This window comes from Sparus aurata, chromosome 6 (assembly GCF_900880675.1).
Source record: "Sparus aurata chromosome 6, fSpaAur1.1, whole genome shotgun sequence".
In the NCBI taxonomy this organism is placed as follows: domain Eukaryota; kingdom Metazoa; phylum Chordata; class Actinopteri; order Spariformes; family Sparidae; genus Sparus; species Sparus aurata.
Genome location: NC_044192.1, coordinates 7030457 through 7150664, shown reverse-complemented (window position 1 = coordinate 7150664; position 120208 = coordinate 7030457). Strand labels below are relative to the sequence as shown.

Here is a 120208-nt window from a genome sequence, read left to right as displayed (position 1 = left end):
GTGTGTGTGATCACGGGAGAGTGTGTCTGTGTGCATGCATGCGCACACCTTTTGTCGTGGTGTCTCTTCTGTCTCTGTTCACATTTCTTGTTCGGGGGGGGGGGGGATAAAAACATAGTTGTTGCCTTGTCACAGTTTGTGGCTACATATAATTTATTATACTTTTTTTCTTTTCGCTTTGCCAAACTCTCACCAAATATGACATTCTTTTCTCTCGTAGTTTCATTATGTATTATTCAAAGTAAATGCCTTATTTAGCAAGTGTGTTTTTTTTTTTTGTATCGATTGTTCTGTTACATCTCCATATAGGGACATGTTTTATCGTGCTTGTGTTCAGTTTGTCCTTTTTGCTCGTACGCGACACGGCCTTGGTGATGTGCATTATCTTTAGAAGCCCGCAGTGATGCTGAAGGTGCCGCTGTCCAAAAAAAATAAAAATAAAAAATCACTACGTTATAAATCAATCAGTCATCCCTCAAAGCACAAACGGAGAGTCAACAAAAAAGTGTTTTTTTTCTTACCAGTGCCTCGAAAAATTACTTTCAACGCTTTCTCGTTTTTGTGGGCTTCACGAAATCGTCTCCGAAAAGTGACGAGTCTTTGTCGGATCGCACCGTTGACAAGGTGACGCCGCGCTGTTTTCGTTAAAGGGAAATTCTGTTCGTGGTGACATTTTTACACACCCACTCCTTTTGTAGACATTTGGAAAAACTCCTGCAAGGTGTCGAAGGAGTGCGAGCCTCCTGTAGCTGTTTCAAACAAATGACATTTTGTTATCAGAAAGTCTTCCCAAAAGCAACCACACAAAGTATTCTGCAGGTAATCTGTGCAACTGTCCAACTTCAGCCTTAAACTCTCACCAAGTCTCTAAAGACCTGAGATCCATATTTCTGCATCATGATGTGGTAGAATATCATGTCAGTGTGATTCTATGTTTTACACATTGATAAAAAAAAAAGTTATTGTTTTTCTGAGGGCATTTGGAAACAGTTTAACACCACATCTGTATTGCGATAACTTGTGGTTACATCAGAGTCTAGCAGCCTGAGCGGACTCTCTGGAAGTCTGCTGAAAGTTATCTTGAGGTCCTTCTGACGTCCGCTCGATGTTAGCTTAGCTTTAAGTAGGAAAGGTGGACTTATCACTCTTTTTACAACTTTTCCTCACGTCCATTCACGGCTGTAATAATTCATACAGCCACTAGAGGTCGCCACCTAACGATAAATATCAATATGTGGCGAAACTTAAATCTGTCGTCCAATATGTCTGTCTTTTTCTGACGAGGACGGCTTAAGTTTCAGTTTTGAGTTCATGCTAACATGACAAGATTTTATGTACTGTACTTTCTGTATATTTGTGTTAAGGACCCCCTTGAAAACGAGATGATTCATCTCAAGGGGTTTATCCTTCTAATAAACTTCCAATATATGGTTACTGACCCGGGTTTGGCAACAAAGATGAGTGTTTCACATCAGGAAATCTGCAGGAGGCTCGTACGAGTGTTCACTTTCTCAAGTCTCTTCAAAAGAGAGGACAAAGTTTAATGAATAACACCAGGCTTTCCCTTTAAAGACGGCTGTTTTAATCCCACTCCACTCTCTTCCTGTACGAGGCCTTCTGTTTGGTATCTAGCACACGTAGGATGATAATGCGCACACACAGTATGTATCCAGCTCCAGTATCTGATTGTTCTCGTGTGTTTGTTGAGATTCCCCGTAAAAAAAAAAAAAAAAACGACAAAAAAACCAAGAAAAAAACCTGAATTTGTTCAGTCCCACAGCTCAAAGAAAACAAAGATTAAACTCCACAGCCTGCGTACGCACATCATTTCCTGTTACTGGCTCGTTCTCGTGTAAAAACTTGAAACTCGTAGGTGCATCATGTGACGACAGCTGGAGGTCGACGGCTCTGTATCGTCTGTTCGTGTCACACCACGCCTTCTCTTAACAGTGTTCTTTCTGTTCCATTTGAAGTCCTCTTTGGTTAACTTAAACGGTCACCTCAACATGTTGTATCTCTTATCATAAGTAATGTATTTATTGTATAGTTCTTGTCTTTACATCGTTGTCTCATGACTGATTATTGGCTCGTTTTGTTTCTCTCGAACGTCTCCTGAAGAGCGAAAAAAAAAGGAAAAAAAAGAAAAGGAAAAACAAGCATTTTGGTTCACATGGAAGATAAACTCTCTGCTTTTCTTTTGTCGCCCTCATCGTCTGCTGATCTGCTTTTTGTTTTGTTTTCTCAAATGTCATCGCAAGAAAAACCTGCAGGATATTCTCCTCTTTATTTTCTCAGCATAGTCAGGAGGAAGTGAGTCATAAGTGCCATGCAATAATGATAATAATAATAATAATAATGATCCAATCTGAGACCCTTCTGATTCACGAGTGGGCTGAAACGACTTGTGGCGTTGCTTCCTCCCTCGGAGCAGCCAGCAGTCGATCCAAACTGTAAAATGTGTGTTTGGGTTTTTTCTGACCACATTTTAGGAGACGATGACAGAAAACTGTCCGCTGCTGGAGCAGACACGGACATTATTCTGAAAGAAGATGTCTTGATTTCTTTTCTTTGTTTTTTTCCGTTAACCATGTTCACGGCCTTTCATTCGTCTGGAGGGTTCATGTTCAGACTCTGCCCCGCTTGAAGTGTCCTTAAGCAAGACACTGAATCCCTGTCGGCTGATTTGTGTGATTTGTTCCAATAAAAGGCTCCGGTTTGATGATTGATCGGGGACGAAAATGAAATCTGATATGAGGAAAGAAATGGAGAGTGAAGCCAGGTCATCAGAAAGCTGATGAAGCATCCAAACACACTAAAATTTCATGTTTGATTTAAAAATCAAACATCAAAACCTTTTTTTTTTTTTTTTTTTTTTTTTGCCTTTTTGAAAAAGAAACATTCAATACGTGAGAAAATCTTCTGTCTCGATTCACCTCCGGCTGGTTTCACAGACAATGAAATACGAAGAGGTGAATAAATAATAACGAATAAAACGACATTTAGATATTAGACGGTTTAAAACTCGCCCTGCCACTGTTGCATTCTTCTTCTTCCCACTCACAATAATCTCACATCCATTTTTTTCTTGAGTTATTTCAAAAGCTAATTGAACCAATTTTTTTTTATTGAAGAGGCGCGCTGAAGGGAAACTAACATTTAACTGTCAGCCTCAGCACGAACACTCATTTTAAAATCATAGCAGCTGATTTAAAAAAAAATAAAGAAATAAACTGTACGAGCGACTTCCTGTCTGTGAAACCAGCCGGCTCACTATCACACGGAGAGTCGACGGCCTCTGGACTCGAATCGCCGAACTGACTGAGAGTTTATCCACGAGGATGTTCTTTAAAAAAAAAAAAAAAAAAGTAGAGAAAAGAGAAAAACAAGTGGCTGCTCCTGACGTCAGACACCGGGTCATTACTGAGTTCTGTGGTGGGGTTTTTAATCTTTTTTCCTTTCTTTTTTTTGTTTCTTATTTGTAACTATAGCTCTCTGTATTCCCATGTGGACCAATCTCATGAGTCAAAACATGGTATGTGTGATCTTTTATTGTGCAATAAAAGATGACTTTCAACTTTCTGAAGAGTTAATTCATTCTCTCTCTTTTTTTCTCATTTTCTTATTTTTTTAAAAGTGAACTCGCTGCCGTCATTTCTCAACTTGACCTCGATAAACCCTGAAGTGTTCTGGCTGCGCGTTCAGAGTGCATGCTGGGGAAAAAAAAGACTGCAGTGACCCTGAAATGCTGAAAAGGATCGGAGAGAAAGATAAAGTGTGTGTTGATTTAGCGGTTCCATGTCTGAGTGACGGAGAGAGTCGGTGCGGCTCACCTCGGCGCGCTGCTGCCAATATTCAGCTTTCTCCTCGAATATCTGTATCTGAGATTTGTCTGTCTGAGCACAAGAAGTATGAAGTAAAAGGAAACACCCAAATGATCAGTACGGCATCAGTATCGACTCTGAAAAAGCCCATGTGTCGACTTTTAGTTTGTAGTTTGAAGTTCTCAGATAATTTCATAATGTAGAAGTACAAATACGACAATGTAAAAATACCCCGTGAGATGTTTTAAAACAGTAAGAAGTCTCGACACAACATGAAACTTTGCTCGTAGTATCACCAGGGTCTCTACACATGAACACGAGCAGTGAGAACATTGTGTACACAGAGTTTACTAAAAAGAGGGTTTTTGAACAACTCACGTTAGAATTGGCGACGAGCGCAGGAAAATCTGCTATCAGTGAGAAGTGTCGATCTCCAAATGCGACGTAACCTGGAGGACAGTTAAGGTGGAACGCTCCTAAAGCTTAGTTCAATATAAATGCACGGGTAATTTGTTGTTTTGTCGTTAGAGAAAAACAATATTGAGCTTTAAGTTGAAAAAGGAGCCTCGTATAAGAAGCAATACTAAAATCAAAAGCCAGAAAAGTCACGTGAGATCTGGCGTGGATAGTTGTTGCTGGAAGACAGTAGTTCCACCTTAACTGTCCTCCAGGTTACGTCACATTCTGAGATCGACAGTTCTCCACTGGCAGGACGGCGGCGAGCGGAACAAGCTACTGCTAATGTGAGTTGTTCAAAAACCTTCTTTTTAGTAAACTCTGTGTACACAAACAATGTTCTCAATGCTCGTGTTCATGTGTAGAGACCCTGGTGACACTACGAGCAAAGTTTCATGTCGTGTCGAGCCTTCTTAGTGTTTTAAAAATAGAGATTTTGATGCTATCGCTAAAGTGCCCGTAGCACTCCCATTGAAAATGAGTTTGACCCCGAAAACGAAAATACGTTAAATCTTAAAAGTGCCTCTTTTGTCGTAATTATGCTTTTACACAAAGGTTTGACTCGGGTACATTCACAAAAAAAGCCTAGGTTGCATTTTGTCGAGAGTTTCACTTTAAGCTGAATGACTCTTTTCAGTTTTACTTTCAGCCAACAGCTTCTGGATCACGTTGATGTTACTACAGTGTGCTGTGACGGGGAGAAAGATGTCACTGTCACTTGTTTCAGGAGCGTTTGACTTCAGGGAGGGTCGGATCACAGCGTCACATCGGGGACCGATTGTCTCGTTATGATGTAATGTCCTGCTGGGAAACCAGAAGGATCATTGTGACGGCCTCAACGCAAAAAACTGCTCAGGAACGAGGAACCTGAGGAAGGTGACACGGAGCTCAAGATGTCGACCCGGCCTCTGATTTCCCCGGATCCCCGTCTAATCGAGCATCTGTGGAACCGTCCAGGAACAATTTCCAAGTCCGGGATCTGCCAGGACCCCAGAAGTGAGGATCTGATTTGTGTTGGGACGTCTCACAAAGCTCAGTCGGACTGGGATACGGTGATGTTGGAGACGAGGCCGACATGTTGAAGTCTTTGTCAAGTATCTCCGGACAGTTTTTTGTCACACTGCCTCCTCACGCTGTCGACATGACGAGGCGTGCCAACTTCTCTTTCATAAAATAAACACTTTAATGTGAAGCCAGCTGACACAGAATAAAGAACACTCATCAGTTAATCTAAAGCTTCATCTCTAGACATCGTTGTCAGTCAATTTGTGGTCTTTCGGAACATTCTAAGTTTAGTTTAATTCCGAATTGTTTGAAAAATCTGAGAAACAATCAGAAACATAAACATCTCGAACCTGCAGTGACGTTCAGGCGCTTCCAGAAATAACTCAAAGAAAACACAAAGACAGAAATCAGTGAGGGGAGAAAATGTTTTTTTACTCCTCTGCTGTCAAACCACAATCTTAATGTCACACAGATGCAATTTCAAGCATGTCGACGGAGGCAGAAGTCACACAGTCTGTAAATGTTCAAAGGTTGTACGAAGCCTGCGGCATCAAAATATACATTTTACTGAAACATACATTCATGTTGTGGAATAAAAATCCATCGGGTCGGAGAAACGCTGATAAATACACAGGTGACGGGAGCTAACCAATGAACAGACAGGTGACCTTCAGCTTTTACTTGTGCAACAACAGATTATTATTATTATTATTATTATTATTATTAAGGCTGCTGATTGGCTGAATACATTTGATCCACACATCGTCTCGCCGTCTCTTTCTCCGTACGGCACGTTTACATTAAATCCGTCAGTGAAATATTCAAAGTGTGAAGTTTATAGTTTCGCTGTGTGTGTGTGAGACAAACTCGACATGCAACATGTTTTTATTTTTTTGTATTTACATTTGTTTTTCTTGAATGTAATTATTGCGACGAGATGATTCCAAAGCCAGGGATTGAAAATGCTTCGCTTCAGAGTGATGAGTGGTGAAGTTCGGGTGATTCTGTCTGATTTAGAAACGACTGGCAGGAAACGCCTCTTCGCGTTTCCTCGACTGCAGCACGCGAACGATCTTTTGAGAGGAGAGGTGGAGGATTTATCGACGAGTCACCGGAATAAAATGTTGGACTTGTACGTTTAAATTTGCGAGCGTAATTCATATCAACATTTATCCGAGTCGTGTTTCGCTCGGACTACAAATTTACGAGCCGACCTTCTTGTCCAAAGGACGGAGGGGATGACGCCGAGACAGCTGCCAGTATTTCAAGCCAAAACCTGATATTTTCCAAACCCGACTGAGTGGTTTGTGTGCCAACATTTATTCTGGCGATTGTGTCGATAACACTGAGGCAGTTTAACCAGCAGCGGGTCAGAGAGGTGAGCAGGGGCCAGCAGGATGTTCAGGTCTGGTGAGTCAAAGGTTCTCTGTGGAGCTTTTGCCCTCGTCCACATGGAAACGCTTTTTTTTTGTGTAAATGTTTTGCATCGTTTTCGCTGATCATCCAAAAGGATCCTGGAAACGCACTTTTTTGAAACCTGGTCTCGGGGTGAAAAAATTTCAAAACGCCGCCCTTGTGATCTCGTGTGGACCCTTAACCCCGCCACGTCTCATAACAACAACAACAACGGCGGACTACATGCTTGTGTTTGTGCTGCAGAAGGTATTGAGAGCCTATTAGTGTTACTAGGGCAAAATATTCTGCTGCTCTGCCACTAAGCTGAGCAGAAAAAGGATTGTGGACAACCACATACGCCACATCGTTTTAGATCCACTGCGAAAGGCTTTCTCCTTCTACTGTCTGTTCGTATACAGCGCGCAAGCTTTATGCACATGCTTCGTCTCTTCTTCTCTGTTTTTGGTGAATTTCAAGGGCCACCTATAGACCTGGAGTATGAACTACAGCGTGTTGAGTCGTTTACAATGGATCCGTTTGGATGCAGATATTCTTGAAACGATGCCGAGGAAGACGGGGTGAAAAAGATCGTTTTGGTACGAGTGGACATGGCCTCAGACTAGAGTGCTTTATTGCAATGGTTTTACAACGTTCCACTGATCAACAGGTGGCAGCAGCATGTTAATGCACCAAAAAAAGGCGAAGGTGAAGAACTAGTAAGAATGGATGCAAACAACAGACGAGAACAGGTACTTTCCTTTGTGTCATGCCCACTTTTAGGTAAAAACAGCTCTATTGTTTGGACCTGATAGACGCACACGGTGTCTGTTGAACGTCAACAGAAACTTTGTTAAAGAGAGAAAACTCCACAGGAATCCTTTAATCTCATCATTCCTGATTCCCCGTGTGTGGAATCTGTTGTTGTCACCTCCTTGTTTTAGATGTAAAAGCTCAAATTTCACCTGCATCTGAACTTCTGGTGACGCTGATCGAGATTCTGACCGCGAGACGTTCCGTCACCAAACGTAAGAGAGACAGCCGCTGATTAAACCTTCGTTAAGCTCTACAAACAAATGATTCCTGTTTGGGATAAAAGCTGGCGTCATCCTGGCGAAAGGGACTGGCAAACGTACCGCGGAGAACTTTGACTCACCGGTCACAACAGAAGAACTTCTGGCTCATAATATCTGGTCCAACAGAACTTAATTGTTAATTTTGTGTTTCCAGTAAACATGGTTCTGTTGGACGGCGGGTTCAGGTCGTACAGGCTGATTGGAAGCATAATAATAATAATAAAGAAAAAAAAAAAAAGATTTGGTCTCTGATTTCAAAACTGACGTCAGCCGACCGACAATCCAACGCGTGTCGTGGTGAGCTGTGCGTCCGCCTCGCCCTCAGGGGTCGCCGCGCTCCCCGCCGGCGTCCGTCGTCCCGTTCGGCGAGTGGCCGCCGTTGTCGCTGGCGAGCAGCCGTAGTCGTTTTCTCTCCCTCTTCTTTCCAAGTCCTCCTTTTGTAATCGTTCTTCTTTCTGACGGATGAAAAACAAAGTGAAAACAGTCAATAGTACAAATATTTGTGTTTCGGTCGGCAGATTATTATTATTTAGTTTTCGACACACATCTGCGTTTGGTTTCAGCTGCGTAACTCGCATGCTTTGTTCTGTCGTCGGTGAACGAGCTCACCTCATGTGTACATGCGGTCTAATCACAGAAATGCTGCTGTCGCCCTCTTTCAGCTTCATTTCCACATGAATGAGCCTGACGGGGGGACACACTTTGATCCATCAATGGATCGGTTTTGGTTTCTGCTTCTTTCATTAATGATAAAATCGCTGCAGATGTTTTACACACAATAGAAAGATAAACGCGTCGCCGTCGGCGGTGGAACTGATTCAGATCCTGGAAAAGATCCAAGGTCCAAGAAAAGTCCCACGTTAGAATCTGCATCAGTTGTTTTGTCAAATGATGCAGATCCAGAACTTCTGGAGGAATCAACACCCGGAGTCGCCTCAGATTATGTTCTGATCGGGGACGGGACGAGAGCTCAGAGATGACTTTATAACTTCCTGGATTAAAAGTAACTCTGATTCGCGGCGGTGACCTCCGTTGTCAGGTGTTAATGTTCTGTAATGTCGGCTGCTGACCGGAGCTGCAGGGGGAATGTGCTTCACTTCATGAGTGTTACATTACAGAGAGAGAACCAGAGTCTCTGCTGAGTGCTGAGTTCAGTCAGAGGTTCAGCTGTTTGGGGCGAACAAACCATCGAGGGGCAACACAAATGATCCTGCGTTCAAACTCTCTTCGCACGGGATGAACGCACATTAAACATCCAGAATTGCTGATGAAAATGTGTCTGATACTACTCTGGCTTAAATGTTCAGGGAGGTAACATTTTAAAGTCTAATTTTCAGACTCTCTCTGGGACGTTTTAGCGACGTGGGACCAAACAGCGTAACCTTCAGCCAGCTCTCTCTGATTCTAACACTGTTGAGAACATCTTGAGGTGGAGCTGTCACAATGTCAGACTTTCACTACACAATTATGGTGGCCAAAAGAAGTCATGATAACGGTATTATCGCGATATATCGACCCTCTGTGTGTTACAGGTTGTCGTCTTCTTTCGTTTTGTTACGTTTGTGGCAGGCGGCTGTCAGCATTAAGGTGCATTAACCACACCTGTGAGGCCCTTTATTATTTGCAATCTATTATTATAAATCAGGTATATTGAATATCTGTATGTCATATCAACGCTGTCTTGAAGTAAAATAACGTAGCGTCAGCAAAATCTACTTAAATATATATAAAGAAAAGTATTCTGACCTGATAATCAAGCGAGACGTGATAAATGTCAAAAGACACGATAAACGCCGACGTCTTGAGATTTTGAACGCAGTCTGAATGTAGGTCCATCTCACTGAAGCCCCTAAAGTCTCATAAAATTGTCTTGAATTGCTCTAAAAGAACCAGAACCGGAGGCCGACAGACAGCTGGCCCGCACCTTACGTACGTACGTTTGCATACGGCGACTGAAAACATTCTTCACGCGCCGTAAATGTTGTTCAGGTGTCCGAGCCTCAGATTCTGGTCCAGGATAATTACTGTGAAGTGCTATGTGGAGCGCTGGACCGACGGTTCTGGATCAGTTGCTGTGTCCAGATCTGACGACTGTCAGTGAAGTATTCGCGGTGATCTATTGCCGCTTTCTGGGGAATTTTGGCCACAAGTGTACAGAAACAGAAAAAAGAAAAAAAAAAAAAAGCTTTTAAAGTGTCTTCAGCAGAGATGTGATGTGTGTGAACACACGGATGCATCAGAATTTATGTCGTCAGAAAAGCCCGAGCACTTTGGACCCGAACTTCAGTGAATAAATGTTCCGATATCTCAGAAAACGTCATGACATATCAGGTTATTATCTATATATCTCATATAGCTGTCTGGTGCTGTTAAAGCAGAGTTTAACTTAGATAGAAAATGTGGTTTTGATGTGGAGCGTCAGTATTTTTTGGCTTTAAAAGTGGAATCATTCTCAGTAATATACAGCGCTGAGGCTGATTTAGAGGCTGGTTGGACATCAGAGAGCAAAAAACAAAAGCAGGCGGGAAAGAAAGAAGAAAAGAGGCCGAACTCAGACTTCTAACTAGAGTCCAGAAATCACCTTTTTCTGGTTCGACTGCAGAGTGCGAAGAGAAACACCGATCAGCCAACGACGGGAGAAGCGACGCATCGGTCATCTTGTTACAGTGAAATGTTCTGCGTTCTCCAAATCCTCCAGATTGTTTTCCAGCAGATCTCTGCGCTGTCACAAGATGATCAATCATCTTTACTTTAAATATTGTGGCTGATCGTGTGTGTGTTATCTACGTTTCAGCTTCTTTCACGTCTGAAAGCTGCGGTGGGTGTTATTTTCTTATTAAGGTATGTATTATAATGGTTCTGTATTCCAGTGTGTTTGTTCAGTAAGACATTTTCTGGTGTCCCCGCTCACTTTTCTCCAATCAGGACAGAGGACTCCATAAAGAGGCGGTCAGTGGCGGTTCTAGACCAGTTTTAATAGGGGGGCCAGGTCGGGGCCGGCTTTTTTGTTAGGGGGCACATACAACCCGGGAAAAAAAGATAAATCCCTCATTCAGACAAAGCAGTGTTTACAATTTCAGCAATTTTGATTGGGTAGTAAACTGCTGAGACACTTTATTTCAGCCTTTCCCTTCAAAACAAAATCATTGCAAGAAATCTGTCATTGTATTATTGATGCAGACTCCCTGTCAGGGGGGCCACAGGGGGGTCCAGACTCAGAGTTACGGGGGCACTGGTCCCGGAGGCGGTCCTGTCTGCTCCCGGACACGCAGAGAGCAGGATCCTCCTGACGGTGACGGCTGATGGTGACGCAAAACAAAAACACTTGAAGAAAAGAAAATAAAGGTGTGGTGACGTAGAGAGGAGAGAGGGGACAGCCGACTGGACAGGAAGTTGGACAGGAAGTTGCAGACACTGTTTTGGACATTCTCTGCCGCTTTTTGAACCTCGATCTCCGACATCCGGCGTCGTCAAACAGCAGAGTCTCAAACTGTCCCGCGTCCCACTCGCCCTTTTTCGCCCGACCGCCTGTCCCCCCCTCCGATCTCCTCCCGAACAAGATCTCATTAGTTCTGCTCTCACGCGGTTGGTCGACGAAAGCTCTTCATTTGACAAACGTAACATTCGTTGCATTCATCATCAACAGCGCTGTCGCTTAAAAGTCTGAACGTCAGAACAACAATCCAAAATGTTACAGAGAGTTTCCATCCAGTGTGACCTCACTCTCTGCTCCCACATGGACCTCATGATGAGAAGTTTCCTGCTGTGTTTAACGAGCACAATGAATAACAAATGATCCAATGAAAGCTTGAATGAGAGATTTACGTTGGCCTCCTCTCTGCTGGCCCTCTCCTCGTCCCGTTCCATCCAAAACATTTGGACGCCGTGCGCGCGTAATAACCGAGACGCTGCTTTTATTCTGTCGTGCACGTCAGCTCGTGTCCACGGGCGGCTCCGCGGTACGGTGGTGTACAGCACCACCCACAAACCAACACAGAACCCCTCTCAGTCCAGCTGCTCTCATGACACGGTAGCCGGCGGCGTCGTCGGTGAGAACTTAACTCCACACTGGAGGTCGTTGCGCAGATCGCTTCTCACACGTTGCTTTGAATAATATTTGCTTGTTTATCTCTCGTGTCAGAGATGAGAGGAGGGGCTCGGCTCCGTGTTTACATCAGACCTCCTCTCCTCTCCCCCTCAGTTACAGGAAGGCTGCGGTGCCGCGCCACAATGCCCACGACGCCGCCATCTGCCCTTCATTAGCGGGAGGCCTCGTCGTCGCAGATTGGCTCCTCTTCCGAATCCCCCTCCTGTCTCTTCTCCTCATCCTCGTCTTCAAATCTCGTCCTCCCTCCTTCCTCCCGGCTGCGACGCTCTTCCTTCTCCCCCTCCTCTCCTCTGCCGTCCCTACATTCCTGTAATCTGTCCTTCATTAGTGATGCTGTCACAACGGCTCTGATTCTGGCCTCTGTGCTGATGATTAAGAATTAAGACAGGCTGTCCTGAAATGCCTCTCCGCATTTTTTTCTCCGTCTGTATGTTTGCTTTTACCGAATATGTTCGTACCGTAAGAGCAGAAACGTCTACATTCACAGACATGTGACCTGAGTCTGAATCTCAGCCGGTCCAAAGTCCACATCCCCCGCCCGCGAGATACTGCAGTCTCACCTGCAGGATCCAGTCTTTGTGAAGGAAAAAAGACGAGGTACAAGCAGCTTTCTACTCATGATATCATTGATTAATTTATCCAACCTGGTCAAAAAGTTTTACAGTGAATTGATTTTGTATTGCAACCCCGACTGTGCATTTAACAAATAAGTCTTTCAAGGTGTTATTGATCGTCTCCCGTCTTCAACTACTTCCACGTCACCACACCTCTGATGCAAGTCGTTGCCGGTTTGTGCACTGGCTAAAGTTGCTGATGCTAACGCTAGCTGGCTAACATTAGGGCAGTTGCAGCGTGCTGGGTGTAAACTGTACAAATGTACAAAAATGTCCACAAACTGGTCAATATCAAGACTGCTGATGTGACTGAAACCTTGTGAGCGACTGTCAGAAATAGTTCTGGACCTGACACACGTTTTTAAATCCTTGATTCACAAACATAATAGTGATTTTAAAGAAAAGACATACTTTCATGCTGCACCTTCCTACAAGCTCTGTAGAAGTTTTATTTAAGTTCATAATAAGACCTTTAACTTTGTCGAGTCAAAGTCGAGTCTCCAGTCATTCACGTCCGGTCAAGTCAAGTTGACTTGAGTCACCTGCTCGCACGTCTCCGTCCGTCTGATGGTCTCTGCTCATTGGTCATTCACGGACATGTTTCCTTTGGGTTTGAGTGTATTTGCAGCTTTTCTTGACATTTAGCTGTAAAAGAACAACAACTCGCTGTGTTTGCTGACAGCAACACACCCGCAGCGACGGCGACTTTTGTCGACTTGCCAACCGCAACAATCGGCTGTGACATTTAAGTCCTTCTGCGTGATCATCGGACGCGTTGACGACTGCAGCTCCTGTAGATCTCAGCCCGTCTTCACCTCCCGGTCTCACGCTGGCCCTCCTCGCTTCAGCCCCTCTGTGCCGGCCTCTCCTCACCGGCCTCTCTCTTTACGGTCTTACTGTGTGTTAGCCGAAGCCCTTCAGAGGCTCGCTGCTTCGTTTATCTCAGATCTCTTTAACCGTTCTAAGTCTCCCTTCTCTCTCATGTCTGAAGTCGTCTGACCCGAGGTGGTTTTCTGAATCGGGCTCCTGCTGCTGCTGGGAGATCGTGGAGCCTGATGTGCCGAGACGCGAGGCTCAAACAGGCTCTGAGAACTCTTCATGTCGGGGAAAAAAAAAGTACATTAAAGCCTCATTTTAATGTAATGAGACAAGGCTGCTCGTTGGAGTCTCTGAAGAGCGGCACGTTAGAGAATATCCTTATCGAATTCACTTTAATACTTTGATATTAATCAGTGATTGAAGTGAAAATACATTATTTTGCTCTGGAGGAAAAGTCTGAAGCCTTTCAATAGTTTTATATTATTTATCTTCATTTTAAAGTAAGATATTACATTCAGGGTTCGTACACTTTTTTCAAGGTCAAATTCAAGCACTTTTCAAGCACTTTTAAGGGTCATTTTTAAGATTTTCCAGCACCTTATTGCTGGGGTGAAATACGTATCTAAGGGAATATATATACTTGTGATTTTTTTTCTTCATTTTTTATCACAGTTATGTACATTGTATCATGCTGTAAACATCTAAAATTATATTTTATAATAGCAAAAACTTCAGAAATTAATTATCCAGTCTGATCCCAATTTTGTGAAAGACACAGTTATAATGTCAAGCACTTTCAAGCACTTAAACTAAAATCCAAGCACTTTTCAGACCTTGAAAACACAACATTGAAATTCAAGCACTTTCAAGGATTTCAAGCACCCGTACGAACCCTGTACATTACAGTATGACTGACTGTGTAGAGTAAAACATCATTATAGTCATTTTTACTTTCTTTCAACAAAATGCCCAAATAACCGATGTAAAATAATAAAATAGTTGAGATCTTTTTGATAAACGAACGTCCTTGGACTCTGGGATGAGCAGGCGACTGTGACTTTTATTTTCCAGTCTTTTTTTTTAAATATCTTCTATTTTAGCTCACTTTCCAATTTCTTAACTTGTTTTTAATGTATTTTAATGTCATGTTTATGCCCCCTTTGAGTTGCCTTGTGTCTGATTAATTGTGCTGGACGAATAAACCTGCCCTGCCTCGGAATAAATATTTGTAATTGTAGGCTTCGTCGTATGAAACACAATAGACTGTAATGACAAGACAGAAATCTCTTTTAATTTTAGTCCACAGAACAACGAACGCATGGCGCGAATCAAGACCGTACATGAGCGCGTTCGGAGGATTAGGCTACGAAATCCGGCTCAACAAAGAACTTATAGACTCGGTTATATGAAACACATGCATTGTCTATATTAATACGGGCATGTTGGTGTTGACGGGTTCTTAAAAAAACAACATAAACGGCTCACTTCAGTCGTAACCGCTTAAATAAATATATTACTGTAACCGTAACGCCGCTCACGTCTCACCTCTGACGTGAGCGCCGTAAAACCTGATTCAGAGTCCAAACGAACCTGTTTGCCAAAAAGATACGAGACCTTTACATGCAGCAGACACACACACACACACACACACACACACACACACACAGGAGTGGAGACAGTGAACCAGATGGTTGGAGCTGGTGTGTCACGACAGCGAACCATCCCTCCGCCATCTTAACTGAATCAAGCGGTGCGCTGGAAGACTGCCGAGCTCATCACATAGCATCCTGACCGCAGGCTCACAAATGTATACTCACTCATCCTGCATGTACACACACACACACACACACACACACACACACACACACACACACACACACAGGGGTAAATGTCATCCTTGTGGCGGTCCTATTGAATTCCATTCATGCTCTCGAACCCGAGCAGTGAATGTGCGACCACATCAGAAACTCTTCATGGATGGAGGATTGTCCTGATGGTCAACTTACTGTTAAACACTGAAAGCAGACGCCAAAACTCTCACATGTGTCTCCATGTGTACTACAGACCTGGACGCACTAACAGAAAACACTCTCGGCTTCACACTGAAGACATAAAATTCCAAATTGTGGGCAGCTTTTGGTTGTTTTTGTTTTAGCTTTACAATGAAGAGAATCTCCTCGGGGAACATTTGATGTGTCGTCGTGTCACGGCGAGAGAAGTGAAGTGTACGTCCTGATGTGATTCGGTGACTTCCCCGTGTTGTCCAGCGTTAAAGTTTACAGTTTTTTGGCTGCAGCTGTTTATCCAGAGCTCTATGAGTTTCCCAACGATAGCTGCCATGATTTAAACAGAAAACAGCAGCACTGGAGGCAAAGTGGTGCATCAGTTTCATTCATTCCTCTCGTAACCACACGGATCTCCGTTTCTGTGTCCAGTGTGTCCGCAGCCTCTCACCCTCAATCGCACATGGTGTCTTCGGAGAAATCTGCACTTGCTGCACAGGAGGAAGGAAAAAAAGAAATACTCGAGATTGGAAAGAAGAGACGAGGTGACGAAGTGTCACGAATGTTCAGCCACGGCTTCAAACTGCTCAGCTGTGGCTGTGTCGAGCGGGAGGAAAACCACCACACAGGTCGACCGCGAGGACAAGATATTCACGTTTCTTGTCAGGGTGCGACCTCTAGATGCTGCTGTAATTATTACGGCGGCGAAGCAGGAAGTGAGTGGAAGAAGTATGAAGAGCAACAAAACATCATATAGAGGTCGGGTCGAACAAACAGGACGGTCAGCCAGGAGTTATTTTAACGTAACATAGTGAAGCTACGTCATCACGTACACGACATAACCACATTTAATTACTTAAACCCAAAACATGATGTGTTCTAAACCCAAACCAAGTAGCTTCAGCACCCAAACCTAACCAGGGTGCGACTACATGACACAGGTCTGGTCCGCTGTAGCGACTGTCATATTGTTTTGGGAGTCACCGATACAAAATAAGAGACACAGGTGAAGTAAGTTGAGTTACAGTGAGAGCACAAACAACCAAAAAAGGGAAGTGAAGCTTAATCAGTTGAATTCTTCAGGTTGAAAACTGCAGGAATGAATCAGCACAGAATGATGATGGATGATGAGTAACGACTTCCTCGTCAGGTCTGGCACCGCGGCGCTGGAATATGAACGCTCGCATGTTGGGAAAAATTCTCCAAAGAGTTTCCGCGAGGAGGCCTCAAAAGCTCCAGTGAAAGCAGGCGAATCGAATTCAGATTTATTTTATTATGTTTACGTAAAAGGGCTAGTTCACTAAAAACATGCCGGTATTATCCTCCTGACTCCTCGCTGACTCTTTACACAACGCTGTACGGTCGGGAGCACATGCTGCGGCGGGAGAAACAGCACAGTACATCAGCATAACGGACGATAAATCCACATGAAGGTATCAGCCAACACACACACACACACACACACACATCCTGGGAACACTGTAACCGACTGTGGCTTCACACACAAACGCGAGCGAATACACAACCCAGCAGAGCAGCTGAGCGACTACACTAACTACTTTTCCAGGTTTGAATCCAGACTGGAAATATCTGGGCCGCGTGACGTAACAGCTCCTTCTGTTCCAGCTGAACGCCTGATATCTTATCTGGACCCTAACCTGCAGTCAATCCCCTCAGATGAGGGGTGTTTCATATCGTGCTGTGTGTGATCGTATCTCCCTCCCCCCTCGCATCTCATCAGAGGAGAGGAGTTCAGGCCCGGGTGGTCCGATCTATAAGAACAGAGAGCTGATGTGGTTCTGGAGCATGTGGCTGAAATTATGACTGACAAAATTACTTATTCAGCTTTGTGTTTAATAGATACGAAGAGCAGAACGTTTTGATAATTCAGATGTTATTCTGCGATATCGTAAATCTGTCGATATTGGAAAACATCCCGATGAAGCGCAGCTGCGTCGTTATCGTTCGTTTCGACTGCAGGACGCTGTAGAGAACGGGAATACGACATTAACACACGACTCAGCTCACGCACACAACGGCGGAGCTGCAACCGAGTGCAGTAGAGTTCCGCGGCTCATGGATGAAAATGTATGATTATGACTCCATGGAAAAGCAATCAAAGTTCACATGTGTCTTACCTGCCAGTTTATAACAGTTATTATCGAGAGCGGACAGGGAAAAGAACGGAATTGAGCATTTCTAACCGCACTCGGTAATCGTTGCGTCGGGAAGCTGATGGAGGAGAGTTGAAATCTGTTTTTAGCTTCCAAGTAGAAATCCAGCTAAGCTAGCAGAGTTTAAATGCCCCGGACTATGTGCTGAGACCCTATTTGTACTGTTGCTGAAGTTTGGTGCTGTTCTGAGCATTATTTGTGGCTTTTTGGTGGCGGTTTATATTTGGATCCATTTACTGCAGTGTATTGTTGTCGCGCGGTCGTTTCTGAGGTTGATAAAACTCCGTAAATTAGCGGTCTGCTAACTTGATCTCTCGAGAGGGAGTCTAACACAGTTTCACGGTGTGTTAGACCATGGATTAAACTTACACCGGAATATCCCTTTAAAGCACCACAGCAGGTGCAGTCATATATGTCTTAATGAGGTCTTCTCAACATTCACTATTCAGCTTCAACTCTCAGGCCACATGCACACCGGTACTCTTGAAAAACAGAGTTTTTAACTAAAACGATCTCCGGCCAGACAAACGTTGCCGCACAGGTTCAGAAAATACTATGAATTATTTTGACTTTTCCTTCCACTTTACTTACTTACTAGTTTACTTTTACTTTCTTTCATATATGTTACAGATGTCAGTACAAAGACAACAGATCATTTTTCCTAAAAAAGGGACGTAAATGATCGCAAAGTGAAACGTGACAGCTCTTCACAGAATCCTCCTGTTAAAAGCTATTTTTCTATTAATTTAAAACAGTTAGCAGCCAATTTTTGCATCTATTTTGCGTTTTCAATCTCCATTTGTGTCTCTCTAAAAACTGACAATATAACATCCATTCCCAAAACTCTTATACTCCACATAATCACATTTAGCAAATAAGACAGATGAATGTTGGCGTCTGCGTCGTCTTTTCTCCGTTTCTGCCCGTCAAGACGTAAACACTAAAAATTGAGTTTCTGGATATCTTCACGGTGGAAGGACTTTTCAAAAAGGTCTGTTAACAGATGCATAGAAAAGCGGCATTTTATGAAATCCCTGGTTCGTGTGGACATCGTGGTGCCTCGTGCACGCAGACAACAGCCGAAGACGGTGTCGTGCAGAATGATTCTCCGAGGCCTGCGAGTCGTAGAATACGCATCGAAGCAGAACAACGGGGCATCTTTGAACACTCAGAAACTTCTGAAAAGTGAATACAAGCACGACCCGCGGAACGCACTCGATCTCGACATTCTAGATGATCCGATAAAAGCTTTATAGAAGTTCACTGAAATGGACTGAGTCCAGCCAAATCGAATCAGTCACACCAACACCAAAACCTCATGGAATCGCTGGAATCCACCAAGAAACAGACATCCCTGCACACAACACAGAGAGGAGTCGAGAGGGAAAATCTCATTACAGTCTTTCACTTTGGCCTCGAAAATACATTACGGACGTGCGAGGAGTGAAACTGTAGAAAAAAAAGAGATGGATGTGTGCGGCGGGCTCCTTGTTCTCTAATGAATACCTGTTGTTCAGGGTTTAAGTCGCCCCCGAGGCTGCGTCTGCACCGGGGCCGCTGTGCGTTAACTTAATGCACATGATACTCGGGGAAAATGTACTTTAGCTGGCCGCCTGTGTTGTGTTACAGTGTGAGCTCCGCTCAGATCCATGTGCAGCTGGACGAGAAGGCCGCTGAGTTTCTCCTCCGCACAGACTGCATGTTAAAGTGTCCGAGGCGATGTCATCTACAGTAACTCCCTCTCTGTCAGACGGGATTTCTCCGACCGGTCGGCGGATCGACGATCGCTCCCTGCGCTGTAATCCACTCTCACATAATAAAGAATGATTTTTCCTTAGTTCTCAGTGAACGTGACAGACATATTGAGCTGTCACTGGACGTGCCTCGTCGCTCCCCCAAAGCCTGCACACTTTGAGTTTCAACTTTTGAAAGCGCGTCTGGAGAACTTGGATAAAAGCGCGTATTTGTCTAAAGCACCTGCATGAATTAAGGGATCAGCGGGAGTGTTTATCGGTCCGGTGCAGCGCTGTGCATCCTGGTTGTCGTGGCTTACTACTTTGAGCAACCACGGGACTTTATCTCTGTTTTCTCTGATCATGTAGCACCAATTTAAATACATATTTGTGCCTTTCTTCTGCAGCGTCAGCCCAGTTTCACGCGAGGTTAATCTTCCCAGAAGTGAAATACTGTGCCGGGGATGTACAGCAGTTCTCATGAGAGAGCTTTGAAACATCAGCATAATACTTTAAAGTTTCTTTGCTTGAGAGCCCACTGTAAGTTACCAAGTGAATGTATTTGGTGGTAGGAATGCTCTCGCTGACGCCGCTGTGCTCGGCCCGTCTGTAGACGGACCGGTAAATGACTTTGCCCTTTCAAGGAGACACTTTTCATTATGTTCCATCTTCGGTCATGATTGATGCGGTTAGGTCACTTGTTCCCATTCAATCTGGTCAAGTGTGGATGAAAAAAATATCCAAAAGGAACTTCATATTGTACGAACAGAGCACAAAGTGTTCTGAAGTAGCGTGCGGGAGATCCATAAACGACTCTCCTGGCTAACGGCGGAGGCTGGAGTCTTCTGGTATTGATGCAAACTGTCATGTGGAAAGGTATTCAAACCACTTTGTGGAAGCTAATGAGGATCCACTAAAGAACAGAGACATTCCCCCTTCTGCATTAATCCTACATTCGACTGCACGATGAGTACGAAGAGAATTATGCTTTTTAAAGCTGATTAGTTTCACATGTTGGCTTTATTTGACAGTATAGAGGGATAGATCATTTGGGGGTAATGACATTAAAAGGAGCGCTCCGTCAGATTTGAACTCGACACAGCGGTCACGGCGGTTGAAGTCACGTATGCACCACCGGGACGCCCCGGGCCGCTGCTTTAGTTTGTCCTTTTACGCCTAAACGAGCAGATTCTTGTTGTGTTTCTGTGAGTGCCAGACCAGAAAATGAGCTCATATCCCCCCCCCCCCCACCAAAAAAAAAAAAAAAGATCTGGATATTATCACTGTGTCCCTCCACAAATACCCCCGATAAAGTCACACATGGTCTGTGTTCGTCTGTAATGGAGCTGCTCCAGGGAGTGTCGCTTGTTAGCATCACAGAGAGAGAGAGAAAAAAAAAATGCGTCTCTTGTATTTCCAGCTGTGGCAACGCTCACGTAAACAAATCAGCGAGGATGTATGCACGATGACAGCGACGGCTCACTGTAGAAGGCCATAACAACAAATGGAACCACTCATTTAATATAAAAATAGTCCCGATTCTGCTGTCCTTTAAGTGAGTACGATGATTTTCTGAATCGTTTTTAACGCGGTTCAGGAGTTGATTCCGCTCTATGGTGTCGTCTGAGAGTGTAGTTTTGTCTCCCTGCGTCACGTTTAATGTCCTGTCACACGGCCAAACATGCTGTTGCAGCCGGCAGGTCATCAGTCTGTGGCTACCAGCTGTAATGGAAGCTGTTAATACTCAGAAGGAGGCATTTTAGTCCAGTGCACTCCAGAATCATCAGGCAGGTGCAGCAGCAGCAGCAGCGGTGGATGAGTCGCTTTGGGTGTGTTACGGCGGTGTTTTTGTTTTTTCGGCTTGTGACCCGTTAAAACGAAGTAAAGTCGGCTCATGATCCCCGCAGCGCCCGTTTGCCAGTTGAACTGGTAATGATTTTCCTCTGTTCTACAGTTCTTGGAGGCCTGAAGACACACAGATATCCATAAAATAAGAAAAAAAAAAAGTTTATAGGAAGATCTGAGGAAAGGATTCCGTGCAGGAAAAATATGCTTTAATGGTCCTAATTTCCTCGGATTGACTTTGGGACTCCTGAATGTAACACATCTCTGTAATCACAACGCAGTAATTGAACATGTCACAGTTCACTAAATTCAGTTGTCACATTACAATTACTCATCAAGTAACTTTGTCTCTCCTTGCGACAATAAATTCTTCAACTATCTGCACAATGGACGGATAGATAGAAAAAGGAATCATCACAGGGGCTTCTTTGTAATCAGTTCATCCAAACTGTGATTTTTTTTTCTTTTGTTTGTGCCAAAATGTTTTCCTGACATCTTTGACGATTGGGCAGCGAGCTCTGTGCTGTGCTGACTCTGAGGAGGAACAGATGATTTCAGAGGCTCCTCAAGAGTCTCATTAACCACAGCTGAAGTGAAAACCCTGTTAAATAAGCTCATTTTAGTCCACTGTAAAGCGATTGGTTTGTTGAGCGAGCAAGTTTGAGTGTTCGGCCAGTTGCGTTGCTCACGTAACTCATTTAACAGCCCAGCTCCCACGACATGATGTTATCAGCTGACGTTTCTGCAAACCACAGATTCGTCCAAGGTTGACGTGTGTAGCTAACGTGGCGCTTTCACAACAAGTATGGGATAATGTATAGAACGGCGGTCATTATCGGGAAAATAAGTCCCGACAGGACAAACCAGATTCATCCAGAAGGGACTTATTTTCCCGATAATGACCGCCGTTCTATACATTATCCCGCTTATTACACGGCTACTTGCCAACCCGAAAAAGAAAACTTAACACAGTTTGTCTTTTTACAATTTATTTGTTACCATTCATAGTGTTTTAAGTCCTCTAACCGGTCTTTTAAAACTGTCATGGCCCATACCGTGCTCTTTTTTGTGTTCAGTTCGTGTCGATCCTCTTCTATTTTTATCAACGTCTCTGTCATCCAAAACTTTGTGCCGTTTCACTTCTCCCTCTTCGCTGCTTTCCTCTCTTTTTCTTTTCTTGGCCGGCGACGACAACTCAGCCTTTTGCCAAGACGCGAAATCACCGTATTTTTCAAAAAATATTAAAGTTAATGTGAAACTCATCCATACTAGTGGCCTAGGAGTAAGTTTTTTTCTGATATGAAGTAGACTACAGGTCAGCTGACGTCGCTCAGGACTACTTGCGGAGCAAAGTTTCAAGAGCGCGGAGTGATACGAAATACGTGAATCGGAGGCAAAAATGCCACTTTCCTTGACGACGGTCAAATATGCTTAGCAACGGTCAAATATATGAAAATAATTGACCGCCGAACGTTGGGAAGGCCCATTCAAGTGAATGGAGCATTCTACAGCTTTAAGAAGAGCCGTGTAATAAATGCTATTAACCACCTTCCACATCAGGATGTGGAGGGGAAGGTGGTGCCGTTATCATGGTTTGAATCACACTCGAGGATATTTCAGAGACAGCTGGATACGTCATATTTTCAGACTCCATCCATGATCGTGTTGACTTACACAGGTATAATGAGGCAAACCATGATGTTTCCCCGACCCCGCCCAAGTGGGATCTGTGGCCAAACCCAACCAGAACATAAACACAGCGCTGCGACGAGAGGATTAGAGAATTCAACCTAAACAAACGCTCAGTTTTAACTTATCGGTTGTTTTGTAGAAACACTCCTGATGTCCTGCCTACCAGGACAGGGCTGATGTGTTGGCACATGACTTTAACTGTCAGTAGCTGTTTCTAAACATTTTGAAGTCACCTGTCGAGCCCCGTCCTGTTCGTATTGAAGTCTAAACGTCAGTATGGCCTGAGCACACTCTCTGAAAGCCTGAGTGTTCCCAGTGCACGGCCTGCTCTGTGTTTTATTTTCAGCCTCACATTGTGTTCTGAGCTTGTTTTTGGCTAACTAGCCGTAGCGTGCGGAGCTGCGTGCGCTGTGGGACTGTACCAAAGCCTGTGCTTGATTTTTTATTACATTCAGTGCATTAAAACACCGAAGTACAGCTGCAGCGCTCTCTCTCCCGAGAGGAATCACTTGTACGAATTAAGCGTTCTTTTTTCTTTTTTTTTCAGCTTTCAGAGGAAGAGAGTAACAACCAGGCAACGAGCCACCAGGGACTTCAGGTTTGTGTTACATCCATTCATTTCTACTTTGCTGGATTAAAAACAATACGCTGCAGCTCTGGCGGAGTAATAATGAAGGATGGACGTTTGACAGGGAGCTGAGCCACAGTTGTTTTAGCTTGTTGTAATGTAGATGCGAGACAGATGCAGGCTGCTGGACTTCGACCACTGTTTCCCTCCAGTTTACATTCGTGTTGCTCTGCATCATAAAACACTGGCTATGCAGCTCCTTCCAGTTTTATAGATGGGGAAATGCATTATGTCCTAAATAAGAGCTGCACCGCCGCGCTCTTTCTTTAAACAGAGGGACGAATAAATCAGGAGATTATCACCACCATAAATACAACTAATAAGCTTTCACGCTAACGCCAAACATCTGTCTGCTGCCGCAAAAGTCATTTTTCCAATAGACAGAAAGGCTGATTTATGTACAATTACACACTTTGTGATTTGTTATTATTCTCCCAGTTATGCTGGCAGAATTTACAGCCAAGTTATTTGTGGCGGACAAAGAGTCTTTGAGCTCTTATCATCTGTTTCGATTATACTGTTTATGAGCTGAAAAACTACAGTAACTACAGAGAGCCAGACACAAAAAATACCTTTCTTTGACTTGTTAAGTCGTACAGTAGGAGCTGGGTTTGAATACCGCGCAATTAAGATCCTCCCAGCATCCACACCTCTGCAGGAACGGAGGCGTCTAACCTGCGTCATCCTGATTGTTATCAGACATATTTGATGTGTCATCAGCGACCTGAGTGTAGCTTTCATTATGACCAACTTGAAGTAATGTCAGATGTCCTCAGACAAAGTACCATCTCGCTGACGCCTGGTCTCTGGTGATTCAGCCGGTCGAAATGCTATAAAATCAAGTCCTCCAGCTGGCAGCTTTAATTCTTTAACAATGTTTTCTTTCCTTTTCGAGAAAAAGAAAGAAAGCAGAGGCTTGAAACGTGTTCTCGGAGGAGAAGTGATCCCACTCAGAGACGTTTGTTTGTCACTGGCTTAATCGGGCACATGGAGGGAGACTGTTGCAGAGGCGACTGTCAGGAGTGTTTTTTGCCTCGGACAGAATACTTCCTACGGTCATTTTAATCTAGTTTTGAAGCCGCACTCACACTGGAGACCAGAATAGCCGTTTCAGCCACTTCAGTTTGAGGGACGGCGAGCTCAAACAGTGCTGATCCAGCCCCCGGTCAGGAGTTTTGAAGTTGATCCTGCAAGCTTCCTCTGCTCCAGGAACGTGTACAGATTTCAGTAATATCACCACAAAACAACGGTATTGCATTTTTAAAAATTGCAATATTGCTGCATCCCTGGTGTTAAGTGTAAATGACTAACGCTGCCTTCAGTTTTCTAATCCATCAATACGATGGACAGCTTTCAAAATGATCCGTCATTGTGAAAAAAGATTGCGTCAACGGCGCCGAATGGTACTGAAAACCCAGATTTAGAGGAGCACTTGAATCAGAAGAGAAAGCAGATCTCAACTGAACGATTTAGTAAATAAACAAACTCTCTTTGTTTCCACGACCGAACGAACTGAATAAACCAGCTGACGAGACAGGAACAACGCAATTTCACCCTGTTTTCCTCTGTTTGTCTGTGGCGGACAGCTCGTTTATTCCGTTACGGAGAGAAAATGTATATTTCTGAGTGTGTGTCATTACACGATATTGCAAATATAAAAAAAATCTGCGTTTGAATTTCTTCTCCAAAATCACATAGCGCCCCTTTAAGTGTGCTTCTCCAACTGAAACCTGGATGAAGATCTCTGCAGTGAGTGAGGACACCACCTGCAACCGCCGGATCTCCACCTCTGAACCGACTGGGACCAGAACTCTGTCAGCCGGGCCGTTGCATCTTAAAGAAATTACCGTCGTTAAGACGATGTGGAAACAACTGGAAATGTGTTTGTGTAGCCGAGACGTTGCCTGGCAGCGGACCGTCTTCCCTGTCTGTGTCAGATATTGCTAAACTGCCAAGAAAACAAGCGCCGAGCTCGTCTGTCGACTCGGGACAGTCTGGGGGGAGGAGACAGAGGGGGAAAAGGCAGAGGAGGAAGAGCGGATGGGAGACGTGACCGCGTCCTTCATCCTCCTCATCTGAAAACAATAAGACAACAAGAGAGTGGGAATTAAAGGACTAGAGCCGTCTAATCTGGAACAACAGAGGAATGTCAGGGAGATGCCACAGCGGCCTTTCATCCCAGATGTGCGCGATTAGGTCCACGGGCCCGATCGCTGCGCCAGACTCTGCTGGATCGGATTTCTTCCTCTGCTAATGCCACCGGACATACGATCTGACATCGGTAATGATAATTACTTCAAATGACTTGTCTCCCATTGTGGAAGGAGTGGAAAAAAAAACACACACACGCACACACACACACACACACAGTCAAACGAGACAAAATATCTGCGGAGCTTTCTCACCAATTTGGATCTGGTTAACGACACCGCTCTGAACATTCCTCCGCACTGTTTAAATGTTTCACAGCTTCTTGTTGTTTGTGTAAGAAAGACAAAAATATGGACCAATCAAAAGGTCACAACAACAACTCCTTGGGTTTCTTGGAGGGGAAAACAGAAACCCGCTGCCAAGTTTTTTTTTTGTTTTTTTGAACTGTTTTGAAATATTCGCATGAAGTTCATCATCAATTCAATGCCGAGTTTGAAAACAAGAGCCAGACGCTGTCGACAACACAACAGTCCTACCGCTGATGACAGCCAAAGAATGAGGGGCTAGATTATCCGTACTTTCGGTGTCTTAAACACACGGTTAACCAGCTCTGACAGTGTTTAAACAACACAGAGCTTTTCTTAATACCTTTTCGGCAGTTGGAGTCGACTTGCAGGTTCTTTTGGACGGAGAACACATGATGAGCATTACGCGCCGAACGTATCCGAGAGGCAGGATATCCTCGGATGGAAGCAACATAAAAGCATGTAGCTCCGATGGAACCGATGAGGCGTGATGTTTTAAGATGTTATCTCGCAGCGGCGCAGCCTACGTAAAGAAACACAAGTCCTTCTTTAGCCACGGGGGGAAACCGAATGAGGTCGGCAGGCGAGAGTGTGTTATCGTCTCATCTTCGCACCTTCTGTCTTCGCTTCTGCTTCCAGCTGTAACCCTTTTATTCTCACTGCTCAGGACTTAAAGCCTCACAAGATCAATACCTGGGTTCGAAATTTTGAAAAATGAGAGAATACTTTGACTTTCTTGTGCGTAATGCGGCTTTTCAAAATTCTCACTTTTTCCATCCTATTCTGTCACAAACATCTCTTTCCTAGAAATCACCCCATGCAGGATTTTCTTCCTATTATTCATTTTAATAAGGACAGATAAACATTTTAAGAGCGGTTTCCTCCCCTCAGCCTTTGACTTGTTCCACTGAATGCCGTCATGCAGAACTCTGGGTCGCACCGTGTTTGTGTTACATTTCATTTCCCATAAACAAAAGCTCATAAACAGTGTTTCAGTGATTCAAACACAGAATTTACAACAACAACAGGTCAACTCTACATTTCCTGAAAGTTCCCCGCCTGCGGCGGCACTGAGGTTAGGGAGTCAACTGCGTTGAGTCTGTAAACAGACAATCAGTTGTTGTGACAATCAGTTGTTTCAGAAATGACCTCAAAAGTGTATCGTATGTGTTCAAGTGACGGAGTTGTAGAGATTATGATTACGATGCTGCTCTTTGTTAGCCAGCTGTGGCCGGATGTAGCTGGCCACCATTAGCTACCGGAATTAGCTTCATGTCACAACGTGTGATGGGGTCCAACCGGGTTCAGCCGCCCGAGAGTGAACATGGCTGAACGCAGCCGCCAAGACCACCAGAGGTCCGTTTGAAGACAGGGGAATAAGTACGGAGGTCGGAAACGTTGTGTAGAGCTGGACCATTTTCACATCTTGCTGTGAATTGAGGATTTATTATGACCAAACCAAGATGATTGTGGAAAGACAAACCGAGACTGTTTTAGTGAGTTGTATTTTCTTGTGATGAGTTCGAATTAAGTGTGTTTTACGATGAGTTTGTGAGTAAATTCAGCTCGTCTTAGTTCGGTAATGATGTCAGTTGTATTTTTCTGTTTAGTCAGGACAATAGAAGTAAGAATATTTAATTTCTTCTACATTCTGTGAGTTGATTTCGGTCATTTATTACACCAACACAGAGTGTTATCAGGAGACAGGATTGCTGGTTAGTTTTCTAATTTCAGTAGACATCTCTGCAACACGCTGGCAGAGAGGCTCCCTCTGAGAACTAACTTGATTCTGAAGTTTCTATTGGAAACAACTGTAAGTTTGAAGTTAATTTATCAAAGCAAATGTCTGATGTAACACTTGGCAACAAATACATCATGTTGGCGTTCGCTTATATTTGATGTGCTGCACCACCAGTTGTGTCCAAATGTCAGCCATTAAAGATGAGAGTGTATGCAGACTCTGCAGGTTCGTTATCATTAAATCAACCAATAAGAAACCATGATCCTTTTCATCCAATTAACAGAAACAACAGGTACTAAGGAAGCTTTCCTGCACCGCTGCTCCTGAGAGGAGAAAACTGTGAGCGTCAGCCTACAAGTGCTAATTAGAAGTAGCACATGTTGGAATTTTTTTTTTTTTCTTTTTTTTTTTAAACAGGATCCAACCTTCCCACTTGGCATTATAAATTGCACAAGTGTGTCAGCACAGCACATAACAACAGACCAACAACAGGGCCGGCAGATGTTGGCAGCCCGACGTTATAAAGGTGAAATCGACTAAAGGGGGGCTGTGCTTATTAGAAACAGGTTCTGCTGCAGTTTGTTTGTGGTCGATCTTAAATGTATCTCTAATGAGGATTAAATCTCTGCGCTCCTTATCACACCTTCTGTTTGCACTTCCTCCATCTCCCTCCACCCTCGCCTCCCCCCTCTCACCTGTTGGACACTTTCTCTTCATCCTGCACCGCTGTGTCTCGCTGTTGGACGGGCAAAGTGACGCCGCTTTCTCCTCAGGCGTTCTGCCGGACTGCCCGCCACCCCGGGTCCTGGTCTGCTTGCCCCACCTGAAGCCACAGTTGGCGCCCTCGTGGAGACAGATGCTCCACTCGCTCCACTCTCCCTGCGGAGCCAGGAGACAGTCCTCTAAGAGAGCCGAGGGTTGGAAAGAGACGAGATGAAATGATTAAAGAGGCTCTGTGTAACAATTCGGAGCAGTTTACACAAATTCATCAAGTTCCATTGGCGGATTGTAATGTGATGTGAGAAATGAGATGAGCCTGTCTCTCTTGGTTGCCTGCACAAGTCGGTGGGTGAATTAAGTTGTTTAATGCTGCTGGACTGTGGATTTCTTTGGATGTTACCCAGTGCCTCGACTCATTGACTCTCTCTGCCCCGCTAACACACAGCAACAGTCGCTAAGGTTGGTTTTAAAAATGTAGTCCGCAAACATAAACCAACGGCCGGCTTCCAGCACAACACAGGAGTTCAACAGAGCCCCTTTAAAGATCAGACCAAAACCACCAAAACCACCAAAACCAATCTCTAGCAGTTTTAGTTGCAACAGGACAGAGCACGCTCACACAGTGCTTAACAAATAAGATTTAATAAAACATCGAAACCATAAAAAAAACAGCAAAAGAAGGATAATTGAAACAAATATGACGCACAGATTACAACAATAGATAGCAACAGGTAAGACAAATGTAAACGGGAGTTGCCTTCGAAAGGGGGGCGTTGATGCTGCAGATGCTGCAGTGGCATATTGCTGCCTTCTAGTGATTCTTATCAATGTTCCTTTTGACAGTTATCTATATTTTTTATATAGTGTAGTCCAAACTCACTTTTATCGATTGGCCTTCTCTTAATTTTGTTTTAGTATCGTTGCATGATTACTTTGTTGAGGTTGTGTGATTTTAAATTTCTAATTTGTAAGTCCAATTTTATTTTTCTTGGGGTTTTATTATGTTGTTGTCAGGCAATTGTATTTGTTATGTTTTTATTTCTGTTGTACAGCACTTTGTTACTTGTTTTTGAAAGGTGCTATATAAATAAAAGTGTTATTAATACTGTCAGTCCATCAGTTTCCTCATATTAGTACAGTTATCTAGGTTAAGCTGTGTGGACAGTGTGTAAACCGCCGGCTCCAGTTCTTTGAGGACGTATTTGGGGATTTATTTTTACACAACTGGGATGACTTTTTAAAAACATTTTATAAAGAGAAAGTAAAGAACTGAAAAAAGGTACCCTTGGGTACCAAATTCCAGGCACTGGTCTTATTTCTAATGCGAATGGTAGCCCAATCCTAGTAACTCCACCACCACCTCTTTCCTCCCAACATGAGAGTCAGTGTGTATACATGCAGTATAATGTGAATGTAATGTGATAGGTATTATATTAATGTTAATTTTGTATGAACGTGTTTTCCTGGTTTGCAGAAACATTCAAGCCCTACATTTTGTTTTGGCTGTCCACACGCAGGTTAGATAAATGCCTGGACTGAGATAATGAAGTTAAATCAATGAATTACATCCACGACCCCGTGCAGTGGTAACCTCATATAAAGACTAATGTTTTCTTGAAATCCTGGGAAGCCACATTGCTGTCATTGCACATAGATGGATGCCAGCTGCAGCATCAACACGCGGGAGATTCCACTCGCAGTGATAGTTGCAGTTTTTTTTCCACGGGGTCCGCAACTGGAAAAATGAGGCCAAGACAGAGTAACATTTCTTGGTAATCATCATTGTCAGATTATAATGAATAGATTTCCATTGACTCTTCTTCTGGAGTAGCTTGAGGTGTGTACCAACAGTCAGACATGAAATCTCAACATCGCCATGAAAACCAGATGTGGTGCCGCTGCCAAGAAACGACAGTAGCTGCAGATGTTGCAGGTGGACGACAGAGAAGGAATCTGGAGCGCCGGACAGCAACGAATGATGAGTGAGCTCAACGATATATCTCACTTAGTCAGAGAGGTGGGACGATACACAACGAGATATGAAGATAAATTTTAAGACTCCTCTAAAGACTTTTAATGCGAATCGCGTGTTGTATTGAGAGTTTGGCTCCGTTAGATCTGGCTGGGAAATAGGCGAAGAGAAGAGACGAAGAGAAGACGAGAGTTCATCAGAACCAGAGGAAGATAGGATTCATGTCTCCGAAGACTTCAGGATGTCCAAATCAAAGGCAGAATTTGTAGCTTGGATGTGCATTTAAGCTGTCGTCAGTATTTACTGTGATCAAGAGTTTGCTGACTTTTATAATCTCCATTGAGAACAAAGATGAGATTCCTCTGAAAGCTTAAAGTTATTTCAAGATTTGGTTCGCTCGGAAAAAAAATCGTTCTTAACTAACAAACAGGTGCAATGTATCAAAAGTTGCAAATTTCTGACCAGAATCTGCTCAGCGCGAGATAAAAAAGCACAAACCACAAGAACTCAGAAACATTCACACATGAAGTACTGCAGGAAAGTGGCCTCAGATAAAAGGAGAGGATCCGGCAGGAACGCGTCTGCGTTTGATTAAACTTCTCAGATTAGTTTCGCCGATGCATCCATCGCAGAGCTGACCTGCAGCGTATAGCTGGCCGGGGTCGAGTTCACACATTTCCAAACAGACAGTTACTTGAAACAGTCAGTAAAAGTTTTACAGGTGTGACAGCGATTTAAGCAACATTCCAGCCTTTTCTCCCTCCCAGCCAGGGTTTGCGTTGGCAAATGCGATCACACTGAGACGCTTCGCTAGAAACCATTGTTGCTTTATTGCTATGGCACGCCTCTCCTGTGCTGCCTTTCTCGAGCAGTTTTTGGACGCGAGTACAAGCTGAACTATTGTAAACTTCTCAGTGCAATTCACAGAGACGCTTCGCTGAGCAGCATCACACTCTGCACCACACGCACCGTCGGGGCATGAAAAGCTGGACAGAATAATCCAAATGTTCTGCACCATTTGTGAGAGGGCAGATCATAGTGTATGTTTTGTGTTGCACTGCTGTTCAAATGTAGACTGTATTTCTATTTTAAACACATGTTTGGTAGTTTATCTATATCCCTGGATTCTGTAATAATATAGGCCAAATTGGCATTTGGAAAAAAGGGTCTAGCGCAAATGCAAAGTTCTGTGTGCCACCTAAAGTAAAATTTGATTTGATCGTAACCTACGTATATGTAACTTCCGTAACTAACATTCTTATTTTACCCCAAATTTTTTACTTTCCCTGAACTCAACCTGGTCGTTTTGGTGCTCAAACATTACCAAGCTGCAACCGTTTTACGACGTTAACAGTCCCAAACTCTCAATATGTGAAATGTTATGCAGCGTGCTCTACTTTGAAAACGTTACCAGATGTTGCATATTTATATTTGCTAACTTGATTGTGTTGTTGATGCCAGAGAGGCACCTATAGCATCAGAGTTTGAAGTTCGGGCCACCTACCACAGCTGCCGAGTTGTGGCGAGTTGGGGGTGGGAACATGTTGCACGCTCACATTAGCATTCTGCCTCTGAGTTTTACCCCGGGGCTCATGGGATGTGAAGTTGAAACACAGAGAGATCTGGTGAATCATCTGCCTGTATGCATAATTCTAACATTACCCAGGCTTCTAACAGACATATTTCTCCTCCACATGTCTGTATAGACCGAGTTACCTCATCAAGCGAACACGGGCGCACTTTGGTTTCCATCTGCTCTGCTGTGGCTTCTATATCCGATCGGCGGTAATGGAATACGTCAGTGTCAGACTTTCACTTTTTGTTCAGCTTTTGAGCAACCGTTGCATCATCTTTCATCATCAGTTTTTTTGTGCAAACGACTGCATATGTTTTGGATGGATCAGAGCCCTGCATCAGGTGTTCAGATGCTGCGCTCCCACAGTTTTCTCTTGCATTTTCAGGTTTATAAAAACAGCCGTCTGAGTAACGCTCGGACGCACGGAGAAGATAAAGCTGTCTTTATTTTTAACATTTTTCTAACAAAAGACCAAAATCAATAGTGCATAAGTGTATCTCTCATTGCCGTTTGTGGCCTCCAGCCTGTTTGTGGTACAGGTGACGAGCAGAAGAACAGTAAAGAAGAACTGATAAAGAAGACTTGTTTGTTTGTAATTGAAATTGCTCTCCAAGAAAGCTCGATAAATGTTTCTTATATTTGAATAAACATATATCGAAGTAGGTTCTATCATAATGTGCATTTGTGAAGTCTTTACTCACCCAAGCAGTCTGTCTGGTGGGCGAAGGTTCCCTCTGGGCAGCGGCTCAGACACTTGCCTTTGTGCAGCTGGAAGCCGGCCTTACACTTGGTGCAGAAGTCCCGGCTGAAACAGTGCTCGCAGTCCAGAGAGCGACACTCTGAGAGGAGGGAGACCATCCAACATCAGGTCAGTCAGGAATTCATTCAGGAAGAAACGGTTTCTTTTGACTTAAGTCATGAAAGTGAGCTGTAGGTGACAGAATGCTGTCTGCCAAAATGTTGTCTATATACCATATTAACAATTCTACAAATGTCTTTCTCATATCAAGAGGCAGAGGAGTTACAGGTCAGAATATTGCCAAGGACGTGACCACAGCTCGAAGCTGCCTTCAACATGTGTGACACCAGCTGTAAGGAGATCTCAGGACATCCTCAGCCATCTTTGTGGTGAAACACTATACTTTCCTAACATTTACCAAGTGTTTTTTTGAACTAAACCTAACTAGGCCATAAGCACAGCGTTGGGACAAGATACAATAGAAATTTGAGCCTGAAGAAACATTAAGTTGCAACATAAAGAAATGTAAAGCTTTAACGTATCTGTATTTTGTAGTGACGTATATTGCCAACATTTTTTTCTGGGGATCGGTTTGAGACATACTCATGCAGCGGTTGATGTCCTTCCCTCTCTGTCCGTAGTGTCCTGCAGGGCAGGCGTGGAGACAAGTTCCATGGTGAGACATCCCCTCCCTCTGCAGGAACAGGAAGAGTCGCTCGGGACAACGCACGCAGCCGTTGTCGCGGGAACACTCCAGACAGCTCCGACAGTCCTCTGATGTCTCTCTCTGAGCTGCAGGAGACCACAGAGGGTGGATCAGGACAGGAGACAGTCCGGTTAACATTAAAGCAGAGAAGGGTAAGGTGCTTTGAGGAACAGGTGGCGGAGGAGACCATGAGGAAGAAAAAGGAGACGCCACAAATCCTCAAAATACAGAGAGAATTTCTGGCCTCCATGAAAAATCCACCACTGATCTTCTAACAGATGTGTAGATTCTGCGGGCAGGAAGACATTCACATGTAGCCACCATTTTACATCAAAATAAGCTGTACAGCTAAGTGCTAAATACAGTCCATAGTGTGTTAAAATGAGAGCTGCAAGCAGAACAGAGCACTTATTTGTCATTGTGTTAATAAAGTTGATTGAAATTCGAACAGGTTTGTTTACTGTGTGTAGAAGAGAAGCTTGGTTAGCTTACGGCATTTTTTCAGGATCTATCCACACATACACAGAATTTTATTTTCTAAAACAGTAATATCTATGTGTTTTTACCTTCTGTACACACGTACACGCCTTTTTAGGTCACTGACAGTTAAGCTTTTGGAATTATATTTACAATGCATTGTTTTATGTGTAAAGACACAGATTTTCATTCATAAAACAATGATGACGATGATTAAAAAATGTCTCTTACAACGGTTTGTGGACAAATTATCCGAGATGAGTCTGTTTCCCTCCTTCTCTCACGGTATTTTCTGTTGCAGAGCAACCGACTAGCGCCGAAGTCACGCCCCTTTCCGGTTACCGGTTAGTTTTCTGTTTCACAAACTGTGAATTTCTCAAGTTGAAAAAATATGTTATAAATTGAAAAACATCATATGTGTATTTCATGTCATAATTCAGACGGGATCAAAAAATGATTTGTCTCTCTCCATTCACTACCGTACAAAGCTTTTTTCTGAAATACCCACAAGAAACGGAGGGCGTGGTCTCGTCGCTCTATCGGCTTCCTGTTTACAACGACAAACGCATGCGCATTGTAGGTAATAAGCATAAAATATGCCCAATTAGGAGTTATAATGAACTCGGAGTATTTCTGAAACGGTGCCAAAACTTGGATGGAGATTTTTTAAATCGCCGTTTACACAAATACCTGTTTTAGTATAGACTAGGCCTGAGAGGGGCTTTCAGTTTTCCATCTTTTGTTTTTGTGACCTTCATTGGTTGTTATCGACTTGTCAGCCCTGTATGAAGGTAGAGGGGCGGGGTGTCATGGCGGCCCCTAGCTAATGAGGTGAAACACAGCCGAGCAAGTGTAAAACTGTTGGTGAGTTTTATGTCTTATATTTAAGGAGTCCAGATTTTACCGACGAGTAACGGATATAATGATTCATCTATGAGGTAAATACTTTTTTTTGTGTGTAACGTTATCTCATGTTGCTTCGTCAGGATGTAGTGTGTTGAAACTTAGCGATTAGCGCATTAGCACGCTAGCATGGTTAGCCCCTCTGTGAATGTAGTCGCAGCTAATGTCACGGTCTGTTGTTAGCGTGTGCTCGTGTATTAGCTAGCAGTTTAAAGCTCACATGAACTCTGTATGAGAAGTAAATGATAGTGAGGTGAGTTAAGACACTGAGAGAACTGTCATGTACACAGTGGACCAGGAAGCACGAAGGGAACCGGCTGGAAGAGTAGACGTCTCCCGCTCAGCTGTCACTTTGACCGGACTGTTGCCCGCCAGTCGGCCTGTAGCCTCACGGATCACTGTGTCAACCATCTTCTCATCCTTCACCCATGTTCCAGATGAAGGGATTGGTGGGTAAAAACTGGTACACACGTTATTTAGTTTCTTAGCCTGCAGTTACAAATGAAATGGCCAAATGTTTTATCTCAGGGGTCTCAAAGTCAAATTATCTCGGGGCCACTGCTATTATTGTCATCTCTAAAGCTGACCGCTTCAGTGCTCAAATACACACACACAGAAACACTTTGAGTGTTTTGATACATGCTTTTGGTCTGTTTTTATGTTTGTGCTTGTTTAAAATCATTTCTATTTAACTAAATTGATCATATACAGTTACAGTATTGTGTGTGTGAGTCGTATTAACTTTTAATTCAGGTATGTTTTGAGTTTTCAAGGGAATATTAAGATAAAAAACATAATGCATCATTGGATTTGAATCAGTTGCTCATATTTTCCTGCTAAGCGGAGGCATTTATTTGTCTTCAAGTTTTGAAAACTAATATCTTTACTCTTGTTGCAAAGGGTAGAATGGTCAGCCACACTTTAACACCCTTTTAGATAATGAATAACCATACAGATACATGGTTCAGGTGCTACACTTAATATAATATAATTCATGATTATTTTAAACACACTATAAGGAACTTTTAACTGGTTATGTAAGTCTCAACTTAAAGGAACAGTTCACGCCAAAAAACTGACAGTTGCAATAAACTTTGCCACTCATTACAAATCCATTTTCGGTGAGCTTCAGTGATTTGATTACTTGATATGAAACACTTTCACTTCCATTTTATAATGCCTAGTTGTACTTATGAGCGTCGCTAATTGAACACACACAAAAAATGTGCAACTGTATTAAAAAAGTGATAAAAAAATCAATATCCACAATTCATGTCAAACGAGAGGAAGGTCCCGCACCAAGTGGAGTGCAATTGGAAGTGTATTTACATCAGACAGGGTCGCCCGGCATGCTCACCTCTGCCTCTGGGTTGGGTTGCCAGGTACTATGACACAGATCCCACATAGAAACTGAGAAACATCTGAACTTCTGTTTTGCTTCAATATGAAATCTGAACATTAATGGGTAAAATTACCAGTCAGCAGCACAGTAAAGGTAAAAGGGTTAAACATAGGGACATTTAATTAAATTAAATTAAATTTCAATGCGGTTTATGATTTAATTTGACAGATTTTTTTTCAATTCCGTAACTTGACTTTAAATGACAAGATTAATTAATTTATTATTAACATTTAGTAAATTATTCCATTGTCAACATTCCTGTTTGTCTGCTGTTAATTTCCAGCAGTTTTCTTCTATTCTGTGTCTGAGCACATGTATCTAATTGTGGGCTGTTAGTCAAAACAAAAGGTCTAGGATCATGAAAAATAGATGAAAAAATAATGTCATCATGAATAAAGTTTTAGAAGTCATACTGACCAATTCTAGTTGGCAGTTTTGTTTTCCAAATTGTTGAGAAGTTAAGGATCTAATTACATGAATGCCAGTGTTTTCTGTTAGTGTGGCTTTCTCACAATGCTGCTAAATTGACTGTGTCCTTATTAAATGTAGATGCCAACTGAATACACAGCATGAAGTGTGTGTGTACATATATATAGAGTACTATGAATTTGTGATATAAAAACCCATCAAACATACATCAAAAATGCATATATTTTCACTTTTTTCCTTTGGCCCACAAAGTGAGTTCAATCCTGACAACATTTGAGCTCGCTGATGATAGATTTCACATGTCGTGGTAGCCTGACAGTTCGGCTTACGCGCAAGCCAAAGTTAAGTCTTATTATATTATAACAGCGAGCGGCGATGTCTGCTCCCTGATGCGCACAAGACTCGACAGACAAAGTAGGAATGCTTCCAATCCGACGGGGATAAGCAGGGATATGGAAAGACGGGCAAGGTGGGATGGAAAGGACGGATGGAATGAAGTAAAGAGGGATCGAAAGATCGACTGAATCTGCGGATGAGATGAAGGGCAGGCGATGGTGAGCATGCGTGTCTCTGAGCAATCGCTGAGTCTGATCTTCACAAGATACCCGCGGCCAACTGCAGCCGTCTTAGTGAGTGTGTCTTGTAGGCGTTTGTGCATGAGCAAATCAAAAGGTTTAGACTTTAAAAATGCAACGTGTTTAATCAGGTGACTGATCGAGGTCATTAAAGATCCCAGTTCATACAACCTCACAGCCTCTGTGGAGAGAAAATTAGCCTTTTTTTTTTACCTTGGAAGCCAAGTTTTCATAATTATACACCTCTTTAAAGCTTTGTGTATTTACAGACTCACTGAGCAATAATTCCTTTGAGTTATGATCCATCTCAGCATTCACTTACATCAGTCAATGGAAAGTAGACATAATCTGCCAGATACTTCTTAGTCAGGGGAACTGAGGCTGGCAATTATTCAAAAGAAGGGAAACTATTTGGTTCAATAAGTAAACAGCAGGAAAACAAAAAATAGTGAGATCATATGCTACCTGCAAGTGAAATATGATAAGTGGGAAAACTGAACATATAAGTACAAATATTCAGAATAAATACATATAAACATTAGCAACAATAACATGTACCAGTCTACGAAGTCACAGTGAAAAACAAAACAAGTTTGATCGAAAAGTATTATATAACCTAAAGTGACCCTGACTTGGCAGAACAAATCTTACTTTTGCCTCTCACAAATTCAAACAGTTTGTAAATATGAAGGCAGAATGTAGAAAAAAGGCGCTGAAGAGCCCGTCAACCAAACACTTAACCTCGGTGACTTCAGTTCAGAAGCTCTTTGGACCAGAGGGTTTTTTTTCTGTCAGCTCCTGGGTGTGAATGTAATCCATCAAATGAAAAGAAAATCTATGTGACTTCTGTAGAACTGACATGAACTTTCAATAACAAGGGCTTCTTTTTAGAGCTGCCATTTTGCAGACGATCAATCACGCAAAAAGAAACCCATCGCAGAAGAAGCAGAAATACTCTTTTGTACCTCAAGAGACGCCTCAATAAATTGATTTATTGTTTTACTGCCACTCTCCCCGACTGCAATTTTGATTATCATAAGACAAGCTGACTGAAAGTAACACAACACAACTGTGTTTGATAAATATTACTACAGGGGTGGGATTTTCCTTGATTTAGGAAAACTCTGCTGGATACTTCTTTTTATTTATCATAATTAATTATTGGAAAATTAGTATTTATGTGCATGTTATTTAAAATGTACTATGAAAACATTGAAAAAGACAGCATAACCTGTCATAAACACAGCACAGCAGGCCTAATTATTAAACTTAAAGAAACTAATTAGCTGTTTTCTACTGACAAACATAACCAGTTATGCAGGCAAGTAGGCAACATTTGACAACGTTCCCGTAATTTACAAGTCACTGCTGAGTTTAGCTGTGGTTCGGCTTTTTGTCAGAAATCTGTTTCAGCTACCAGGCAGCTGTGTTTTAAACTGAGAATCACCCTAACACAGCTTAAACACCATCTAGTGTGCTGTGAATTATGGGAAACTCAAGGCAACAGCTGCATCTCTCGCTACATTCACAGGAGCCTTTGAACTTGGACAGGTATTGTCGGCCAGTTGTGATATATTCAGTCCAGAAATGTGAACTATGAAGGAGTCGATGAGTGTTTGAGACACACCTTCAGAAACTCTTTAGAAATGTTATCGACAGCAAATGCACTCACTCACTGTCACTGTATGTTCAACTACACTATTAGAATGACATGATGCAAGGAGACAAAAAAATATATAAATAAATAAGTATAAAGAAGTCAAGGAGATTTTATGGCTTCAACTAACAATTATTTTCATTGTCCAATAATCCGTGGAATATCTTCTCAATTAGTGAATTTGCTGTTTGGCTTTTAAAATGTTAGAAAATTGTGAAAATACCGCACAGTGTTTCCTAAAAGCCACAGTTCTGTCCACAACCCAAACATAGTCAGTTTACTGTCATAGAAGAGGAAGGAAACCAGAAAACATTCACATTTTCTCAAACTGATTAATCGATATCAGTTTTGCAATAGTTTTGCGATGATTTAATAGCTGACAACTCATCGATTAATTGAGTCATCTTTGCAGTTCTACACTTCTGTGACCCTTTTGGACACTTTCTGGACCTCCAAGTGCAAATGTTACGTGATTATCTTGTCAGTCTGTCATTGTTTTGTGTGGGTTTAGCACACAAGTAGCACTTAACAGTGACCTCTGACCTTGCACATGTTAGGGAACACGTTTAAGTAACCTCAGCCGTGTTATTAATAGTGGGCAATAGAGATAAGGGGTTCACAATTAAGTAAAGAAGAGTCCAGTGTAGAGAAGAGCAGAGCAGAATTCCTCAGAATAACCCAGGGACCCATTTCCCTGAGCGGCGGGACCTCAGTCTGAGGTCTCGACCCATTGTCTGAAAAACAGTCCTCTACACGTGCTATCGATCTGCAGGCTTAAGGGACTTTTAGAGGCGCGGCAGGTTTAGGTAGCGTAAAACGCCGACCTTTGACCTTGCATGGGATTGCATTGGGCTTTTAACAAGCACCAGGTGTAACAAGCTCCACTGGGGTTTCAGGGGTAAAATGCTAGTGTTTAAAGGGGCATTACACCCTAACACCGAATTTACATCAAATGGTAAAGACACTTTAGAAAGTTAAAAAAAGATGGTTTAAAACACATCGAAGTGATATGATACATCTTTTATGGTGGTTTGATGGACAAGCCAACAAGTCGTGACAGTAAGCAACTGAAAAACATGTTGGTTAGTTTTTTTCCACAAAAACAAACGAGTGGAAAAGCTTATCTTGATATCTTGAGCTGAAGTAAAGTAGTGTATGGACATTAAAATGCTAATCCAATGGCTAAACTTCACAACTCTAGTCCTCATTAACTAAGATCAAAGATATTTATGGTTTGTGTGAATTTTTGAATATATGAATTTTAAGTATGCCATGACTGTTGCTTGTTTCTCAAGACAATTTCCACCTAATTTAAGATTTTCTTTGCAAAGAGGTCAACAATCCAAACAAAGTAAGCATTTTCTAACAATACTCAATCACCATATTGTGTGCAGTAGATCATAAATCATGTTTTTATATTAATGTTGAGTCCATGTTGATGAATACATCACAAAGGTAAAGGTGAGTTCATGTAGGACTATCGTCACTGATAGAAATAGCACGAATTCCGTTTTAGGGTGCAATTTCCCCCGTAACATACAGCAGCTGGCGCTTCTGCAGATGCAGCCAAAATACCCACAATGCACTATAATGTGTACATTAACAAGAAAAACATGCCAGGTGGGGTGACGTGTTGAAATAACACAAGATGTCCCTACTGACACGTATGTGGATGTCCAGACGATTGATGCCAGTTGGGCTAAAGATGTTACCGAACACATTATCACCACGTGACTTCTGGAGTTTGTCTCGAGTGAAGTTAAAGGAGCTTGTGCTACATCTTTATATTCCCTCAGCGGACTTTAGCGGATGGTTTCTCCAATGGGCTGCCATGAAAAAGTATATATGTTAGCAAAGATAGCTGCTCCATGTCGTCCCCGAACATAGTTAGTCTCAATCTTGTCACAGGTGTGCAGGTGATATTGCTTTTTGTTGACATTTAGTGAAATGAAGCTGCTGTCACATATGTTCTGATAGAGGCTTCATGCCAAAAGGATTTTGCAGATTCGTCAGCCTATTGATCTTCAATAAAAGTCACCCATAAGCTCAACACGCAAGTTAAGTCTTTTGCAATTTTGAACTCTCGGAGTGACACCTTTTTTTTATGAATTTGCTTTTTGGAAAATCTTAAGTGTTTAAACAGATAATACTGACACTGTAACATTATAAATGGTCTGACAACAGTTCTGCAACAAACATTTCCCAGTTGGACAACATGTCCTCTGGTTGGACTGCAAAACACAGACTGATTCACTTTTAACTTGCGTTTACACAAGAATATTGAATTATTTGCAAGCTCACCAAACATTGCTGTCTAAAATGTTTCACATTGAGCACAGACATGGGAAGAAAAGTCTTCCACCCGCTACAACACCTGTGCCTGATTACTCTCAAAATAAATGCCCAACCCAGTGCTCAGAGGTACATGAGGTGAACAAACCCTTTTCAGAATCACATCCTATGGAGTAACAAATGTTGGTGAAAAAACCCCCAACAACAACAAAAGGTTAGAACCAGCAGATCAGGGAAAGATTTTATCCCAAATTTTGATAATTGCTCCCCACTCCATCTCCATCCCCGCCACATGTGCTCACAGTCACCTACAGTAACCTTACAGAAACATAAATACCACTGATGGACGTATTAATGGCCTCAACCTCCTGACTTCTACAGTTCAATTTTCTCCCTTGGAAACTTTAAACCTACCGTGTGGAAAAAAAGGTGGTTGAAGTGGGGGAGGAGGGCAACATCAAAACCGCTCCAGTGTGACGTGATGAATTCTGACAGCAGGTCAACCTGCCGAGCCCAAAACCAGCGTTTGACCCTTAAACCTGAAATTGGTATCTAACTTTAAGCTGTTCTCATCTATTAGCATCAAATATCTTCAGTTGAGACGTGTAGATTTTCATAATTTTAGTCAGAAATTATATTCAAACGTTGTACGCTTTTATAAACTGGTCTATATTGTGTTTATATTTTAACTTCCTACATTGCAGACAGTTTGTACAATACAATTGTTTTTCACTGCTTACAAACTGAAGGCTTTATTATGGATTTCCATAAAGTTATGTACTTTTCCACCAACAGTGATTTCATAGGACAACAGTAGATACAACCAGGGATTATGGTTTAGCACAATGTTTAATAACTTTTGACCCTCTCGTCCTTTGTATATTCTTTAAAAAACTCATGTTAAGTAAAGTTTCTTTCAGTGGTATCACACAAGTGTTGTTCGGGCATTTAGGGGCTCCGTAGTATACGTGGTTATGCCATCAAGTTATGCAGCAGTAATTCATCGAGGATTCATTTATTTCTCTGAAAAAAGGTACTTTCGCTTCAACGTCCTCCGATTAAATAACCCTTTTATTTACTCTCTGACCTTTTTTTTGAGACATCTACATCATTATATAATATCAGAATAAATGGCTGTAACTTGCTTCGGATAGGTCAGATGTTGACAAACATTTATATAAAAGTCTAAAACACCCTTTTTCAATAAAACAAACTAAACTTCCTGCAGTTCTGTGTGCACAGAAGCCCTAAACGATTGTGAATCAAACATACTCGTCCGTTGTCCCGCGATAATAAGTTGGAATTATTTGTTGTCTCACGATCGCAGTTTTCTAGAGATTTTCTAGAGATCTCAAGAAAATTATCTTGCGATCGCGGGAAAACAAATGTATTATTCTGTGATAATGACATAAATAACTTGAGATGTTGAGATTGCAAACAAAATTTAACTGATATCACCCGAAACCGGGGAAATAATATATTTTTCCCATGACTGTGCAGGGCTTCACTATGTATGGGTTCCCGTTAAAAAAAAAAAAAAAAAAAAAGCGAAGAAACACCTCATTTTGACTGACTCTGGTAAATTCACCCATTCTCAGACAAAGCAGATGTAAAATTGGTGCTATATATGAGCTGGACTGAAACTGAAGGTTCCCCTGAATCAAAGGATGTATGGCACTTGCTGACTGCTAGAACAGGAAAGGAAAGACAAAAAACACACAGAAAAGCAATTTTCCCCGTAATAAGTTTCAGGTCTTTGAGGGTTAATCATTTTGAATTAGCAGGTCAGTTCCTGCAAAAAAAAATAACTTTCTTTCTTCATTACTTGATTTGAAATATCTGATTTTTTATCACAATAGAATCAGTCTGACTTTGTTAAACCGGATGCTCTAGGTGAAACGGTATAATCTGGCTGTCACAAGCTGTTATCCTGAATGAGACTCAGCGGTACCTAATGGCTCCGAGCAGTCCCTCTAATCATTATCTAACGCCTCACCTCTGGCCGGCTGACGGGGGCTGTGTGCAAACGTCGGAAGCCAAAATGACGGCGTAATTGAGACCGAATCCGCCTCCATTAGTCCTAAATTCCTGAGGATATGCCAGACGCTGGCGAGGGTCACCACATACCTGCGTGTCTGCGGTCAGGACTGTTTTCAGGGGATTTTATTGGGACTCATTAGCTACAAATCTGGATTTGAGGAGAATCACCGACCACTGTGGAGTGTCTGCTGGTGCAGATCTTAACAAGGAGCGACATGACAATTCAGCCACTTAGACATGCGGAACAAAATAAAAGGTTGTAATGGTGATCCAGAGTCAACGAATCCTAGAGAGTGATTTGAAACAGTTTCTGGTTTTGGAGCAATGGATGGAAAAGCTTTGGCAAATTGTCTTCTTCTGTTCTGTAAAAGATTTTCTTGTTAAATGGCCATTGAGCAAAGCACTAAATCTTTTCCTCTTCATTTTCTCTCATCGACCATGGATTAGATTAGATGAATTATATTGTTTTATTTCATTGGAAATGTTTTGACTAAATGGTAGATAATTGAGAGACATCCTGGAACGAGAAACCTGTTTTTTTGTCTAATTTATTATCAAAAATTACATGAAAAAAAACAACAGACGCTCTATTTCAAATGCTATTTTACTGCATATTGAAACCATGTGGTAAATGATAATGATAGATTTGATACATTTTGCAATTCTGTTATTATTATCTGATGAAAAAAAAACAGCGTGTTTAAAATCTTGTACCGTCTCCTCCATATTAAAATGTCGTGTAATTTGATGTATTTGAAGATATTTGTTAATACATCACTGTGTAATTCTAATACATCCCGTTTAAAATGAAAACGTCTGCAGGGTAACTTTGAGTATAATGTACAAAATACAGCCAGTTGCTATCATGCGAGAAATTGAAGAGACTTTAGAGCTAGTGGCTGCAGAAAGTCTCATTTTAAAGGTACGACCCCCAAAAATCCACATTTCGGATGTTTTTTTTTCTTTGCACTCACCGTTTTGCTTCTGCACGACACCGGACCCCATCCTGATCACCTCACATAGCAAGGACATCACAATGGCAAAGAGTCGCAAATGCATCTGGGCTGCTGGCAAGCGCCCACTTCAGCGCCAGGCTGCGGTCATCTGCAGGGACTCCAGGGGTGGCAGGTTGAAGATTTAGTTCCACAGCGAGGGACAGAAAGAGGGAACAGAAGGGAAAAAAAAAGGGACAAAGATGATGGGGGTTTAAAAGATGATGGGATGGATGGAGATGAAGTGGAGAGGATAATCTCGTAGGCCCAAAGCAGCGATGAAAACGGTGAGTGTGAAGGTGAGACAAGAGAGGAGAGACAGAAGAGAAAATCCTCTTCTCCTTTGTCCTGTTTCACGCAGAAGATTTAGAGCTAAGATGAGGAGACAGGCGGTCATAAACAACCAAAGACAAGCACAGGAGACCCAGAAAGACGTGATGTGAGGAGAGAGGAGTGCCTCGCCTGCTTCTCCAGACTGGCAGTTGGAGAGAAAACTCACCATTTAACTACCACTGTCAAATTTGCGATAAACGAGCCCCACTTATCCCGTAGCCATCTTTAACCCTTTATAGGGTGCACTCTCAGGGCCTAAGTGGTTCCATATTTCCAGCTTGATCTTTAGCCCCCTCCTCCTGGCTCTATCTATTGTTGTTCGGCCTCTTCTTTTTTTTATTATCCTTCTCAAATGTATTTATTTATTTTGCTTGTACTGGGCAGCATTGTTTTCTGTGGCAATCCTATTAAATGTGGGCAGTCAGTAAACTTAATTTGACCACCCTGAGAGGACGAAAAACAGCTGGAGAAAGGCATAGCTGAGAGTTTCAAATTTGATTACACTGTGCCATGTTGTTGCAATTGGTTTGTTGTGCCCGCTTAGGTAAGTAGTCAGGTACGCAGGATGTCTGCGATTTAGAAGTCTGAGATGAAGCAGTTTTGTAAAGATGGACTCATTTGTGTGGTTATAGATATGGATTGTGTGGTACATTCTAAGTATAAGAACCTCTTTGGTTGATCATATGGTTTCCTGTTCTGCAAGTTACTATTAATTATCTCTACCCTTTGTCAAATGTACAGACATATTTAAGCTTTCTTAATCTATACACGATGCTTAAATATTATATAATTCTGTCTGCTAAGCCCCAAAAATGTGGTTCTCGTTATTTACAGTTAATTTTCCTCCTTGGGTATTGTGAAGATTTTGTTAGGTTTATCTCACAGCCACGTGTAAGCCTGTAGGAGAGCAAAAGTGGGGCAAATTCTGCACTTTAACAACCTTACTGCAGCCTTTTGATAATTTTGTTAGGAGGCTAATTGGCCCATTATTGGTTTTGTATGTTACTAAGCACAAAAATACAGATCTGTCGTAACTACAGACAACCTACTGCCTACCTACCTTTCCTTTTCAGTGTAAAAACATATCAAGGAAGCAGGCAACTTAAAAAGATAGTATAAAGTGCATTTTTAAACACATTCAACTTCATCATGAATGATGTCTTGAATAAAAAACCTGAAAAAATGTGGAATATCAGAACATATATTGTCATAATATACTGTAAATTATATGATTCATACTTCAAACCAATCGTACACTTTGCAGAGTCTGTAGTCTAATCCTGAGTCCCCTCTTGCCCCTTGCCCTACCCCTTTGTTTTCCACCTTCACACCTGTTGGGACGGGGCAAAGTGTTGGGAATACATGCCGATGTATTCTGGTCCTTGTCTTTATGAAAGGCAATAACTGGTTAAAACAATCGCTAGAAGTTTGCTGATATTCTGGTAGCTAATACGCTCGCTAACGTTACTTTGTTATTGCCGATTCGTGCATGAGAGTCCTGCATTTTGATGCATTTTAATGTTGCATTCTCCCCTTTGATGGTATTTGACACCCAAAATGTAAATTGAGTCCAGCAGTGACGTTGCTGCACATGGTACAGCTCCTCTAGTATCAGTGCAGGCTGTCAGGGTAGGAGAACATGATGCTAATGCCAGGTAACAGGCAGTTTTCTTTATTTTTTTACGACTTGATTGATGAGGTTGAATATCGAGCGTCCATGCTTTTGTATCTCCATCAGATAAATGGAAAATTGCATTGTGATGATATCAGGATTGGCACAGTAACGCAGGAAAAATCACCACAGCTGAGGATAACAGATTGGAAATGTCCTATTACAGCTGTTTACATAAACACCATTGATGACTACAGATGACGTATGGGAATCTTGAAGGGTTGTCCCATTTCATATGGGGAGATTTTAACTACTACCCCCTGGGGAGTACAAATTTTAATGAGATTTAGTTTATATAAATAAGTCTAGGAAAACTAATGTGGGCAATAAAATATACACCAAGGTATGGTAAATCCAACCCATGTTTGTATATGACTAATTTCTTTACAGCTACATTTTGTAAAGAAACATAATTACTGCCTGGATCGAGTTTGGTGCCAACATTTTTTATGGTTTTTAAAGTGTTAACTGCACATGAGTCAGGGTGGATGGGGGATGAACAACAAGAAACCAGAGTCTTGGGTTGTGCATCATGAATCTTACATGTTCTTAGGTTTTGGCAACAATATCACGTAGGTTAACCCTGGGAAGGATTATTGTTTTGGTCACTGAAGTTACTTTTCACTGAACAAAGAGTTGAGTGTCTAAACATGACCATAAAAAGGGTTTTTATCATGATTAAGTTGTTACGAGCAGGGTGTATTCCAAGAGCGGATATTGCAAGTGAAATGAAGTTGTTATAGAAAATTTAGCTAATATGAACCTCATTTCCTCATTAAAACTGGCCGGCATTATTTGTGTTTTTGCAAAATGTATTTGCTGTTGCGAGTAAGTCGTATGGGAACCTAATTTTCTGGAATTAATCGCTTGGTTAATGGTCTCACTTGAAAGCAAAACATTCTCATCATGAAAAAATGAACTGCTTATTTTCTGTAACAAGCAAATTCTCCTGAGAGTTGAGCGAGCGTGAAGTGGAGGGAGAAACATCTACTACAGTGAAATCTATAAATACCCTTATGTGCATTCTAAAAAGTATTTTCTTTCAACTAAAAGCACAGTAAAAACACTGAAAACAGATCATGTGCTTCCCTCAGATGTGGAAGTTGCATGAAACATACATAAAATGCTCCTTCTATATAAATACATATGTATATTTGAGTGCATGAGCTCCATAGGCCAAGATGTGCACACCATGTGGCCGCAGTGTTGTGGCTTCGACTTTGACTCACGACCTTTTGTTGCATGTTATCCTCTCGTGTTTGTCCTGTCTCCATCCCCTTTATTCATAGCGACTTTAATGTTCACTGTCATCTCTATTTAGACTAATTTCCTTCTGAGCTAAAACTCATTTACTGACTGACTCACTAGAGCCTTCATTACCAGATCAAAGATGCAGCTTCGAGTACGAGAGAAATGTGTTTTTGTACACTCTGAAAAGGAAAAGACGACGGCAGCCGAATAACCCCTTCAGGTGTCTTTGACAAATCTATTAATGTTATCATGAAATCAGTGGATGTTTCTAATATTTTCCAAGAAATCATTGAAGGATATTTGGTGCCATATTGAACTGAGAGTATCTGCTGATGAACTATGAGCTTTCGTACATGCCCACATGCCGAAGGTATTACATGCACACTGCTGCAGAACGACAACCTCATGTCTCTGAAACAGGAGTGCTTTTTTTTTTTTTTTTTTTACCAGCAGTCAGGGTGGCCTAACAGCTAGAGAGAACCCATAAAAGAAAGGTCACAGGTTTGATCTATGCAACCGTTAATGGAGCCATCTCTGAAGTGCCTTTGAGCAAGACACTAAATCCTGCAGCTCTTTGTAAGTTGATCAGGGTAAGAGCAGCAGCAAGAAGCCTTGAATTGAAGTATTTAGCCTGCAGCCAGAAGAATGAATTAATTATTGAATCACAAAAGTAATGTTTTTGGTTTGGTTTAACTTTAAAACAAGCACAAAAATGTCCAAATAACTTTTTGCTCAAGAAGTTATATCAGGGGAGGTATCCAAACAGTGGCGTGCGCGAAAAGAAGGGCACTTTAGCGCGCGTTTTGGCTCCCAAGAGGACACTTTAGCGCGCATTTTGGCTCCCAAGAGAGCACTTTAGCGCGTGTTTTGGCTCCCAAGAGGGCACTTTAGCGCATGTTTTGGGTCCCAAGAGGGCAGTTTATCATGTTTTAACCAGCCAAGGGGGCAGTTTAGTGTGTTTTGCCAACCAAGAGGGCACTTTGGCATGCTTTTTTTGCTCTCAGGAGGGCACTTTAGCGTGCGTTTTTGCTCTCAGGAGGGCACTTTAGCGCGCGTTTTTGCTCTCAGGAGGGCACTTTAGCGCACGTTTTGGCTCTCAGGAGGGCACTTTAGCACGCGTTTTGGCTCTCAGGAGGGCACTGTAGCGCATGTTTTGGCTCTCAGGAGCGACGGCCCCCTGCCCCCCCCTTGTGCACATCACTGTATCCACTGTAACCAAACATCCACTGCATCAACAGTATAAAAAGTGATTCAGGAACAACTGTTAAATCCTTTTTTATTTCAGAAAACCAGACAGGTAAAAAAAAAATTTTCATCTAAATTAGATGTAAGAAACCAGATTAAGTGATATTTGTCTCGTACATCTTTATTCTATGACTGAAAACATGAAAGGGTGAGTAGAAGATGTCCTTGGTCCTCGCTCTCTCCCAGACAAAGCAGCCTTCTTGCCGTTTCAGTGTGTTGTTTGTTTTTCTCCTTTTTTTGTGTTTTTGCGGCTTTGTTTGTTCACTGAGTTTATATACTGTCTTGTTTTGATAGTTTAGGGGGGTCGTTCTGGATCCAACGGCCCATTAAGCTCATAGCCCAGACGTTCCCCGTCCTTTTATTCTGTTTATGGAGGCCTCCAGACTCTCATAGTTTTGGTTAACTGATGGCAATTTATTTATGTAAATAAAATCCTTTTTGCTTTTACACTAATCCTCGTCCTTCCTCTTTGTTTCCTTCTGGTCAGAAAATTGAACCAAATGTTTGTTTTTGTTGTGGCCCCAACAATGACCGGTCTCAGAGAAGACATATTTACCCGTTGGAGAAAACCTGATTAAGATTGTGTAGAGGACGAACATACAGGCAGATCATGGTTTGGGTTCAAAGAAGCAAGTTACATAAGTTAACTTATGTAACCCATCTACGTATAGGTTGGTTATTTATAAACCTTGCTTTTTGGCTAGATTATTCCTGAAAATAAATTGGCTGAATAACAGCACAAAGGAAACATGTCTGCACATTGTGTAACCAAAAAAGTTAGAGGTGTTGTTTTCCCCGGTCACTATCCCCAGCTATAGTTTGTACAACTGGAACAACTGTGGAAACTCTACAGTGCAAAATAAAAGCACAAGTCTGGTGAAGGTGAAGAGGTAGAGTGATAGAAACCGAGGTGAACAGGCAGGTGTCAATTGAAGATGCTCTGGTGTTGTGCCAGATCCTGTTCCTCCGTTAGCTTGTGTTCATTCCAACCAACAGGACTCGAAACGGTTCAAAACCCACATTCTTTCTACTAGATCACTAAGTAACAAAACCTGCCTTCTTATATATACAACCTGCTGTTTTACTTAAGTTCAGTTACTTTACGTTTTCCATAGCACTGCGCTCAAGGTCAAATTGAGATTCTTGCGGTTGTTTTTTTGCATTTGATTGTAGCCAGGCTGCTAGCGGTAGCCGTGTTGCCAACGGTTCCCTTTTCTTAACGTATGACCTTGGTTGACTTACGTGTGCTTTTCAGCTTCACTGATTGAAATCTATAGTAAGAGCAGAGATTGTTCTTCATGGTATTTATGTGAAGACAATTTAACTTTCATGTCGGCTATTTCTATCCTCTGTCGCTCAATGTCAATCCAGTTGTCAGTCTGAAAAAATAACTCCTGTGTTTATTGAGGAGCAACAGAAATGACTCTACTGACATACACGGTTTTAACGAGTTTCCCTCCCCCACATATTTAGCAATAACTGAGTCCCTGTAGTGACTCTCAGGCTTCCACATTGAGCCTGGTTGTATTTTATTTTGATGTTTTGAAGCCGCAGCCTTTCTACAGGGTTGGACAGAGTAAACTGTGGCCTGTGGTGAAATTTGGAGAGAGAAATTAAGGACAGAGAGCCCTTATTTGCATCTAGAGGACGCTGCCTCCGTCTGTTGGCACTTCTGATGACAAGCTCAGTCCGGCTTTAAGATTTGGGCTTTTCCGAACGTGGTGAAAGGAAGATTGAGCGCGTGTTCTTCTATATGTATGAACACAAGCGACCCAGTGTGTGATCATATCCTTTAAACAGATGGTGGCGGTTCAGTAATGCAGAATGTTGAAGGACAGCTCATTCCTTCCAGTTCTGAGCTTGAAAGTAAAATAAGTCATCTTCATCTTGCCAACGTGTTTGGGGGGGAATCTTACCTTCCATTTGGCACACAGAGCATGATGATGCTCTGATGATGTGACTTTGATGATGATATGCACAGTGTTTGAGATGCAGAACAGCAATGAGTCAACTTTCTCTGTTAAAAAAAAGGAACCTTCTGGCTTTTTACAGCCTCTTTTCAAACCTACAGAACATTCAGCCAGCAGTTGACCTTTAACAACCCCTGTTGGCTTGGAAACACCATGGGTCCACATCATATAGTCTTACATGGTCCAAGTTAAACATTTCAAGAGTCAAAAACAGGTGCCTAGGTAAAAAAAACAATGCCTTTACGAAGAGAAAATTGCATAAAAGCATCGAAACTTAGGGTGTTAGGGGAGGCCATCTAAGTTATTTATTCAGGGTTGGCTGCCACAGGGCGGAAGTAGAAGCTCTTAACTCGTCAAATGAGATCTCAGTCAATAGTTTGGAGGTTGCCTGTACTTGGTATTGCAGGTAAATGGCATTTCACTTTGAAATACTGGATTTTCTGATGGATAAAAGGATGAAAACGCAACAGGATCACAGTTTGTTTCCATTTCGTCGCCATTTATGCGTTGAATACTGTGTTTTGGAGTAAATATTTTACTGAAATGGATCTATGGACATTTCGGAATGAGAGAAAGCAGCTTTTGTTAGGGTTCGGGTTAGGGTTGGAGTTTGGAACAGTACTGAACCACCAAGATGCGTCATTGCTGAGTTGCCACACTTTTTAGTAGGTTAGTTTGGGTTGGTGGATGACTCAAACACAAGACTTTCACCCAGGAGACCAGTGTTTGTGTTGTACGCAAAACCAAAAGTCAAACTTGATTTGATTTAATTTTGTGTTCAAAAATCAACTTCACGTATTTAACTTGTAAGTGACATAATGTGATCTTTTCTAAAAATCGTACCAAACTGCAACATATATGTCCTTGTCTTTGTCACCATGACAACAGCTAATCATGGGGGACTTGTGTTGATTTGTAGGACGATCGTTGAGTTTAACTTGTGCAAGTTGTCAGTTGACCAGTTGGTAGTATAAGCAAAAAAATATTAATTGTTGTTTGACTAACTCTCAGTAACTTATAATTGGCAGAACCTTAAGTCGCATCTTAAAAACAACCTGATGTTGTTGGCCTCCTGTTTTACAATGTAATTAGACATATTTTACATAATGTAGCCTATTGTATTTAGTTCAGTTAAATTTTATGCTAAGATCCATAGTAATGAAACGACTGAGTGCTATTAAATTCTGCAGGCTCCTATAAACTCCCCCTCCCCTCAAATAAACAACTTAATTCGTCCTCCAGGCTAAATTGAATTGTTACAGCAACACAAGACCAGAGAGGGATATACTGACAGATCCATGTTCACAGATCTCTCTTAAAGTGACTAAAATCTGAAAGAATAAAGCCAACGTAGAGAGCCAGACAAGCTCTCTGGATTTTATCAGGTTGCATATTACAGCAGTGGCCACTGCTGTGTATCTCACCAGCATCTTTAAAAACAGGGATGCCATTTGATAATGGAAAAAATATGTTTCATAGAAAAGTGAACTCAAAAACCGTATAAACAACTCTCTGAAGTATGTAGAGTTCGGGGATAGTCCAAAAAACAATTACGTGAACGACCATAAAAGGGTCTGCACGCTCTCAGAAAAGAAAAGAAAAATGCTATTTTGATGTGAGTAACAGAAATGCTTCATTGCACGCAGTTCCTGAATCTCAAAGCTAAAGAATGCTGCAAATCTGTCCTTAAAAGAAAGGCCATCAAGAATAAAATACAATGGAAGCGTTTAAGCTCCTCGCAGGAGCACACAGTTCAGTCTCTTGTTAGTCTAACATGGATTAATCATCCTGTTGATAACTGCTGGTTCACCAAAACGGAGCGCACAGCCTCCTCCATCATTGTAACTGAAGCAGGTTATTAAAATGCCAAGCTGCTGTTTCTTCGCTGACTGACAAACCTTAAATTAGCCCACAAACACACACTTTAGCCAGCTGTTGACAGACAGCCACTAAACACATTGTTAGCACACACTTAACTTCCCAGATACACACAGTTGGTGGCTGATTTGGTGATGAGGGCTGTAGGGTGAAGCATTTCCCTCTCTGCGGTGGTATTTTGCCAGAAGTCAGCCACCAGTATTGGCTGCAAGGGTCTGTAGTTCCTCCATCATTTCACTTAGTAAACATCACATTTTTGCTTGTATATGTGAATTCCTGCTCCACATATGCCAGTTTGTACTTTGAAAATGCAACAAAGCCAATCCTTTGCACATTTATTTACACATTAATATGTGACAAATTATGTGATTCTGATTCAAATCTGGCCTGTTTTCACTCCCAATACATCAAATACAGGTGTCACAAGCCAGTGACCCCGCAGCCCTCTTGTACAGTAGAATATGGAGATTGGAGTTTGCATTGTGTTTGTGAGCAAGAATGATTTTAAGTTGTGTTACATAAACAAGTTAATGTCTTTAAATCAGGGAACTTCAGTCACGTGACGTACTTCCGTGATGTGATGTGAGTAACAAAGTTACACATTAAACATTAATACTGACATTTCAATACTTTCAATAACTTAACATGCATTCATATGATTGTATATTTATTTATATATTTATGTTTATATATAGTTACTTTTTTGAAGTGTATATATATATAACACGTGTATATGGAAATGATTATTTTGGTCACAACAAGTCTTTAAAATTAATTATTTTTCATCTTCTGAGGGAACGATAAAGTCTAATCGTATCATATATCTTTATCACATCTTTCTCTTATCTTAGAAACTACCCTTCACACAAACACTGGTGGGTCTTCATGCCTCGACAGCACTACAGCAAAAAAAAAAAACCCAACAACCTCCAAACCCCTTCTGTGTGACTGTAGTGGGTAGATGAATGAAACCAGCAACGGAAGGGGAAATTCAAAGGCAAGGTCATGTAGAGTTTGCTTGCTTGTGTGTGTGTGTGTGTGTGTGTGTGTGTGTGTGTGTGTGTGTGTGTGTGTGTGTGTGTGTGTGTGTGTGAGCGAGCATATATGTGAAGCCAACTGGGTCCATGTTTTTGTGGCTTCGTGGCATCCTCGATCAGATAAAGAGCCGCTTTCGAGGTTGGGAATGTGTCATAGAAATGTTTTGGATGTTCTTTGATGCAGTTGGTGTTGTTTATTGAAAGTATATGGCAACTAAATATATATATTTTAAGGCAATGCATTGTTAAAACATAGAGAACTGTACCTCCACATTGTTCGCGACTGTCTAATTTTGTTTTCACTTTAAACCAACATTTTGTAGAAATGTGTATTTTGTGCGTCCTGCCCTCCCACTCTGAGATGTACTCTCGCCTCTCGCAGGGTCACTTTCCCTCCTTCGCCTCTTCCACTTCCGTCTCTTCACTTCTGGTATAACATCTGTAGAGGCTGCTAACCCCGGTTCTGATGCCAGTTCTAGTTCCCATTCTCGCCCCTGGCGAGGAATGGCCCGCACTTGATTGAAATCCTTCAATATCGAGTATCTGTCTGGTCCAATAATCATATTCACGTACGCACTGACAAATACTGTAAAATAACAGGTGGGGCAACTTGAAGGTCCAGATTAAAAACCATTACGTTTATAAGCTTTAATTATTTATATGATATAATTTGGTCATATACGGTCTTATTGGGAAGTGATCTGTGGCTGAATACAGACATCAGCTCACAGAGGGCACACACGTCTGACAACAGACACATTTAATTTTGTCCTATTATAAAGTTATTCACAAAATTAAAATGAATAGACTACAGCTGATATGACCTGCTGTGATGGTCATCAGTGAATGTTTTGTCAACTGCTCTTTTGCCAAGAAAGAGAGAATTAGGGCATGTATTTAATTTGCCAACCTGAGTTTCAGAACTCACTTCCACTGGTGCACTCGCTGCCCACCGAGCAAAACATGTTTTTGTAAAGGACAGCAGCTTAGAAACACTGGCAGGCAGGGAGACAAAGCTCAGTAATGAAATAGTATTGCATGAGGTTTGTTTAAGTCAATGTACTTTGAATAAGCCTCGGTCGACCCTGGACCAATACCACAAATACCAGACTGAGATACATATGATAATCATTACTGACTCATCTTGCAGTGTTGGGAGCTTTGTGGGTTCAGATTTATCTGTTTCCAATCATCTTAGGAGCTTTTATAGCCATACCTGTAGGCCTACTCAGTGGCCAGTTTATCAGGTATGCCTACCATTTTTTGTTGTTGTGTTGATCACTTATTTCTTGTCCTTGCAGAATTTTGAGGTGTGTGTGGGGCGCTGGTGAATCGTGTGATACTAAAAATGGTTTTTAATATCTACTCCACCCTTATTGACATAAATGTGGTGGACAAAATACTTGAAACACTTCTCTGGGATGAATCAAGACATCTGTTTATTTTTTGTGCAAAGGGACATTGTGGTGTTGAAAACAGGAAAGGGCCTTGGCCAAACCATCCCCACAAAGTTGAAGGCACACTATTGTCTAAAATATGTAGCATTAAGATTTCCCCTTAACGGCACAAACCATGAAAAAGAGTCAGAGTCTGATAGATTCGTAAAAAGACACTTAGAAATACAGAAAATAAGGCTCCACTAATCTGCTCTTCCTGAGGATGATTTGAGGCATGAAGGAGAGGAGACATGGGAACAATAGAGAGAGAGAGGGGAAACAGATGACAGCTGATGAAGGGAAAGATAGAATGAGAAGAGGATGAAGGCTGCTCCTTGGAAAACGGGGATGGGTGGGGGGGGGGGGGGGATCGACAGTGATCAGAAAAGTCATCCTGTAAAAGAAAGAGAAGAGAAGTAAGGGGCTCCACAAGGCCATGACCACAGGGTAAATGTGCAACAGATGCTCAAGGTCTGTGTGTATATGTGTGTGTGTGTGTGTGTGAGAGAGTGAGTTATAGGCTGTTTAGTGGCACCCCACGGCAACAAAAGTTTATCTGCACATCGTATCTCTGACACCTCGACGCCCGACTGCTTTCCCCAAAGACTGACATCTCTGGTCAAACACAGAAAACCAACGCAGAGAAGCGTACATGCACAAATAACACATGCACAGTGTTTTACATACACATACTGTCCGTACTCTTCTAATTATTCTATTGGACATTTGAAATGCTGAACTCATCATGAGGCGTGGACAAATTATGATTATTAACGTTAACTGTTTTAATGTCCAGTGTCAGATAAGCACCTGGAAATATGTGATATCTGCTCTGGAGAATGCCCCACCCCCTCACAGTTCCTCCTATCAGGAGCTTCGAGAGACTTCTAAACACGAAGGTCATTTTCTGTGGAGATATGAGAGGCATGCAGCTGTGATTAAAGCCTCCACATGGAAGAATCTCTCGGCTGCTCTGAACTGTTTCCTACCTGTGGGCATTAAGAGGTAAACTCAGGTCAATCGGTCGCAGGCTGGGACACTTTAGCTGCGCTGAGTAAAAGCAATACTTTAAATGTTCTCTTGCCTTTTTTAACTGAACCTTTAAAAAAGCCTCCTGTGGACAGGTGCTATGAATTAGTGTCTGGCGATACACAAGTGCAGGGCATCTGCTGGTGGTTGAGCTTGGTTAAATGTTGCAGCGCTAATGTTAGTGTTACGTTTATTATATCAAATAAATAAATGTTACTAATCTAGCGATTTTGAATCTTTGATTTTTCCTGGCATTAAATCATCAACGAGGAAATTTGTAGGATACAGCCTTACATTTATTTTAGAATATTTAAAAAATGAGACAACATTTTCATCGGAGAGAGAAACATCGGTGTTGTTATGTCAAAGAAGAGTTGTCTGTTGAAGCTAGCATGCTAACCAGCTAGCCCCGGCCTGTCCTGTCTTGTAAAGCCACTTTGTAGCCCTCTTAGTTTCAGTCTCAATTTGTCTTTTCCTTTTCTAACACTTTATGCCTCTCCTGTCCCCGCCTGCTGTGTCTTCCCGTCCCCGGAGTCATTGTCCTCTCAGGACTGCTGTAGATCGTCTCCATCCTGTGCTCTCTGACTTTAACTTGGCATCTGTTGGTCTCTGAGATTTTGTTTAGTCCGATTCTTCCTCACCGACTTCCCTGTCTATCTAAGTTGCGATGCAGAAGGTTGACTAAAAGGGCCCGTTTGCTTCACGGATAACTGAGCTACTTGCTAACGGCAGCTATAGTTTTGGAGGGACCTTTAAATTTTGTGCTTTTCTTACAACTTTAAACTCAAACCGAATCCAATGGAGGACAAATACACTAATATTTAATGTAAGACATATTAAAGACCTCTGACCCAAATGTTACCATCGCAACAAGCTTGGAAAAGTACTGAAAATTGTCTCCGTCACAATTTTAGATGCTTGTTGACTTTTTCTTTGATGAAATATTAATTGGTGTAAATTAGAAAACATTACTCACCCTTATATATGATAAACTTGTTCTTCTCGCACTTCCACTTGTATCTTTCTCTCAGGATTATTTTAAATTTGATCTGTTTGCTCAAAAACTACAGTCTTAACAGAGCTGCAAAAAAACTCAAGCATAAAAGTTGGTGTAGTAGCCTCAGAAGATTAAAGAAACATAAAAAGAGACACCAAATCGGTATATAAAAACACGATCCAAACATAGATATGTGAACACACACATATGCACTCTTACACACGCACACACGCACACACACACACACACACACACACACACACACACACACACGCTTACCTCGGACTGAAAGAGACACAGCGTCTTCGACGAACTCATCCATCACTGGAACCTTTGAAACAGATACACCCTGGAGAACCGTCGGCTGTGTTTATTTCCCGCCTTGATGTCCGAAGATAAAAGACGAATGCAAAAGAGTGGAAATTGACAGGTGCTCAATTCTTCCTAATGTGCTCTGAAGAGTAATGGCAGGCTATGAAAGGGAATGGGGACCTCCTGAAGCGGGTATGTAGGCTGATATAAAATAAGTTTTTTTATGTCTTATTCTCCGAGGCACGCACACCGACACACACAGATTTATACTGGCCCTTTCCCCGGGCTTAAATATGTTGTTTCTACGTATACCATTATTTAAACCTGGGTTTTATTCTGTGCTGATTTGGCCATCAGTTCTATCAGCTATGATAACATTAAACTCTCAAACTTCATTATTGAGATCTGTGAGCGAGATCACCATGCACAGAGGCCCAACAGTGCGGGTACAAAAACAAGCAGACAATCACAGAAGTTTAAAGAAACCTTTTGGAAGTTATTAACCACCATGTCTGCAGACCGACTTCCTGGTGAAACCTAATATCTGCACGCAGTATTTCTATGCCATGAGGGATGGTGACAGACTAAAGGTTTGGTCTCGTGTAGGGACAGACCAGCCTGGCCGATTGTTGGGCAGATGTTCTGCATTTTTCTGATTATCGGTATCTTTGATTTCTCTGTCAGAGAGAGGAAATATAAAGTAACAGCAAAATGAAGTACATCAAAAATTGTACTTAAAGGTCCCTTATTATGAAAAACACGTTTTCTCTGGTCTCTACATATATAAACTGGTCCTCCCTGAGCCTACCAACTCCCAGAATGAGGAAAGCAAACGAGTCCTGCATCTCCTACAGGCTGTTCAGATTCAGCTCCTGTTGTTACGTAACGAAAGGAGAGATTTTCATAAACCGGCCTCCTCTGAGTGGTGATGGGAGATATCCGAGAGGGGGGCGTCCATCCCTGAGGTGAAGTTTGGCGTGTCCAGCGGTAGGATAGCACTAGATAGCAATGTCGTCGCTCAGAGTTAGACACGCAAATTGCTCTGTTGTTGGTTGTAAAAATCAACATCAGTGCCTATATTTTGTCCCAGCTACAGAATAACAGAATTATAACGTTTATTCATTTATAACGACAATGTGTCGGCTGCGGTTCGTGTTAGCTTGTATGTGTGTGCTAACCATTTCACATCTGACTGCTTCAGTAACGATGGTCAGCACAAAGCTGGCTTTGCCTCGACACTGACCTTCGTAAAAGGATCAGTCCTTTCTGGGTCAAACTGGTTCGGTTGAACGACAGCATCTCAGCGAGCCATAGCGATACATCCACTGTAAACTGTAGCGCATGCTACTGCTAGCGTGAGTAGCATCCTTTCCCTGAGCGGGCCTGTAGCAGGCAAGGCAGCCGTTGACAGATGGAACTCATTAGCATTTAAAGGTGCAGGCACAGAAACAGCCTGCTGTCAGGAGAGCGACTTTAGACAGCTGAAATTCAGGACCACAGATGGGTTTCTGGCAATGCATTTCGAATATAGTGTTGTTGGACCACTGACAGCTGTATGAAATTGATGAAAAAAAGTATAATATGGGACCTTTTAAGAACAGTAGTTATTGTTGATTTAATCACTGGTTGTTTGAAATGTTGAAACAGAGAGTTTACCTTTTTACTGCAAATGAATATCAGTCCAAAAATATTGAGTTTTAGTCTCCTTGATGTCTAATAATCGTATCAGCCCTGAAAAAGTCAAACCCTCCAATGAATGTTACATAATTTGATTGAAAACTGTTTGACTGCTAATGTTCCTGTGGAGCACTGTTGGATGCTGTTTTGTAACAATGCTGCCATATACCCAGATCCTAGTCATTAACTTGGTGAAGCAGTAAAAGTAACAGGGTATCATTATATTAATGGTAACCAAAACTTGACCAAAAATAAACAAAGTTGTAAAAATATGGAATTTCCTTTAAAAGTCATGCTGTCACGGCACTGAAGGGTGCTTTGGATAACAACATCCACTAAAGGCCATGTTTAGTACCTGCCTGCCAAGCTACAAACAAGTGTACCAGCCATCATTCATTAACCAAATGGACCAATAAAACCATGTTATTTTCTGGTTAAAGATGTATGACGATGAGTCAGCTCTCGGTGCGGTGACTCAGTTCGTGCTGGATGGGTAGCGGAGCTCCCATGGAGTTTCCGAGCCTAGACTCTGCTTGTGTCGACAAACAAGCTTGACTCAATCATCTCAGTGGGAAATAAAGGGGCATCACGCAACATTCTCCACACAGGTTTCATGTCAAAAGCAAAGAGAGGAACACAAGATGTTGCACGCTGCTCTGAGGTCGGAAGAAACAAACAAGCTTGATGTAATCATTTTAGCAGCGGGAGCACTGCTGCGTGCAGATTTTTCCTTTGCTCAAGGGTGCACTGACTCAACACTTGCAGCCACTGTAGACATTCAACCAGCATGCATTAATACAGCAACAGGCTCCCCAGGATGAAAGGTATAAGATTTTATAAAGTGAAATGATTAGACTGAGTAGTTTGCATCGTAGCACATAATATAATTAAAAATTAAGGTGCTTTTTTTATTGTGTCTATGGCTGCAACAGTGACGCCACCCTCAATGATGTATATCGAACATATCCCTTATTTTTTAATGAAATTGGGATCCAGTAAAGGTTTTTTTCTGTAATTTAGTATATAACTGAGCGTATTAATAGCTAAGTCTGGAGTTTTCTCAGTGGAGTTATTGATCGAAATCACATCAATGATAACTTTGAGAAGGCTTTCAGAATGCCTTTTTTTGTGGGGGGATAGCTGACAGCAGAAAGATTTGCTTTTATTTGATAGCTGACAAGTGAGTAGTCTGTTTTTTCGCCTTTCAAACATAAAACAGGCGGGATTCTGATGATGAAATTGAAATATGATAAATAAACATTTAAGACAAATGAATGACTTGAGGCCTCGACCTGCAGACATCCTGCACATGACGTTAATTACTAAAGACGTTTGAAATCCATCAGTTTTGTTGCATTTCACAAGGAAAGTTAACGTGAACTTAAATTTATGATCCTCAGTATTGCAAAAACAGGACTTTTTGAAAACGACTAGCTTCGTGTCCAGGGGTGGAGTCGGACTGTCACCACTGTCGGATTGTGGTGGTGTGACAGTTAGGCAATTAGCGTTAGCTGCCAGTGTTTGAGATCACTGTCCACTTCCTGTTTTAACCAACAAAACCAGGTAATTTCAGTCACCTTTGGGATATTTTGTCGTTGTCTGCGTGGCAATAAAAGCAGATATTTTAAGTCAGAACGTGATCTTTTTCTAACCCCAACTGAGAAGTCCCTAAACCTGATCAGACCATAAGCACTGTCACAGCATGAAATTGAAAATTTAGAGCGTAACGTTCCAACATGTACCTGGTTCGCGGAAACGTAGGTTGCATGAGGCCAGACAAAAAAAGTTGTGATGCTTTTATGTTTAAAGACTTCCAAACCCATACTGCTTTAGAGAGAGCTGATCAGCTGGTACCCATGTGTGGCATAAATTCCATAACACCCCCCAAAAACGGTCTTGACGTTCTGTCGGGATATGAGAGTTACAGCAGTTGTGTGTTTGGACTTAAGGTGCTGCAGAGGAAGAGCTCATGGAGCATTCTGAACACAAAAGTTGCCTTATTCCTTATTCTGTCATTGATTGTTGATGCTTGAGCTGCGCCTGTTGCAAGCCTTTTGAGCGTACACACACACACACACACACACACCACATGATCGCAGGTGCACCATATGTTGCTGCTTTGAATAGTTGCAGTGTAAATCTACTTGACTCAACTACCTTAACTACACACAGATTAGAACCAGGCATTCTTCAGCATGGGTCGCTGCCTCCCCTCCGTCTCTCTCTGCCAGCTGGCCGCGGTCTTATCTCTTTATGCCTCTTTTCTTCTTTTCTCTATAACTGTCCGTTGTGTTTTCGTGCACATCCCACCGTTTTCCTCCTTCAGCTCTGTCTTTCACTTTGGCCGTTTTCCCAAACGATGACGTTCCTCCCATGTCATTGTTGGCTCCGAGTTAAAGTTTAAGGGTAATTGCTTTATTTTGACATGTTTTTCTTGGATGTTCTGGTATTCGTTCTTGTCATTTCCACTTTGGACGCGATCGTGATTTGAATCTTGCATTGGGCGCATTACTGTATTTAGTCAGAGCTGGGTGTTTCTGCTAGCACAGCCAGAAACGTATCTTGATGACTTTTATTCTAATAACAAAGTGGTAAACACTGCGTACTAAAACAATCTGTGGTTTATTACAACATGACCACTGATTAGCTAACTGTATTACTGGTCCTGCACGCTCTCAACCCACAACATGCCTTTGTCAAAAGAACTTATCTTGAATCTTCATCATCAACATCGGCTCAGCATTTGTTTTTACTTTCTTGGTTTGCATTTTGTGTTTTCTTTTAGATATTGGTAGTTGAAATGACAGGTCATATTTTAGAGTTACTGATGATGAAAACAAGTTTATGATTTCTGCTTTAAGAGAGCCCTTCACAATTCTAATAAGTAATATTTATGGCTCTGTCTTGACCTAAATAAAACATAAAAGATACCGTCAGTTTAATTTGATTTCACTTCAGAAACCCCAAAAGACGTATCAGTAGTTGCTGAATGTTTGAACTAATTTAGTTTGGGATTTATGCAAGTTCTCTCAAGCTATTCACCAGAATAAATGTTCACCAAGTACATTTCCTGCAAAAAATAATACTGAATGTTTCTTTATGTAGCTATACTTTATGTTTGTTTTGGTTGAATTTTCAATGTATGCTCTGGTCAGGGTAAGGTAAATGTCATGGTTAAGCTTAAAATACCTGTTTTGTCGCAACAAAAACAGCTGGAGAAAGTCCCCACTGAGTCAAATTACAGACTGTGGTTTTGAGGCCTTGTGGCTTGTAATAACTCCACGACCATCCCCTCCACTTCCCCATGTGAAGGTCAACTAATACCATATAATGTCAACGTGATATGCCACGTTAGGTACACATGTCAACCTTGGACGTATCTGTGCTTTGCAGAAACTGCTAACATTATGTCCAGATGACTGGGCTTGTTTTTTCATGACCATGATGTTGCCTTAACAACAGCAGTCACTTCAGGGTAGAAGAGTGGCAGGTTAATTTGATTTGTGGACGTATGTCAATTTGCAAACTTGTTTATTTCTGTTGTCATTTTTAGCATTAACCAGTAGGCGGTTTGAGGGGGGATGCAGTCCCCCTTGATAGCAAAATTACCAAAAAGCACCCCCCTTGTTGTGTGTTAGTGTGTTACAAATCACAAGTGGCCATGCTCAGCTCCGGCGCACTGTGGAGTCAAGCAGGGCGCGGCTGCTTTGCGATTCGGCTTCCTGGTTTATTTTTGACGAAAGCTGCAACAAGCTGCACAGAGCACTTCGCGGCAACAGGAAGTCAGAGACACAGGAACGGCATAGAATATCCAACCAATTTTCAAAATAAAACACCCTGTGCAAACTCCCAGATCAACAAAGTCGGGCAGGCAAAAGGCTCCGCTTCTGATACGTTCCCGCTATGAATCTTGTCTTGATACTTTCATGGTATGACGCTCATATTTATTTTCAGAGATTATTTTTTTCTGACAGTTTAATATAAATAGTAAGTTTGCTATTTATGCTCTAAAATTAAAATGTTACTTTTTGTAAGTGTTTTTAGTGTGTCTGTTCAGAACATGGTGGCTTATGTTATGTTGGTAATTGTCATTGTTGTGCTGGTTTAGTTTAACCATTAGTGAGGCAGCTGTTACATTTCCTGATACAGCTGTTTTATCCCCCGTTGAAACGCACTCAGCTGGAGTGACTTTCTCTATTCTATATTTGCACTTTTTAAATATAAGGTCTTCATATCGGATAATATATGCTGATACAGATATGTCCGTGATAGGCTAATATTGGCCGATAAAATCGTCCTGCAAATAAGTCGGTCGGGCCCTTCTATTTTGCACAATGTTCATTGTTTGTCCTTCAAGAAATGTAGATGGTAAACAATTCCAAGGGGTCATGTAACTTAAAATAACCCTGCTTGAAGTGTATTGTAAGAAGCATGAGAAAACCCTGCCTGAATAAACTCAGTCCACTGCGTACAATTTATAGGTGTACTTACTCATTACTTTAATACAGTTATAAAAAGACAATTGTAGTAGATAGAGAAGGAAGATAACTAGATAAAATGGAATTGTAGACTTAAATGTCACAGTTATGGTTAAGTTGTCCTGCAGCAATGTCCTCTGGGAGGTGTACATAGGTGTGTCGGGGCAGGGTGGTGCTCCCATTGATCCATCCATGAACAAATCACTTACTGGCCTTAACTGTAACATTTAAAGATACAAAGCAGAAATACATCGGTCACATCTATCTAACGTTTCCACTGTGCTTATTTACCCCCAAAGCGATATCTCAGATAAATTGATAGTTTGGGGAAAACTAAGAGCAATAACTTTTGAGTGAAAGTCTTGTTGTTATTATTAAGATATGAAAGCATTAAACATTTCGGAGTGAGAACATTTCTAAAATGACACCATGAAAAACAAACATATAAATAGTTCTGTACGAGACAGAACATTTGGTAGACACAATTAATGCACTCTAACAAAACCTAAGAACATCTGCAAATCAAAGCAGAGTGCTAAAACGAATAAAAAATAAAACAAACATTCTATTTAAACAGAAAGCAGATCTACTTTAGATCACTTAAGCATTTTGCAGACTTCACTGGTGTGTTTTAATCAGGTAATTGAAGTTACGACCTCAGATTAAGTCGTTTGTTGTTGTCCACAAGGCTCTGAAATAACATGTTTATAACAAACAGTTTGAGGGTTAACGAGTCACTGGATAAATAGTTTAGATTAACGGGTTGAACTGGCGTGTTTACAACTGGCCTCTGAACACCAGTGATGCTTCAGCATGTCGGCTTTAACACCGAGAACAGAGATTGATCAGAGAGAACAGACGGAAGCAACGTGGATTGTATTGATATGAAATATTTTCAGGGTTGACTTTGATATCACATTCTTTATTCCATTTCAGTAATAACACACAGACACAAACACACACACACATGCACGCAATGGTGCAGGTTAAAAGGCCTCCCATAAAAACAGCAGATTAAAACCAGGATCAACGTTAAAACAGAAGAGAGACAGCTGTAGAGCCAACTACTGGGCAACAAGTGGTGTTATCACACACACACACACACGCACACACACACACACGCACACACACACACACACACACATACACACACACACACACACACACACACACACACACACACACACACATTAACATCATATCCATGATAACACACACAGGCATGCATTCAACCCACCCAAGCTCAGTAACTCTGTGTGTGTGTGTGTGTGTGTGTGTGTGTGTGTGTGTGTGTATAAAGAGGATCCAGATGTCAGGGCAGGTCAGAGAGGCTTTCAGTGAAGACCTATGTGTATGTGTGTGTGTGTGTGTGTGTGTGTGTGTGCATTAGTTTTTGTGTCAAATTTAAAAACAAAGTGACACACATAATACTTTGTTTAAATCAGAATTGCATCATTCGATATCTCCAAATCTTGTCTTCGCTGCCAAATAATTAATATTTAGGTAGCTAGAAGACTGCTAGAGCTTCACTCAGACATGAATGCAATGCTAATCAAAAAAAGAAATGTACACAGTATATCTGGTAGCGTCACTATGTCTACAGACGGAGGGAAGGATATGAAGCGATGGATAGAGTCTGCAGGGTCTCTTGAGTTATTCTGACATGGTGAGGACACTGGTGGAGTCATCGATGAACCAAAGAGTCGGCATGACATGAATCCAGTCATAACAGGAAGCCGCCTCCGATGAATCAGATTTTTTTGTTTATAATCATTTCATTCCAAAAGATGACACATTTAATACGTGACATGTCTGTTAAATAAATTGACAATGATCTTGATTTGTTTTTCCTCTTATCCATGTCGACTACATTGCTCATCGAGAGTATTCGACGGGTCACGCTTCAAAATGCCAAACTTCTGTTCGGGGTAAAATTTCGCCAACCGAACTCTGCCAGGATTTCACAACCGCTTAGAATATTGTGGATGATTCTGTAACGGAACACACATGTCCTAATACATGACCGATAATGCCAACCCTTAATGATCGTACAGTGATTCACCGTACAATCATCTTCAAAAGCAGGTGCATTTTCTTTTTTTTTTTACAGTTGATGGAATAACTCACATCAAGCGAGTACTGAAGTATCCACTGAAGGATGCTGCCTTCTGCTGCTCAATAAAAGGAGGTGCAGCTTTAAAAGAGTAAAAGCCAGATTGGTTCAAGAGACCTGCTTCATAAAAACAGGTGCAGGTACAGAAGTTTGACCTGTACTTTGCTTTGTGATCAATAAGTCATAACCAAAATATACCGAAGCAAACTGCTATGCAAAAATCAAAAACCCTTGAATAAATGGGCTTAGCATCATTATGCCCTGATGAAGACATGTGACCAGCTCTCTGATTCTTCACTATCACATACTGAGTGAAAACATTTCCTTATTATATAAAATTAAACCTTCTGGTTTTAACTGTGAAAGACCCGTGTTTGATTATCATCCACAGTTCTGAATTTTCAGCTCACGGGGGCAAATTGTAAGAAATGATCAGTAAGTTAGTTTAAAACATAAAAAAATGAACTGAAACAGAGCTGACTTTGTTTGAAAGTCATCTATTTGCCGAGTTGCAGAGATGTCAACTGGAATTAGCATGCTAACCAGCTAGCCCTGACCCGTCCTGTCTCATAATATCACTCTGTACCTCAAGAGGTGAACAAAAAGGTATAGAGTAATGTGTTGTGGAGGAAGCTACATATACTCTGATAAACTTCCACCAGTTATGTCACTCAGTGGCCACATTGCATTGTGGGTAATGTAGGCACCAGGTTTTGGAAAGGAGGCCACTGTTCTAGTCTTGCACCAGTTAAACACTGTTGGACAGTTCAGAAACAAATGATCAGGAGTGATTGAGTGAAACATGGTGCCTACATTACCCACAGTGCAACTTTACAAAGTTGCAATGTTTTTTGCATTATTCAAAGTTCTGAAGTTCGTTAAACTCGCTCACTGTGCAGTGTTTGCAGCAGTGTCGGGTAAAGAACCTGTTGTGTTCTGTAACCCTGTTGGTTATGTACTTTATGCGTCCAGCAGATGGCAGTGTTGTCTGCATATTACTCCAGGAACTTGGTTTCTCGTCAGCTGCTGCTGCTCACATGTGTCTTAAGTGAAGTTTACTTTATGTTTTCAACAGTATGCACTTTTCTGCTCCCTCATGAACATGAAATCATCCTGTTGTCACTTTGTGTTCCTCTCACAGTCAACATTCAAGTGTTTATAGCCTACGCTACGTAGTGCAGGATATAGATAAAAGTAGTAATATGACTATAGAATAAAATAAACACCAAATTTAAAGATTGGATAACAATAATAAAGGCATTATATGTTATGCATTAAGGGATAGTTGGCACTCATATCTTAAAATAAATGGATAAATATTCAGTGTACACTCACAGTAATCTGTAAGGTGTAACGAATGGCTCTGAGTTTATAGCTGAGTAATATTCTTCTTTCGTCTTTGTTTCCTGTAGGTGTTTTAGAGAAGGGCAGATGTCGGGAGGACTGAAGTTTTTAAATGTTTTGTTTTCCTTTATGAACATCTGACCTTCACATATTATAAGACATGTTTCTACTGGCAGCCATTCCGCCGGACTGAATTACTTTCTGGCGTGTTCAGAATGTGTTGCCCATCTGTCATCCACCATTCGCCTGTATCCGTCTGAGTGCAGCGTTATTCTTAAGCTTGGCTACCTTGAGATACAATCAGATATGTCATGACAACTCGAAGTCGAAGCGATGGGTGTCCTCCTGCCTCCGCCACAAGCTGACAGCCTGCACACGGTGCAGACAGAGAGGGAGAGACCCTGTTCTCCTTCTGCTTACTCTGAGCAGCGTGTATGGGAATGAACGACATCACTATATATCTGAATCTATTTCTGGGCTCTTCCCTGATGGGAGGAATAGGTCGCCACATTTGTCTCTTTTTAAGTCACTTTTTAGTTTGCAACACTGAAGCTGACCGATCAACCTTGATTTTAGCCAAGTTGTTGGAGGGTGAGCTGTAATACAATATTATGTAATTAGTTGATGAGCTTACTATTAGGTAATGACACTATCATTAATAGAAGTTATACATTCCAGTTACGTAATGCTAGGTAGCAACAGATGCTATAGTCTGCCTGCCAGTGCACCGTGTTGGACTGTCGCATGCAGCCTGAAATACTCCCACAGCCTTTCCTCTCCAGTATGTCCTCCATCTTTCCCTCCAGTTCTTCCGGTAAAAGCCAATAAACTTGTAGTTCAGAAACAAAAATGTCGCTATTGCACTGCAGGAAAAGAGACAATCATCGTCATGTGTTGAGCTATTCTGAAGCTAAGTAGGCGGTCGCAGAGAGAGACTTTTCACGTGAACCATGAAAAATCAAGATGTGCTGTTTTCACTCGTGTTCCCTAACCATGTTGCTCCTCTTCACTTGCCCAGCGAAATCAATGATTTGATGAAATGTCTGTTTTCCACTTGATCCGTCTTTATCACAAACACTGAGCAGAAATTGCAGGTTGCTCTGAATAAGAACATCTGCCAAACGCTGTAAATGTCTCGGTTCATCTGACTCTGAAGTGCACCGAGGCCACATACAGGACCTCGGCGTGAATTGATGGGAGGACGCTGAAAGAAAAAATGAGCGTGCTGTCCACTGGTTTGGTGAACAGTTTCGCACCTGTGCAACTTTTATTTGATTACACCCATTCAAGGCTTCCCAGTTGTCTGAAGTCTAATATGAAAAGCTGCAGGAATAAACATCCCAAAATGATACTTGGAGAATGGTTGCAGGCGTCGCTGGTGTTGGTGCTGCTGTTTGAAGTCATATTTGTTGGGTTTTCTATTTTCAAAAGCATTGCCAAAGCAGTGAAAAAATACGTAATTTGCAGGTTTATAATGTTGTCACGGCAGCCCGCTAGGCAATCAGGGCTTCTGGGGAGAACAGGTGCCCCAAAAACCAAACTGCTCTCACTGTGAATAAGTAGTCAGGTTATAAAACAGTAGTGGTTTGCAAGTAGTTCATGTAAAAAAAAAAAAAGGTTTTTCCTGGTCAAGATGTAAAGTCAGACACACATCGAGGAAGAGTAGCAATAGAATTAGACCTATACTTGGAAATAAGGCTGTAACTAAAGCAACATTTATATAAAAATTTGTGATTTGTATGATTTGGTCTGTAACAATGTGTAGATGCTAACTGCTCTCATTACATCATAACAGTGTCATGTGTTGAAAGCTGGTGTGTTGATGTAAACATGTATGTGACGCTGTGATTCTGCCCTCTCACTGGAGTTACGTAAAGCAATAGTAATAATAACAATGATGATAATAATACATTTAATTTATAAAGCGCCTTTCAGGGGTACCCAAGGACAATTAACAAAGTGGAACAAAGAAAACAAAGAATAAATGGAGCGCCTGTCAGTCAGCACTGAGGGAACAGCATCACCGCAGTCAGCACCGCAGGGAATAGCACCGTTCGTATAAACAAACTTGCGTCTGGAAGCCCCGTGCACACAGCGGGGGTGACGCAGGACACCAAGAGATCAAATCCCAGCGATGAAGCCTGGGTTGAAGTGACAGCAGAGGTCCAGGAGCTCCTGCGCTGAACACCTGAAGACCCCGCCAGCAACGGCAGGGCAGCGACCATCCAACATCGCTGCGAGCCGGGGGAGAACGCAGCAGCAGAGGAGGAGACAAAGGAGTCAGGTGGTGAATAGCGGTGATATCCAACCAGCGTCCTCTCGCATCCAGGTTGCCATGGCGATGAAGAGCAGAAACAAGTGATGGACACACTGTTCACCTTGTTACAAGACACTGTACCATCAGTGTGTTTTAAAACTTTTAAGGTAAAAGAGTTACACGATGTCTACAGTGAGACAGACGATGACATCAGTGTTAACTAATTTCCCCTCAGTGTTGTCGTAAAGCAGCAGTTGCGTATTAGCTCGCCACTGTAGCCGCCGCTGTTTCCCTCCGTTGCTCTGACATGAATATCCAACTGTGTCACCCTGCAGAGGAAATTATCACCCGTTACCACGGACGTACATCCCTGTGACAGGGTTAAAAGCGTCCTCGTTTCCTCTCAACATGTTCTAGCTTTGTTCAGCCTCAACAACATTGCCAGGTGTGCCGTTTAGCTCAGTTGGTAGAGCAGGTGATCCATGTACAGTGGCCTTGTCCTCGCTGCAGCGGCCCCGGTTTCGAGTCCCGGCTTGGGGCCCTATGCCGCGTGTCACTCCCCCTCTCTCTCATCCTGTTTCCTGTCGTACCTTTAGCTGTTCTATCAATAAAGCCAATTAAGGCCAAAAAAATAATAATAATAAAAAAAAAATAATTGTTGGCAGACTCGCCGACTGAGCTAAGCTATGAAACTGTGTCCGGCATCACTGAGAGAAAACAGTGAGAAACAGTGTCCCGCTGGAAAAGAAAACACTATGGCCACAAATCTAACCAAGTTTCTTGGGTTCGCCACACTGAGCGGGTTTGATAAGAAAATAATAAGCCGGCCATGGAGATGTTATGTTTGTGCACTGAGCAGCAACATCCTTCTTTTAATTTCCTTTCCCCACATATCACAAACAACAACAGCAACTCCTGCCCTACAGCAACTCTGAGGGGACATGTAATTGCGCTCTCTGGTTGGTTAATGTTACGATGGTCAGGGATTTGTAGTGGATGATGGCATTTTTCACTGGCCGGACCTTCGCTGGTTAAAGACTCTTCTAGATTCTTTCCTTCCACTCTGAACCCTTGTGGAACACGTGTTGAGTCGTCTTCCTTTGACGCTGTAAAAAAACGTCCACACCAGCGACGTCATGAGAAAACTTCTTCTTCTCGACTGTGTTTCTATGGTGGATCGCAAACCAACTGTCAACTTCGGCCTCATATTCTTCACTTTTTATTTTCTTCATACAGTCACTGACAGTTTGAATCTCCTAAGATTGGGCCGATTTATCAAACCGATATATATCATCCGTCCGAAGCATTGACCCGCTCTCCCTTCGCCCCGATTCAGTACTTTTTAGCAGTTTAAAGCAAAGGACAAACTTCAATAACTCATAATAACTCTGTCTGGTTAACCATCTGGTTTTGCGGTTTGTTTGAGTTTCAGTTCTTGTGCTAATTCCCACAATATCCCATCACTCATCAAACATATCAATCGGGATATAATGCTTCCACCGGTATCCTGATCTGTGTAAAACAAGCATCTGTTATCAACATTCAGTTTCAAACTAGATATTTTGAACCACATGTCGGCCCTGTTTATCTAAAGGAAGGTGGACCTCAGATAATTAAAATATAATAAAATAATATTATTGTTCAGTTGCGTGGATGACAGCCGTACAGGCCGAATGCGAGAAAGATGGAGAGAGTATGGAAGGGAAGCGGAGAGAGAAACTAAAGGGTGCGATAAAGGGAGGGAGAAGAGGGATTATTGGTAATTGAAAGATAAAATGGTAATCATCCAGAAGGGGGCGAAAGATTAGAGCGCTCCTTTTTCATTTAGGTGGCAGGCACATGGGAGCGATGGAGACGGAGAGGAAACGAGAGCTGAGTGGGGGGGGGGAATGGAGCAGGAGAACGAGGAGGAAAAGGGAGAAAAGTGCGAGAGACAACGATGGAGGGGGAGAGAAAAGAGTGATCTGCTCAAATTCCACTTTTCCACCACTCATCTTTCTTCATAATAGAACTGTCAAGTCAATGTGGAGCTCAGCGACAAGCTGCTCTGCCGCCTCGCGCTCTCTCTTCTTCTCTCCGTCTATACATCCCTCTATTTCCTCTCTTTCACTTCTTTCTCACTTTCCCCCTCTCTCATTACTTTAGTCCTTTATATTTCTTATTAGTGTTGCTTTGTGTCCATCTTTTAATTTTGATATATCTGCTCTTGCTTCACTTCCCTCTCTCATGCCAGTTCCTGCATACTTCCTCTCTTTTGTGCTCTCCATTTATTACTTATATTGCTTTCTCCTTTCTCTCCACTGATGCATTTTACGCTCATCCTCTCCTCTCTCTCTCTCTCTCTTCTTCTTCTTCTTCCCCTCTCGCTGTAATCCCTCTCAATTTTCTCCCTCCTCGTTGTATGTAAATTTTGCCTAAAAGCGCTGCACTTAAACAGCACGGCCGCCTGGGTCCTGAATATTTGATAAAGCATACATCCCACTTTCATCCTGACGAAAAAAGAAAAGTGTCATTCTTTGCCACAATCAGCATCGTGGCATTGTTTAGTGTAGAAACAGACAAGAGGTGGAAATTAACATGTTTTTCTTGTCTGATTTTAAATGTACAAAGATCTCATAGTCATTAACTATACTGGCTTAACACTGACCTGTAGTACTGACTGCTCTCTGTCTTACTTTGACTGTTGTTCGTGTAGTTTTCTGTATTAGTGGAAGCCTGTATTATTTCATGCCTGTCACTTCTAAACAATTTTGCAAATGAGCAACTTTTTGGCTTGAAACAAACACAAATATTCTGCCAGGAGGATCACTTAGAATAAGTCCGGGTGTCCAGCTACAAGAATTGTTAAAAAACTAATTCCAAGAAAACACTTTTTCAGTGTGGTTAAATAAACTAAAAGCCAATTATCACCAAATACTAGGGGTTGGATGACTTGGATGACTAATCAAAATTTGCTCGCCACTGAATTGGCAGAGAGCATCATTAGTTTAAGACACACCTTCAAACAGGTAGCCCAGTTGTGTTGGAAATGCAAATCCCTGAGTGGAAGTTCCATCATAAGTCAGGTTGTGATGGAAAAACTGCACTGGTGGGGCATCTCCAGCCCTCAGATTGTCAACTGCGGGTCCAGAACTTTGGTCCAGGCTGAAAAAGGAATCAAGGGATGGATTGTCAAGATTTCCTCATGATGAGTTGATTGGTGATCCTCCGGCGGTTCATCAGGCGTTTTCATCAAAACAAAACAAAGTGAATCAGTCTGTTGGTGGGCCTACTGTCTAGTTTTGTTCAGTGCTAATTAGGAGAGTTATCACCAGTTCCATCATGAAAAGAGTTTTATTATCTTCTTTGGACAATTATACTTTATTTGCCGATATCACAAAGCCCGCAGCTTTAATTTCAGTTCAGTTTATCTCAGGGGCCAACGATCGATACGAGACAACATCATGATGCCAATTTACAACAGTTAGCTACAGAAGAGACGGACATATCTTTCTTTTGCTTTGCTTTGGCCAACAAAACACAAATCATTGTAAATGTAAACTGGTTAAGTGCAGCGGAGTTTAAATTGACTCAACTAACACACATAAAACATGACTGTACAACGAGAGTATAAAATAAGGCTCAAGTTGACTATTTGGTGCTTTTCAACTTTACATTTTCTGAACCTGAGAAATACTCCATGGGCAGGAATATCTGAGTATGCAACTGGGAGCTTACTGCACATTCTCAGCCTCCCCAGAATGCATTGTGTCTCTTCAGACTGTCAGATGTTGCAATTTATTTACCATTATCACAGTTATGCATCGCTGTAGGTGAACTTCATAAGGTAACATATAGAGCCAGAGACACACACCTTCCTGCTGCTCTCAGCTCTTTTCACTTGCGGCAGCCTGCTGTTCCGTTGGATAAAGCGTACCGTCGATAGCTGCTAACGTCGCTCTGTCCACGTTGATTGTACTCGTTATTTCACCTTAAATCAAAGGTGAGCCACAAGCAACGGCCTTCACCATATCTCTTTGCCTTTTATCTCTAGTATGCTCCTATAATAACACTTTTACTGTCACCCAGATGCAACAACAAGCTCGTCTTTCAGTGTTTGGCACACTAATGCACCCGCACAGACGCCGGCCATTTGAAGGGTTTAACCTGTGACCTTCCAGCTGCAGGACGGTCTTCCTGACTGCCAAAACGGCCCTGCCAAGCTGATGAAAGGAGGAGGAATGAGATTGTCCGACCACGGCTGCCTCCTCCTGCTTTCCAATTCCTCTCTCTGTGGGTTCGTACGGCAGAAACACTGTGAGGAATATTCGCTCATTGTGTCGCTTGCACCGCTGCTAGGTCTCTCCAATACGCCTCGCTGCAGGTTCATATTGGGAGAATGATTCGTCTCGCTGTCCTTCTCCATTTGTCTTCACTGTAGGCTGGCAAAAGAAAAATGCCGTAAAGGAATTGTTCTCAATTTTTCTCCTAGTGTCTGGCTCCCTTGTCCTCTAGTTCTTCGTTTGTGTTCTTCATACAGCATCTCTCTTCGAGAAACCTTTTGAAGACAAACAGTGTTGGTTGGATTCCAGCAGAGTTTGTATCTGAATAATATATTTGGCAAACAGTGGTCCTGGTGAGAGTGGTGTCAGGCTGCTGCTGATGAATTCAGAGGAAAAATCTCAAAATGTGGAAATGCAACGGAAGGAGTTTGCGTGACTAAAGCTTTTGTAAATCAGAGACAATCAATGTCAATTACTCGTCTGAAAAACTGTAACAGTCTTATTGTCATCCAGTCAGTTTACAGTTACTCACAGAATATATGGCTACTACTCTCTTTATTGTCAGGCTTTCTTGGTAAGGTAGCCGCCGGTCAAGCCAGTGCCAGTGCGATGGTAAAGGTTCGAGTGTTTTTTTTTTTTTTTATTAAACAGCTAGAATGAGACGAAGTAGAGTGCATACCTCCGCCGAATTCCGACAGTCCACAATTCAATGAAGCCTAATCCAACAATAAACTCAACAGGCCTGTATCGCACTTTAATTTAAGGTCACCAGACCAGGAAGTTAGCCGGCTCGGTTGGTGGAAGTCTCACGATGGCTGAGTTCCATTTAGGAGAGCTACTTCCAGGGCTCCGGTAAAACGCATGCTCACTCAGAGACGTGACGCAATGGTACACTTAATAGAATGAAGTCATCGTTAATGCTTCTGGTCACACCTGTGCTTTTGAGGATGGGCGTGGTCTCATGTCGATGAACATCGATGACTCCTGAGAAGTCGTGGAGCAGAACGTGAACACGTTGACGGCCCGGTGTGAGCGAGCGAGGCGGTCTCCGGTCGACTCCATTTGTTCTTTGGCTTGTATGTACACCCTGCAATCGCTCTTTATATAATCTAGCTTTAATGTCATTTTGGTAAGCCTTTGATGAAATGATGTGGTGGAAAAGTTCCCTTTTTCAAATCCCAGTCTCTGTTGTTCCATCCCCCTCTCCTCTGCAGGGAGAACGATCTGTTGCAGCACTTTCTCTCTCTCGCTCTTCCTCTCACAGTTGGATAGCTCCGAGAAAATGTGCTGAAGGAATCTTCTTTGTTTTGTGTATGTGTGGTTGCCGCTCTCTCTGTGTGATATCCTATGTAATAACTGTGCAAAATCAAAAAGTTGCTGTCTGCATACTCAGCAGGTGTAAGTGTGTGTGTGTGTGTGTGTGTGTGTGTGTGCGCGCTCCCCATCCCTGTCGGTTAAATGACATCCCAGAGAGAGGCTCGGGGATGAGAATTGGAACCGGGTTACTCATTCATTTCAGAGGGACTGGGATTGTGGTTAAGAAGAAAAGTGAGAGGAGGGAGGAAGGTGCTGAAATAGGAAGAAGATGGAGGAGAGGAAACGGAGCCAACCGCGTGGATAAGTCAAGGATGTGGAGGGGGAAAAAAAAAACAAGGCAGAGAGGGGAGAGAAGAAAGGGAAATGGAAATGGGGAGATGGAGTGGAAATCAAAGCTAAAGGCAGGAGAAAGGTGGAGGGAACATGGAGGACACGCAGGAAGGAGGTTGTGGAAAAGACTTTAAAAGGAGTGAGCGAGAAGTGACAAACTAAAGGAATCAGCGGAGCATTCATCCAGAACATTCCTCTTCAGTTCTGTCCATTTTTTCGTCCCATTATCAATTTCCACGGGATTCAGGTATCTTCTGTCTGCTTGTAAGAGACATTTTTCTGGTGTTCCTTCATGAATAGCAAAGTGTCCCTAAGTTGTTAAATGATCTAATCAAACCGTGTCAAAAAGTTGAGTTAGATCGACGCAGGTGTTTTTTCTCTTTGTAACTTCTTTGAAAGTATGCTGAGAAAGAAATGTTCAGCCACTCAAGCGCCGAACTGCTTGCGCGTCTCACGTTTTAATGAAGTCAGTCACCAAATAAAAGCTGTAAATGTTAAAGCAGCAGCGATAGATTTTCTTTCGCCTTGTGAGCAGCGGAACATGTCGTAAACACAGCGTTGATATATCACCGAATGAAGTTGATATAGCGAACAAGCAGACGCTCTCGTCTCTCTTCTCTGCTTCAAGTTTCACGCCGGTATCCAGAACAAAAAGACGAATGAGTCAAAGAAAAAAGAAAACGTGAATGAAAGGAAGCCCACGGGAGAGAGCAGGGAGAGAAAAACAGGCTAGTCACTCTGAGAGAAACACAAATTTGCACGTAAATAATTGCACGATAACTTCCTTCTTGATCAGCGGCGATCACTTGTCACCGACGCTCTCCGTGCTTCCTGCTGTCTGAGCTGACTCCTCTCTGCCCTGTTATTTGTCAGCTGTTCAACAGCCGTGATACTCGGCCTTCGCCGGCAGGAAATAGAGACGGACAGAACTGCAAATTATACACAGGGGACACTCTGCCAAGCTGTCCGATTGTCAGAGCCATGGCTAATGACTTGTATAGACCTCCGTGTTTTGTGATAACCAAAAAGAAATCCTGGGTTACACAAGGTGTTTTTTTTCCCCCTCCTAAGAAGCAAGAAAAAAACCGAATCAACGTGAAATGAGAACATACTTTACTTCTGTCTCCAGGTCTGTACTGCAGTCGCATTTACAGAGAGGGATACTTTTGTGTAAATGTGGGTTTCCTGTTACCTCAGCTTATAGTGCACTGTACATATTAGGTCCATGGTAAACATGTTGTCATAATTTCTCACCAGAATCGGCAGCAGCCAGTTTCAGCCACAGGTGCTGATGGAGAGCAAAGTGTTCCTAGCTGTTGGGTTTCAGTTGTTTGTGTGAGATATTGTGTGTTTGTCCCCATGTGTCCGCAGTGCAAATGACACCATTGACCACAAGTCAGAACATTTACCCAGAAAGCAGAATGATAATCGGTGCAGCGAGACCTCCCTAACGCCGGCACAGCCCTGCGGTGATGGGTCTGGCAAATTCGAGACGGGTGATTTCCGACACTTTCCTGGATTTTCAGCAACCTTTGTGTCGCTGCCTTCGGCTTTTTTTCCGAAACAAGGTTTGTCTCCCTGCTGTGTCATGCAGCCACATACTGACATATCTTATTTCTGTGTCGCACTGAAGAATCCCGCCTACGCTGAGGAGGTACGATCTGCGGCGGCAAACGAAATCAGGAAAAAAGTACCTGGTGCCAGAAGTGATTTGAGTTGAGCCGCATGATGAAGTGGAAATGAGGCGTTCATTTCTTTCTGGAGTGGCTGAAGAAAATTTTGGAGTGTTAAATGTTTCCGGTTGGAAACCCGCTGCAGACGTCTTATTGATATATTGCCAGGACAGAGATCACAACATTTGCATTCACAAACGCTTGACGTGAGTGCCGCGCCGCGTTAATGTCATCCATCAACCTTTTCACTGAGCCTGTCTGTCCATATCGCTCTCGAGCACTGCAGGTAATGACCTATGCCTGTCTGTTAACGATCCCAGTGTGAGTCTGTGTCTCATTGTTCGTTGCATTTCTATTTTCAACCATCGTTTCTGAGTTTAAACCACCACAGGCCTGTCGTCCCTGAAATGACCAGCTTTTACTTTGATGTCCTGTATTTTGTTTTTGCTGTAGTTTATATTGTCTTACAATTTAGGAAACTATTTCCACATTTCACAAGAAATTAAACTTAATTAAACTTTTGTAAGTTCAAAAATCAACAAATAATTGAAAAAGAATTTTAAGATAAAGGATTCTCAAAGGATTTGTATTAAATGGTAGTCAGGTTAAATACGTTCATGCAACAGTGTTGCTTTGTTCAACACAGAATCCAAATCACTTCCTCGTTGTCATGGGGAGCTTTCTTTCTTTCTTTCTTTCTTTCTGCCTCCCTCTTCCCCTCCTCCTGACACTCCTTTTCTTCACAGATCATTAAAGGGAAGGGGGATGGATGGAAGAACGGATAGATGGATGGATGGATGTAGAGGTGGAGGCATGGGGAAAGACAAACAGAAACACACACCAGTGAACACGCCTCCTCCTCCCATGTATCTTGTCTCCGATACAGCAGGTGGAACCTTTATCTGTGTGTGTGTGTGTGTGTGTGTGTGTGTGTGTGTGTGTGTGTGTGTGTCAATATGAGGATGTGTGTTTTCTGTGCACATGGGTTTGCTAAAGTGTAGAGTTTCCTGATTTGCAGTCTCTTTGGTAAGGTGCATTCAAAACTACCGTAATTATGCGGTGCATGTCGTGATTTATCCAAGTGGCTAAATCTTTAACCAGGCGGGTCGTGTTCCTGGATCATCATAATCACTAGAATCTTGCATAAAATAAATGTGTTGAATGGTCCGTATCAGCGGTGCACAAACCTTTTTCCCTTAAAGGGCCAAAACTGAAACTTGATGGTGGACCAGAGTCCAAAAGCAAACGCATATTGTTTTGTGTTGCTAAGATGCAAAAGGAAACATGATTCCCCTTAACTGACTGACTTCCTGTTTCACTTTGCCATCTTTACTCAGATAATGAAAAATACATCATAATGATGAATAGTTAAAGAGTGATTTACCTGCCAAAATATAAAACAGCATCTCACAAAAATCTCTGGAAACGTTGTGGCATATTTTTTTATTATAGATATATCTTATTGTTAAAAACATAATCAGTAATCAGAGGATTCGTATCCAAGCATGTCCATCCTCATCCAACAAATGAGATGAGTTTCTTCTCCACAAACTTCTCAGGTATCGAGAGGTGAGTCCGAGTGCTGCCAAAGTCCGGACAAAAAGAAAACTGAACACAAACTTGAACCAGTTCTGCCTCTGCACTGACCTTCTGTGCAGACATGCCACGCAAGCCAAGTTGGAGCACAGTTAGAGCTGGACGGGCACGAGGGGGTCAGAAAAAAATTAATAATGAATGCAATCCGTCTGCAAGTCTCTAAAAGGAATCCATAACTCAATCCAAGTTTAACTCTGTGTCCTCTCATCCTCGACTGCAGTGACCAACTATCACAGATAAGGCCAGTGAGCCTGAAGGCCAAACAAACAGATGAGTGAGCCACAAACCTTAGTGTTTATTAACCAACTAGCTAGCAAAGCAAACTATGCCTTGATTTCTTAAATGCAGTTAGTTTGTATGACTAGTTGCATTTCATTTTCAAAAATGTGATGCTGTACCATCAGCTTCAGAAACACAATCTAAGCTACAGCTTTAACATCCTCCAGTGTTGTTTCACTGCAGCGTTGTGGGCGAAGTCATGTTTGAGTAAAAATAAAGATGCCGTGTTCTAAAATGACATTGCTAACTCCTAATTAAAGGGACAGTGTGTAACGATTTATTTGTATAAATATATAACGATTAGATTCATATTTTGAAAATGAGTTTCTTGTCCGTCAGGGCCACCGTAGCTTCTGGAATGTCTCCAACGTCTTCAGAACGGGAGGTGTGAGCAAAGGAGTGCTGCAATGTAGAACCTTACAGCTAGATGGCGCTAAATACTTGATATATTACACACTGTCCCTTTACGTATCACTCTTCGGCCAATTATCCGATCTGATATTAAACAACTGTCTGAATATTGAAACCAACTGGAATATCTGACAGTCGATAGAATAAGTTGATTTGATTAACTTGATCTGATCTGATGCAGCATGTAATCTGTAAATTAACTATTAACTAAAGTTATTTAATTGATGCAGTGAGTAAAAAGTACAATAACTGCCCCCAAATTGTAGCGCAATGGAAGCATTAAGTAACAAAACATTTGAATATTAAAGTAAAATAAAACCGTTGTCAATTAAAAGCTGGCCTTTTGCAAAGCTGCCCTTGGAAATGGAGATTTTATTCCCCAGGTGTTTATATCTCATCATGAAAAGAAGCCTTTTTAAATCTATTTCAATAACAGCCCTCACATGCCAAATGCTCTGCTGATAAATGAAGGCTGTCTCAGTAAATGGCATCTTTATCTCCAAAGTCCTCTGAAGTCCACTTCCTGATAACCAAAGAGCACCGTGCTCAGGAAAATGCTACTTCAGGACGAATCTCTACAAATCGGTGTTGCGGGTTTTTCAATTTATAGCGACCGTCTCATAAGGGTGTTTCTGCTGTGACTGGCAGGTGTGTATCTGACAATCTGACCACGACACGCACTCATCGTGTTGGGAGCTGAACTCAGAGATGAGTTAAAGGGATATTCCGGTGTAAATTTAAGCCATGGTCTAACACACCGTGAAACTGTGTTAGACTCCCTCGAGAGATAAAGTTTGCAGACCGCTAGCTAAGGTAGTTTTAGCATCATCAGAAACGACCGCACGACAACAATACACTGCAGTAAATGGGTCCAAGTATAAAACCGCCATCAAAAAGCCACAAATAATGCTCAGACCGGCACCAAACTTCAGCAACATTACAAATGGGGTCCCAGCAAGTATTTCGAGGCATCAAACATTTGATATCATTGCTGGATTTGTTGGAAAAGATCAACAAAACTCACCACCCGAGAAGCCTCCTTGTGTTGGGGAAGCCCTGTGAGTCGATTACAGAGTGCAGTAGAGTCCCGCGGTAATGATCATCATTGAGCTGCGGAACTCTACTGCACTCGGCAATCGACTCACAGGGCTTCTCCGCAACGAGCCTGCAGCTGGAGTGCGGTCGTTTCTGAGGTTGCTAAAACTATGTTAGCTAGCGGTCTGCAAACTATCTCTCGGTGGGGGGGGTCCTACTCGATGTCACAGTGTGTTAGAACATGGATTGAACTTGAACAGTGCTGAGATGGAGTTGATGCAGGCTAGAACTTCTGACTGTGGAATATGATAAGAACTGATCTCTGTTTCCTCTCCTCTCCTGTCTTCTTCTCTTCCTTCCTCTAAACTTAAATTCTCTTATAGTCACCTGTGCTTACCACGATTTGAAGAAGAAGAACCAGGCCTTAATTTGAGAAGGGCTTATATAAGTCAGGCCTTTGTCCTCCCTGTTGTCTGGTGAACAGTTGTGTGATTTGCTCTTGATGCTTTTTGCTCTCAGCACAGTCAGCAACTACCTGTTGTTACAGTGCAGTCCTGTCCCTCTCACAACTGGTTATAATCTCCCATGTTTTTCAATGCAGCTGCTGTCAGGGAAACGGAAAATGTCCTACTCTGATATTCTAAAGTAAAAACCAGCAGCAGCTCGGAGAACACGACCCTTCCCGTAGAGTTCTGCACGATTGATAACCAAAAACCTCAGAAATCGGTGAGCATTTTCTCACTTGAAGGTTTTTTTGAATAGGTTTTTGGATAATTGCCTGAAATAAGGTCTGTGGTTACCACAAGCTTAGATTTTCACTTTTTTTTTTCTATGACTGCTGAGCAAAATGTTATCATACCACATGCCGGAGAGATTATTTTCTGCAGTGATCCAAAAATCCAGTTCAGAAAAACTCACAGGCTTTTTGTTGAGGGAACCATGGCGATGCTAACTTCAGGGTTAGCCTTCAAAATAAGTCATTCACACGCCACTCTGTTCCTGTAAAGCTTTTAATGTGAAACACACGGAGGAAGTATTGAGGTTGATTGACGATATCTTCAGACTGAAAGAACGGCGAAGGAATTGATGAAGTGAATAGAAACAGAATTTCTATGAATATACAGAAATCAGACCAGAGAACTCAGTATTTATTGGGTCTTTATCTTTTTGGGCCATTATTTTAACAACTTTGGATGCCAGTCCTTCCTGCCTTCTTTGTGTTCCTATTGTGTTTCTATTGCATTTTGCTCAGATCCCCCTACAGTCTGCTTTCCTCACCTTATCTCTCGTCCCCCCCCCCGAACAGTCTCCTCACAGGCCTCTCTCTGACTCTTTGTTCTAAGAGGAAATCACCATGTAGGCAACCAGGCGACCTGCAGGGTGGCAACATATTACTATATTCACCAAGTCTGTGTGTGTGTGTGTGCATGTGCATGTGCATGTGTGCATGTGTGTGTAGGCCTTACGGGTAGCAGTGATAATACAAGGCAAACAGCGTCCATTATTGCTGTATGAAACCTTTTGACACATGGGAGGGGACCCACGCTGGTATCATGTCGGGCTATTATATGACTTTGCACACACACACGCGCTAAAAGAGTCATTTTCCCCCCCCCGAACACAGCCGGTTCCATTTTGCTCAGACGCACACATTCCCACACATTTGCATCATGCTGTGCTTTTGTATAAAACATAAACACGCAATTACCAGCAGGCCTCCTGTCGTTTCCTGTACTTGTTACGTTTCCTCTCTGAACTGCAGAGTGCCGCCGCGCACGGTCTAAAATCTAATGAACGCAGACGCACGCAGCAGTAGGTAACTTGTTTCATATTTGTCTGAAGTTATTATTGAGCAATTAGTCCACACAGAAGCTGAGTTAAATTATGTGTCGGCATAATAGAAGTCGTGTTTGTGTTTGTGTTTATCGTTTTGGACGAGAGTCTGGTTCTCCTTCTTCTTTTCTCCCCTCTCCTCTCTGTAACGACATGTTCATAAAGGTAAAGTACAGACCCGACGATGGCGGTCACCTCCGCAAATCTCAGCTGCAGTCAGGTTGATAAACAAGAGTGAAGATAATCTGAAATTGAGAAAAAATCTGAATCTAAATTGAATTCAAATGAATCGCAAACGTAATCTCTGAGCCCTCCTTCCGTTACATAAGTAAAGCAGATATTTGAACCCAGATTACAATGTTTTTGTCAGCCTGACCGAGTAGTTTTAGGACTAAAAACCTAACCACAATGCAACAGTACCACAAAGGTCCACTTTGTTATGCTGCAATGGTGATGTTCTTTAGGGAACCGTAATCTTTCAGGTTTGAGGATGTGTCGATCATGTGTAAGTTATTACAAAGCGATTTATTTGTCATTACACAACACAGGATTGCATAACAATATGAAAGTTCATAAGCTCCTTCATGCTACACAAATTAAAGAACCTATACACAGTTATGAATTTACAAATATACATAAACACCTTGTGCATCTTTTTCATCTCTGTCAGGGTGAACGTAAGCAGCAGCAGCAAGATGCTGATGATAATGTGGTCGGCATCTTCACATCAGAAGTTCGACATTTGGGAAACACTGTCCATCAACTCTGACTGTGTGTGAGCATCAAGCATCGATGTTATAAACACAGAGTCCATGTCTCCTGGTTCGGCTGTAGTCCTGCGCTCTGTCGGCTCAGAAAAAGGAAAAAGGTTCACCCGTCGAGTACACCAGCTTGATCTGAGATGCTGTGGTGAAGACAGGTCCCTGTGGGCCCAACGGACTCTGATTTCACATTGTTTGAGTCCCATTATGTCCATTTCCTTTTCCAGTTACCAGACATCAGCCAGGAGCAGCCTTAAGATGGATTAGCATGGCTCTTATCCCGCTCTCTTCCTCCCCTGGGGCGTTCCATCCGGTCGGGTTGGATGGTCAAAAGACGCCGCAAGCCGTGGTGGTTTCAGAGTCCGCTGCTCCTAATCCAAAACACCCGCACACACGGTTTCTTCTCCAAAGATGATACCGTACTTCTGCCATAAGCAGTGATGTTTCAGCAATGAAGAAATGACGGATGACAAAATGAAAATGTATATGGATGATTTGGAGGAGCTGCTGTCCGCTGGATCGTGCACCGCTGTTGTCACAGCAACTACATTTAAAATCTTCCAAGCTTCCTTTTTTTTAAATCTTATTTGTCTATTTATCGCTCCATAAGGTCGTTAAGTAGGTTGAGAATTTGAAATCTGTGAGAAGCCGATGAGCACAGCTTCTCTTGTGTTCCCAACATTAATCTCAAACTGGACAGGACATTTGTCTTCGATTAATCCAGTGTCTTGCTCCATAATTCTCTGAAGGAGGGCCGTCAGGAGAAATCAGTCAGAACTTAGTAACCTTCTAACAAGACGATGATTTATTTCTGACGAGACGAGAAAAGACAATTGTGACCAGCAGAATGTTCCCTCTGGGGTCAGCTGACTGACTAGACAGCGACGTTTGTCATCATCTGCGATGTTCACCTCCAACAGCTAAACAGACTTGATGATGTAAGTTGTGATTAAAACCACAGCTGTTGCGATTTGAAAAAATTGCACCCTGTTATCGCTTTAAAAAAAAACAAATGATTCAGTCCTGTTTGATCCCAAAGCCTAATTTTTGAACTCCTATGTGCTCAGACACTTTGAAACAGCAAAAGCTAAAACATTTTTTTTAGATCTTCAAGGTAAAGGAGTGACTCTCACTCACATCACTGTTGTGGCTGTGTCTGAAGTGAAGTGTGTGTCTCTGTAAGTTGTGTGTGTGTGTGTGTGTGTGTTTATGTTTGTGTGTGTGTGTGTGAGAGCCCTCCAGATGGACCTGAACATTGTGCGGCAGGTGTTCCTGCCAGAGGCGTTGGGTGAGAAGGACAGATCGTAGCAGCTTTCACACAAACACCCTGAAACCTGCTCAGATAATTCAAGGCCATGTAAGGATTCCAGGCAGCTGCTGTCTTTGTGTGTGTCATATGTGTTTCGACGTGTGTGTGTGTGAAACAGATTTCAGAGACTCTGCTCCTATACACTCTGTGTGTTTATCTGTGTAAAGGACAAAGAGAGAAGAAAGTGACAGACTTCACAGCAATGCTCTTATTTATTTCCGAGGCTTCAAGGCCGCACAGGCAGCTGCTCTGTCTCCTGGTATGTACGTGATTTCATGTGTATGATTTGAAATATGTGGAAATGTTCCGACGGCTTTGTTATGATTTGTAACCAAACAATTACGCTGGGGTTAAAGGTGTCTCAGGACTTACAGTCCTTTTATACAAAGTCATGTTAATATTAGAAGAATGTAAAAGAAGTAACACACATTCCAATTCTTAATGGGATCGTTCGCTGGAACACAAAATACTGTTCAAAAAGAAGAAAAAAAAGCTCCCCTTTGAATGGACTTTTATTTTTGCCATGGCGTTTTTCAAACCCTCAGCTCTTCCTCAGACTGCTTGTGTCGCTGTCTTGGTGCTTTCAACACCTCTGGATCAGGTGCAGATTGATGTCAATAGCCTCATTCACAATGCATTTTCAAGGTGTCTGTTTGAAAGTTACAGAGGCGGAATGGGGGGGACAGATTCATTCGTTGAGATTTGTTGGGATTTTTTGCCAGTTTTCTTCCAGTTTCGTCTGTAAATCTAAAAAAAAATGTCTCGGCAAACTTTTCCAAGTATTCCAGAGTTGCTAAGGACACTACCTGCTGCCACATTACTGTTGTTTGGCCTTGTAACATTGCTTTGTGGGTTGACGTGTGGGACATTTACTTTCTTTTTTTTTTTTTGTGATATCCAGTGAAGTGTCTGATGCCATCAGACCATCACACCACCGTCCTGCACTGCTGTCTTTCACCTCTGTTGCAGGTCACAGGTAGTAGATAGTGTCTTCTGCAACTTATATAAGAAAAATAGTTGAATTTATATATGGAAAAGCCGGCTGACACATTTTTAGATTTACAGGCGGAAACCCCACAGACCTCAGCGTAATGACGCGTACCGTCACGCCTCTTTCGGTTCTGCAACGCTTGGTTCAGTGTGAACAAACGAAGGCGGTGTTGTGGAGAGCCAACGCGATATTGCAGAATCTCTGTGTGAAAAGGGGCGAATCAAGCAGTAGCAACTGTTTCAATTGTCGTTTCACATATTTGCATAAACACAGATCTTTTTGAGGATACAGATTCTGAATAAACAGACAGAAATATACAGAAAAGGACTCACGCTAGATAGAGTTATGCAAACTGTTGTCAAACGTCAAATGCTCCTGGTTTCTTGATATGCAGTAGAAGCAAAAATTACGACGCTGCGTCTCCTGAAGAATAGCTGCAGGGTAGATCAAGTAAAAAGCGTCAGTTTGAACTTGCATTGCTTCGGTTGAATGTCCATTGTGCAGCGGTTCATAACTACTAGAATGAAAATGTGTCACTGTCTTTATTCTATACAACGTATACGTGCAGCATGTTGGTGTGAGCATTCATCTTTCTGAACTCGTGCCTTCTTTAAACGTCTTGTTCGCTCGTGTCGCATTTCAGCTCCCGTTTGTAATCCCTCAAAGCCGCGTCACTCCCGAACGCCGGAGCCAAATGATATGTGACACTTTAATAATCGCCCCAAAGAGCGCAGCGTGGGAGTACCAAAAGGATTAATGTTTCACCAAATGTGTAAATACACACAGCTGTGATGACTTCCACGTAAGAAGAGGAATGCACGGAGTGGGTGGCTAATTGCGAGTGTGTATGCAGCGTGAGTGTGTGATGTGGGCTTACGGGGCTTAGAAATGGCCGAGCCAGAGAAGGAAAACCCACGAGGGGTCCAGATAACGCTGACGTGCGTACAGTTATTGAAGAGGCAACGCGCATCACATCCAGTCTTTAAAGATGAGCCGAACCCTTCCTGAGGGCTTTATGGAGCTTGTAGACGCCCACCTTTTGCAGAGATTAGAGGACAGGATGTACAGTATGTTAATGCGACCATGATAGCCACGATCTCTGTAATGCATCTGAGCGATTCATATATAAAGTAGGATCGAGGGGGTTTTATTAATCCCCGAAAACGACCACACAGTCTCAAAAAGAAACATCTTTGGTACGACAGCACTCCAAAGTACAACACGGAAGCCGGTAGCTGCTTGTAACCAACAAAAACATGGAGGTTACAGGTCCAAAAGGGTGGTGCAGGTTTGGTAACGAGACCAGAGGGAGAACGGTGACATCATCGCCAGTCTGCATCATCTGGTTTATCATCAGAAACTAAATGTATTCCAGCAGACGGGAGTAAATCCTTTCTTTTCTTTGTCTTATCATTGGATTCTTCTTTGAGTATTTTATATACTGAATCATTTTTTAAGATTTAATTCTCAAGATAACCAAACTTAACTGCACCAGAAATGAGTGAAATTATCTCCCGCCATTGTTTGAAAAAAAGAAAAGGAGGAAGACTTGAGGCTGAGCGCCTGAACGAATCACTCGTGTTATTAAATAGAGTTGTTTTTCTGTCTCCACTTCCTCACAGGTGGCCAGGGCAACCTAGTTTTCAGAGTTCATCTCCCTCTAAATGAATTAAGCCATCCTTTTTTCCTTTTTTTTTTTTCCGATTCTAATTGAAATGAATCCTCCAGGCTCCATTTTTTATGGAGTAGCAGCAGATGTTAATTTAAATCAGCCTATAAAAGGCTGAAAGAGGGAGGGAGATAAGGCCCGGAGAGATCGCAGAAACAGGTTGTGTGTGTGTGTGTGTGTGTGCGCACGCTTTTTGTGGTACTGTGGGAGGAAAAGACTGATTGTATTTCTCCGCATTTAATATTTAAGCTGTTTTAATGCAACCTAGAATGACATGTATAGACATAGGTTCCCCCAAAATGAGATTTCAGATGCTACCTTCTCACGCGACAGCTGATGGAAAGTCAGGTTAAAGTCCTCCATAAAAGCATTTCTGGAGAGGTTTGGGACTCGTTTTATTATGTAAAAAAAAAAACCCCATAAAAGATGTAATTCACAGTGTTTTTTTAAAGAAGGAAGTCTTCACTGTAGCCGCTAAGCGAAAAACGTTGAGCTCCCTCGAGTCGAGGGTGTGAATAACATCGTTCCACTCGGAGATCCTTTCATATTATCGTATCTTTCATCATATCTTTTCAGATGTTATAAGGAGGCATATGACACACGTACTTTTCTAAGTCTGTATGAATAAGAAGTGTCCTCTCTCTGTTCAACTACTGCTGGTTTAGTCTGATTACATAAAGTTTCATGAAATATGAAGAAGTTATATGTTTTTATAACAAGATAAGTTAGTTATGCTCAGAAATGTTAATAAAACATGAAAATTATCTTTCCCTCTTCTCCTCCTTCTACTTCTCCTTATGCTCTGTCTTCTTTCTCTTCTTCTCCTTCTCCTTCTTTTTCTTCTCCTCTTTCTTCTTCTTCTGGGAACATGTTTAACCATGTCCATCATGTCCACTAAAGCCTTTAAACTCATCTGTCTATTTTTTTCCCAGCTGTAATCTCTGTCTGTCTGAAGAATATCTACACTGTTCGCTCTCTGTCTAATCTCATATCTCGCCAGCTGACCTTTTCTTTTCTTTCCTGCTGTTGAAGTTCTGCATGTGACAGTGTTGGGCTTGTGTGGAACATATTGAAACCAGGCAGCCCAGTCTTCAGATTATCATGTTAGCAGCTAATCGTAGCATCTCAACCAGGTATTAAAAGCCAGACCATGATGTTTTCCTCACCCTAACCAAGTGGTTTTAGTGCCTAAACCTAGCCAGAGCATACGCACACTGTTGTGACAAGAGAGGAAGAGATATTTCAACCTAAACAAACATTAAGTTGCAAATAAAGAAATATTCCGTTCACTTGTCTGTGGTTTCGAAGAATCGTACTTCAATTCGTGGAACCACGAATATCACAGATTCTCTTAAGCTTTTCATGAGCAGCAGAAAAACAATCAGAGATAATGTTTTTCATATCTCTCTATGTGTGTGTGAATGTGTTTGTGTGGGAGACTGTGCATCTTAATCAAGTAAATAGTCCAATAACACCAGTATGTGTTCCGTCCCTTGTGACAACAGGCATAATGCTGCAGTAATGGACGCTGTTAACCTTCCATAATGTCTGCTGCCCTCCAGGCCTACATGCTCAGATGATGTACAAGCAGGCAAAGACACACACACACACACACACACACACACTGGTGCTTTTGATTCCAGACACCCTCACACTGTCCACTCATGTCCAAAATGGCTCCTGCAGTCGGAGCTCGTGGCCTTGAACAGTTTGTCCGGTTGCCCGTCTGCTCGGCCATTTGGAGCTCTGCTTGTGTCTGAAGTCTTTACAAACACACACACACACACACGCACTTAAAGCACAGATTTAACTCCATTGTTGCGCGGGGACACACGCACAAACCACATGCGCTCATTTCTACAACAGCTCACCGGCGTGTGCTAATTTGAGCTCTATGTCATCATCTCTGGACACGGACAGAGAGTGTGTGTGTGATGATCATAGAAAAAAGTTCAACATGAAGTAAAAGTGTGTCTGTGTGTGTCTGTGTGTGTGCCTCCTCCGTGTCAGCAGGCTTCACAGAGTTATAATGAGCACCATCTCCGCCCATGTAACTGCAGCCGCCTCGCCACCCTGTTCGTGGACTGTTGAGCTCGATGGTAGTTTTTCTTGCACCTGCTGACAGAGGCGCCCCGTGTCACCCACCTGCAGTCACTTAGTGGAAGAGCCAGAAAACCTCGAGTCACATCATGTTCAGAAGAATTAACTTTTTCACAGAAACTGGCTCATATAAGATCTGTGCATGGCATGTGTGCATCCTCCCTAGTTTGAGGAGGGGGAGTTTTAAGATCTTTTATCTGGTTTTATATGTAGAAATTAGGGGTTGTGCATCTCTCCCTCATGAGACGATTCGATACGCATCAAGATACGATATGATTCAGGGACAATACATTTTAAATATGGAACGATTCGATACGATACGATGCAATCTGATACAGTTCTTAACATTTGTTTAATGTAGACGTTCATTTTCCATTATGAACTAAAATAAGCAATTTTATAAAAGTGGCATGTCTCGAAAGCCATCACTCTCAACCACACTGTAAGGTCATAAGTCCTTCACAATAAAACAGGCTATAGATGCCATGATTACTTTGGACCTCGCCTCGCCTTTAGTTATATTGTGGCTGGAAAAAGTCTTTAATAGCCGTGTCGTTGCCATGCGTGTTCTTGCTTGTGCTAGCTGTGATGTTACTAACATTAGCATCCACAGACTCCTCGTTGCCCGCGTAGTTTTCTCCATGCCGTCTCACCAGGTGAGTTTTCAGATTTGTCCTGCTACCGCTGTACTTAATAGCTGTTCTACTTTTTTTTACAAATGTCCCTCCTACTTATAAATCCAAATCTTTTCCGAACTTTAGATTTCAGATTAGCTGGTGCATTGTAAACAGTGTTGGAGTTGTTGTTGGTGTTTTTCTTGTGTTTTTTCCATCGGATACGCTAACAATACTCTTGTGATAATCTTGCGTTGACCTTTAACTTTTAATGAGAGTTGAGAGACGCTCTGCAGAATTAGCAGCAAAGTTTCCGTCAACCGGTACATAAAGTTAGAATCGGGCCATCGACCGGTTAATGGTAAATTTAAATTGATACAGGGGTCCGCGTATCAATGTAGTCGCATACTCACGTTAAAAACGGTTATGGATTCGTATTGGTGAATCTTTACACCCCCTTGTAGAAACTAAAATATGATGTCGTGAAGCTGGTGATTTATGCAAACAGACTCATGTGCATTCAGCCTTTTGACTGCACCAGGCCAAGTGAAGATGTTTGACATACCGAAGTTGAAACGATCTGATGGGGCGATATCTTACTGGTAGAATTAGGAAGAGTCACATGCTGTCACCTCGCGACTACTCCGCGCCCAGTAAGACCACAGTAACTTGGCTGAACATATATTTAAAATCTGGGAAAGAAGCGCCAATGGAAGCCTGTCGTTAATCCTGTCGGACACCGGATGGAGTAGCTGCCTGTGACAACGGTGAGACCATATACGCATATTGTCATGCTTGGAAAAAGTGATTATCTGACACATTCGGTTTTGATGTGGGGCCCATTTAGAGGGCCATGTAGCTCGAACATGTCGCTGCACCAGTCTATCCCAACAAGAGTTCAGACACCATACTCCTTGGTGTAAACACACAAAAATGGAGGCCTAGGGCCGTGTGTGAAGACTTTTTAAACCCTGCCATCAGTGATAGAGATTAGGTCCTCACTCCTGGTTTATTACCTTCATCTCTTTATCTCGTCACACCAGAGATGGAAGATCCGAGCCCCAAAATCAGAGGTCATCCTGTCGACCTCTGCTTCACCAGAACCACCTGGAGTCGTGCTCGTAATTGAGTCGTTTGAAACAAAAAAAAAAACGCTCAAACGTTTCCATCCCAATTCTGGACCAAAGAAAACCGACGGCACTGAGCAATCACACTTAATCATTCTGTCCATCCCGCTTTTCCTTCCACTCCTCCCTCTCCTCGTCAAAGCCTGTTGTCTGGTGGCTGGAGTGGTTTTTCTTGTTTCCGTCCACCTGGCTCAGCGCCTGGTGGCGGTTTGATAGCGGCCAAGATTCTGTCAGACCGCGAGTGTGCGTTTGTATGACCATGCCAGAGAAAGACGGACAGGCAGACCTCTGACAGAGACCTGACACTGCTCATCAATCTGAACCACACACGCACACGCACACACACACACACACACACACACACGGCCTCTGTGGTATCATGTTGATAACCTTTAAAAAGCTGCCAGATCCTCATTGTTCCACAAATACCCTCTGAACTGGTGTGTGTGTGTGTGTGTGTGTGTGTGTCAGCAGTGTACATGTATAATATCATGCGTGTTCATCACTGATGCTGTGTACATCTCGTACAAGCTGTTTGTGTACAGGAGAACTCAGCACAAGCAATTGCTTGCTCTCTGTAATTGCTTGTCGTTTTAGTTTCCCGCGCTGTTGTTTAGAATGAAGCACGGGTCTGAAGGGTTCCGAAAATTGCCAATTCAAAAACAAGGCGCAGAATAGTTACACACACAGACTTCAGTCGACGATATAGAGCTCAGTGGAAACTTGTTTGACGAGCCCATTACCGGAGCATTACGAAGAACATCTTCTCATTTTCTTCCTGCAAATAAATCCACCTCCCATTCGCTTTTAATGATCGTGTCATCCACTTTTTTTGTCTAAATCGACTTCCTTCTAATTATTTTATTCTTTGTAACCTGCTCTCCTCGTCTCTCAGCCCCCTCCAACCTCAGGCTGCTACAGTGGGTTAGCAGAGACTCAAATACCAACTGAGCCAGAGAATTTACTATATTTACCACATGTCTCATTGTGTACAATACATGTATATTGGATGAAATGTGTTGATGAAGTTCCCATCTGTAATAACTATCCTGTTCTTTCACCACTGCAGTTTTAATAATTAGACGTTAGCGTTGTAGCCAATTTTTGATGGGTGAATATGTTATGATGTGTATGTGTTTGGCGACTCACGTAAATGGTAATGATTGCTTGTCCACCTGAGCACCAGGGGGCATAGACAGGGAATCAGGGTGATGACGTCTATAAATGGGAGTCACCGGTGAACAGTTGGAGGGGATCGGGATCACGGAGGCAAACAGTTTTTTAACCGTTTGTTTGTGTGTGAGTTCGTCTGAGATGTTTTTCGGGCATATTATAACTAGGGATGTATACCGAGGACCGGTACAGTCGACATGTGGCGTCGCGAGGCCGAGCAGTTTCCGAGCAGTTTAGTGATTATAATCACATAATCACTAGCTACCGCAGTTATAGGTCTGTGTCACTAGAACAACAACAGGAAGTGTTCCCGACCGATGGATTAGCAGAAGAGCTTTTGTTTGTCTCTTTTTTGAGATTTGTGTGCTGGTGTCAACACGGAGTGTTTTATTTTGAAAAGAAACCAGATGTTATATTGTTATTTCTGTGCTTGACTTCCTGTAAGCTCAGTGCTAAATTCAGCTGAACTGCTGCGTCGTGCTCCAGCATCCGCCAGATTTTGATATCTGGTCCTGGTCCTGGTTATCTGTTCAGGAGTATTTGTAATTGCATAGCTTCTGTTCTGTTGAAGCTTTATTATTACCTTGTGGTAATAAAAAGAAGGTTGAATCTTTTAACATCTTGTAAAGTCTTTATTTTTTTTACACAAAATTACATGTTGTAGTATCGATAAGAGTATCGATAAGTATCGGTACCGATAAGGAGTATCGGTATCGGTATTGGTATCGATAAAATCCTAACGATATCCATACCTAATTATAACGTTAGTCTTTTGGGTTTTCCGTCATATTTACACGTTGGTTTCAGTTTAGTCGTTCAGCACAGCCGGTTTTCTGTAAATATTTTTTCTCTGCAGTTATGTAATGGCAGACCTCATCTTTCTGCACAGCGACGCGTTTGAAATGACCTCAAATTTCCTCAAGTGGCAGTATTGTGGTTCGATTGCCACTACAGTTAGAATGATCACCACATCCCTTTTATTGCTACAAAGACACATTTGAAAAGCGAAAATCAAGTTGTTTCCAACAAACTCAACCATACTCAACAATTTTTTTCTAACTGTTTTCTAGTTGTTTTATTGTAGCGCCTTATGTCTTGTTGAAGACTGAAGACTTGAGATGTGAAAGATGTGACGAGAATTAACTGAAAATTCAATATCACTTAATAATTGTTCCAGACCTCTGACACGGACCTTTGAGCAATAAGTTTGAGCCCCCCTGCTGTGTATATTATACATGTATATATCTTTACTCTCTGTAGCCGCTCTCAGGCTCGACTGTCTGCGTATACAAATGTGATCAGATCCCAACAAGGTGTCACTTCAACATAGCAGTCAATGTCAGACAAGAACAGACCAATACACAACACACTCGCACACTCTGAAAAACAAACATAACGCTATGGTTCAACACACACACACAATTACAACACAGAATACAATAATTCCACATTCAGCTGAGATATAGACACTGTTACATGCACACACTGACACACACACACACACACACAGACGCACACTGTGAGTGGTGGGGTGCTTCATTAGTCCTGCTTAATAAAGTGTAAAGGATTTTCATTAGTGCTGACGAGCCAGCTGGCTGAGGACAGAGCTGACTGACAAGAGGTCAGAGAAGAGGAGGAGGAGGAGGAGGAGGAGGAGGAGGAGGGATGATGGAGGGATGAAGAGGAGAGGAGAAAGACACGAGGAGTCAAGTTTATTTATAAAGCACTTAAAGAAGGACGCGTGGTGGTTGACAACAACTGATGGACAGGCATCAGAACAGGACAGTGATGAGGATGAGAACAAGATGGATGGATGGAGATAGAAAATAAAGGAAAAGTATAAAAAAAAAGAGGGAAGGGCAGAGGGAGAAATGTGAAGGACAGTAATGAAAAGATGAAAATAAGGGAGGGAGTAACAAGAAAGGAAGGAGGGATGATTAATGGGAAGGAGGGAAGAGGAGGAAGGAGGGATAAAGTCAGGGAGGTACAGGAGGAAAGAAGGAGAGTCAGAGGTGGAAGAGGAGAGAGGGATGGTGGAGAGGAAGAGGTTGTGGTGAGGGAGAAAACTGTAAAGCGCTCTGGGATAAAGGGAAGGGTGGAGGAGAGGGAATACCTAAAGGGAGACAGACAGAGGACACAGAGCTGCAGGTGAAGTCAGCTTTGTTTACATCACAGAGCTCAAAGAAACAGAACGGGACTTTTTTTTTTAGATTTTTCGTTCACACTGATTCTCAGATTTATCCCAGATTTCACTTTCTGCTTTCAGGAGACGACCTTGCTTTTGCATTTGGTCACAATACTTTATGATCACGGCTCCACCCCTCTGTTTTACGAGTCCACGTCCAGAGGTGATGTGTCCTGATGTTTAGTTGAGACAGAGGAGTAAGATGTGAAGCCAAAATGTCCCGCTGCGAACATGCGAGCTGGACAACAGCGAGATCTAACAATGGCCGTGCTCGTTGTTTACCCTTCATTATGATAATCTGAAAAAAATAGATGTTTCCCTTGTGAGTATCTTGTGTTATATGAGACATCCTGTACACTGACACTTCTGATGGTTCCTGTTCTGTTCTGTGCATGCATGTCTGTCAGTCCTGAGTGAAGGATCCCTCCTCTGTGGCTTTTACTGAGGTTTCTTCCATCTTTATTTTTTCCCCTGTGGCATGTTTTTCCTCACTCAATTCGAGCATCATAAGACCGAGGATGATGCTCACTGTACAGATTGTAAAGCCCACTGAGGCAATGTGATTGTGTTTTTCGGCGACATTGATTTGATTTGAGACAAGGGTAGTTGGATATGGACAGCAAAGACACTGATATGCTGCGTTCACAGCACACAGCCCCTCAGCCTGTTGTTCAACTGTTAGCTAACTGTGTAGCACAAAGCACACAGCCCATAAATCAAAGAACAGAGGACATCCTGTCATTCAGCTGCTGAGCAGCACAAAGCACTCAGACGGTGTGGCAGCAGCAGCCTCGTTCTGTAGCTAATGTTAGCAAAGACACACCAAAGTTACAGCAAAGGGGCAACTGGTCCAAGTCGGGGCCAGATCCAACCCACCACGAGAGGTTGATGTGGCCAAGATTTGGGCTGGTTCTGGTTTATTAGGTTTATTCTTGGCTGACATCTTGGCTCAGACCTGGCAAACAGGAGAACAAGAGAACATGGGGTATGTGGGCCAGATGAATGTGTCCAGTGTGGGCCAGACTTCAGCAACGGCGATTTCAATATTTGGGTTTCCATCTGTCCACCGAGAGCAGCGTGCATTACTTCTTTCAAGTAGTTGTAAAGGGACAATCCTTTCAGAAACCGTCCTTCTCTTGCTGGATTCTACAGTGTTCCCCCAGCCTTAACTAACGCTACTGTGCTAAATAACTTACAAATATATCGCATCCGGATCCATTCATTGATCTTGTGCGTGTTCGTAATGCTCCTGCTCACGGACTCTCTTTGAAAACACAGTTGTAAGTGCGATTGCATTTCAGTTTAGAAAATACTTAAAAGCGAGTGAAAGGAGAGCAGAGATAAAAAGAAAGAGAGCTGGACAGAAGAACACATTTTTGTCATTGTCATTCAGGGGTGACACAGTCCTGCTGGCCCAGGCACACTAAGAGACAGAGAGGTATGTGTGTGTATGTGTATGTGTGTGTGTGTGTGTGTGTGTGTGACATTGGATATAACAGTGTGTCCTTCCAGATCCAGACAGGACACAGTCTGACCAAAGTCACCTCCTCATGACAAAAAGCTTTCAGACAGCCTCTGCGTGCGTGCGTGTGTGTGTGTGCGTTTGTGAGTGCACGTGCATTAAACCGTCTCATTACGGTGAAGCACTAGCAATCTCCGAGGTTGAGACAGGAAATCCAAGAAGCTGCATTCAGATTTAAACTAGAAAACATCATCACGGAAAAGGGGAAAATGAAAGCAAACATTACAGACCAGTTTGCAGCTGCTCCGGCATCCCCTCAAATATTGACTCGGGCAAAGCTTTTCTGGGACTTTAAACGTCGACGGAGCGAGATGCAGGAAGAATTTTCTGCGAGCGCAAATTCCTCCGTGTGAGCTCTCAAGTGATTTGCTGCGAAAATACTCTCCCCCCGCCCCCCTCTCCTCCTCCTCTCCCCTCGCCGTCTCCAGCGCAGTTTTTACGTCCGTGGCTCCTCTGTCTCTATTTTGATCTGTGGGATGAGTTTATCCATATTTAATGATCATCCTAATGAAGCTTTCACCTCCTGTTTGCCTGCGCTTCGTTTTCCTCTCCTGCCTCTCGAGCACCCAACGCGTTGTCTATCAAAAAACACATCAGCTTTCTGGGTTAAAAAAAAACAAAAAACAAAAACACTGCGGGGATATTAAACTGGAAAAAAAATGATCAGGTATCATTTGAGTGTGAGTACACTACAAATGTGTGTTTCATGGATTTGTGTGCTTTTTTTCCGCGCGCCCTTGTGTGTTTTGGTGCGTGCGCGTGGCCCATTACTCCGGGCTAAATGACTAAAGGGCCCCCGTGGTGCCCGTTGAGATGCCCGACTAGAATGATTGGTTCCTGGCTCGGATGAAGGGGTCCTTCAGGCGCTGAGCTCGATGACAATGATCTATTACAGTGGCAAAGGCCTGTCCCTGAGGTCCACAGACACACACATAGAAAAAAACACAGGCTTTCTCTCTATGTTGATTTTGTTTACGCACATACACACACACACAGGTCCTTCACTTGCACTCATCCATTATTTAACACGGAGAACTCCCATCGAGCGGCGTGGAGGTATGGGGCAGAGTCTCTGGGAATGAACGCACTAATTAGAACAGTGAATGGAGAGATTGGCTGTGGAGGAGAAACGGCATGGGGGGGGGGGGGGAGTGGAGAGTTGTGACTGACTCGGATGGGGGAGGAAAGGGAAGGCAGAAGGAGGGGACAGCTGAGAGGGAAGTATGTGGACGCAGTCAGAGAGCATTTTTTAGTGTGACGGAGTGATGAGTTGGAGATTTCATTGAGGAAATGTGCAGCTACACATGGATTTTCTCAACAAGGGTTCATAAAAAACAAAGTAATGATCGAGTGTTTGAGTGCTGTTACATCTATTTTAGACAATGGAGTGTTGCCGATGAGTTCAGGAGTCTCACGGCCAGAGGAGTGAAGCTGCTCTGTAGTCTGGTGGTACGGCAGCGGATACTTCTGTATCTTTTGTCAGATGGCAGCAGGGTGAGCAGACTGTGGCTGGGGTGGGTGTTGTCTTGAAGTTTCCCTCGAGCTCTGTCTTGACGTCTCACTTCACTTCACCAGTGATGTTCTGGGTGGATTTCAATCACCCGCTATAGAGGCTACTGGGCCAGGTATGAACCGGTCAAAAGTTGACCAGGATCTGGCTCCGGAGTTTAGCCTTCCTAAGTTTTCTGTAGAAAGTAGAGCCTTATCTTTTACCCAGGGTGGAGATGTGTGATTACATTCGTAATTCCAAGAACCTATCATTGTTCACCTACTCCACCTCAGCCCCTCTGATGGAGGCGTGTGTGTCTTTGCCTCCTTTTTTCTAAAACATAGCAATCAGCTTCTTGTTTTTGCTGACGTTGAGCAGCAGATTGTTCTCCATGCACCACTCTGCAAGATTTCTGATTCCCTCCTGATATCAGCTCACTGTCAGGGTTCTCCCCAGAAATTTTTAGTGTTGCGGCGCACCGTCTGTCCGGCGGGGGGGGGTTAGGGTTAGGGTGGCAAAAAGTGCTTAGGCGGGGGGCAAAAATGCTTGGGCGCCGCGCCTAAGCAGTATAATGGCAGGGAAAACCCTGACTGTGTTTATGATACTGTCGATGATGGTGGTGTCATCTACATACTTCACAATAGAGTTCTCCTGATGTCTGGGAAATGCAGTCATGGGTGTACAGTGTGGACAAGGAGGGAGCTGAGCACACAACGCTGGGGGGCTCCAATCTAGAGGAGGTGTGACTTTCAAATCCAAACTCTCTGGGGTCTGCTTATGAGGTAGTCCGATATCCAAGTTGCAGAGCGTTGTACTGAAGTCCAGATTGTGTCGTTTTCCAATGGCTAAAATTCTGTTAAACACTGAGCTGAAATCAACAAACAGCATCCTGATGTAGCTGCCCTTCTTATTTTCCAGCTGTGTAAAGACTGAGTGCACGTCGGTGGATATGGAGTCCTTTGTGGATCACTTGTTTCATCCTTTTAGGGAAGGGTGAAAGGAGATTAGAGAAGTTAGAGGGAGTCAACTGAAGCAGTTTGAGGATCTGTTCAGGACACTCCCGCACAACCAAAAAGTTTGAGGATCCCCTTGAACAGACCCAGATCACAGAGAAGGTTCTGAATATTCATGAAACACTTCTGGATCCTGCAAAAGGAGTGAGTGTGAGTGTGTGTAAGTGTATGCGTGCGTCAACTTTGGAGGAGGCCCATCACTCCAGGCTACATGACTGAGGAGCCCCCATGGTGCCGGTTGGGATGCCTGACTAGAATGATGGTTCCTGGCACAGATGAAGGGGTCCTTCAGGCAGTTGGCTGGATGACAAAGATCTGTTACCATGGCAAAGGCCTGACCCCGCGGCGTCCTCACACACAAAGATGGAATAACACACCAAACGACCCCGACATCAATCTAAACGGTGTCTTGTTTGGTTGTTGTTGAGGCTGTATCGGATTGCTGTGGATTCAGCCCGGTGGTGATATTCTCACTTATGTTCTCAGTAATAAAAAAAGACAAATCGAACAGAAATGTTCAGCACAATTTCGATGTGGTTAAGACATTTACATATGAAAACAGAGAGAAAACGAGGGAGTTGAAATGTGGAGACGAGGATGAACGTAGACGAACTGAGGACGTGCGTGTAATTACATGTCTTTGTGTGGAAATGTATAATTTGTGCGGGTCGCTTCGTAATGAATGGGGTCAGCTGATAGAGTCGGTGATGGAGACAGGAGATGTCAAAGGCTGTACTCGGTCATACTGTCCCTGCGTGTGTGTGGAGATCTGATTGGGAGATCTGATAACTTTCACAGACAGAGAGGTCAGAGGTCACTGTACCTATGACTCTGAGAGATAAAGACAGAGACATGGATTGTGTGTGTGTGTGTGTGTGTGTGTGTCAGCTCAGTGGATTATCGGTAGGCCGATAAATAATGAATAACTTTTCCTCCACCAGTGTTTTTGTGTTCTGTAACCCTGGAGACTGATGCAGGGCAGACGGAGAGTTTTCTGTGCAGGGATATTTTGTTACGTGCACACGCTCGGTCTGGTGGAAAGGCAGCAGAGAGGGCAAAGGTCGAGACTTTTCACCTTCCCAAAAGTCTGACATAATGAAGATACCTTACACGAGTTCTGTCCTCCCTCTCACACACACGTGTAACATGCCCCATGGGAATCAGACAATTAACTCTGTGCACAGGGCTCACATATCGGCCGAGATCCAAACTGAATCCTTCATTTTTGATTTTTGTCAACATATCTACTAATGATGTGTAGATATTCATTATTATGTTCTCAGTGGTACGGAAGCCCTGAGGGGCAAGTGAAGAAATGTTTAGTTTCTTTCTGCTGATCCACTTTCTGAGTCAGATTTAAATTGTTTTCTCTCCTGTGTTTGTGACTTGAGAACCGTTGGTGGAGAAAAGTTTTGCCAGGATAATCTTTTTTCGGTCTTTGATTATAATTTGTTTCATCTGTGAAACGTCTTTGGGAGAAAATCTACAGATTTGTGTTCAAGTTTTTTTCCGCCTGAACCCCAATCACCACGTTCCATTTAGTTTCAGCGACACGTATTTACCAGGTTCTTCACATTCACATAATCTTATAATTAGTATACCTAAAATCACCTTAAAACTTGAATGATGTTGTGACAAGAAGACTTTGCAAACATTTTTTTTTGGCAACATCACAGAGAAAAACGGCTCATTTCTTCTGGAAAAGCAACAAAAACTTCATCTTAAGTTTCTGGCCAGAAACAGATCACATACACGGGACTCTGATTCATCTGTGTAAAGTCTCAGTAAAGATAGTTTTGAGCCCCAAAAGCACAACTTTGAATGTCCGGCACCTTCTACTATTTCAAGCAAATCCTTATCGTCCCATGGCGTCACGACGGTGCATCTTCAAACATCCAATTTAGATCTGAGATGAGAATTTGGCTTCGATTCGACGTTACTGAGCGCTCCGAACATTCCTTTGAGAGTCAAAAACACTCACACACACACTACTGTGACATCTCTACATCATTCTGTTTACCTGACTGTGCTTGCTAGAATGAATCCCAAATATCCCATTATCTACCGTACGCTCTCCCACACATGTAAACATACACACGTGCAGTTGGTTGTTTTGCCGTCAATTCCCTAATTTTAATTCCACGATAAACACTTCAGGAATGTTGAGCTGCAGCCAGGTGGTGCTTGGTAGCCTCATTCTCTCGAGCTGCGGAGTCCTCCTTGGCAAGAGGAGCGCTTGTTTTTGTTCAGCTCCCTGCTTCCTTTTTGAAGAGGCCGGGCTCCCTCTGAAAACGCTCCACACACCTGCTGGAGAAGATAATGAGATAGGAGTGTGCGATTGGACACCCTCGCTCATTTAAATGCTAATCTGCTCTTTATTTCTCTGCTCTTTCCTTGATGACAGTAGGGGTCACTAACCGGGAGGCCATTTGGTTTTTTTTGGGGGGGGGGTTTTATATTTTCGCTTTTCAGATTCAGACAGAGCGTCTAAATCCGCAGCGCTGAATATCATAGATATAAAGTTCTCCAGAGTTGACTTAACTGCAAATGACAGACTTCTGAAAAAACAATCACAGCCGAGAGAAAAAAAAACGGGTGTCAGTCAAACTTCTCGGTGGCTTGTTTATGAACTTTCTACATTTTTGAACAACTCTCAATGATCAGAACCTTCCTCCCCTGCAAACGGTGACTCCTCGATGACCTACATTAGCAAACGAGACCATCAGTGTGAAGACGCTGGGTATTTATTTATAGTTATTCTTGAAGCCTGTCATTGGGTCAGATTCTCTTTGAAACACACACGGGGATGTTGACATTTTCCCAGGCGGAGTTGTGCGGGGATTCGTTGGTGAGCCAGTCAAAAGGAGGAGAGTTTATTTATTTGGGACATTATATTTTTTTGGTAGCCGCAATGTTTAACAAGTTCACCATCATACTTTAGCATTTTTGCGTGCTAACATTTTGCTGAATAGTACTTTAAAAAATGCACATCTCCTCCGGGACCGTCACAGCAACTGAACAAGAGCATCTTTGTAATGTCAGAGCTTTACAACTCGGGGAAAACAGACCTGGTTAACGTTGTGAAAGTACAAAAAGTAAAGGAATGATTTATATTTTCAAATGTTGGGGCTAGACGATTTGTCACAGGCCCATCCATTCAGGAGTTGTGGTGATATATGAGATATTTGTCATGTTATGATGACCCTACAGAAACACGACTGTTCAGGAAGTGTTGTCTTAGTCCATGTCCACACGCACCAAAACTATCTTTTTGTCTCCCGTCTTCCTTGGCATAATTTCAAGAATATTTGCGTCCAAACGGATCCATTGTAAACGACTCAACACACTGTATTTCATATTCCAGGCCTATAGGTGACGCTTGAAATTCGCCAAAAAACGGAGAAGAAGAGATGGAGCATGTGCATAAAGCTTGTCCGCTGTATACAAACAGACAGTAGAAGGAGAAACTGAACACAAGAAGAAGACAAAAATGGCTAGTCGGTTGTCCATAATCCTTTTCTGCTCAGCGCAGTGGCAGAGCAGCAGAATATTTTGCCCTAGTAACACTAATAGGCTCAATATCTTCTGCAGCACGAACACAAGTATGTAGTCTGCCGTTGTTGTTGTTGTTATGAGTGTCACGGGGTTAAGAGGTTGAAGGCTAGATGTTGAGGGGTGGTGCGATGGTGTGATCGATTCGCGAAGTATGTGGATTCGCGGTCCACACGAGAACACAAGGGCGGCGTTTTCAAATTTTTCCCCCCTTAGACCAGGTTACAAAAAGTGCGTTTCCAGGATCCATTTGCCCCTTATTTGATACAGAAGAGTGAGAATGAGTTCTCTCACTGCTGCGACGTTCACATGAAAATGCCTCTCGTGTTTCTGTGAGGATAACAAAGTGCTGATCAAAGTCTATTAATGAGAAGAGGAAACTTTCAGTGACATGTTGAGTTTCTCTCGGCTGTCCGGGCCTCTCCACCTGTCTGAGCTCCAGCTTTGTGAGACCGTTTCAAACGGCGACCTGAGAAACTGTGAGCGCTCATGATTCAGGGATAACACGATCATAATCGGTGCACGGTGTCTGCCTGCTGTCACAGTAATGATCCCAGTCAGGTTTCAGAGAGTCTTCAGACGAACCCAAGCAGAAATATCAGGAGGGCATTTAATGAGACAGATATTACCTTCAAATTAAAACAGTCGCCGTCGTTTCCTCTGCCTTCTCTCCCCTGTTGCTCTCTGCTGCTTTTGTCTTGTCACTCTCGCTCCTCTTCTCCAGCCCGTATTTCTTTCGCTGGGTCGCTCGGTGTCATTTCAATTAAGATACCGAGTAATTAAATCTGCTTTTAATGAAAGCTAACTGCCGGAGTCTGTGAACGGATCAGTGCACATGGGCCGTGTGTGTGTGTGTGTGTTTGTGCGTCTGTTTGTGTAGACACACTCGGCGCCGTCCTCCGGTTTTTGCGAGTGCTTGCAGGTGTACACTCAGCACCATTAAGTTAACTGCCTCCTGATCCTTGCACACGTTGATTTAAATGGTGTTTGGCAAACAGTTGATGGCGACGGCAGTAACGCAGGAAACAGTCGGGAAAAGTTAGTCTGTGTGTGTTAATGGAGCCCTTGTGTCGTTCAGAGGGATGAAATGATTGTTTTATTGCTTTATATTGATGCACGTCTTCAGCACATGCAAGCGTCTGTTGTGTGAGTGTTTATATGCAGTGCGTTGGATTGTTCAGAACCAATAGCTAGAGATTTAAAAGGCTGTCCCCAATACTATTTCTTTGGGCTTCGTTAGTAAACTACATTAATATCCGACGCTTCGCACCTTACCTCTGGTGGGTAATTTACTTTATACCATGGTCTGGGGGAATACTCGATTCTGATTGGCTGCAGGGTGTCCATTAACCCCTGATATATGGACACCTACTAAGTAGTTCCAGTCAAATTGACTGTTCGCCGCTGTAAATTAATGCGCTAGCTGGCATATCAAATCTGAATATTTTATTTCCAGCACTGAGTTCAGTCCGTCAGTCCTTCAGTGTCTTATCCGCTGAACACCACAGGGTGACGACTGTAACACACAAGCTGCAGAAAGTTCACTTCCCCTCTAAACTTACTGCTACGCGAATACGCTGTTCAACTCTCTGCTTCAGGCTGCGGCCACAGTAACGTTACACACGGCCGGTCATTTGTTCGTGAAAATCTTGCTATTGATTTGGGGACAATGACATGACTGGTTAGTTAGCTAATCGTGTTAGCTAGCATACTGTCAAATTATGTTTACTGTTTGTCAACCGTATGCAATGTTATTGACTTTGAATCTTGCTAGCATAGCGTTAGCTTTCTGGCTCATGGCTGAGCGGACTAGAATATCTGCAGTTGCCAAGTCGAGGAGTGAACAACGCTTCCGTTGCATAAGAATCTTACGGGAGAGTAATGATTGTTCCAGGTATTAGTCAAACCCTCAGGCGTTACCAGGGAAACTAAGTTATGGCTTGTGAAAAACTTTATATTTTGATTGTAAAACGCATGAAAATGTAAATTAATGGTCCGAATTTCTTTTCTTTGGCAAGTGACCATGGTATAAGCGGGATAATGCCCTTTTGAGGTGTCCATAAACAGAAGCTAATGGACTTCGCGTCGGGCATTATCCCTTACTTAACTCTGTTTGATTCTTCAACTCATTTTTGTGTTCACTCACTGCTCATCTTGCACTTCTCTTTCACTTCTGGTCTTTATGTTGCACATCAGCAGTGCACCGACCCATGTCTTTCTGTTTCTCCCTCCCTAGTGGACTTTCTTCGTCAGCAGCGCTACGATGCCGCCCGAAAAAAACAACAACGATTCCGTTTTTGAGCCGTGTGTGCGGACAGATTTTCGCGAAAGATGCAGCCTGTTAGTACGATCCAAAACGACTCGATACCGAACCAGGTTCGTTCACAAGATTTTACATAACAACACAGCGGCTGCCAAAGTGAAGTTTATGTGTTGTAATGTGCAGGCCTGAGTGAGGGAGAAGGAATGGGAGCCGCTGCAAATATTTAAAATCAATATGCGGCAGCCGATGTTGATATTGTGACTGGACTGGAAAAATGAATATAGGCAAAAACCCTGTCCTATTTATCGTTCTGCAGTGATTTTGTTGCTGATTTATTTCTAAATAGAAGAGAGTGCAGATCCCCCGCCAGGCTAACTGCCTAGATGTTAGTGGGGATGATAAAAGCAAGGGTTTATTCATCTTTTATTGTGCCTCAGTATAATGGATCATGACAGAGTGGGTACGAAACGAATCTGCAGATGGTTCAAACTGAGACCAAAGTTTTACATGGATGTCAGTTTTCGATCCATGACAGGCTAAATAGGATAATATTGGGCCTTCAACAGACTGGATAAGGCTTGATTTTAGCCCGGGAAAATGCTGGAAACCTTGTTGTAAAAACATCAAATGCTGCTGAAAGGACACGTTTCAAGACGTGCTCAGAGAATCGTATGAATATTTATTTGAATTCAGGATAAAACCTGCTCTTGAGGTACCTGAGTTTGGTGGGATTGCTTTACTTTACGGAACTTACAAAGGTAAGTTCCTAACCAAGCCACAACGTATTCCAGAACGTAACCAAGTAGTTCTCTTTCCTAAAGCTACAATGAGCCTCTAGTATGCTGCCGCTATTACACTGCAACACTCTGCAATTACACTGACTGTTTCGCAATCAGCATACGCTGGTTAGAGGATGAGTTGCACCAATCACATGATCCCCTCCAGGCTCAATGATTTGTTGCCCTCTTTTTCTCCAATTTCACATGTCACAGGGTTTAATTTGACTGGAACTATTAGTTGACCGTTCTGCCTTAAACACACTACTGCCACACTGCTACAGTACTCACAGCTCTAAAACTGTGTCTTACCAAAGAAGCAAGGAAAGAGTTGCGAAAACCAAGGTCACTATTTTGAAGTTAGGCTCTGATCTATGAAGCATCGACCTTGGAGGTCTTCTCTGACATCTGTTCAACAAACAACACTGAAAGCGAACTTCTATAGCCAGGAAAGACAGTTTGATGTGACAGGCTGGTAAACAACATGAAAAAAAACCTCTGATAACATCTAGGACACTAGATTGTCTGAAGTGTAGTCTATAAGAAAAACAGGTAAATTAAAACATGCAAATGCTCGTGGCGAGGCAGAAAAAAAAGGCAACGAGCGGACGGGCAGGCTGTTTTTGCTACGAGGCAGCAGATGAACCAGTGGCAGTGGCCTTGAATTGGATGCTTCTGGCTGGCAGGTCTGCTCACCGAGATTAAGAACGGTGCCAAGCAGCGCGGGCCTGAGATATTCTCACAGCAACACAGGGCAGACTGTGAGTAAAACCATGATACCTGGGAGAACGCTGGATGTTTGCTGTGCCGGCTGGCTCTGCAGATCGCACCTTGCTACATCTTTCATATCAGCGAACACATCGTCGTTACAGAAATGTCCAAAAGGAGACAACCCCCTAAAATGGTAGTTTTTCTGTTAAAGTTTTGTAAATAATACTGTTCATTTATAAAACAGTCTCATTTTTAAGATGCCAAATAGGAGCCTTCCCTGGATGTTGTTGAAAGAGAAATTATGTTGTTTCAGGTCCATGAAAAACGCTGCTGCGAAAGAGTAAATGAAATGCATTGAGGAAATAAAACAGACAACTTAAAATGATTTGACAAATTGCTTGAATTTTCTGATTCCCTGCAAAAAAGCCAATCGTCTGCTTTTTAACGGCTGAACCGGTTAACTTATCGGAGAACCATGTTGTTGCTCTGACACGTGCACAAAGTTGAGCATGGAAGAGGAGGGTTTGACGCAAATACCAAGACATTCTCATTCCCAACATAGCAAATATGGCGGCTTGCGTCAGTAGCTAGTTGTAAGATGTGGTCAGAATTTTAGTTCAGAGTATCAAAAAATGAAATTTGGGCGCCGTTTAGCTCAGTGGGTAGAGCGCGCGTCCCATGTGCCGAGGCTCTGCAGCGGACCCGGGTTCGACTCCCGGCCTGGGTCCCTTTGCTGCGTGTCACTCCCCCTCTCTCTCCCCCTGTTTCCTGTCATATCTTCAGCTGTTCTATCAATAAAGCTATAAAAGGCCAAAAAAAAATGTAATCGACATAAACTAAATAGACTTACCCAAAGTCTTTGTTTTTCTTTCCTCAATCACATCTTGTCCTCGCCTGCCGTGTCTTGTCATTCCAGAAGTCATAGTCCTGGTCAGAGCAGCTGTAAATCGCCTCTGTACTGTACACCCTGTATTCAAACTGACCTCTCTCCGTCTTTGAGGCAGTGTTTAGTCCCGGTCGGTTGTCCAGTCTGGTTCACTCTCATGTTAGGTGGCCAAATCCAGTTAAGCTGGGCCCCATCGCCTGTGGTGACTCCCTCTGTGATCCAAGGTCACCGTTGAGGGTAACTCTAGGGTCCTTGGCTCCACGGCTAACTGAGCCACGAGCTAATTACCAAACGGTAGCTAGCTACAGCCAATGATAGCTAGAAAAGAGCCGTGGTAAAAGGTCTCTGGTGATATGCTGCCCCCTGTGGTTTGGAGCTGCCTTCAAACTCTGGCCATATTCTACAAATTGTAGAGTTAATATCATGTCTTATCTGAAGCACTTCGAATTAATTCCTTGATGAAAGGCGCTAAAAAAGATTAACTTGCAGTGTTGGCCCGCAAGAAAACTTTAACATCTTCAGCTGCAGTATGGATTTAGACTTTCTTTGACATTGTGTTACAGTGTAAAACAACAACACAGCGAGAATACCACGGCACTCCCTGTCGAAAAAAAAAGCAGTGGATGCAAGCAAGGAGCACTGTTCATGTGCAATCTAAAATTATGTAAATACTTCATGCCACATTGTACATTTCTTCCCTCTTTTTCTTTTGCTGTTACTTTTTTAAACCTCAGGCACAAGTTTTCATTTTTCCCCTCTCTGTCCACCTCTAGCTTTATCATTCTGTTTTCCTCTCTCCTCCATCCCACCATCTTTTTTTCCCACCTTCTGGGCTCAAGATTTAAGCAAGGGATGATGGGTACTGGCAGACCCAGACTTCTGGGTAATGGTGCCAGGGCTTTAGTCCCATGACTCGACAGCGATGGCCTCTCGCTTGTGTGTGTGTGTGTGTGTGTGTGTGTGTAAACATGAATGTGTGTGTACCTCACTCCTAGATAAATCCATCAACACATTTGGCATCCGAGCAGCTTGAGGATTGTGTGTTCTCTCCTCTCTGCCCTCTCTCTCTCACTGTGTGTGTGTGTGTGTGTGTGTGTGTGTGTGTGTGTGTGTGTGTGTATGTGTGTGTGTGTCTCGGGCAGTCCTCTGTGCTCCCTGGGGGATCAGAATGAGACATGGGCATAAGGAGCTAACATTCCCCCGCAGGGCTGCTCATGCCAACACTCCTTCATATGCATGAGATTTGCCGTAAGCCAAGTGTGTGTTAGTGAGTGTGCGCGCATGTGTGTGTTTCGTCACGCATTTCTACCTCTATATCTGTGCACTACCTGAGAATGAATAGATATTTCTCTTAAAAAAAAAAAAACATTTGGTCTGTATAAACAAGGGTTGGTGTGTGTCTCTGGGTTATGTGTAAAAGTATGTAGCGTGTGTGTGTGTGTGTGTGTGTGTGTGTGTTCGTGGAGCCAGATTGATGGCTGTGTGTTCCAGGCCCCGAGGCTGTGTGCTCCAAACACAATGTCAGAGTTAGGGAGGAGTCATGTTAGTTGCAGACATGTGCTGGAGCCCCTCGTCAGGCGCTGTCTAGTCGCATCTCTTAAATGAGATATTACATTAAAAATGCAAATTCTGTGAGCTTGAGCAGCTTCAAACTTCCCGGCACAGCCCACCAGAGACACGGCATCCCTCTGCTGACAGGTTTGTTTGCTGATTATGTGTGTATCCATCTGATTATCTTCGACTTACCCGGGGTTGGATCGTGATGGCAGCAGGGTATTTGGGATGCACCTCTACGTAACGATGCTTTCCAGCTCCTACTGGGGGATCCCAAAGAGTTCCCCGGACAGATGTGACACATTATCCCTCCAGCAAGTTCTGGGGCAACCCGGAGGTCTCCTTCCGGTTGGTTGTGCACAGAAAACCTCTAAAGGAATATGGCGCCGCGAATCAGATGCCCAAACCACCTCAGCTGGCTCTTCTCCAAGCTCCCTTGGGTTGTTGTCTGAGCTCCTCACCCTGTCTCATCCTACTTATGAAACTATATTTGGCTGCTTGTATCCATGATCTCATTATTTCTGGTCACTACCAAAAGCTCATAACCATAGATGAGGGTTGGAATGTAGATCTACCAGGAAATTGAGGACAGTTGAGGGCTCTTCTTCAAGTTTTGAAACATGTCGGTACACAGGAAATCCAAACAGATCAGCAAACTGTTCGCAAGGGCTAGGCCGAGGCAGAGCGGTCCAAAACAGTCACGAGAGATCAAAAACCAAGAGACAAAGAAGAACTGGTGACAAGACAGTCGAGCATACAGACTAAAATACACAAGAGGGAGGTGATAATGAGCACCTGTGCCCCAACACATCAGGACGGGGCAGATAATCACAGCGGCTGGAAGCACACAAGTACAGGAAAGAGATCTGAAATGAGAGGAAACAGAAAGCTGAACTAAAAACGCATAAAACAAAACAGTTCCCGAGCTGTCGAGATGTGACAAACTCTGCCTTGCAGCTGATCTCGCTCTGCTCCAAGACGGTCTACCGTAACACCTGCAGGACAGCTGACGTGGCACCAAATACCTGTCTGTCCCACACTCCATTTTCTGCTCTACCCAGAAATACTCGTACGCCGGTGAACAGTGAACCATGGCCTCACTCCTGGAGATGCCGGCTCTCCTCCTTGCCTCTTCACACTCGGCTGCTGAGCGACCCAGTGCCTGCTGGAGTTCACTAAACCTTAAAAAAAACAACTTACTTTTTCATTAATTTTCAAGCTACGTGAAGTGAAATCTTCACTTCCTGTAAATATTAAAGCTAAAACGGACTGGTCACCTTTCAACCAGAATTATACTTAAACAAAGTTCCTCGTGACATTGATTCATCATGACACGATGTTGAATCCAAGTTGCTAACGCGTGTTAATCTTGTGTACCAGTTTTTACTTTAACTACACGAGAACATGCATTTATTCAGTACCTTGTGTTCCTGTCGCCACAAAGCGCATTAATGAGTATTGCTCTAACAGCCCGATGGCCTCTAAATGTGTTTAAACTGTAAATCAATAAACAGATTTTTCCTGACTGTTAAAGAAACAGTGAGATGGCTCCCCCAACCCGCCAGCTAAGACACGCTCATGCATTATGTATTCACTGCAAATGAAGGTAAAGCGATGTGAAAGTGACCCAGAACGCTGTGACTGTAAGCTCCACGCACAGCAAAAAAAATAACTTCACCTCCCCTCCAATCTGTTCATTACTTCCTTCATGGACACTCGTGCATAATTTATTCCCGTGACCGATCTTATTGTCTCGATTTTTACACCGAATTTCTCTTCACTCAGCTGTAGCAGCTCTCGGCGCAGTTTCCCATTAAGTAATCAAAGGATTTCTTGAGATTTAACATGAAAGCAGCTACATTTCCTCCGCTAAAGAAGGCTTAAAGTAAAGCACAGGATCAAATGTGCCACTTTTGTGTGACTGGTTTAGTCAGAGTTTTGTTTCAGGGATTTTCTCAGGGTGTGTTAACACCTGTAGTTGAGTTCAGTGTGGACTTAGAAACTGAACAAGAGGAGAATTCAAGATTATGTCCAGGCCGATAGCTCGCTGATTAGTCAGTTTGAGTGATCGTCATCCTGCATCATCAGAACATGTGCAGCACTTTAATGCCCCTGATGTGTTTAGTTCTGTTTTTTGACTTATAGGTAGAGACATGATGAAAAATAGTTGTGTTTTATGGCAGTTAGTGAACTGAAATGTTTCACAGCTTTAGACCTTTTAAGAAAAACACTTGCGCTGACTGTGTCACAGCTGAGCGAATGATACGCATGACTATATAAGATGGCTTCCTGATAAATTTCGCAATCAGCAGATTAAGTTATAAGTAGTTTATGTTATGAAAGTATGCTTAGATTTTGCCACCATGTTACCATTTCTACAATATGCATCATATCACACTCACCTTACATGTTTATGAGCTGACTTTAATAACAGGAGGTGGAGGGTACGATGGTGTCCACCGAGCTGAGAAGGCCGCCAAACGAATGGTCGCCGTTCAGGACATTGTTTCAACATTTGTTAGCGTGAAACAACTGGATGTTTTTGACGAAAGTGCCAGGTTATTTAAACTATGATATACGTGATGTTTTCCTAGCCGTACCCTTAGCAAAAAGTAGTTTATTCAAGTGTACTACAAGTATACTTATTTTATACTAAAACTGAGGCAGTATACTTGAAGTGTACTTTTTATATACTACATTTTATATACTTAAGAAAAGAATAGTGAAGTATACTTGGCTTATACTGAAAAGTATAAAGAATAGTCTAAGACTAAGTACATTAATACTTATACTTTAATACTAAAGCTTATACTTGTACTTCAGTATACTGTGGACTGTGGCGCAAAGACTCTTGGGTATTCTGTTGTTGTTGGTGTAATTATGGTTCCTGAATGTGTTTGTGAATAAGATGATGTGTACGACGGTTGCGGATTAATTCACATCCTTGTTCTGTGGTTAAATTGTGTCGAATTAACAAAGATGATAAAAATGTTGGCACCGTGAGTGAAGGGGTGTTTTCCGGGAGAGACTTCCTGTCTGTTAAGCTGTGGGCGTGTATGATAATAAATGGTGAATCTCTTGCTAGAGAGATACATTACAAGTGCTAACACTTACAATATCTTGATGCAAGTACAGAAAAAGTTTGAGTCATTGAGTTGTGCTTACATTTAATTTAGCAGAATAAAAATGTTTTTCACTACACACATTTGCTTTGAGGTACTACCCCTCAACTTACATGTTAATAAACTAAAATGTGGACTAGAAGTATATACTTAGTACACTAGTAGTATATAAATGAGTGTACTTGATGTATACTTGAAAGTGTACTTCTGTAAACTCAAAATGTTCCAATTTAGTCCGAAGAAGTATTGAATAAGTATACTTTCTAGTATGCTACAAGTACATGGTCCATAGTATACTTGCTACACTTATACTTATACTCAAGCATACTTAATAAAATGAACTTCAAGTAAACTACTTTTTGCTAAGGGTAACCAAGTATTGTCTGTGCCTAGACCTAACTGGACCAAAAGCACAGCGCTGACACGAAAGTGACGCATTAAAAAAAGTGAAGTTTCAGCTTATCTGTGGTTTGCAGAAACATTCATTTCCGATGTTTGTTCTGGTGACTGAGTTCGAATGAAATGAATGGGACCCAAAGCACACTTCAGGAACTCTCAGTGCCCAAAATAACAATCCCAACACACGTCACCCGTCAGCGGAGCACTCTACCAACCTTCTCTGATGAGTTTGGTACCTCACAAAGGCACATTTCTAAGTCATAAAACCGACAGAGTTAAGTGGTAATTTCCCCTCATAGAGGCTGTTTGCACAGTTGGATTCCAGAGATAAATTTCACGTCGTAATTCCACAAACTAACGCTGATAGAAAACATCGAGTTCTATGCAGAAATATAGTCAACGTGTTTGTCTTCCTGGATTTCACAGTCAGAGCAGTAATAGAAATGTCGTGCTCTGCAAAATCTGGTTTGCGACTTCACAACACGAGGCGATTTTGCCGTTTTTCTAAATAAGCGCCCGCCTCGCATGACACGCGACGGTTCCCGCTCCCAATTTAACTCCTCTAATTACATGCCTTTGAAATTTGGATTACGCGGCGGCTGCATGGTGTGCGCTTTTTGGAAGCGGCGTCGGGTAGCGCTGCCGGTTTCGGGGGCCAGAGAGAGTGCAGAGAACGTAGGCCGGTTTCTGGCTCCCGAGTGAGGGAGCCGCTGTGCTTTACCTCTATCTCCCCTCATGCAGGGCTCTGTCTCTCTCTGCCTCGCTGTGTTGTTTTCTTCAGGGGATTTGGAGGTCTCTAACTCTGCCATCCAAATCCATTGTGCTCGCTATACACTCTCCTCCAATCCCCCTATATCTCCTCTCCTCCTCACCTTCTCCTCACTTTTTGTCTCCTCTCCTCCCCGGATCTCGTCTCTGCTTATTTTTCTCCCGTATAATCCTGTTTGTACCATTCTCCCACTCTCCCCCCCATTGTTCCTCTCTTACCTGATCACATCTCCCCGCGCTTCAGTGTTCTCCTCGCCTGTTTTTTTTTTTTTTGTCATTTTGCCATTTCCCTTTCCCTCTTCTTCCCCCGCAACACTTTCTCCCCCAATTTTCTCTGTTTTCCCCATCCTTGCCTCGACACCTGCCATATTATACTCTCCCTTTTCTTCTCTTGCTCTCCCCGTATCTCCCACTCTCCAATCTCCATCCCTTTTCCAACCCTTGCTGTCTTCCCATCTCTCCCCCTCTACACTCTCTCCCCCTTCTGCCTCCTTCCTCGACCCCCCCCTCTCCTCGTCTCCCAACCAATTCCCCTTATCGTCTCCTCCAGAATCCGCCTGAGCCGTTCCCTCCGTCTTCCCAACACATCGCCGCCGATACCAGCCAGTCATTTTTACGTTTCATTGCCGCCTTATTTAGAGCACGTTTAACAATTTCATGCCGAGCAGATTCTCATACACTGTTAGGCAATATGTCTCCCTGTTGTTGGATTCAAAATATTTCTTTTTATGAGTTTATTAAAACATGAAACGCGAGGCGGGCCGGGGGCCTGTTTCTGCTTTGTTCTCCGCCGCCGTGGGAGACGTTTGCTTTTCTTTTTTTAGAAGAAAATTAGCAGTTTTGCCAAGTTGGGTAGTGCAAGTGAAATAAAAAAAAAAAGGGAGGGAGAATTAGCTGGTGGAGACGGAGGAGCAGTGAAGAATCGAGCAGTGTTATCTGTTTATTACAAGGCCTCATTATAGCTCCAGGCTTGAGTGAGCTTCCTCTGCCCACTCAGTGCTATATGTCCAGCTTCTCATAGCGGCGATCCCCAAAGTGCCGCCCCAGCAAACAGTACTCTGCATCGACTCTGGTCGGCTGGTAAGCGGCGAGGACGATGATGATGATGATGATGATGATAAAGAGACGATAAAAGTCTGCAATCAAGCAGGAATGAAAGAAGCACGGGAGAAGAGGAGAGCTGGCGTTCGGCTTGTGCTCGTCTGTTTTGAAGGGGAGGGCCGCCGCCTCTCTGCCGCCTTTTCAAAACAGCTTTTTGGGATTAGCTGCCGCCGCCTCCCGTGGGAGAAAATCTCCGAGGAGAAAAAAGGGATGGAGTGGGATGGCAGGAAGCGAGAGGACGGGAGAGGAGAGAAGGGAAGGAAGCAGTTAGAGGACACAGGAGATAAGTCGAAGGAAAGGAAGAAGAGGAGCAGAGCAGAGGAGAGCGGATTAGCGAAAGGGGGGAAGGGAAGGACAGAATAGAGGAGGTGAGAGGGGAAGGAAAAACAGAAATGGGAAGGGGACAAGAGGCTAAGGATGGATTAAACAACAACACAAAAACAAATAGTGTGTTCTCGGCTCATTGCCTCCTTGACCAATGAGAGCAGCAGACATTAAATACCACAGATTTAAGATTTCTACCTATTTAAGTTTTCATCTAACATCACATGTGACCGCCGTATGGTTTGGTAGCTGGCCGGGCAAACTTGTATTTGCAATTCTCGGGACTAAAACTTCATCTCCGCGTCAATTTGACTAAAAGCTCGCGGCGTCAGGCTTCAGAAGACACCTGTTCCTGAAGTGTAGTTGTCCCGTTTACTAAATACATATTTGCAAAATTGTGGCTGGTGTGCGTTTTTATTGTACGTTTTGTACGCATTGTACGTTTGTGTTCCAAACATTTGTTGGGCAGAGGTAGAAACACAGTTCTTGGTGCCTGTCTGGATAGGTTTTGAGAAGTTTTCTTGTTGGGTTGTACTCGTGCAATATTGAGTAGATCGCACATTGCCTTGTTAGACGACGACGACGTTTGTTTTTCCAGTAGTTTCAGTATTCAGCAAAATGTCCCTGTCCTCCTGAAAACAAAATCTTGATATCGTGACGTCGCTTTTCCATTGTTGCCAGTGTGAATGTTTGCCATGTATCACAATCCTTTATGGATTCATTCCCTGCAACAACAACATTTGACTCTCTTAATGTGATTCAAACACACAAACATAGTGCGTCTGTGTGTCTGGACGAAGCGTCTTCTTCGTAGAAATATAGTTTTTTGAGGTTTGATTTACCACCCCCCCCCCCCCCCCCCCCCCCACCGGGCCTGTCACAATTATTTGAATTCATGGAATAGTTTGACTTTAAAAAAGAAAAAGTCAAGATTATCGCCTCGAAAGTTTTTATAACATGTATTGGCTTCGATGTTCTTCAAAGCATCTAATCTGCTGGAAATACAGAAGAAAAAACGTCCTTCGGAGGCGCCGAGACTTCAAACTGCTGCTCAGTTTCAGCGCACATATTCACAGATTGAATTTGAATGACTAAGCTGAGAGAGGACTCTACTTATCAAACACATAATCAGCGAGTAAGACAGAAATCACCAAGAACCGGGGGCTCAAAGTAAAACATTATGAACTTGCACTTGATTTTCCAGCCGTCCGCCAGAGCTGCTCACATCCAGAGGACGGCCATCTTACCCAGCATGCCTCGGCTGATACCAGGTATAGTAAAGACATATTTCTGAGAATATCAGTTTGTGTTTATTTTATATCTGCTGTTTATTCACAAACAGAGCAACAGGAAGTAAACTCAGGTTGAGTCTTCATTACGTCTGTCTCAGGTGAGGCGGTGAAGCCGTGAGCCAGGATCATGTGACATCATTCCGGCTTCACCAATGGGATCGCTGCTGCTGTCGGGCTGCTAAAAGAAAACTCCAGCTTGCAGGATCCTGCAAATTAGATCATCCAAAGGTAATGCAGAACAGACCACTCTCAGGCCCACCCAGGTTATATCCCTAATTCTTCCTGCACCTCAACTCATTTCCATCCCTCTCTCCATCCCAGTTAACGTATAATCCCTCCAGTCTTCTCTCCCTCCGCTGACAGACTTAACGTTCACCGTTTCCTGTAATGTTCATCTCCACCTCTCTGTCATCTCTTCATCTATCTCTATCTTATTTCTCCTGCCTGTACGTAAATGATGGGGAAAAAGCCCGGGTTTGGAAGTGGATCAGCGGACCGGATGTTCCATGACTGTCGTACAGGATCTACCTGGCGCCTCAGAAGATTGCATAAAATTGTGCTTTCCATCCCCTCTGGATGCACAAAAATAGAGGATACGCACACACACAGACACACACACACACACACACACAAAACCTCTCTCTCCTTTATCAGCTCCGTTTGTTATTTTGTTGTGTGTGGTAACACGTTACACCGGGCTGTCGTGTCGGATGAGAGCCCTGACAGCTGACATAAACAAGTTGATATGACACAAAGGCAACAAGAGTTGCTGAAAGAGAGATGCTCCCTCTCCTCACTCCACCCCCCCCCCATATCTGACCCAGTTGGAACTGATGTGTAAGGGCTTCACAACAATGAAAACCAAAGTGAGAACGGGAGGAGGCGGAGGAGGAGGAGGTGGAGGAGCTCGGGGTATCAAAGTGTGGAATGGAGGTGTGCAGCCGCGAGGGGGGTACCAAAGTAACCAAAAGCGTAATCTTGCAGTCTCTTGAACTAGATTTTGATCTTTAATTCTGGGTCTTCTTTTCTTCTCCATAACCAAAAAGTAAGGCCCGGGGCTGGATGCTGTCTGGTTGTGGTTGTATCTGTGTTGTTGTTGTTGATGTTGTTGTTGTTGATGTTGTTGTTGTTGTTTGTGAAGCTGCTTCGATGACGATAAAAGCAGACGGAGGATTTTGAGAAGAAACTACTGTAGAAGTGAAACTCATATTAATTCCCCTCTGCGCTGGGAACCTCTCGCTCTCTGTGCAATTTTGCCTCGGCTAATTGTTTCCAGCCTGTCTCCGCGTCTAGATTGATTTTAAATGTCTTTCATATTTTCAAACAGAAACGTGTGCCGCCATCACATTATATAGTCTGTTGCTCTTCTTCTCAGTACAACCCCGATCCCCCGGAAAGTTTGTTTCAGCAAAACCGAGAATATGTTGGGGCGTTACAATTCGTGATGTGAATTTGTGACGATGCTGTGCTTATGGTCCGGTTCGGTTTAGGCACAAAACCCACTTGGTGACGGTTAGAAACGATCATGATTTGGCTTCTTATAGACACTTATAGATACCCAGTGGGTGTGTTGAGACGGGAGAAACGTATTAAACTTTGTGAATTCTTAATTATTAAGGGTGTGCCAAAATATCTATACTACGATATATCGCGATATTTCGTTTTGACGTACGTTATCGATAGACTGGCGCCAAATATCGATATTTGAAAATGTAACAGATATCGTGATGTATTGTATCTATCGATTATCGCAGAATCGCTGTATCGTGATATTATCATATTATATTATGTGGGCCGTCTTTTGAATTCAGCATACATTTGAAAATATTTCCTCCTCGGTGTCATAAACTTTGTGTTCATACATCCAAGTGATGTACGTGTTTATTGCGAGTAGCGCCGGGGAAGTGATGTCCAATCACAGGTGGTCAATCAAGACACATTCTTCGGACTTGGAGATGTCCGCTTGTTATCGGCTCACACGTGATGCATGTTACTGGTATGAACATGTTCATCGTGACCGCAAGCAGCGACCGAAACTGTTGAAATATGTCTGGATTTTGAATCGATGCTCTTAATGCAGATGTTCAGTTTAAAAAGCTTGATGAAGTGGATTGGTTTGATGATATCATGTGAGTTAACAACACTCACAGTAAATCAAGCATGTGCAAAAACCAAGCCAACATTAAAACAAAAGTGTCCATAAAAAGTCAAATAAACATTGATGAAATAAAAAGATACAATAAAAAAGTTAAAACACCAATCATGGTCTTGAATAATGATCAGTTTCATAAATGTAGTCAAACAAATCCTCCAATCAGTGTGTTGAAACGTCACTTTATCTCCCCATCTCATCTCTGCACTACATGCTGTGGGCTGCTGTACTCACAGGGACCAACAGGGGGCGGCATCGTCACACTGAGCCGTGGTTTTCCTCCACTGGCATCTGCTGAGCGTTGAAAGCCGGCACAGAGCTGCCGGATGGCACACCGTCAGCTGCAGCTCAGACCGAAGAAGGGGGGGAAAAAAAACACAAGGCCCGGTCCGGTCCGGTCCGGTCCGTTTACACACAGACTGGTTTGAACTGGATGGAAGAGTGGAGAACAAAATGAAGGAAAAGCGATGGATGAGAAGACCGGTTGGGGAAGTGACAGCGAGGGAGGGGGTGATGGAGGGAGTGTGGATGGAGGGATGGAGAACAATGGGTGGATGCAGAGTTAGCTAAAGTAGAAAAGAGAGATGCGGAAAGAGAAGAAGAAGAGAACACAAATATAAAGAAAGGAACGAATGAGGGAAAACAAAAGATGAGGAGGGAGGAAGAGGACGGGGTCACAACTTGTTCTGTCCTCACTCTCCTCGTTCCCTTACACCCTCCCTTTCTCTCCTCTCCCTGTTTTGCTTTCCTCCCATTTCTCATCCCTCCGTCCCTCTCCCTCTCTGTCCCGGAGCGTTGGAGGTAGACAGTAATGAGTGCCGTGACAGATTGCAGCGAGTTATCAGCGCCTGCTTACAGGGGACGGCTCGCCACGTTCCCTTCATCACGGCGGAGGGATGGATTCGGAGAGAGGGAGACGAAGGAATGAGGGAAGCCTACTGTTTTCCTTCTGTTCTCACCCCTCATCCTGTCCTTTTCCTTCAGCTCTCCATCCCTTTTCCCTGCGTCTTTCTCTCTCTCTTTTCGCCTTTTACTTTTCTGCTGCTCTAATTTTACCTTCACCCTGCATCTGCTCTTTTCTGTCATCCCTCCGTCGCTTCTCTGCATGTTTGTCTTTCTCTCTTTCTACCTCTGCCTTTCTTTTCGCCTCACCCTCTTCTCTCTTTCACCCCTTGCTTTCCAAAATCTCTGTCTGTCTCTCATTATCCACTTTGATTCTCTTTCATTCCCTTCCAAACACTTTTCCAATTATCTCTCTGCCATCTTTTTTTTAGATCTCTAATTTTACCTTCACCTGGTCTTCTTCATCCGTTCGTACATCTCTTTCCTCGTTTATCCGAGTTATTGTTTTTCACGACTTCTGCTCTCGTCTTCCCCTCCGTCCGTCCATCTTTTCTACTTCCTTACTTTTGTGTGTCTCGTCCAAACTCCGGCTCCTCGTTCCTCTTTCCTGTACTTCTCTGACCTTTTTCTTTCCGTCCACCTTTCCACAAGTTTTTTTTAATAATTCATATGAAAGACTCACCCCATCTCTGGGTCTCTCTCGCTCTCTTTCTCAATCTCTCCTCCATCCCTCCATCAGCCAGCGGTCAGCATGAAGCTGTTGTCCTGGAGGGAAACCAGACGGATGTCAGCACGGTCACCCAGATTTCTCCCACTGTATCCACACGCCAATAATAATGGGGTGTAGTAATAAAGCATGAGGAGGAGAGGAGGAGGAGAGGAGGAAGAGGAGGGCAGAGGGGCAAGATTCAATATTGTTGAAGAGGGGAGTGAGAGAGAGGTCAGGGTGAGCGCCGGCAGAGGAATCTTATCCTGAAAAAAACTTGAGATATATTGAAGTGAAGGCACGGAATTAAAAGTAGGAGCTTAAAGACCAAGACGCCTGCGTGCAGTATGAGGTGGAGGGACGAAAGCAGTGATTGAAAGGTCAATTATGGATGGGCGGAGGCTGAGAGGTGTCGTCTTAAGAAGCCGCAAAGTGTTACACAGGTTGGGGGGGAATGTTTCATTAAAGATGTTGTTCCTTCATCTTCCCCCCTGCTGTGCCTGTGATGAGAGAGGGGGAGGAGACGAGGAGATGGGAAAGGGTTTTGGGGATAGAAAGATCTGAGACATAATACAACTCTTTGACTTTCTGACATGTACTCAGTGTTGCAAAAGTACTTACAAGTCAGACTTGAAAAAAACAATATTTGAGTAGAAGTCTTGAAGTATCTGATATTAAAGTACTTGGTTGTCAGAAACTTTTAGAACTTTCCCGCCTCATAGTGTTTCCCTGTGGTGTTGCTGTCGGGGCTGGCTGCTGTCTGCAATCGAAGAATCCCAATTTGATCTCAGGTCTATGAAAAGGCAGAATAAAACAGCCGGTTGTATCTATAAGTAGGCATGTTTAGTAGAAACAATGGCGGTTTCGAACCGTCTCAAGTCTCGGTGGTGAGAGGAAACACATTTCAACAAGGGAACGGACTTTGACACGACACCGGAGCACTCTCCAGTCTGTCCACTGCTGTTTTACCTCAGTTTCCATCACTCTCTCTCTCTTCATCTTCTTTTCTGCCTCCATGGTGCGGGATTAGTGACGTGTTTCCTTCCTGTCGACCTTGTTATGGTTTGGAAAACAAGGCGAGGACCCAAATGCAAGACAACACACAGAAGGCAGGGGAACAAAAGGCGAGCTTTATTCAAACTAAGCTGAATGATACAAAAAACAAGAAATCCAGATAAACCAAAAACGAGACACGCGGACAAAAAAAAAAGACAAGCAACAGAAAAGGGGCTGAAACAAAAGCAAAGTACAAATCAATGAAACCACAAGGAACAAAAACCAGAACCAGGTTTAGGTGGAGCGAGGCGGGAAAAGAACGGAGGGAAAAGAATGTAAAAACACAGGAAGGAGGGAAAGCCACAGTGAGGGAGGAACTGAAAAGCGACACACAATGGCACGATTTCAAAATAAAACAGGAAATAACAAGAACAAGAACAACACGGATCATGACAGATCTTTTCTTTTCTGGGAGCCCGATCCAGCCGAGTGAACGCGAGGCGTCTAATGACCCGATCTCTATGCAGATGGTGTCACTTTTCCACAGCCGTTACACTGCAGTCAGTATTTACCTCAGAATACGCCAAAGCAGAAAACTAGCCTCTCGCCAGTTAAGTAGTGATGTCACAATATTTGCCAGCACAATAAAAACAAAGAAATACAGCAGTTAAATAATCTCACCACGGCTCTATAAATATGGAATAAAACAACAAATAAAAACTTGTATGGAAAGAAAAAAAAATATCCAAATCTCAAAGTTGATAAGAAAACACATGAACTCGTCATTTATTTTCCTGCTTTCATGCAAATCTTAATCACTGATGTGCGTTTTGTCGGGGATGAAATGACGCCTTTTACAGACTTGATCCTCGACGACCTGGAAATATTGAGGACCGGTGATTTGTTATTTCTTTCAGCTCCAAAGTGAATATTTGAAACATTTCAGGAATGTTTCCCCAGGTCCGTGCAGATTAGCTCCCGCCTTGATCACACTTAATGTGC

The 120208-nt window shown here is 42.8% G+C and overlaps 1 protein-coding gene and 2 long non-coding RNA genes across 5 annotated transcripts; 2 read left to right on the top strand and 1 right to left on the bottom strand.

The window, feature by feature from the left end:
• Positions 1-5692: 5692 nt before the first annotated feature.
• On the bottom strand, positions 5693-44500 carry rspo4 (R-spondin 4). The gene is made up of 5 exons (XM_030418774.1): positions 44026-44500; positions 33174-33362; positions 32533-32670; positions 28259-28465; positions 5693-8205 (listed from the first exon to the last, which is right to left on the bottom strand). Exons 1-5 carry the CDS (start codon positions 44108-44110, stop codon positions 8072-8074), a joined length of 753 nt encoding a protein of 250 aa, XP_030274634.1. The 5' UTR covers positions 44111-44500; the 3' UTR covers positions 5693-8071.
• Positions 6555-33724, top strand: LOC115582672 (uncharacterized). 2 transcript variants are annotated; one of them, XR_003984209.1, is made up of 5 exons: positions 6555-6692; positions 23286-23336; positions 32600-32699; positions 32842-32959; positions 33212-33724. It is a non-coding gene; the product is annotated as an uncharacterized LOC115582672 (long non-coding RNA). The 2 variants fall into 2 exon arrangements; XR_003984208.1 differs by having other exon boundaries at positions 32559-32699.
• LOC115582673 (uncharacterized) lies at positions 34361-114474 on the top strand. Of its 2 annotated transcripts, none has more exons than XR_003984211.1 (3): positions 34361-34691; positions 34947-35105; positions 114422-114474. It is a non-coding gene; the product is annotated as an uncharacterized LOC115582673 (long non-coding RNA). The 2 variants fall into 2 exon arrangements; XR_003984210.1 differs by lacking the exon at positions 114422-114474 and adding an exon at positions 53244-53364.
• The last annotated feature ends 5734 nt before the right edge of the window (positions 114475-120208 follow it).

Excerpts from the sequence above, each read along its gene's own strand:
- rspo4 (XM_030418774.1), bottom strand. The coding sequence starts at position 44,110 with ATGCATTTGCGACTCTTTGCCATTGTGATGTCCTTGCTATGTGAGGTG. Across the intron at positions 32,671-33,173 it reads GGACATCAACCGCTGCATGA|AGTGTCGCTCTCTGGACTGC; the intron begins GTATGTCTCAAA and ends CCCTCCTCTCAG. Across the intron at positions 28,466-32,532 it reads CCACCAGACAGACTGCTTGG|AGGACTGTCTCCTGGCTCCG; the intron begins GTGAGTAAAGAC and ends CGGCTCTCTTAG.